A 144,179-nucleotide genomic window follows, 5' to 3' on the forward strand; every position below is an offset into this window, starting at 1 on the left:
CACACTTCTGTCTAAAAAAAACCCAAAAAAACAATGCAGCTTCCGAATTTATCTAAAATGGATGCTGTCCAGGAGGTGGAAGGGTCTGGGAGCAGAGGCGGCTCTCTAATTAGGCGGTTTAGGCGGCCGCCTAAGGCCTCGCGCTGGCGGGGGCCTCGCGGCCGCCTAAACCGCCTGTTGGCAGAGTGTGTCAGGTCCTCGGTCAGTGACCGAGGACCTGACACCAGGAGGGGGCCCGGCGGCTTGCCCGGTATGCCGCCGGGTGCGAGGCCCCTCCTGGCTGCCCGGCCACCATCGCAGACACTGGTCTGCAGCTCCGCAGTGTGCAGAGCTGCAGACCATGTGACTCGCGAGAATTGGCCAATCAGAGCGTTGACGCGGGTTACCACGGCAACGCTCTGAAATCTCGCGAGACTACTCGGTCTGCAGAGCTGCAGACCGAGAGCAGTGGCCACCGGACCACCAGGGAGCCCACTGGACCACCAGGGAAATCAAGGTAGGCTCTCCCTCCCCATCACCCCCCAACACACTCAGCCTCACCCCCCCAGTCACCATCACCATACTCAGCCTTACCCCCAGCCTCACCATCCCCCCACCACCACCCCTCACCACCATCACCCCCACCACCCTCAGCCTCACCACCCCTAGCCCCCACCACCCTCACCATCACCCCCACCACCCTCAGCATCACCCCCCTCAGTCTCACCCCCAGCCCCCCTCAGCCTCACCCCCCACCACCCTCAGCCTCACTACCCCTAGCCCCCACCACCCTCACCATCACCACCTCCAGCCTCACCACCACCCTCACCATCACCCCCCACCACCCCTAGCCCCCACCACCCTCAGCATCACCCCACTCAGCCTCACTCCCACCACCCCCAGCATCACCCCCCTCACCATCACCCCCCACCACCCTCAGCCTCACTACCCCTAGCCCCCACCACCCTCAGCCTCACCCCCCCACCACCCTCACCATCACCCCCCACCACCCTCAGCCTCACCACCCCTAGCCCCCCCACCCTCACCACCACCCTCAGTCTCACCCCCAGCCCCCCTCAGTCTCACCCTCAGCCCCCCTCAGCCTCGCCCCCCACCCCCCCTCAGCCCCCCTCAGCCTCACCCCCACCACCCTCACCCCCTCACCATCACCCCACCACCCTCAGCATCACCCCTCACCACCCACCCCCCTCAGCATCACCCCCCCACCACCCTCAGCATCACCCCCACCACCCTCAGCATCACCTCCCCCCACCAGCCTCACCCCCACCACCCTCAGCCTCACCTCCCCCCACCACCCTCACCCCCCACCACCCTCAGCCTCTCTCTCGCCATCACTCCCTCTCGCCATCATCCCCCCTCTCCCTCTCGCCATCACTCCCTCTCGCCATCACCCCCCTCTCCCTCTCGCCATCACCCCCCCCTCTCACCATCACCCCCCCTCCCTCTCACCATCAACCCCCCTCTCACCATCACCCCCACACCATCACCCCCTCTCACCATCACCCGCCTCTCCCCCCCCCATACACACAACACACTTCAAGCAGCTACCCCATACACATAGGGTCTCAGACAAAAACGCAAACATGTTCAGAGACATACATTCACACACACAAGGATACTCTTTGTCAGACACACTCTCAGGCACATACACAGGTAGACAGTGCATCAATGTGTATATGTGACACTTTTTTTTGTTAGTGGGGCCTCATGTTTGCGTTTTGCCTAAGGCCTCATAAAGTCTAGAGCCGCCTCTGTCTGGGAGGGAGGGTCTGCTGCTGATTGGCTGGAATGTGTCTGCTGACTGTGAGGTACAGGGTCAAAGTTTACTCAATGATGACGAATAGGGGGCGGACCGAACATCGCATATGTTCGCCCTCCGTGGCGAACGCGAACAAGCTATCTTCGCCAGGAACTATTCGGGACATCTCTAGAGAAGGGCTACTAAACCGGTTCATGTATAAAACTTACCATGAAAGGTTAAAGGAACTTAACATGTATAGATAATAGGAAAGACGAGACAGGGGTGATATGATAGAAACATTTCAATACATAAGGGGAATCAACACAGTAAAGGAGGAGACTATATTTAAAAGAAAAAAAACTACCACAACAAGAGGACACAGTCTTAACCCCTTACGGACACATGATGGTTATATTCCGTCATGATTCCCTTTTATTCCAGAAGTTATGTCCTTAAGGGGTTACATTAGAGGGGCAAAGGTTTAAAAATAATATCCGGAAGTATTACTTTACTGAGAGGGTAGTGGATGCATGGAGTAGCCTTTCAGCTGAAGTGGTAGAGGTTAACACAGTGAAAGAGTTAAGGCATCCGTGGGATAGGCATAAGGCTATCCTAACTATAAGATAAGGCCAGGGACCAATAAAAGTATTTAGAAAATTGGGCAGACTAGATGGGCCAAATGGTTCTTATCTGCCGTCACATTCTATGTTTTATGTTCTATGTGAAGGCAAACCTCTTGGGTTCTACACAAACGATTCACCTTGCTTCTTTCAGCTTTAGGCAAAAAAATAAAATGAATTTCTAATGAGACAAAGAGGGGTATTTTTCTGAATACCTAAATACTTTTTATCCCTTAATGGGAAACACACGGGATAGGTGGCAGCATGGTAACATGGCTGTGTGATACAAAAGTGACTACAAATACACAAAAATAAGTCTTGCACTCAAACTCCCACCACTCCTGGGCGGCAGCAACGATCATAGCACACATTAGCTATCTAGTATCACACAGCCATGCTACCATGCTGCCACCCATCCCATGTGTTGCCCATTAAGGCTTAATAAAATGCTTTCCTATGGGGTTTCGTGTGAAGCTGGATGTCCTTATGCATAGTGTGAGGACGTCCAAAGTTGTCTAATGACCCGGAAGTCCCTCTGGTGGCTGTCTAGTATTTTTTTTTGTGCAAAAACTGCAATAATTACCTTTGCAGGATTATGGGACCCGGGGATATGCACCCAGACCACTTCAATGAGTCTGGGTGCCTGTAATCTCCAAATGTAGAAAACAGAGAGAGATTCCCCTTAGTCTTAGATCAACAAAGTTAGACCTAAGGTTGGGGGAATGGGTCAGAATAGGTGGTACCAGCTCCACCAAATATGGGCATGAACCCTTTGTTTAAGGATAATGAAAAAAACACATAAGATGCTGAGGTTGTGCCCTTGTGAGAGGGCAACTACCCAGCCGGCTGATAAGGTTGTTGGTACAGTATAGTTTTGTGCCTGGATGAATCTTAGGGTCTGGAACCCAGTAGACAGAAAAAAAAAATCTCCCACCCAGTTGGCTCCCAATTCTTGTTTTTCATGACCTATTTAAATGGACTCTGGGGTAGATTTTTAACGTATCACCTTTGTGCATAAGGTTGGGTGTGTCTTTCATGCAAGAGTGTGAGATGCATTGCACTATCATGATTTGTAAGCATGTGCTAAAGATATTTACTAGAATGGGGTAGAATGTGGTAAAAAATAGATTTTAGAGAACTAAAATAGAAGACTTAAATGGGACAATACAAAGGAGGGGTGAAGTATGCTGAAATGAAAGGAGACTCTGTGACAATACTGGAAAGGGAAACAATTGTGAAATTAAGAACTGGAAATAATAGAAAAGTTGTAAATTATTGTAGAGAGAGGAAGAAAATAAAGGTGTCTTTTGTTGCAAAACAATGTTTCTATGATATCAGGTGTATACCTCTGGGATGCATGGTGATGTTTACCACATTAATTACAGTAGTCATGAGGACTGTTAACTCTTTCATCCCCTGATATTTCAATCACATGCTGCAGACAGTACATTTGGAAATATTAAGTAAAATGTATTTAGCTGATGGTTATTATCATCAGTATTGCAATATATTAACCCACCAATGTCAGTCCTGTTACTGTGATGTAATTCCAGTAAAATACAAGTTTAGCAGACTAAGATTGCCACAAGGCATATGTATGTATATGTGTTTGTAGTATCAGTTAGTTAATAACACGTAGCTAAGATACTGTCATCACTGTACTGACCAGGTGCAGGAATGTAAGAACTGGAATTACGCGTCCCTCTCCTTTGTATCAGATGAGCCACGTGGTTAGACCGGATGGATGAGTTTAGACTCTATTCATTAAATAGGTTAAGGGTATGTGTGGGTGTAGTTAATTGTGGGAGGAGCTACAGTGCTATATAAGGAATGTACTCTATGTATTCAGTACTCAGACTTTGCTGTATTTTGGTGACGCTAGTCCCTCTGAGTCCCGATCGGTGATCCAATAAAGAATCTCTTCCTTCCTGAAGAAACCTGTGTCCATCTCTCTGTGCTTGGCTTCCGTCAGTTTCTCCGGTATCATTTGGTGCATTGGCCGGGAAGCTCATCGTTCAACGGTAGCTGAGAGGCAGAGGCGTGAGACGGTCTATCTTTGCCCACGTTCTCTACGGCTGCACCCCTGAACTTCTGCGTGGACCTCCCTTCGTCTCGGCGCCACTGGTCTGTTGTCCAGGAGATCATCGGCCTCTACGTGAGAAGTGCTGGGGTGTCCCCGTCGATGAGTGTGAACTCAGGTTCAGGAACGAGGAGGTAAGATAACTGCTGTTTTAGACGGCAGGACCCGCTAGGGGTATACCGATTGTGCGGTAGGCCCAAAGGGGTTTTTGAATCTGTATCTGCCCCCTCTGTCGGAGGGAAGGAGCGAAGGCGCACCGCTCGATCGAACGCTCTTTAGTCAGACCGTTTGATTTGGTTAGTCAGGCGGGGTCCTGGTGTAAATAGCCCTAGCCGGACACCGGTGTCTTGTCTAGACTAGCGTTCTAGGGTGTATATTACGTTCGCTAGGTCGGAGGGACCGGGAGACTAAGCGGCGCCTGTGTAAATTCGGTTCGCTAGTTCTCATCCTATCTGGGCTAAGTGGGAAGGCGTGTAAATTTGGAACCCACTAGACTTTTGATAGTACGACTAAGAGGCGCCTGTGTAAATTCGGATCTCTAGCTCGTTGTATAGTGCGACTAAGAGGCGCCTGTGTAAATTCGGTTCTCTAGCTCGCTATGTATATGTGGTGATTGGGCAGTGTGGCTAACCAAAACGGGTGTATATAGTTTTAGGTAGTCCATTCAAGGTACTGGCCAATAGTTTAGTTGGGAATTGTAAATGTGTTAATGATTGTTTAGTAAAGTGTATATCTTGTTAGATAGCGCGAGCTCAGCCGTCTAGCGAGAGTGTTAATAGTGTGTTGCTGTATTATAGTGCACGGTACCATAACCCTGTATATTTACTGACACTGTATAATAAGTACTAATCATTATCGTCCATTGCATGTTTAACACCATAACCACTAATAATTGTATTGTGACCTTAACTTGTGCTTTGACCTATGCTAACCGTACTGTAACCGCTATTTGTAAAAGACGATGTTACTGGGGTGTGTTATAGACGGGTAATTCGTATATAGAGAATTATAGCGTGGGTGACTGTGTAGTTACGCCAAAGGGCATAATATTGATTATATAGTGACTGGTGTAGCAGCTGTGTGTGTATGGGAATTCCCTGAGTGTTTATTGTTATTGTGTACGTTTCACTTGGTAACCATACCACGTGGTGCTGTTGCCAGAGGAAACGGGTGTGACTGTTGAATAGTACGCGTGTATAGTAATCGTTGTCGACGACGTTCCACTGTTAAATATGGGTGCGTCGCAGTCAACGATTCCGGATCCCTTAGGATGTATGGTTAAGAATTTTAAAAAGGGATTCAAAGTTTGTGATTTTGGGGTAAAGATGTCTCCTGTACGTTTGGTCACTTTGTGCACTAGGGAGTGGCCTACTTTGGTTGCGGCATGGCCGCCACGTGGCAGTTTGGATCCAACTCTGGTACAGCGCTTACACGTGGCTGTATCAGGTAGGCCTGAACTTTACGGCCAGTTTCCTTATATTGATTGTTGGAGACAGGCCGTAAATGACTCGCCAAAATGGCTCCGGACATGCCACGAGGAGCAGTGTCGCCTCATGGTAGCTAGGACTTGCTCGTCCACTAGGACTGGTGTTAGGCCCATTTTGGACACGCCCCCTGAGTCCGAGATCCCTTTGCCGCCCCCTTACTTTCCGTTAAGAAGAAGTGACGCAAACGCAGGAAGTCCTGCACCCCTCCCCTCATTACCCTCATCCACTTCCGCTTCCTCCTCCAGTACAGGATCCACCCCCCCTCGTACTAAATCTCCCCTTCCGGAACCAGAACCCACCCCCATTAGAAACGAATATCCTGATTTGGCGCCACTTCAGACTTCCGGTCAAGCTTCATCTAGCTCGGCCCGAAGTGTTCTATTCACTACCTTTTCCCAAAACCAACCTCCCACATCCCCATACCCTATATCTCCCCGACCGGAACCCATGACTGACGCTTCCCTACGTAGCCCCATCCAAACCCGACAGTTGACTGGTGCCCAACAATTAAAGCACTATCAGATGCCTCTTCGTCTGAATCCCGGGTCAGCTTATATCGATGCCGCAGGTCAAATGGCACACGCTGACCCAGTCTTCGTATATGTCCCATTTACCACAACCGATCTTTTAAACTGGAAGACCCATAATTCCTCGTATACTGAGAAACCACAAGCTATGACTGATCTGTTCACCTCAATAGTACAGACGCATAATCCGACATGGGCTGATTGCCAGCAGTTACTAATGACTTTATTTAACAATGAGGAAAGGACAAGAATAAATCAAGCAGCCATTAAAGCATTAGAGGATAGAGCCCGTGCTTTGAACCAAGCCAATCCAGCAGCATGGGCCGCGACACACTATCCCAACACCGATCCCGATTGGAACGTAAATGGTGCTGATATGGTTCAACTCAGAGCCTATAGAGACGCTATAATTGCTGGCATGAAAGCCGGAGGAAAGAAAGCCATTAACATGTCGAAGACAGTTGAGGTGATCCAGAAAAGCGATGAAGCGCCCAGTGTCTTTTATGACCGATTATTGGAGGCGTACCGCTTGTACACCCCCTTTAATCCGGAAGACGCAGACAATTCCCGAATGGTTAACTCCGCCTTTGTCAGCCAAGCTTACGGAGATATTAAGCGCAGGCTACAAAAGTTAGAAGGGTTTGCAGGTATGTCAATCTCCCAACTAATGGAGGTAGCTAATAAGGTCTATATGAATAGGGAAACAGAAAGCAAGAAAGAGGAGGAGCGCAAGATGCGTAAAAAGGCTGATATGCTAGCGGTAGCGATCGCAGGCGTAGATAAACGGGGCCCAGATAGAGGCAATAATAGATGGAGTAGGGAGCCTTTGAGTAGGGATCAGTGCGCGTATTGCAAGGAAGAAGGGCATTGGAGGAACGAATGTCCGCAAAGAGAGCAGTACGAGAGAGACCAACCCAGGGCAGGCTACGGAAACTTTAGAGGCAGAGCGAGAGGTAGAGGAGGCCCCGGAGGGAGTAATGGGTATAGAGGGAGTAATGGGAACAGAGGAAGTGTTAGGGAAGACAGGTATATTCCAGCAGCGCAAAGGTCTCGCGATAGAGAAGGTAGGGACTTTGTAGGATTGGCTGACACGGTCATGGAGGACTATTGATACCGACCGGGCTCCATCCCCCTTGGTCGAGCGGAGCCTATGGTCGATGTATCAATAGGGGGGAAAAGGAGTGCGTTCATGATCGACACTGGTGCTGAACATTCAGTGGTGACTAATCTAGTTGCTCCTCCATCTGGAAGGACTATTACTGTGATAGGAGCAACTGGAAGAAGTGCTGAAAGACCGGTTCTTAAAAGTCGACTCTGTACATTGGGAGGCCACGTAGTAAAACACCAATTCCTTTATATGCCTGAATGTCCAGTCCAATTGCTGGGACGTGATATGCTATCCAAATTACAAGCGCAGATTACGTTCCTACCAGATGGAACAACATCTTTAAAGTTTAATGGACCTTCAGGTATTATGACTTTATCCGTACCAAAGGAAGAAGAGTGGCGACTTTATACAGTGTTGACTAGCCAAAACCCTAGGAGTGATGAGACATTGTTTAACATACCAGGAGTTTGGGCAGAGAACAACCCACCAGGACTGGCCCGCAATATTCCACCAATAAAAATTGAACTGAAACATGGGGTTTATCCAGTGAGCCTAAGACAATATCACATTCCGCAGAAGGCTAAGAAGAACATCCAATCCTATCTGGATAAGTTCATACGGTATGGTATCCTAAAATTCTGTACTTCCCCCTGGAACACCCCATTGCTGCCTGTTCAAAAGCCCGGTACAGATGAGTATCGACCTGTACAGGACTTAAGAGCAGTCAATGATGCGGTTGTTAGCATACATCCAGTTGTACCCAATCCATATAACCTGCTTGCTTTAATTCCGGGCGGGGCTACTTACTTCACAGTCTTAGATCTCAAAGATGCCTTCTTTTGCCTCCGAATTGCCGCAGAAAGTCAATGTATTTTTGCTTTCCAATGGGAGAACGCTGTAACGGGCTCAAAACGCCAAATGACTTGGACAAGACTGCCCCAAGGGTTTAAAAATTCACCTACCCTATTTGGTTCAGCCCTAAGTCAAGATCTATTGGATTTCGAGTCCATCCCAGGAGAGTGTGTATTGTTACAATATGTAGATGACTTGTTGATAGCAGCAGTTACAAAAGAAATCTGTCAGCAAGCAACGCACGATCTACTACACATTCTCTGGAAGGCAGGATACAAGGTGTCTAGAAAGAAGGCTCAGTTGTGTTTGCCAACTGTCAAGTATCTGGGGTTCCATATCTCTGAAGGTCAAAGAATTATGGGGCCAGAGAGAAAAGAAGCTGTCTGCCAAATACCAATACCCAAGAATAGAAGACAAGTGCGAGAATTCTTGGGGGCAGCAGGCTTCTGTAGGATATGGATTCCCAGTTATGCGATACTAGCAAAACCTCTGTACGCAGCTATCAAAGGTACAGAGCACGACCCCTTCCTATGGACCCAAGAACAGCAAACGGCATTTGAAGATGTGAAGAAGGCTTTGATGAGTGCCCCAGCATTAGGTCTACCTGATCACACACGACCATTCTACTTATATGTACACGAGCAAAGAAGAATGGCTGTGGGAGTATTGACACAGTACTTGGGATCATGGCAAAGACCTGTTGCCTACATGTCTAAGCAACTGGATGCAGTGGCCAGCGGACTTCCACCTTGTCTAAGAGCCGTAGCTGCAGCCGCCCTGCTAGTAGCTGAAGCCGATAAACTCACTCTGGGTCAAGAACTTTATGTACGAGTCCCACATGCAGTACAGACGTTGTTGGATTACAAAGGAAATCATTGGTTTAGTAATAGCCGTATGACCAAGTATCAAGCAATGTTGTGTGAAAACCCAAGAGTGCATTTAGAGACTGTAAACACCTTAAATCCAGCTACCCTTTTGCCACAACCTACTGAAAGTCAACATGATTGTTTGGAAGTAATGGATGAAGTATTCTCAAGTAGACCAGATCTTCGTGATTTTCCCATCCAGAACCCCGATGTTCAATATTACACCGACGGCAGTAGTTATGTGAAAGAAGGGATCCGCTATGCAGGATATGCAGTGACAACAATAGACAAGGTGATAGAAGCTCGGCCACTGGCGAAAGGAACATCAGCACAAAAGGCAGAATTAATAGCACTAACACGAGCGTTACAATTGGCTGAAGGTTTAAGAGTAAATATCTATACGGACTCTAAGTATGCGTTTTTAACCACTCATGCCCACGGAGCTTTGTATAAAGAAAGAGGACTACTGAATTCAGAAGGCAAAGAAATCAAGTACGCAGCCGAAATCCTACAACTATTGGAAGCAGTGTGGGAGCCGAAAGAAGTCGGTATCATACATTGTCGAGCGCATCTGAGAGGTGATGGTGATGTAACCAAGGGAAATCGGATGGCAGATAGTGCAGCTAAGCGTGCTGCTGAATCAGGAAGACAGGAGTATGTAGGGCATATAGCTGCTCTTATACCAACTCCACTGTCCCAATGGACTCCAGTTTATACAGCTCAAGAAGAGGAGTGGTTAAAGACTGAACCGGGAAAGTATCTGGAGAACAAGTGGTATCAGCTAGAAGATGGAAGAATAGTTATACCAGCATCGCTAGCGGTAGAAATTGTCCAAAATTATCACAACGGGACACATTCTGGGAGAGACAGTACTGAAGAATCTCTTAGAAAACATTTCTACATACCAAGATTGTCCAACTTGACTCAGGCCATTGTACGCAGATGTGTAACGTGTGCTAAGAATAATGCAAGACAAGGACCAGTAAAGCCACCAGGAGTTCAGTTTATGGGGGGACTCCCCATGTCCGATCTACAAATAGACTTTACAGTGATGCCTAAGTCGGGTGGACATCGTTACCTGCTGGTAATTGTGTGCACCTATTCAGGCTGGGTAGAAGCATGTCCTACTCGTACAGAGAAAGCAGGAGAAGTTGTGAGATTCCTGCTACGAGAAATAATACCCCGATATGGACTACCCTGTTCTATAGGATCGGACAATGGTCCAGCTTTTGTTCATCAGTGCCTACAACAACTGACTCATATGCTTGGTATAAAGTGGAGGCTTCATACTGCATATAGACCCCAGAGTTCTGGTAAGGTAGAGAGAATGAATAGAACTATAAAGAACCAGTTGGCTAAAATGTGTCAGGAAACCCAACTTAAGTGGAACGTTCTCTTACCTATAGCCTTATTGCGAATCCGCAGTACCCCTACCAGAAGGATGGGCCTCTCTCCTTTTGAAATCATGTATGGGCGACCACCTCCCGTACTTGGTAACTTAAGGGGGGACTTGAGTCAGTTGGGAGAAGGAATTACCCGGCAGCAGGTTGTAGAGTTGGGTAAGACTATGGAGGAGGTACAGAAATGGGTACAAGATAGATTACCTGTGAATATTTATCCCCCTGTTCATAGTTATCATCCAGGAGATCAAGTGTGGATTAAAGAGTGGAATAATGTACCGTTAGGGCCCAAGTGGAGAGGTCCTTATGTTGTTCTTTTGTCTACCCCTACAGCAATAAAAGTAGCAGAAGTGACTCCGTGGATACATCACTCCAGGGTTAAACCAGCAGCAGTCGATTCTTGGCAAGTTACAGCAGATCCAGAGAATCCCTGCAAGATCCGGTTAAAACGTACTACTCAGTCGGAGTAACGAGGAATTATTGTGGATTACAAATTTTATTGTTACAGGTGTGAGTGAGAAGGCCATAATAAAGCCTGTCCGCTTACCATCACATAGTGTATAAGCCAGGAAAGTCTCGAAGGGACACCTGTGAAGATGAGCAGAACTCCATTCCCTGCAGCCCCTCACATCCTGGAAGCTGAGGCGCCATCGCACGGACGAAGACTGAGGATGACGGCGAAAGATGTGCTTTTGATAGTGTTTATTTATATGTGTTTTTATATTCAGGAAGGTAGAGGTACCGACACTCCTAGCTGTGAGGTATGCATTAAGACTACGAGAACAGGTAACCATATATCCCAAACCCTAATTTGGCATTCACAATACGAGTGTAAAGGAGATGTATCGAGATGTAGATACTTAAATATAGACTATAGTGTGTGCCATTTAGGAGTAGGAGAACCTAAGTGCTTCAGTCCGGAGTATCAGCCTCGTACAATTTGGTTGACTCTCAGGAATGGAGATCCTCAGGGGACCCTAATTAATAAAACGGTGTTAGAATCCGTACATTCTTCGGGTGTTCTGCTATTTGATGCGTGTAAAGCGATATCGAGTGGTAGAAAGCCGTGGAATGTATGTGGGGATCTTAGATGGGAGAGGACGTATGGGTCTAACGATAAATATATTTGTCCCAGTAGCAAAAATAAATATGTAAGTCCTAGATGCCCAAATAGAGATTATAACTTTTGCCCATATTGGTCTTGTGTGGGGTGGGCAACTTGGGGACAGACAGTAGACAAAGACATGATAGTGACTAAGTTGCCGACTAGCCCTTATTGTAAGTCTATGGAATGCAACCCAGTCCATATACTCATTAATAACCCCGACAAGTTCTTAGATAAGTATGGAAATTTATTTGGGTTTCAAATATACGGGACGGGTTTAGATCCTGGGACATTATTGTTTATAGGAATAGAGACTGATACGGTATCCTCCCAGACTCATCAAGTATACCATTCCTTTTACGAAGAGATGAGTATAGATAATAAGATCCCCCATAATGCTAAAAACCTGTTCATTGATCTAGCTGTAAGTATTGCCGGTAGTCTTAATGTTACCAACTGCTATGTGTGTGGAGGTACTAACATGGGAGACCAATGGCCTTGGGAAGCAAAGGAGGTAATGTCCGGTTCTGAGGCAGTTGACCAATTAATATCTACACAAGCCGATTATCATATGAGTGTTAGAGGTAAATCTGAGTGGAGATTAAAGACCTCCATCATAGGTTATGTTTGCATAGCAAGGAAAGGAATAATGTATAATACTTCTGTAGGAGAATTAACTTGTCTAGGGCAAAAAGCTTATGATGATGATACAAAGAATACAACTTGGTGGTCGGCTTCAAATGTCTCAGAACCATCTAACCCGTTTGCTAGATATGCCAATTTAAAGGATGTGTGGTTTGATCTATCCATCACATCTACTTGGAGAGCCCCAGCAAATTTGTACTGGATCTGTGGTAAGAAAGCCTATTCGGAGCTGCCACAGGACTGGGAAGGGGCATGTGTGTTGGGTATGCTCAAACCATCCTTCTTCTTGTTACCGATTGAAACAGGTGAGACTTTAGGTGTTAAAGTGTATGATGTGAATCATAGGAAGAAAAGGGGACCCATAGAGATAGGCGCCTGGGAAGATGATGAATGGCCTCCCCAGCGTATTATAGATTACTATGGGCCAGCCACGTGGGCTGAGGATGGTACCTTTGGTTATAGAACCCCTATTTATATGCTCAACCGTATTATAAGATTACAGGCGGTGGTTGAGATTATCACAAATGAGACATCACAAGCGCTCAATCTTCTAGCGAAGCATAACACCAGGATGAGGACAGCAGTCTACCAAAATAGATTAGCCTTGGATTACCTTTTGGCAGTAGAGGGAGGTGTATGTGGGAAGTTTAACCTAAGTAATTGCTGTCTTCAAATAGATGACGAAGGGCAAGCAATAGCTGAGCTTACTAGCCATATGGTTAAACTAGCGCATGTGCCTACTCAGGTATGGAAAGGGTACAATCCAAGTAGTTGGTTTGGTAGCTGGTATGAGTGGTTTGGAGGGCTTAAGGCAGTGGTAGGTGGAGTCCTACTGATTTTACTGTTGTGTCTACTCCTACCGTGTCTTATACCCTTAGTAGTTAGGTCTGTGCAAAGCCTGATAGGAAGTATAGCAGAGAGGAAGGCTGCTGCACAGATAATGGCGATATATAAGTATAAGGCTCTAGATCAGGGAGAACCAATGCAAGAAGATGAATGTTGAAGATTCACATCATAAGATAAGTCTGGTCTGGTTCATGGTAACCTGAGGTATATGCAAACCAAGGTTAAGTGATGCCTCAAGTAATTGTGAAATATCAGAGGCATCAAAGGGGGGAATGTGATGTAATTCCAGTAAAATACAAGTTTAGCAGACTAAGATTGCCACAAGGCATATGTATGTATATGTGTTTGTAGTATCAGTTAGTTAATAACACGTAGCTAAGATACTGTCATCACTGTACTGACCAGGTGCAGGAATGTAAGAACTGGAATTACGCGTCCCTCTCCTTTGTATCAGATGAGCCACGTGGTTAGACCGGATGGATGAGTTTAGACTCTATTCATTAAATAGGTTAAGGGTATGTGTGGGTGTAGTTAATTGTGGGAGGAGCTACAGTGCTATATAAGGAATGTACTCTATGTATTCAGTACTCAGACTTTGCTGTATTTTGGTGACGCTAGTCCCTCTGAGTCCCGATCGGTGATCCAATAAAGAATCTCTTCCTTCCTGAAGAAACCTGTGTCCATCTCTCTGTGCTTGGCTTCCGTCAGTTTCTCCGGTATCATTACCTCAATAGGATGTTCAGAACAAAATATTAGTTCTCCACAATGTTCAATGACTTTTGAAAATTGGACTGTTTCCATTTTCCCATTATAAAAGGTGAGGACATTTATATTGTTACAATGCTAACGGATTATCATCATAAAAACTCCATCCACCCACCTGAGCGAGGAAGGTTCTCCCCTATTCACAACTCACACGTATATGATGTGTAAAAGAATTTTGATTTAAGGAAGGGAACATTTAGGAACTTTAAAAACAAGGTTACCTGGCTATTTTACTCCAATACTCTAGGACAGGGATGGGGAACGTCCAGCCCACAGGCCATATAAGGCCAGCAAAATAATTTGGACTGCCCTGCCATGGCAACCACAGGCTGCACTCGAAATTCAGTAGCCCTAATGACATTTAAATATTTTTTCCCCTCGGTATGTGAGTGAGAGTCCGAGGGAATTAAGGGCTGGTGTGGCCACATTATGGCTGCTGGCGGCCAGAGGGAGCACTGTAGGGAGGGAGCTTTATGTGCCCTTTCCTGCTCTAACTTGCACTCAAGCCCCAACCGACAGACTCAAGTAGCTGACCTCGCGGACAGGAAATAACTGGAAAGTGGGCACTCCTTGTGCTCCCACAGCATTCAGTGCCAGTTAGGCTTATTCAGCAACATATGACTGAGAGTAAGCTTGTTTGTATATGTGCCTCCTAGTGAGTGAGCATGTCTGCTGTGAGCATGTGTGTGCCAGTGAGCTTGGCCGCAGTGAGCATATGTGTGTCAGTGAGCTTGTCTGCAGTGAGCATATGTGTGTCAGTGAGCTTGTCTGCAGTGAGCATGTCTGTGTCAGTGAGCTTGTCTAAAATACCAGCTAACATCATACGCCTCACCAAAGAGAAGCAATCCAGCCATCACATTAAGGGTGAGTTAATTTAATGTTTGACCAAATATATCTCATTTTTATGTCGATAATTTTGTACGGCCAGCGAATGAGGTCTTAAATATCCAAATGTCCCTTGGCATAAAAAAGGTTCCCCACCCCTGCTCTTGGAAGACAGAAGGTAGAAAGCAAACATTACAGGAATCTCACAGATAACACTGTATACCACATCACACTTCCAAGAGATGAAACCCACATTTATAAAATTTGGCTTTTCTACAAGGCAGACAAGTAAATATATAAAAGAAAATGTTAGCTATTTTATTATGTTACAAAGTATCAATGTACTCATCACACTTTTGAGAGTTGAAATATATTACTCATAAACACTGCTATATCTTCAAGGCGCATGGGAGACTTTGTTGGATATATGAACTGAAAACATCGTCCCCACGAGCCTTAATGAAAACAGGGATTTGTTTTGCTTCTAGTAATTATTTTTCTTCCTTTTGCATCCCTATTCCCCTGAGTGAAATTACTCAAGTGTTTGTATATTTTGAATGGGTTATACTTGGAAAAGTTCACAGTACTTCTTAGTCTTTTCCATTTTACCTTACCTTTTCTTTTATCAAGAATGGTGTTTCTTAATACAGTTGGACCTCGGTTTACGAATTTAATGCGTTCCCCCGGGACGTTTCTTATTGTGAAAAATTTGTAAACCGAAACACGGTTTTCCATAGGAATGCATTGAAAACCAATTCATCCGTTCTGGAGGTCAGAAAAAATAAAAAGTGAGCTGGCATGGAAACCAACCCACAATGCAGAACACACAATAAAAGGCATGCAAACAACGAAGCTCAGCTCCCTACCTTTCCACAGCTTGAGAAATGCACCAAAAATTCCCAAAACAACTGCAAACAATTTCCAAAATGGCTCCAAAACTCGATGCAAAAGCCGCTCCCACACTCGATACCACGTGCTACCCACAGGCTCCAGCATGCACGGGGCTGCTATAAACCTCCCAGGGGCAATGCATCCTGGGGAAGCCTGCTTTGTATTGCAAAAAAAAAAATTGTAAACCGAGGCATTATTTTCAATGGAATTTCATTTGTAAACCATGTTACAATGTAAATGAGGCATTTGTAAACCAAGGTCCCACTGTATTTTAATTTCATTCAAATAATTTTCTGAGTGAAAAATGAGGCGGTGTTGAAGCTGCTGCAAGGAGAATAGCCCATGATGTCCCTAATGGATTTTGAGACTCTTATAAATATCCCCACAAGATTTTTAATCATTTATCTGTGAACTGTGTGAAACAGTGTGTAAACTACCTGTACTAATATATGTTTTGTTTCTACCTGCAGAAAATGACCAAAGGCCACTCACAAAACTATGTAAACAGTGTGGGGCATATATCAACCAATAATGTAAGGTTGTAGAAGTGAATTTGTATTCGGATTAAGTAGTATTCACAAATGATGGAAGTTACGCTTCATCTACATAAGAAGCTTAATTTCCATCATTTGTGAAAACTACTAAATCCTAATATGTATTCACGTCTACAGCCTTAGATTATAGGCTGATATATTCATTGATCAGCCACAGCATTACACCCACCTGCCTAACATTGTGTTGCCAAAACAGCTCTGATGTATTGAGTCATGGACTCCCCAAGACCTCTGAACATGTCCTGTGATATCTGGCACCAAGGCATTAGCAGCATAGAAACATAGAAACATAGAAACATAGAATGTGACGGCAGATAAGAACCATTCGGCCCATCTAGTCTGCCCAGTTTTCTAAATACTTTCATTAGTCCCTGGCCTTATCTTATAGTTAGGATAGCCTTATGCCTATCCCACGCATGCTTAAACTCCTTTACTGTGTTAACCTCTACCACTTCAGCTGGATGGCTATTCCATGCATCCACTACCCTCTCAGTAAAGTAATACTTCCTGATATTATTTTTAAACCTTTGTCCCTCTAATTTAAGACTATGTCCTCTTGTTGTGGTAGTTTTTCTTCTTTTAAATATAGTCTCCTCCTTTACTGTGTTGATTCCCTTTATGTATTTAAATGTTTCTATCATATCCCCCCTGTCTCGTCTTTCCTCCATGCTATACATGTTAAGATCCTTTAACCTTTCCTGGTAAGTTTTATCCTGCAATTCATGAACCAGTTTAGTAGCCCTTCTTTGAACTCTCTCTAAGGTATCAATATCCTTCTGAAGATAGGGTCTCCAGTACTGTGTACAGTACTCCAAGTGAGGTCTCACCAGTGTTCTGTACAATGGCATGAGCACTTCCCTCTTTCTACTGCTAATACCTCTCCCTATACAACCAAGCATTCTGCTAGCATTTCCTGCTGCTCTATTACATTGTCTGCCTACCTTTAAGTCATCAGAAATAATCACCCCTAAATCCCTTTCCTCAGATGTTGAGGTTAGGACTCTATCAAATATTCTGTACTCTGCCCTTGGGTTTTTACGTCCAAGATGCATTATCTTGCACTTATCCACATTAAATGTCAGTTGCCACAACTCTGACCATTTTTCTAGTTTACCTAAATCATTTTCCATTTGGCTTATCCCTCCTGGAACATCAACCCTGTTACATATCTTAGTATCATCCGCAAAAAGACACACCTTACCATCAAGACCTTCTGCAATATCACTAATAAAAATATTAAAGAGAATGGGTCCAAGTACAGATCCCTGAGGTACCCCACAGGTGACAAGCCCAAGCTTCGAATATACTCCATTGACTACAACCCTCTGTTGCCTGTCACTCAGCCACTGCCTTACCCATTCAACAATATTGGAATCCAAACTCAAAGATTGTAGTTTGTTGATAAGCCTTCTATGTGCAACAGTGTCAAAAGCCTTACTGAAATCGAGGTAAGCAATGTCTACTGCACCACCCTGATCTATAATTTTAGTTACCCAATCAAAAAAATCAATAAGATTAGTTTGGCATGATCTCCCTGAAGTAAACCCATGTTGTCTCTGATCTTGAAATCCATGTGTTTTTAGATGTTCAACAATCCTATCCTTTAACATGGTTTCCATCACTTTCCCCACTACTGAAGTTAGGCTTACTGGCCTATAGTTGGCCGACTCCTCCCTATTACCTTTCTTGTGAATGGGCACAACATTCGCTAACTTCCAATCTTCTGTGACTACTCCTGTTATCAATGATTGGTTAAATAAATCTGTTAATGGTTTTGCTAGTACACCACTAAGCTCTTTTAATAGCTTTGGGTGTATTCCATCAGGTCCCATTGACTTATTTGTCTTTACTTTTGACAGTTGAAATAGAACCTCTTCCTCTGTAAACTCACGTGTAATAAATGACTCATTTATCCTTTTTCTTAACTGAGGTCCCTTTCCTTCATTTTCATCTGTAAATACCGAACAAAAATATTCATTGAGGCAGTCAGCTAGACCTTTATCCTCATCTACATACCTTCCTTCTTTTGTTTTTAATCTAACTAATCCTTGTTTTACTTTTATTTTCTCATTTATGTATCTAAAAAAGGTTTTGTCCCCCTTTTTTACTGACTGTGCTATTTTCTCTTCTGTGTGTGATTTGGAAGCTCTTATAACTTGCTTAGCCTCTTTCTGCCTAATCTTATAGGTCATTCTGTCTTCCTCACTCTGGGTTTTTTTTATAATTACTAAATGCTAACTTTTTGTTTTTTACTATTTTGGCTACATCTGTGGAGTACCACAGTGGTTTCTTGAATTTTTTGCTTTTACTGACAAGCCTAATGCAATTTTCTGTTGCCTTCAGTAGTGCAACTTTTAAATAATCCCATTTCTTTTGGACTCCATTTAAATTGCTCCAGTCTGATAATGACTCCTTTACACATATTCTAATTTTGGAAAAGTCTGTTTTTCTAAAGTCTAAAACTTTTGTTTTTGTGTGGTGTGACTCAGTCACTGTTCTTATATTAAACCACACTGACTGATGATCACTGGATCCTAAACTTTCACCTACAGTAATATCTGATACCAAATCTCCATTTGTTAACACTAAATCTAGTATGGCCTCTTTACGAGTTGGCTCCTCAACGACTTGTTTTAGAGACAATCCCAGTAGGGAGTTTAGAATATGTGTGCTCCTGGCACAAGTAGCTATTTTTGTTTTCCAATTTACATCAGGAAGATTAAAGTCTCCCATGATGATAACTTCCCCCTTCATTGTCATTTTAGCTATTTCTTCAACTAGTAGATTATCTAACTCTTCAATTTGTCCTGGGGGCCTATAAATCACACCTACACGAGTTACTGTGTGATTACCAAATTCTAACGTAACCCAAACTGACTCTATGTTCGCCTCACTAACCATTATTAGGCTAGATTTTATGCTATTCTTTACATACAGGGCCACCCCTCCCCCTTTCTTGCCTTCCCTGTCTTTTCTATATAAAGAGTACCCTGGTATTGCTATGTCCCAGTTATTTTTCTCATTATACCATGTCTCAGTAACAGCGACTAAATCTACACTATCAGTTGCCATTATTGCCACAAGTTCATGGATCTTATTCCCTAAACTGCGAGCATTTGTAGACATGACTCTAAGCTTATCATTTTTTAACACACTTGCTACAGGCACTTTCGGTCCTTGTTTTGGGGGACAATTGGATTGATGTTTTATCACCCTTTTGCCCCCCCCTCCTAGTTTAAATACATCCTAGCAAAACCTCTGAACTGCTCACTGAGAACATTTGTTCCCTTTTGAGAAAGATGCAAACCATCTTTTTTGTACAGTTTATTTCCATTCCAAACAGAGCTACCATGAGCAATAAAGCCAAATCCTTGCTCCCGACACCATTCACCAAGCCACAAGTTAAAGTCCCTAATACGCATCCGCCTGTCATTCTGAGTGTTATGCACAGGCAGAACTTCAGAGAATGACAATGTGGAAGCAACCTGCCGTATATCATTGGCAAAAACACAAAAAACTTCCTTAACCTCTGAAACCTCATTGCAAGCCAAGTCATTTGTCCCTAAATGGACAAGTACATCCAATTCCCCTTCCTGCTTTGCTTGCTTAACAATATTACAGATACGTCTCCTGTCTCTGTGAGCAGTAGCTCCGGGAAGACACCTCACAAGACCACCATTGTCCATCTCCACACCTCTTATGATGGAATCCCCCACCAACAACTGCTTTCTATTAGGCCTCACCATAGTCTTCAAGCCTCTCTGCACAACACCACTAGCCTCAGTGCCTCTCTGCACAACACCACTAGCCTCAATGCCTCTCTTCACAGCACCACTAGCCTCATTGCCTCTCTGCACAACACCACTAGCCTCAGTGCCTCTCTGCACAACACCTCTAGCCTCAGTGCCTCTCTGCACAACACCACTAGCCTCAGTGCCTCTCTGCACAACACCACTAGCCTCAGTGCCTCTCTGCACAACACCACTAGCCTCAGTGCCTCTCTGCACAACACCACTAGCCTCAGTGCCTCTCTGCACAACACCACTAGCCTCAGTGCCTCTCTGCACAACACCACTAGCCTCAGTGCCTCTCTGCACAACACCACTAGCCTCAGTGCCTCTCTGCACAACACCACTAGCCTCAGTGCCTCTCTGCACAACACCACTAGCCTCAGTGCCTCTCTGCACAACACCACTAGCCTCAGTGCCTCTCTGCACAGCACCACTACACTCTGAAAGTGCAGAAAATGAATTATGTAGAGCAACAGACTGTGCAATATGCCTTTTATCCACAACTCCAAGTCTACCAGATCCTACAGTAATCCATCTGCCATTCCCAGCAGTCCTACATGTTGTGAGGTAGGGCTTCCATGGATCGGATTTATTGTTCCAGCACATTTCACAGATGCTCAATCAGATTAAGACCTGGGGAATTCAGTGGCAAAGGCAACACCTTGAACTCTTTTAAAAAAAAATTTTTTGACAATCTTTATTTTTAGTCATGCGAATAGGTAAGAATGAGATAACAATGTAAATGGTTGCAAGTTACAAACACAACAATGACACGTTAGAACGGCATAACATCTGTATGATACACACAGGTTTTTGTGATGTTAAGGGTCAGGGGTACAGTAGAGTAAGGAGCTAGAAACACAACAGTGGCCTCTCGCCATAAAGCTTTCGTAAATACTCTGCAGGGTGTAATGCTGTATTTAGCTATACCCGGGGCCTGTCTCTGCCATGCTCTAGCTTGTCTAATGTAAGCGTGTGTCGGGTGCCGAATGTTAGGTGTCTGTGTTATTACCGGCACACTCGGCTCGGCTAAGTATCAGTGCAGACTCAGTGATCTCACGAATGTGACCTTAGGTGTCAGTGACTGCTTGAAGACCCTCATGTGAATCCGCAGGTGTTATGATGGGGTATTATAAGGAGTATAGTGTAGGAGGGGTTCGGACATCTCTCAACGGGTTCAGTGCCCACTAAACACCGGTGGGTCAATAGGCTATGTGGAATACACCATGGGACCCAGGTGTTGTGTCCTGTCCCTCCCTTGCATGGTCTCCGCGTCAGTGCTGAGGGGATGGTGAGTCATGTGAGGAGAGCACTTTGCCCATCCTTATAGGGGAAGTAAGGAAGGGGAGGGGAGTAGTGGGGGGGGGGGAAGCTGAGCAGGGTGGGGGATGGTGGAGGGGAAGATGTGGGTGGAGGTCCATCCCTACGCCACCGCACCTCAGACCCACGGGATGAGCCACGCGAATGGGGCCGAACGCCGGTTGGCCTGGCCCTCTGTGCCACCTACTCCGCGGGTCTGCGGGTCATGTATTTGATCCAGGGTACTCATAGTCACGTGTAGTTCTCTGCGGTATCCCGCAGGTCTGCCGTGAGGATCTCCATGCTGTAGATCTCTTCCACTTTCTCTATCCAGAGTCACCTTGAACTCTTTGTCATGTTCCTCAAACCATTAGTGAACATTTTTTGCAGTCTCGCCGGGTGCATCATCCAGTTGAAAGAGTCCATTGCCATCAGTAAACACCATTGCCACGAAGGGGTATACGTAGTCTGCAACATTCTCTCATTAGGTGGTATGTGTCAAAGTAACATCCACATGAATGCTAGGCTCCAAGGTTTCCCAGCAAAACATTGCCCAGAGCATAGCATAACATTGCCTCTGTTGGCCAGTCTTGGGCAAATGTAAAATTTTCAGAGGTGAGTGTATCTTTTATTATATCTACTTATTATTAAACTTTTGTATGCAATATTTCATGCAGCTTTACCTTGCTGCCCAATTCTGCGTGTGCTTTTCACTAATCTGTCTACTTTTCCTCCTCCTTTTACGTCTGCCTCTATTGCTATTTTTCAGAAATCCCCTTCTCTTGCAATTTTGGTATTTTCATGCACTCCTCAATATTTCTATTTTAATTCTACCTATTCGTAATTATTCCACATAAATCTGACTTTGGTTCCGGGATCTGGTTCCAGGTCCCCTCCGCCACGTCCTTCACAGCAGAGTTGTAAAGAGTATGGTATGTTTGTACGGTTTTGTGCTCCATATTTTTTTTATTATCACACTATTTCTGTAAAATGAATAATTAAATATAATGTTTTTTAAAATAAAAATAGAGAAGAATGCAACAACTCCAGTGCCATGTTCCTGATGTGCTTGGTTTAGTAAAAACTTACAATTTTAAAGATTGTCGACCCACCGTGCCCCGAAATCCACAGCGATCACTTTCTGAATCTGGGATGTGTATATGTATGACTCAGCAGGCTTTGATTATTGAGTGCCATGTCTTGCCGCAGTAAAACTACTTACATGGCTCTCTTTATTGACTGTTCACTGAGGGTTGCCTGGGATTTTAGTCGATAATGTTTAAGGTGGACTGTGTTTGAGAAATTGAAGTCTTACTTTACTTTACTTGTCAAAAATTGGAGAAGCAAGTCTTTTTCAGTGAGGACTTGGCAGGGATGCCTATCAAGCAGGTATACTCAAATACTGTTATTGCTTGGACAAATGGGTAGTTATGTTTTGTCGACATTTCATTCTCTACGTGCATTATTTCTTGATTTAAAAACAATTCCTTAATATAAATGTTTGGTTTTCTATCATATAATCAGAAAAACACAATACAATGCAGCATGCACACCAGAAAGAATAATTGTAGCCAATAAGAACATTGGCATAATGTAGACATCCCATAGTGTAAAGTGTCCTGTATCAAGGCATGCCATTAAAATAAAATAGATTTAATTGTAATTACTTTACCAATAAAAGTTCATTTCCTTTTTAGTCTATATGCTTATTTATTGTGCCTATATGTATAAAATCACCTACTGTTGTGAATAAGCTGTTTAATGTGATCTTCAATTAGATGCGTTCTTACCTGATATCACTCTCTTTGCACGGTCGTACCCAGAAATAAGCCCAAACCATGAAGCTGTACAGTATTTCATTGAGTGACACTGCGATTGTTATGGATACTGTGAGCTTCTCCAGCTTGTAAGTGTGCACTAGGTCCAAGCAAGGATAGTGCCATTTGATCAGATATAGTCACTATAGTCACCCAGACCACTTCAGCTCAATAAAGTGGTCTGGGTGCCAGGTCCCTCAGGTTTTAACCTTTCAGATGCAAACATAGCAGTTTCATAGCAGTTTCAGTCTTCCGGACAGCCACTAGAGGCGCATCTGTGACTCTGGAGGTGAATTTCACCTCCATTGCGCAGAGCGTCCATAGGAAAGCATTGAGAAATGCTTTTCTATGGACACTTTCAATGCGCGCGCAGCACTTGCCGCGCATACGCATTCGGCTCCGCTGACGTCGGACCGGGGAGCTGACGTCGGACACGGAGGAGAGGTCACCAGTGCCGGGGGAGCCCAGCGCTGGATTAAGGTAAGCTGCTGAAGGGGTTTTAACCCCTTCAGCGCCATGGAAGGGGACCCTGAGGGTGGGGGCACCCTCAGGGCACTATAGTGTCAGAAAAAACGCTTTGTTTTCCTGACACTATAGTGATCCTTTAAAAGTATTATTAGAATACTAATATGCTAATTATTCTATATAGAACCAACATATTTTGTAGTGCTTTACAATTAAAGAAAGGGAAAGAGATAATGGCGGTCCTGCTCAAACAAGCTTTTATCTATGAGGATTCGAGGTAGGCAGATATATTGGGTATCTTGACTAGGGCTACTTGCTGGTAAAGTGGTTTTATCAGGGTTTGAACGTGGGTTCCCTAGTTCTAAAGCAGTGATGTTAGCACCACTCTAACCAACCCATATGTAATAGGTGATTTTATATATTTAGGTATATATCCCCAGATAGCTTAGATCTGAGTGCACATTATGACTGAATGGCGCTCAGATCACATACATACAGTTCAATTGCCATGGAGCCAAAGTCTTTCACATAGTCTTTCGTTATACAAATGGGCTCCATGCAGGGACGGATTAACATAGGGGCTGATAGAGCTGCAGCTCCAGGCCCAGGCCCATGGATTAGGCCCATTTAAAAAAAAAATGTACTTTTTTTTTTTTTTTACACACTACTCTTAAGTTTTCCTACTGACTGGTATTTTAAGGCACAGCCTGTATTTGAGGCTGCCTGGCCGTGCTGGCATTGCAGTATTACCAGCAATACAAATGCAAATATTTTTCTCCGTATAACCGGAGATCACTCTGCAATACCAGCACTGGCCAGTAGGGGGTCACTGTGTATGGAGAGAGGCAGGGATAGGAAGTTACAGCATATGCCTCCCTGCCTCTCTCTACTCACTGATACGCAGGGGAACAGCTACACAGTACACAGTACAGAGAGTTCAGACAGCTGCTCCTAGCCTGCAGAGACAGACTACAGCTCAGGGAAGTGAGGGATGTGGGGAAAGGCATCAGGGAGACATGAGACACACAGACACTAGGGGACACTGTGAGACATGCGGACACAGACACATGGGGATGCTGTGAGACATAGGTAGACACATTGGGACACATGTCTCCCAGTGTCCCCATGCCTCCCAGCCAGTGTCCCTAGGGTCTCAGTGTCCCCATGGCTCCCAGTATCCCCATGCCTCCCAGTCAGTGTCCCCATGGCTCCCAGTGTCTTCATGGCTCCCATTGTCCCCATATGTCTGTGTCTCCATGTCTCCCAGTGTCCACATGTCTCCCAGCCAGTGTCTGTGTCCCCATGTCCCTATGTCTCCCAGCCAGTGTCCCTAGTGCCTCAGTATCCCCATGTCTCCCAGTGTCTGTGTCCCCATATCTGTGTCCCTAGTGTCTGTGACCCCATTTCTCCCAGTGTCCCCAAATGTCTGTGTCCCCATGTCTCTCAGTGTCCCCATGTCTGTATCCACAAGTGCCCCATGTGTCTCAGTGCCCCCATGTCTCCAAGTGTCTCAGTGTTCCCGTGTCTCTGTGTCCCCATGTATCCTAGTTACACAGGACACACTGAGACATGGGGACACTGGGAGAAATGTGGACACAGACACTGGAAGACTAGGGGACTGGGCGACATGGGGACACTGACACTGTGATTCATAGGGACACTGATGCCAGGCTGGCCTTCCAATTCTTTGGACAGACATACCCCCTTTTTGGGCATGTTCGCCCCTTCTGGCAGTTCTGGTCATGTGATTCGCATCAGTGGCCTACTCTTTTACCCCGCCCATTGATTCCTGCTTTACTGGACACTGCTGTTGGTATGGATTTACTTGAAAGATGAAAGCATAAATTAGATAAAGAGATTAGCATAGAGTATGTGTTTTCTTATAGCTGCATCCTTTGAGTTTCCCTCCAACAACGTCAGATACATGACGCTTGGGAGGTATGACTGTTTTAGTATTTTTCGTCGATAAGATTCTGTAATTAGGCCCCATCATAACTGTCAGCACCAGGCCCACTGGGCTCTTAATCCGGCCCTGGCTCCATGGCATAGCTATCTGGGGTAACACTGCTCACATAGGGAAAGTACAGAATGACCCGGCTTTCGGGTCTTTGCAGGGGAAAATCCATCATTTCAACATGGGGCCATAGTCACAGGGCAGGAGGCGGGCAAACCGGCTTCTCCAATGCCCAGTGGCGAGTTTGGTTTAGCCACACAAGGGAGATAAGGTGTTTTGTTTCCTTCCATTTAATCAGATTAAGAGAATTAGCAGTATTCAATGTATAGGTGATTATCATCTTCTTATACCGAGAGACCGATGTGTCCATATGATGGAATAGCAGATAGGTATGATTGGAAACAAAGGCAGATAGGGGAGTAGTCATCATATTTGCAGTCATGGATGCCAAGATGCACTGCCAGACAATCAATCCAATGCTGTCTCCCCTCTTTTATAGAACTCTTCCTACCTTCTGTATGTGCACTCTCTCTTTTTTTCCTTTCGCTCTGTCCACCTTTCTTCTACCATGTTTCTTTACTGAGGTGAGGACTGGTTCTGTGTACTCCAGTCTTTCAAATCTGTTTAGTCAGTGGAATTCATGTTCACCCTCACAGCGAGGTACAATGCCCCATCTAATACTGGCTCTAATGTTGGATATTCATGCGCAAATTATGCTTTTCTACTGTTTAGTAATTACCTCTTGGCAATGGGCTTCTCTCTGCAAACTCCTCCTTCACTTACCTTATCATATACTACATGCAGTGTGGAGAAAATATACTCTATTACGTACCTTATTATATACTCCGTCCAGTAGGGAGGAATATCTTAAAGAAACACCCAACCTCTTCCTTTTAGGCAGTTTCTTTTGTTGCAACTATGGGGCCAGTGTCTCCCCTGTTCATTGAAGAAGATTAAAACCAGTAATTGGATCCTGGGCCACACTGTCATCCAAAACCTGAGATTGTGTAGCTGCTAGGATATAGACATGTACTATTCGTTTCGTTCTGAATGTACATTCGGATGAATTTTGTGAAATTCGGACATTCGGATGCTTACGAATGTCCAAAGTTCGAATTGCTGAATTTCTGAATTGCCGAAGTGCTGAATTTCTGAAGTGCCGAACAGAACCGCCGAAGTTCCGCATTGCTGAAGTTTCTAATTGCAGAAGTTCCGAAGTGGGTTAGGGTTTTTTAGTTAGGGTTTAGGGGTAGGGTTAGGGTTTAGGGGTAGGGGTAGGGCTTAGGGTTAGGGTCTGAATTACCGAAGTTTCGAATTGGCGAAGTGCCGAAGTTCCAAATTGCTGAAGTTCCGAATTGCTGAAGTCTTGAATTTCGGAAGTGCCGAACCGAATCCCATTGGACCAAATTGCGGAAGCAGACAAACTTTTTTACTTACCTGAATTTCCGAACTGAACTGAATAAAATTTTTTGCCCATGCACATCCCTACTAGGATATATAAAGCTTTACTATTTCTTGTAGACTGGGAGAAACAAGTATTTAGTGTTATAGGTTGAAATAGAATAGAACTTTGTGATAGTTTTAGGGTATGTTTAGGGTAAAGGTTATTATAGTAGGACTTAGTAGAATGGTTTAGAAACAATGGAACTTAGGGATATGGTTAAATGGTTGTATAGGATTACAGGGAGTGCTAATGTTTCGATTGCGTTACAGAGTGTTTAAGATTGGTGTTAGTGTAAGAGTTTAAGGTAGAGACGAGAAGAGGACTTTGGGTAAAAGAGTCATTAGGGATACGACGGAGACATAGGGTAAGGGTAAGAGAGTTTCTCTGGATAGGGCATGGAAGAGCAGAGATGAATACCAATCCACCAGTTTGTGTATCTTATCACGTTTTTGCTCTTTGGTCTTTTAATACATTTAATTAACAGCACGAGACAAGGCTGCCTCCTCTCACATTTCTTGCATGTTTTGGTAGTAGAACTACGTGCAATTGCAGCTAGAGCTAATAATGACATGCCTGGAATTGAATTTAAGGGATTAAAACAGTAAAAACCCTTATTATGATTAGATGATATTATTATGGCATTATAATCCCCTTTAAGTACACTTCCAATTTAGTTGAATATCTTGGAGGAGCATGGTAAAGTATAATATCTTAAAATAAGTATGAAAGAAACCAAACAACCCTTGTATAAATATTTGTTATAACGCTGCTCCAAAAGGTTTATTTAAATACATACATTCTGAAAACTCAAGAATGAAACTGCAGGTCATAAATGTTAGTGTATGAAGATAAAGAAAAGCAGAAATTGTGAACACTTTATTTCTTCTGTATTTATCATAGAAGAACCTGTGGCTTTAGATATGCAAATCACTGATATAAAAAAAAACTCACAACAAATGTAATTAAATGACACAAGGCAATGTTTTACAGCACTTCATGAAAGTGAATGTAAGCAAAGTCCCAAAGCCAGATGGCATTCACCCAAGAGATAGAATATTTTAACCAATTAGATTTCACTACACATACTTTAGAAGTTTGGAAGGAGGGCAGACAAAGAGTTGGATTTCACCCAATGTTCTCTAAAATATACCCATTCGGAACATTGTAGCTAGAAATCTCTGACTTAGATGTAATATCAAGGTATTCTAAAGGGATAAATGCAATTAAGGACTGTTTTAATAAAAGTACTTCAATGGATTTTTCAGTAGTAAGTAAATAAAAATTAAATAAAAATAAAATGGGAAGGTCACACAGACATCCAGAAACCACTGCTATACCCATAAGGCATTGCTGCACTTTGGGATTTTTAAGATAAAGTCAGCACTTAACATTTAAAATTCACAAATAGAATTCTGATAGGCTGATCACTTCCTTAACAGGGTAGTGATTACATGCAGCGCACAAAAAGGATGAGGACTTACTGCAGATGCAACAACTTCAAATGTTATGTAAATATTTTAAATGCCTTATCTGTACAATACAAAATAACTGGACTCTTCCATTTTGCCACTTAACCCCTTAAGGACCAAACTTCTGGAATAAAAGGGAATCATGACATTTCACACATGTCATGTGTCCTTAAGGGGTTAAACATAACATTGTGTTTAATTAAAAATGATTTGCAATATTCCAGCTAAAATTGGCTGCAACTAAGGCAAGGCTGGAGAGTTTTTAATCTCACTTTTTTTTGCCCTATATGCAATATGGTTTTAAAATTACTGCAATTCACTGTTTATTGAATAAACCATTCCCATTCTGGTCAATTTCATCCCTGAGAGTGCTTCTAAATATGGTATATTGATGGAAATGTTTAATTTTAAAAAGACAGTTTGATATTAATTAAAATGTTAAATCAATTTGATTTACTAGAATCTAGCAACATACATTCTTAACTCCATCTATAATGGCCTTTCCTGCTTTTGGAGAATTTGGTGCCCAGTTATTTGTGATCTAATAGAATGGCATAATGGACATCTATCCTCTCATTTATTTTAGAGATGATGCACATGTTAGTATGAGAAGCCACCAAATATACTATATCCATGTATCAGAGCAGCACCGAGCAATACTAAAAGTAAAATTATGCATTTGGAGCAATTATCATGGAAAAATGAAGCTTCCTGATTTTTCATACACATTTGACATATACATTCCTCTAGAATGGCTCCAGTTGTGCCTTTAAATATGGAAACGCTAAATATTGATGAATACATCCCAGCAGTGTTGGGTTTAGGGCAACATTTTGGTTGACCTATTCATGGAGACTAACCTGTCTTCCTGCTGATGGGTTTTATATGAAGAGAGCTGCCCTGTAAACGATACAATGCATATGGTACAAGAAATAAGTTAACTCAAGAATCCCAAAGGAAATGATCTGAATGTATATCTTTGGAGGTTATATAGATTATGGATTCCACATTCAACAAAATTGAACTAATGAAGTGCTACACATCATAGTGAAGAGGAATAACCTGCATTATTAATTGGCCATTTAATTGCAGACACCCCAATAGCCTGATGTTTCTGTGGGATACAGAGGAAAAGTATATGCTTAATGTTCATGTATTTTAATATCCATGCCATACATGTAAATTATGTGTTGCTGGCAGTGTTAGGGTTAATCTGGGGGGGGGGGGGGGGCAGCTCCCACCTCCCTTCCCTATTGGACCCACTCCTCCCAGCAGTGGATGGCACACACAAGCTGAGCGCTGCGCATGCGCGCTGCCTGCATTGCAGAGTGAAGGGAGAAGCAGAGCATTAACAGCCTGGGGGCAGAGCGCTTTGCAGACCACACGCACATCCATGAACCCCAAAGGTAAGACCCCCCACCTTAAAAAAAGATTCCCCCACGCAGCAGGGTGTGTATGGTGTAAATTGATGGTAGGGAGAGGTCTTGGAGTAGGGATGGGCAGGTTATGGGCTATCATGGAGGTGTTGATATGCTTGTGCAGAGACAGCATGTCTGTAGGTGAACAAGTCGATCCCATAGCAATGTACTGCTTGCAGCATCCTCTGGAAACCAAGGGGTTAATGGTGACGGCCCCCCTAGCGGCTTCCAGGGAGCATGTAGATGGGGAGATGCTGTGCTCCAGAGTGGGATGAGGATGGTGCTGAGGATGGAGAAATATATGCACACAGGGGCTGCTGAGGTTGGATAGATGGAATGCCCTTTACCCTACTGCCAGATCTTGTTTACACCCCCAATGCGTTCTGTGTGTCTAGTGTCCTTCTAGCTTAACCCATCCAGTGCCAAATAGTATTTATGCATGTTACAGTTGCATGATGTAAAGATGTATAACAGGTATCGAACCAGTAAACAGCGTGATTGCTGCCCTTACATTGCTGTCCTCATTCTGGATATCCACCCATGTGATTGTAAACCTATTACTCTTTCTAGTATACCTCAATGTGTGTCTTTGCTAGATTAAAAAAATAAAAATAAAAAATAAACCGAAAGTCAAATATATCTCCCAAATCAAACCATTTCCTTCTTTTAAAAACATCCAAAGTGTGCATTAAATGCTGTTATTATGAATACACCTGCTTGGTTTGTTAAATGCCCCACTCACTCAAATATATCAATTCTTTTCATTATTCATGTTAGAGCGTATAGCAATTATCTGCTGTTATAATCCCAATCATCAGCAGAATAAATATATCTTAATTCCCTGGCTTCTACATACTATAAACCACTTAAATTCCAAAAAAGCCCTAAAAGATTCTTATATCTGGCTTACTGGTAGACTAGTGATGTATTGCTCCTTAGTAGAACATTATAATGTTTTTGTTCTGTAGATGTTATTTATCACCTTCAATATTAAATCCTACGAACACTTCACACACAGGGATGGTTTATAAGGAGCAGTTATTGTGCAAATTTCTACAAAAAGAGCAATCAGCAGGAACATTCCATTAGTTACCATGGTGATTACTCTACATTTAGAACTTTGCCCCACAGAGGTAATTTATGGATCACTCTATAGAGGCTATACTTATTCAGAACTGTTAAACTTAAACTGTTATTGTTACTGAACTGCTGCAAAAGGTTATGAGGAATTCCTTTTTCTGAAGTATTATTTATAACTTTCCCAGAATCCCAAGCCATCCGGTTTAAATGTATTATTGCTGTTTGTTTTACTCTTGTGATATTTAACGAGAGTGCAATATGCTGGCCATGCCTTTTAGTTTTTAAAAGCTAGCTGACAGAACCTCATTAATGCATTATATCTTTTAACTTGGCATACTTAGTAAATTTAATGTGTGGCTATGCATGTTTGTAATTAGTCATCCTATATCATGTATTTTGCTTGTATTATTTCCTGTATAATTCAGTTGATTCAAAAAGCTTTTTTCTGTTCAAGAGGAAGCATATATACAAAGAAAGAAAAAATAAGTAAGAAAATTAAATATTCCACATTTCTATGGAGTTATTATGTTCAGGTTTTGTTGATTACATACTGGCTCCATTTGGTAATTAAGCAAGTAGTGCTATGGAATATATATATGGTTCATGGTCCTGCTCACGCCTGTCAGGTGTACTTACCAAGGTGCAATCTCCAGCCTTATGTAGATAACTGAACACGAAGCAGAGCATTCACTGGACTTTTCAACCAAATTACAGCATTTATTGTGAGTACAGTCAAGTTACATCAACGTTTCGGTCTGTTAAGACTTTCATTCTGATGAAAGTCTTACAGGGTGAAACGTTGACGTAAAGGAAAACATTTTAGCATAAATTCGAGCGCTAGAGCCTCATTACATAATGTTATGAACAATGCAATCTAAAGATTTACAAGGCAACAAATAGAACTCTATTAAGAGATGTCACCTTACGTATCTAGTTAAACAAATCTCCATACATTAACATTGATTGTATCTGATATTTTTTTAAACTGGATCATTAATAAAAAAAAAAAAGTTATTAAACCCTATGGTACGCCACTGGGAATGTGGGTCTGCCAACGGAGACATCTTCCGAGACCAGGGGTGAAGTCAACTGCTATTGCTAACCCACCTGGGCAGGCCTCCAGAATGGATTGTCCTCCCAGTCAGGTATCGACCCCTCTGAATATTCTTCCAGGCAGTATTGAGGTATTGAACCCTCTGCCCGTTCCTCGTCTCTCCGGCAGGTATCGACCCCTCTGCCTGCCCTTTTTCTCCTAGGCAGGTGTTAACCCTTCTGCCTGTCCTGCTTCCAACTACTGCCTTCACTAATGAACTTGCAGCACTTAGGCCTAGCTCGATGTATCTCTGGGAGTAGAGAATAGTGCAGACAGCAAGCAGGTCCAAAAACTCTGTTACTGGATTCCCTGATCAAACCTGAAAAAAGCACACAGTTCCCAATGGAACTGCTACACAATGCATAGTTCGAACAAGGACTAGCTTTTAGGGACTTCGTTTTTACAAATCTTGAAGGGTTGAATCCTGCGGCCTTTTTAATTCCCCACAAGCATCCGCCACAGTCCAAGGTTTAAATCAAGAAGCCTTGGACTGGGAGCTTTTGAAAGACTGCCTCCCAACTGGCACTCTCAGCCCATCAGTAGCAACACAATCACAAAATAAAGTGAGAAAAATACAAAAGGTTTCTCACCTCATTTTGGAAATTGAGAGCTACTGATAAGCTGAGAACATCAGCTGAAAGTCAACCCATTAGTGGCACCCTCTCCAGGGCTTCCTGATTCAAACTTTGGACTGCAGCGCATGTTCATGGACACTTTGGGGTTAACTTGTTTATCTTTTTGTAAGCCAGAACCCAGGGACTTCCTTGAACCAAAACAATGTCATTTTACCTTTTTTCCACTGCCGCGCCGGTCTCGCAGCTGGCCCCGACTTCATTGAAGCATTGGGAGGCCATTGTTCATGTGTGGTCAAACTCCTTGCTGTGCCAACCAGCATTTCCTCATAGAGATGTAGTTTATTAGTGCACCTCTATGGGGAGCGTTCAGAGTCTCCATGTAGAGCTTGGGGGCGCTGAATATAGGTACAGTACACTGTGCAGCACTGGACTAGGAAGCACCTCTAGTGGCCATCTGAGTGACTACCACTAGAGGTGTTACTAGTCATCAATGTAAACGCTGTCTTTTCTCTGAAAAGACAGCGTTTACATTGCTGTGCCTGAAGGGACATGCTATAGACACCAGAAGCACTACATTAAGCTGTAGTGGTTCCGGTAACTATAGTGTTCCTTTAATGGGTGTTAAAAGTGTGGGTAGCAGCGCCTTTTTGGAATTGTTGCCTTTTAAGGAACACTCCAGTCTCCATAACAACTTCATCTAAATTAGGAGGCCCCCAAGCAGACTCTTACCTTCTTTTTTTTTTTTTTTTATTCTTTATTTAAGGTTTGTCAGAAAATGAGAAAACACGTCTTGTACATTTTGACCGGTTTGCGCAGAAACCGTCCTTTGCGTATACATTTTTGCTGTTACAAGTCATAGTTTCAGGGCTTACGCAGAAGCCAATGCAGACTTTAGTGTGGGTGACTTCTCGGTCGGTTTGTATGGATGCCGACCAGTGCTCTCATCATCTGACATTTTTAACAGTTAGAAATTCAAATAATGTTATACATGTGCTCATTACACATCTGTTGGTCATTGTTTAGTAGAGAAAGTAGGTTTGAAGGAATAGCAGGAAATGAGAAGAAGGGGGGGAGGAGGGGGGGGAGAGACCCTCTTGGGCTGTTCAGTTTGCTGAGATGTTAAGCACCCATACTCCACACGTTGTTGGTTAAGTGGGTTTGCGGGCTGGGTTCTTGCTGTAGGGGGCCCACAGCTAGAGATATGGGCGTGTTCTCGAGCAGGTGGTGGTGAGGAAGGCCTGAGTATGGGCGGCGGGAGATGCGCCCTTCTAGGGAAGGAGTGGACTCTGCTGCCGGGGGGGGGGGAGAGAAGGAAGAGGGGATTATGTTGTTCTTTGTAAGTCTGTGTATTCCACCCAGGGTTCCCACACTTTGAGGAAGCTGTCAGCTTGTCCATGAGACAGGCTTCTTTGATGTTTTGTATTACCTTGTCCATGTGTGGGGTATCTGCTTGGAGCCACACCAGTGCCAAGGCCCTCCTGGCTGCAAGGTGTATTATGTTTAGGAGCTTCTGTTCTTTGTTGGGTAGAGTGTCTATTGGTTTGGGACTCTTACCTTCTTGAACAGTTTAATCCAAAAGTTGCTTCCAGCGCCTATCTGCAAGCCACCCAGGTGACATCCGGCTTCTGGATCTCAGTTACAGGATACACAGAGTGCAGAGATGCTGCTGATTGGCTTAGAGTGGCCAGCTGATCAATCAATAGCTCCCGTTTGATAAAAAAAAAAGTATGATTTTTTGTTTTTAACAACGGGGTTAAACTGCTTGAGAACTTTTTAACCCTTAAGGTAACAGAGCGCCCGGAGGTCTCCTGGCACTGTAGCAACTTATTTTAGATGAAGTTGTTATGGTGACCGTAGTGTCTTTCATTTCCAGATTTTACTAGGATCATGATATAAAGTCATGATTTTATTAATGGCATGGAGGCGAGTATTATACTGCACTCTTTCATTCTTTTCCACATCAGCAAAGAAAGAACAATTGAAATAATGGAAAAAATAATGAGACATTGTAACCACAGCTATTTACCAAAATAAAGTATTTAAGCATAGCATTTAGCAGGGCTAACCATACAGATATCTTAGATATAATAGTATATAGTCATTAAGAGATCCTCTATTTAATATATATAAATAACTCAGAATATAATAAAATAGGGATTGTCTTGGAAGCAATAAAGATTTGTCTTTTAAATATTTTATTAAACAAAAAGATAAATATAGACATATAAAAACATAATAATCCATTACAATAATTTATAACAGAGTTTATAAGATTAAAGTATATTCTTGCAATATCAGTAAAATAGAATAACATACCCTCTTAAAGGATCACTATAGGGTCAGGAACACAATCATGTATTCCTGACCCTATAGTGTTAAAACCACCATCTAGCCACCCTGGGCCCCTCATGCCTCCCTAAATATAGTAAAATCTTACTGTATTCAAGCCAGAAGCTGTAGATCTGCATGCTGTTTGCCTTAAAAAACAAGCAGTCTGCTGACATCATCAGAAGTGGTAGCCTGATCCAATCACAGTGCTTTCCCATAGGATTGGCTGAGACTGACAAGGAGGCAGATCAGGGGCAGAGCCAGCACAATTCAAACACAGCCCTGGCCAATGAGCATCTCCTCTTAGAGATGAATTGAATCAATGAATCTCTATGAGGAAAGTTCAGTGTCTGCATGCAGAGGGAGGAGATACTGAATGTTTGGATGCATTTTAGGCAGCCATGACCCAGAAAAGATCTCTAACAGCTATCTGAGGAGTGGCCAGTGAAGTTATCACTAGGCTGTAACGTAAACACTGCATTTTCTCTGAAAAGACAGTGTTTACAGCAAAAAGCCTGAAAGTAATGATTCTACTCACCAGAACAAATTCAATAAGCTGTAGTTGTTCTGGTGACTATAGTGTCCCTTTAACCCCTTAAGGACACATGACATGTGTGACACGTCATGATCCCCTTTTATTCCAGAAGTTTGGTCCTTAAGGGGTTAAGTCAACCTCTCAGTCATGTTAAAATGGAGCAGCATCTCTGCATCCAAAATTCTTTCCTCTGTCCATCTAATATTAATAAGTACACATATTTATACCTGAGATTTTACAATTAGGAAATGTTACTACCTACCTTAACTAGAAAAGATTCAAGGCCATGAACATTAAATGACACAGCCTTGACTTGGTTGTTTCACATGGGAACATCTTAAGCAGTCTATTGTCATGACGTAGACATCTTATCTATGTTTAGTCTAAAACTTAGGTTGGACATGACATGGGAAATTCCCTGACTTGGTGTCACAGTAACCTAGGACAAGATGGCGTCTTAAAGTCTACTCTAAACATCATATTCACTGACCTTGGGTCCGAGGTCATTTATTAAAAAAAAAAACAACATATTAGAATCAACATGTTTTATTTCCGACAACTTGTCAGTTTGCAAAATCTCTTAAAGACAAAGAACAAAATTTAAGAAATAGAACTTTTCATTCTAAAAACTTGTAATATTTGCATATGCACATAATATGCAAGTAACATTATAAACATAGCAACATATCAGCCAATCAAACCACACATCAACTCCCTTTTTCTTGAGATAAAAAACCTGACGGAAATGTATAACGAACTTTAAAAAAAAACAAAAAAAAAAAAAACAGGGAACCATGTCAAACAACAGGATTCATCCGGATGGAGTATATGTCCAAGAACTGATTTAAGCTAGAAGAAAAGAAACACTATGGTAATATCACATAGTAAATATAGAATAAAATATCATGACCAACTATTAGATGGTATAAAACAAATACAAGCACCACAGTTAAAATGGCAAATGTAAATGTAACAAATGAAAACAGAGAAACATAAATCCAGATGGTAGAGAGGGTAAAATACTCACCTCGGTGTCATTACTAAAATCATGACTTTACATCATGAAACTGTTAAAGACTCGGAGGGTCATACTATGCTCGTTTAAATCTGAGAGTTACCGTATATACTCGAGTATAAGCCGAGTTTTTCAGCACATTTTTTGTGCTAAAAAACCCCAACTCGGCTTATACTCGAGTCAATAGTCTCTATTATGGCAATTTGCATTGCCATAATACAGACTGGGGCTGTGGGGGCTGCAGAGAGCGTTACTTACCTGTCCTGCAGCTCCTGTCAGCTCCCTCCTCCTTCGCGCCGTCCGTTCAGTACCTCGGTCAGCTCCCAGTGTAAGTCTCGCGAGAGCCGCGGCTCTCGCGAGACTTACACTGGGAGCTGACAGAGGGAGCTGAACGGACGGCGCGGAGGAGGAGAGAGCTGACAGGAGCTGCAGGACAGGTAAGTTACAGCTCTGCCAGCTCCCTCTCCCCCCCACTGAACTGCCAATGCTGGACCACCAGGGAAGGAGAGCCCCCCTCCCTGCCATGTATCAAGCAGGGAGGGGGGATGAAAAAAACAAATAGTAATAATAATAAATTTTGTTTTAATAATAATACAAAAATAATAATAATTAAATAAAAAATAAATAAATAATAATAAATAATAATAAAAAAAAAAAAAAAAATTGCCCACCCCCCACCTCTGCAACACACACACACACACACACCACTCATACACCACTCATACACACACACTGCATTCATACACACACTGCATTCATACACACACTGCATTCATACACACACACTGCATTCATACACACACACACTGCATTCATACACACACACTGCATTCATACACACACACTGCATTCATACACACACACTGCACTCATACACACACTGCACTCATACACACACTGCACTCATACACACACTGCACTCATACACACACTGCATTCATACACACACTGCATTCATACACTCACACTGCATTCATACACTCACACTGCATTCATACACACACACTGCACTCATACACACACACACTGCATTCATTATACACACACTGTAAATAAATATTCAATTAATATATTTTTTTTAGGATCTAATTTTATTTAGAAATTTACCAGTAGCTGCTGCATTTCTCACCCTAGTCTTATACTCGAGTCAATACGTTTTCCCATTTTTTGGGGGTAAAATTAGGGGCCTCGGCTTATATTCGGGTCGGCTTATACTCGAGTATATACGGTAATTTGCTCTGAAAAATGATTAAAAGGTTTGAGGTAAAATTCTTGGAAGGTAGATTCTGAAGACATAACATAACGGGAAAAGTTTAGGTCTTGAAGGAAATGAAGGGTAAAAAAAAAAGATCAGGAAGAAGTCTTAGTCCTATGAGAAAAATCAAAGGAGATGCCTTCCGGTGTAAAGTAAAGAGCATCTGCATCCAGAGCCTGGACATCAGAAACCCTTTTACAAGAGATCAGCCATAAAGCATAATACAGAATACAGAAATCTGCTTCAGTGACAACTGTTGCCAGGCAAAGATTCCTTTAAAGACAACACAAGATTAACATCTCATAAGCACGAGTATTGAGACTTGGTAGGTCTCGCAAAAAAGATACCTGTTAGAAGTCAACAGACAAAATAATGTCACTCTACTGGAGTACCATCTATACCTTGGTGACCTGCCGAGATAGTTGAACGATATAGATTAACTTTGTGATAAGCCCTACAATTATCAAAAACGGCAGTTAAGAAGTGAAGAACTGAAGTTAGAGTAGCCGATTAGGAATCCAGATGTTGGTCCAGACACCAACCAGTCCATGCATTCCAAGCAGATCTGTAAGAATGTCTTGTTCCAGTTCCCCATGTGGTTGTGGAAGTTGGAGAGTCGATTGCAGAACTCCATCGATAATCCAGGGTCCCTGGAAATCAACCAAACTAGAAGTGAAAGCTGATCCTAACGAATCAATGCATCAGAGTTCCCCTCCGCATCCAGTAGCTGGGAGATGACAGCCATTAGAAGTCAAAGATGGCCATCTTCAGAAGTGGGGACAACCATGGTTTTGACATCCAAAAGAGAACATCTCGACCTATGTTCGCCAGAACTTTGGATCGTGTACTTCTCAGATAATTGATTCTGTAGAAGATCAGAAATCAGATCCTGTAGTAGATTTATGGTCCAGGAAAGATGAGTATGAAGAAGCTGAGCAGACAGTGACATGATCATAATGTCTTTGAGGTAGATAATGAGACAAACACCTCGACTTCTCAGGAAGGCAACTACAGGCATCATCAGCTTTTTAAGACACCAAGGGGCCGAGGACAGTCTGAAAGGAAGGCATGTGAACCGCCACTTTTTTCCTTGCCACATGAACTAAAGGTAATTGAGGTGGTCCTCCATGATAGGTGCCACGAGGTACATGTCTTTAAGATCCAGTTTGGGCATCCAAACCCAAAGGTAGGAGTAGATCTCGCAGGCAATGGATCCATTCCAGTTTGAAGTGATGGTGTGACACATGTGCAATGAGCAGCTTCAAATTAATCACAGGGAAAGTGCCTCCACCTTTTTTGGGAGCCAAAAACAGGTTGCTCACGAATCCCAGGGTATGCAGCGGGATTTTCTGAATAGTATCCTTGTCTGTCAATTCTAACATCTCTCTGGAAATCATGTCAGCGTCCTGTGGGAAAAAGCAATGTAGGTGAAAATGGTGAACAGACAGAGCAACAAATTCTATGCAATACCCTTTCACTGCCTGGAGAATCCAAACATCTGAAGTAATAAGAGGCCATACATGGGGAAAAAGGATCAGCCGTCTCCCACCAATTGTAAGGAAAAAAGGGGTGCATCAACTGGATTGTGACTCATGTTGGCCTTGAGTCCGGAACAGAGGGTTTACCAGTATAGGAGCCTTGGTTTGTGTCATAAGAACTTCTTGGGGTAAGGCCAGACAGATGGCTCTGGGCTCTTCCGGCCCTGGCAAAAAACAAAACAAAACATGACACCCTCCTCATGTCTAATTGCGCATTATCCAAGTCCGTAAATGTCTGAACATAAAAACTCTGGACCTTAGATGTCAAGGATCTTATCTTGACAATATCTCAATGAATACTGTAACCCTTGTTTGAATTTCCATCCTGTCTTTACCAGGAATTGGACTCACTTTCTCCAATGGCTTGTGAACTCGCACAGCCAGATAACAGGCGACATGTTCCGAAGGTGAACATTCCGCTGATCGAGGATGGAACAGGTCATCTGTGTAAAACAAGGGTTTTGCCCTGCAGATCCTGGACCCTACCATCCTCTCTGAAAGAGGCCATGCTACTTCAGTATCCGATGATCTCTCACCAGTATGGTTGTATGAGGAAGTGGGTGGGTTAGCATCTGCGTTATCAGATTCATTCACACTATGCTCCTCAAAAGGGCCCAAATAGGACTCATCAGACGCATGGGTATGGGCTTTTGCCCTTCTCCAAAGTCTAGTGGATTTTGCATGGCTAGTGGATCTTTTGTGTGGTTGTGTGTGTTGCACACCATCAGTGACAGGTGTGAAACTGTTTATCAATTCTTTTTTTGGAGGAGTTCTTGGTCTTCGTCAGAGCATTGGAGCCTTATGGCTTTTTTTTGCAACCTTGCCTTTAGAGACCATAGGAACTGACAGCTGAGTCTGCATAATAGTGGTTGAAAGGGAATAGACATCACTCCAATAGCCTATGGCTTTAGTCATTAACCTGGACATGAAGGAGTCCAAAATGGTTTGGAACTCAGTGGAGGCCAAGATAACGGCTTCATCCTCAGAGGTTGAGGCTCAATGGAATCCCTGAAGTAATCTGACCATCAGAAAAGAGAGAGCCATCTCCTCAGCAGACTGCAGCACTAAGAAGACTAGTCAAAGGAACAAACTAAGTTTAGCCCAGAGCACATGGCACAGACAATACAGGCTAACAGGAGTTGCAAAGTCAGTACAGGGTAGCAGAAGACTCAAAGTACAGTAATAGAGACCAAAGAAACAATTGGAATATGAGTCTAAGGGTTGAGTAACCCAAAAGCCTCCAAAGTATATCCTAGTTAAGGAAAAAATAACAGATAGGGATGGGAGGGAGACAATAACTTACTGAACTGGTATAGAACAGGAAAAAGCCAAGCAAGGAGACCTCTGAACAACAGCAATCCAGGGGGAATTGGCAAGAGGTCCAAGAATGCAGGTGGAGTCAGAGGGAGCAGACCAAGGAAAATGAGAGCATATCCACTGAAAAAATGGCCACCGCAAGCAATGGTAAGCACCATTGGTTGTCCCAACTTCTGAAACACGGGATCGCATATGCTTGCGCAATGTTTGGTAGGTCGAAACCCATCCGAACACTGAAAAGAGACGAATAGGGGGAAAGGGGCCTAGGGGAAACAGAAAATCACTGGCAGAGGTGGACAAGACCCACCAGCAAACAGATATATAAGAGAGACAGGAAAGATAAGCCACACTAGCACACCACAGGTAAGCAGAGCAATACTGGAATAACAGTAAATATAATATAGCACATTACAGTGATGCCCTGTCTATGACTATTGAGTCCCAACGAAAGGAGACCCTGAATAGACCACACAGCACCAATAATAAACAAAAGACCAAAGAACCCAAAGAGTGAAACCCAGTGAGACAAAAGATCCTAGTACTTAGCTAATGATGCGGCAATTAACGTGATATCTGGTTCTTGACTGTTTTAGGATTCGGTCCGATTGGCTGATGTGTTGCTATGTATATAATGTTACTTGCATCACTATGTCTTATTATTTTTTTTTACATTAAAAATATTAAGAAAAGTAAATTAGAAAATTAATAAGAAAGGTAAAAAACAAGTAAAAAATTTAAGAAAAGTACCGGTAATAAGAAAAGTAAAAAATAAGAAGAAAAAGGGCAGCACAATATAAACTTCTGTGTCTTAAATAAAATGTAGTCCTTCTCCCAGTAAAGATATTCCACTATAGACAGAGATCTCCCTAGCTCCTCTCCCTACATATCACTAAAGGGAGAGGTACTGAGTTAAGGAAAGCAACTATGAAGAAAATCTGCTTTCTTGTAAATGTATATTTATAAATAATGATACGATAAAAAGCATATCTATTTGACGGGGCCTGGGGAGTTCTGAACAGTTGTTAGATAATATGTAGCAGAAGGGCATCTGTTTAAAGAGTTGTGCAAATCTTTATGATAGAACATCTGTTAGGCGTCACATACACAGCTGTGCAGGGAATTCAACTGTACACAGATATATCCTTGTTTTTCGTTCTACTTCATTTAACGTTATAATATCTCAATAAAGGGGCACTGTCCATCAAAATCACAGGTACTGATCACTGGAAGCAAAAAAAAATGGCGAAAGAAAACAGGGCACTTTTTGTTTTTGCTTTGTATACCCAGTACATTTATAGACAAAAAAAAATATGATGCAGAAATTTTACACGGTTTTAAGTCTGTTTACTTTTATGAATTACCACAGAAAGAAAAGTTTTGATTGGTAAAATCTTTTTCTCATGTCTTCATCCACTGGCTGACACTGATTAATTGAGCTACAGATGATCAAATGTCAGTATCTGAATGGTTAAAATGATGGCAAAGCACATTTCTCACACATTTCTGGTTTAAAAGTTAAAAGGGTTTCTTACATTAAGAAAGAGTAGCATAGTTCTCAGGTCTGGTGAACGCACACTGTCAGAGGTGCCTTGCCTATAGGGGTACTTAGTGTACTAAATTGTGCACGTTTATTTGACAAAACATTTTTTTTTTTTTAAATTGCCTATAATCAGTGGGCAGATGAAATTATTATTAAAAGCCAACATGAATATTGCTTCAAGCTGAGCAATTCAGGTAAGTATAAAACCATTTATTGTAAGAAATAAAGAATAGAAAACAAAATATAATAAAACAATATTGGTCCCAGGTAGTAAAACGTTTAGTTCGTAAAAAAAACATCCTTAGGGTCCTCCTGGTTTTGCAAGCAATAACAATTCTAAACAGGAAGTGCTATACTGTAATCAAGAGCCTACACCAGGCATAGGCAACCTTCGTCACTCCAGATGTTTTGTACTACACCTCCCATGATGCTTTGCCAACATTATGAGTATAAGAGCATAATGGGGGATGTAGTCCACAACATCTGGAGTGCCAAAGGTTGCCTATCCCTGGCCTACACCAATGGTATGTATCATATGCTCAATTACTGCAGAAATGAATGCTGTATCAGTTATAGAAGAATATTTGATTTCCTACAAGCACTGAGATATGAAAAACTTGTGTGGCCATCTGAGTGATTGCCTCTAGAGGTGTTACTAACCAGCAATGTAAGCACTACCTTAAACTACTAACACTGCAGGGACATGCTATGGACACCAGAACAACTACATTAAGCTGTAGTGGTTCTGGTGATTACGTTTCCGTTAAACCGTATAATAATATATATGATCTTCATACAGACGAGAAAATAGGCCGCTGATCAAGAGCCTCTCAGATCTGCTTGTAACCACCTTTCATTCTCGCTGTTACTATGTGTTTAATGATGGTTTAATGATAGGGAGAAAACAGAAACTCAGTAATTTAGATCACTGCATTTCCAGAATAAAGGCTTTGTCATTCTGGATTTGCAGCTTGCAGAGAACAAGGGCTTCTGCAGAAAAATCCACAAAACTCTAAATATATAACATGGCTTATAGCAAGCGGGTTTAATTGCCCAACAGATATTTAACACTTTCCTCTATGAGTACATGGCATATGGGAGTATTTTCTAAAACCTCCATGACTGAAAATACAAGGCTTTTTTTTCTTATAAATTAAATTTGAATAACCCTTTAAAGACCACATCAATCACTCCTTAAAGAAACAGTGCAAGCACCATATCTATTACACCACTCTCTAGTTGTTATGGTGCCAGGGTAAGAAGTCAAACTATTTGAGAACTGTGTGACAGCTTACGTGGGGACTGGCCGGGGTTTGGTCTCCTCTTCCTCTGTCCCAGAAGCTAAGTCCCCAGAGGTGCAGGTAGGCACTCATTGACTGAGAGTGCTCATTTGACACTCTTAGCTAATGTGATGACCCTCAACGGCAGGGCTGCAGTGATTATGGTGCTCATAGTTTCCCTTTAAAGGGAGTCTTCAGTCCCCTAAAGCACTTCAGCTTTCTGGAGTGCTTTAGTGGTTAACTATATGTTTTTACAGATTATTTTATAAAAGTGCTGATTTCAAGTGTAATCTTCGCTTTTATGAATCCCTTTAGTTACACCTCCTTCCTCTCAGGCAGAAAGTCAATAAAGTGCCTCCCTCACTCACTTAGAACTGTAGTTCAAAGCTGAAGTCAGTGATTCTCATAGAGAAGCATTGGTTTCAATAACAGTGATTGTTAAACATGGACCTTGTATCCCAATGTTCCTCTATGAGAAGCAATTGATGTGCCCTCCCACCGCCTGCATGAAATAAAGGGTCTTTTTTTCCCAAGTACCTGATTCCAGCGACATCGGCGCTGGATGGGGCTCTGCCAACATCACAGTGATTTCAAAACCTAAGGAGCATGCGTGACGAGCGCTGCACATGCATTTGGCCTTCCCCCTAGGAAAGCATTGTTTCAATACTTTCCTATGGGGATTTAGAAGATGCTGGACGTCCTCATGCAAAGCCTAAGGACATCCAGCGTTGTTTCACAAAGTTAAACTCAGTCAAACAGCTTTAAGTGGCTGTCTGGTAGGCAGTCACTAGAGGCAGTCTTAACCCTTAACCCCTTAAGGACACATGACATGTGTAACATGTCATGATTCCCTTTTATTCCAGAAGTTTGGTCTTTAAGGGGTTAATATAAACGGCAGTATCTCTTAAACTGCAATGTTCTACATTACAGAGCTAAGGGGACAGGGGCACTGCATTCAGACCTCTACAATGAAATGGCATGGTCCGGGTTCCTATAGTGTCCCTTTAACCCCTTAAGGACCAAACTTCTGGAATAAAAGGGAATCATGACATGTCACACATGTCATGTGTCCTTAAGGGGTTAAAGGACCACTCTAGTGCCAGGAAAGCATACTCGTTTTCCTGGCACTAGAGTGCCCTGAGGGTGCCCCCACCCTCAGGGACCCCCTCCCGCCCGGCTCTGGAAAGGGGAAAGGGGTTAAATCTTACCTTTTTCCAGCGCTGGGCGGAGAGATCTCCTCCTGCTCTCCTCCTCCGATCCTCCTCTTCTCCTCCCCGTCGGCTGAATGCGCACGCGCGGCAAGAGCTGCGCGCGCATTCAGCCGGTCACATAGGAAAGCATTCATAATGCTTTCCTATGGACGCTGGCGTGCTCTCACTGTGAAAATCACAGTGAGAAGCACGCAAGCGCCTCTAGCGGCTGTCAATGAGACAGCCACTAGAGGACATAGGGGGAAGGCTTAACCCATTCATAAACATAGCAGTTTCTCTGAAACTGCTATGTTTATGAAAAAATGGGTTAACCCATTAAGCTGAAGTGGTCTGGATGCCTAGAGTGGTCCTTTAAGGTAGCCGTACTGAAAGCATAGATGATTTAGAGATATTTTCCAGGTTACCTATTTTTCACCTTAAATTTGAAATTCACTGTGAATAATATTGTAAAAGCTGCATGTCACCATTTTCCAAGCCAAAAAGACATTGACTAGAAAGACAGTTAGTCAGAGCATGAGCTCTAAAGATATTACAATTAAAGTGACACTGTCACTAAAATCTTCTTTCCATAAATCAGCTTTAAACAGCAATCTTAACACATCAATGTTATTTTCATATGAGCAAGCAATGGTTTGTTTAATTAAAATTATCACTTGAAGATCTGACAGTTTTCTGTGTTGGAGGCTGTCATCCCAACAATTGTGATATAGAAAAGAAAACCTCTGATAAATGTCTTTACTTAACATGTTCAAGTAGTGGCTACATTTAGAGATATTTTATTCAGAACAGATTTTAAAATGACCGTAAGGTAAAGCAAGATTTCAAAAAACTATATCTAATGATTCACGTGTAAGCGATTTTTTTTAACCATATATCGATGGCCTTAATTAAAGATCATAAGCATTAGACATTTGCCTGTGCCTCTACTTAGCATAGAAGATTGGCATATTTTCCTTTCTATTATAATTTTTCATCATTATTCAAATAAGGTGTCACTTTATTTTTTTTTTTTGAAGAATACACTGCACTGACATTATAAGATTCTTCAAGTCATAGACCTCAGACACCAATATAAGATGTATCTGAATTATATTTGATAGAAAGTAGAAAGTGGTTTATCTTCAGGGTCTGTATGTATACTTAGAGTTGAGTCAAATTTTACCCGAGTAACTAGTTAATTGATGATGTTTGATTGACTCTTAAAGCTCTTGTGGTTTTAGTCAGTAAATATTGAAAGCTAAAATGTGAGAATTTTTCAGCTTTAATGGCCTAAATTTGGTAATTTGATTTTGAATTCAATACAATTCAGTGTTTAGTAAATAAACTCCCTGTTGTGTGTGGTTGGCATTGGTGCTTGTCCTGCTCTTAAATTTTACATCCCAAGTGTCCCTGTTTAGGAGGGACAGTCCCTATTTGGACCCAGCTCTATCTGTCCTCTTTCCTATCCTAATGTATCTTTTTTCTAGGAGCTCCTTGTTGTTCGTGTGTCAGCAATAATACTCACAGTAATGTGTCTTTCAACACATTACAATAAATGTTTTAGAAATCAGTCTGTGTAAATGAGATACATTGTTTTTGTTCTAAATTATATTTTAGTTGCATAAGTTGTTATTACTCCTTCCCACACCCTAAAATTAAAGTGTCCCTCTTTGTCCATTTGAAATGTTGGGAGGTATGCTTAAATGGATACTACAGGCATCAAAACAATTTGAGCTTAATAAAGCACTTTGGTATATATGTCCCTTGCAGTCTTACTGCCCAATTCTCTGCCATTAATGAATTAAAGGGACACAATAGGCACCCAGACCACTTCAGGTCATTGAACTAGACTTGGTGAAATGTCCCTGTCCCACTTAGTCCTGCAATGAAAAACATGTTTGCACACTGCAGTGCTAAGACAGCCATTAGAGGGATTTCACCAGACTTTTCACGCATGAGGACATCCAGCGGTAGTAAAATAACCATATGAAAATATTGAGGCAGTGCTTTTGTCACGATCGCCATCGTGACATGTGGAAGGCAAGGTGGCTTCTGGGGATTTGAACTCTGGACTCTTGCTCCTTTGGTCCTGCTCACTTTCCTCTGAGCCACTCATCTACGCGAGGCTTTTGCCATAAAGGCTCACACATATGCCAGTAACTCTATCATGGTCCGTCTGGCTATTAACCTGCAGTCCATATGCTGCAGTCCAAGAGTCCTGTCCTAGTTGGGCATCCTTCATGACTGCAATGGAGTCGCAGTGCAAGAACACTGTGGGTAAACCTGCTCCACATCCCAGAAGATCCCAGGTTCCCAGAAATAAGGAGACCCTGTACTAACATCAGGCCTCCTTGTTGTCTCCTTATGATCCGGTCCCGATGGAGACTCCAGAGGAAAAAGAGGAGATCGGCTTCATCCGTACTAGACTGTCGTCTAGAGAAAGAGACCGAAGGAGAGCTTGTGGCCTTTGTTTCTATTGTGGAGAAAGAGGGCACTTTAACTCCCGCTGCTCTGTTCGCCCACCTCGGCCTAAACCTCTTTGAGTAGGTACCATTCAGCTTCATTCTGTCATCCCTGCAACACAGTCTGAAAAATGTCAAGGATGCTGTAGTTCATTTCCACATTCAGTGACACAGAAGAGTATCTCGACTGCGAAGGCTAATGATCCCAGTGTTTCCCTAGAACACACAGCCAGTCATCCCTCAGATGATTTACTAAGTTCTCATGATTTTGATGAAGAATCTGTAGAGATGCACTACGATGCTCCGCCCTCAGAAGGCATTGGTTTAGAGGATGAAGCTATGAGCGAATGTCCAGAACTTATGACTACTACTCCTATCATCCAATCCACAGAAAAACGGAACACGGCAAAACATCCATTTGGTACCCCTGGACTTGTGAAAGCCAGTGATGGCACTATCATGCCGATTAAAGAACTTTGCCTTTATGAAAGCTATCTGGATGCTATGAGGTATGTGGAGGCTAACCCTCCTGAAGAACCAATACCTACCGGGGAAAAACCTACGGTTTCCCTTGTGGTTGTCCGAGAGCGCATTATTGATTCTGGTAATTGTGGTTATTTGACTTTGGCATTGTTTTTGACTTCCCTGTTTTCTGGCATCCCTGACCCCTGGCTTTTCCTTATCGTTGTGTCTCTTTCTGTATCCCTTGACCTCGGCTATTCCTGACTATTCTTTGGTACGTTAGTCCGGCCATTCTAAGGTCCGGTATACGTTACCTATCAGTTCTCTGTGTTACACAATTCTACGTGATGGATCATACTGTAATCCTGACAGCTTTCCTATGGGGAGGGCATAATGCTCTCACGGTGCTCGCCACATATGCCTATTAGGTTTCCCTGTCGGATGACGTTGGAGGGGGCAGAGCTCCAACCCAGCGCAGAAGGACATCGGCGCTGGGATCGTGTAAGTAAATAAAGGGTAGTTTAAAAGTATGTAATAAACATTTATAAAGTTGCTATAAACTTGGTCAGATTGCACTGTTGGGCACGTCTCTCAGCTAATGGTTGAGAGACATGTTAATACTTGAAGGTATTTGTAAATCTCATGATGTCAAGTCAACCTAATTGTGGGAGTGGTGGGCTTATAGATAAATATGGAATTGTGCCTTTTTAATGAATTATCTTCCTATGAGAATATTTTTTTTGTGTTTTTACTTACAATATGAGTAAGTACATGCTGTTTAATGTTACAACAATAGACTAGAAAATCTTCTTTGTACTGAATCTATAACTGTAACATTAATATATGGATACTTTTATTTGTTGTAACCCCACTATCCCTCCCACAAACACACACACTACTAGAGGAAATGAAAGACATCTAACTTAAAGAATACATAAAGGAGGGCGGAGCTACATGCTGCCTGACAAGACGTGTTTAGCTTGAGCTCCGTATGCCAAAGCATTTAATTGGGGCATTTACAGGCTGATTTGACACTGATACTGACCACAAAAGCTGCCACTTGTCGGTGATCTGATGGAGAAGAAGCTAAAGAAACTGAATAATACTAAGGAGCAAGGTTCCCGAGAACCTTCTTACGTAATCCCCTCCACTTAATTGCTCCGCAAGGGGCAGCACAGCGTGACAACACACTAACCCCTCTAAGGCTGAGCACCTAAATTGTGAAGTCTTACCCTGCTCACCTCCTAAGCATCAGCCAAGCTGACTCCACATTAGGTAAGCACTCCGAAATACCCCCACTCCCCTACCCTCACTTTCAGTTTGAGCGGGTGGTTTACTAACCTTTTGTTTAATGGTTAACGTCTCTACACCACACGGCTCTGCATATATTTCGTTCTACCCTAACTTCACACTTCATTGCCTGAATTAGACAATGCTCCCCCTGAGAGCTTTATTTATTTATTTTCATTTTTTTCTCTCTTTTAGTTTTTTTCTATGCCATGTTTAAAGTCTCAGAGAAACCTCGGAAGTTATCTTCCATATAAAAGTGCTGTATTTTTTTACAAATATTGACCATTTTGCATTTCTTCACATATATTTGCATTACTGTCATGATCCCTCTGATGTCTGTCTGCATGCACTGCAAAAATAAAGAATAAAAAAAAATTGAAAATAAACATAAAACCAACCTCCATCATTATTGATGTATATATAATTGTATTTGACTTGATTGAGGGTTAATGAAGGAGGTCAAACATTTATACATTGTTGAAGGATGGGATCTCCAGCTAATGCGGAAACATTATTCTAGAATCTAGAAGGTCACTACATGTGGACAGAGGAAGAAGGCATAATAGATTTGGTGCTGGCCAATCACACTTGGAGCCTTTATCTTTTTCACTCAACTCAATGTATCTCTTCAATAAATAGGATCTATGCACTTATATTGTGTCCTGTCGGAAAGGTTCCAAAAATTTACAGTTAATATGCTCTTCTAGCAGTTTACCACTGAAGAACCACTTCAAGCCAAACCATTTTTGTGTTTTCTTGGGATATTTGGGTTTTCTCTCGTGAAGTCAGGTAGTAAAATAATTTACAAAGTATGTAGGTTACACAGATCCTATAAAAAAAAAAATATATATATAAATATATAATAAAAATCACCAGTGGGCTGCTACACACTAAACAAGAGCGACTTAGAATAGAAACAAGTAATTAATATAAAACATATATAGGGTGAGGGCTACTACAAGAGAATAGATAAGTGAATAAAAATGTAATAAAGGTCTTAAAAGTAATATTTAATATTGTCACCAGATAAAAGATGTGAGCTCAATACAATGATATTATCAAACATAGATACATATCAACAGTGGAATACCGTTAAAACAACTACAAAACAAACAGCTTAAAAATTATTGAGGAATCAATCAGATACACCACAATAAGAGCAATTAGATAACATATCTAACAAGAGTTGCAGAGTGGATGTATAATGTAGGTATTTCAGTAAAATGGAAGGAGGAAGGAAGTTGATTTAAATGTGTATTGGTAAATGTTCCGTCTAATTGTATAATTTTACTAAATTGTAAAAATAATGAGGAGGTGTTTATTTGCAAGTTAACTGATCCAGTTTTTACCTTTTTATTTCGGCACATAAAGTTTAAGAATTTACCAGAGTCCATACAGATGTTCAAACAGCTGCAAGATACATACTTGCAAAAACAGAATATTCAAGTATATAATTTATCAATGTAGGGTAATAGCTGTGTTATCCAAGGATAAATCTGATTGCCATTCTGGGGTCAAGAAGGAATTTTTATCCTAGCTTGTTGCAAAATTGGAAGTGCTTCAAACTGGGGTTTTGCCTTCTTTTGGATCAACAGCAAAAATAAAAAAGTGAGGAAGGCTGAACTTGATGGACGCAAGTCTCTTTTCAGCTATGGAACTATGTAATATGAAATAAATGTCAAAATGTCCATGTTTCTATACACAGGGGGTTTAATCATGCGTGGGATAGGCATAAGGCTATCCTAGATATAAGATAAGGCCAGGGACTAATGAAATATTTAGAAAATTGGGCAGACTAGATGGGCCGAATGATTCTTATCTGCCATCACATTCTATGTTTCTATGTCTTTTGATTGGCATTGTAAGTTATTTTGCCGAAGCATGCCCAGGAATAGAGATGATCGGTTGTGGGTGAAATTGGTAAAATAGAGCAAACGGGACGGGAGATTAGGATACCTGCCGAGTGGAAGAAGAATTGGCCCCAAAAAGTTGATAGTTCATGTTGAAGCAGACTGGAGACACAGAAGTGAGAGGAGACTATGAATTTACTTTTACAAAGCAGCACATTTAAACAGTAGTTAAATAGGGGAAATGGGCTGAGTTTTAAAACGTTGGCTGGTGATGTGCCTCTGAAAACTGAGCGAATTTTAATGTAGAGGTGTAATAAATAAATCTATCCAGTAGATGGAAGCAAAGAGACAAAATCAGAGGGAGAACTTTAGAAATGTTCTAGATAAAGTACCATGAATATAAAATAACAGCAGTACTACAGTTATTGTGTTATACTACTGCGTCGATTAATGTTTATTATATACAACACAACCATCTGTCCGTTTAAACAGACATCATCCTTGACAATGCACCCCATAAACGTGTGGGGGAGAATTAACATGTCCACAATTGTGTTTACTACGTGTGGCTTAATTGCGTGGCAACACTTTAAGATTCAAGACAATAGGGGAATTTTGCAAATTTGTTGCTAGGAGAAAACTGGAGTAATTAACATCATATTCAATGGACTTACCAGAAATATCCCATTGGTTTCCACAGTGATTGCACTATGTTTAGAACCTTGCCTCTCTTTTCGATAGTTATCACTATAATATATCTGCACCTATATCTCAATGGAATAGGGAACCTATGCATAAGCTATGAATTCTTGAGTGTATATTGAGTGCACTTAGGTTTCTTGACCTTATTCCTCGTCTTATGACACAAGGATAGATAAATTAATTATATCGTTACACTTCTTACCACCTCTAGAACAAGTACAGTTTGGATAGTGCCAGGTTAGTGCACACATAAAGCATATATTAGGAGATGCTTAATAAACGTTTTATCTCACCAAAAGAAACTATGAGATAAAAGGGTTAAGGAAGCTGACCTAAACTAGTAGACATTGCTTTGCATACCTTTTTAATTGGATAAAACTATTTGCCTATGATGCAAATTATCCGATAAATATTATATATTGGGGAATAAGCTCAACTAATTTTTAGATCTGAGGACAAATATCAAATAACTATTAGATAATTCAGATAATGGGATTCTGAACCCCATAATGATAAGCAGTTAATTTGTAGACTATTAAGAATCTTTCACTAATTTATCTAAATTTCAAGTTAATATCCTTAATACCAACTGTAACCAATGTTTAATGGCACAGTTTACTGCGGGTAAAATGAACAAACCCGTAGCAGCTCTCCCTCCACATAAATCCCTAGGTGTGCCAACCCTATTATAAGACATTTAGCTCTATGCTCACCCCTTATCTAATACAACTATTAGGTTATTGTATGAATAGTTGCAAAAGTCCCAATAAAATGTCAGAAATTACAAGACCCCTTAAATCAAGATAATCTCTTAATAGATGTTTCAACTTCAAGCCCATGTCACTATTTAACTCTACGCTACATGAGCTGACACACGTGTATAAGTTTTGTAAGGTCCCCTGCAACTATTTATTACCTTTTCTCTGAAAAGGCAGTGTTTACATTAAATAGCCTGCAGTGACATGCTATAGACACCAGAACCACTACATTAAGCTGTAGTGGTTCTGGTGACTATAGTGTCTCTTTAAAACTGATGGGGAAGATCAGCTGCTATCTCAAATGAATAAGGCTGCGCAACTCGGTATTTTGTTAATCATGGGAGATTTTAATTATCTAGAGATTGATTGGGCCAGAGGGATTTAAGAGAAACAGGTTTTTGAACCTAGCAAACGATACTTTAATGTCTCAATTAGTAGAAGAGCCAATTAGAATAGATCAAGATAAAAGAGGTTTCTAGCGCTTTGAATGTCCAAATGTGAAAGGCAGCTATTACCCCCAAACCAGAGTCTCTCTTGTCTGGTCGGTGATATGGAGTAGAGGAGATGAAAAATTGGGAGAAGTGCCTTGGAGGAGTCCTCAAATTCCAAGTGGGAAAAGATAGGAGACAAGGAGGCAATATGTCAAATTACCAAATTAAAAACAGAAGGAAATACACTTACAATGTAGGGAGTTATCTTTTAGCTCTAGATGTAGCACCTGGGCAGTACAATCCCCGCCTATGGATATAATGATGAAATCTTGGTCCGACCAAATCGGTCTGGAATGTAATAATCCCCACTCTTTAGATATAGGTGCAGAGTTCTTTCTTTCTATGGGTAGGTCAAATCCTTGCTGTGGTTATAAAAAAAAACCTAAAAAATAAATATAGTGCACACCATGTGGCTATAAAAGCATATAAAAACAGGGAATGTACTCACTTTTTTGAGAGGAAAAGGGTTTTGCTCAATCCAAAACGCTTGGGTGGTATATTCCCCACCAAGGAAAATGATGTATTATCGTAAGGAAAATCAGGATAGTCCAGTAATATAATATAGATTCAACTTTATTGTTACTCACATAAATAAAAGCAAATTTAGGAACCAATATATAAAGCACAGCGTGTTTCACCTAATGGGTATGGCTTTTTGCAATGCACTTGAAAAAGCCTACCCATTAGGTGAAACGCTTTGTGCTTTTCCTGCCACTATTTATTACCTTTTCCTATATTTGTTTTTATTTATGTGAGTAATAATAAAGTCCATCAACTAGATGGACTTTAATCAACCCAGACACCTTTTTTTCAACCTAGACAATTATGTAAAAATGATAATATAAACTTCCTGGGAGTTAACTGGAAAAATAAACAGATGTATACTCAGGGGGTATGATATAAGCTATGATATAGGCTATGGGTGTTTTTCTCATATTTTTTGTCAAAGATATTTTGAGAAGTTGGTCTCTCTTGGCAGCTTAGACAAGCCCCACAGCAGCTGTTCAGCTAATGTGAATTTTCTACTTCTACATTATCTGTCCAATGTCATATCACCTTGGACAACGAAGAGATGGCTAATGAAACATCTGCATTACCTGAAGGAGATCAGATGAGCTGGTTTTGGTGTTCCGTGAGATCTTTTTTTCCCCCCAATCTTTATTTTTGCAAAATTTTTGTCAAATACACAAGTCAGTAACGGCATATGACATGACAGATAACGTATATGATAAAATAAAAAATCAAGAGAAGCAGCACTTTAAAAAAAAAAAAGTAACACATGAATGAGTAGTAATACCGTCTGGGAATAGAATCCAAACAAAAGTGTCTGACTCATGAGAAAGACTAGACAGGTAAATACTACAGTATGATATGCATTGCAAAAAGCACAGTATATTTAAGTTATAGAGTGGAACAGGAATAGAAATCTAACACATGCTAGTTATAACAGTGCCTGTGGCTGAATATAAATACAGGCTATTAGCCAACAAATTGTAGGAATTTTGATAATCAACTGACTTAGGCCTTGCTAAGGTGCAATGACTGCAATATGGTGGCAGAGACCTATGGCCAGAGTCCCGATTAGCCAATGCCGGCTCTAGGTGATGGCGCGATGCACAGTCTCGCGGTAGAGTCATTAGCCAGAGAGCCTACGTCTCCAGTAGGGAGATGCACAGGGGATAATCAGGCTGCTCCCAGGATCTTATGACCGTCAGAGGTGACCGTGGAAATCCTACCACCAGTCCGGTAACAGGCCTCTTTCCCTGGCAGCACAGTCAGCGTCTGTGAGGTCTTCCGAATGGTCTCCTTTGGGACTTTCACAGGGTCTCCACTTGTGTGTAAGAGCCCGTCACGCTCCTCCACCTCGGAAGTGAACTGACTTTGTTGGTGATGCACAACTCTTCACCTCAGCAGGGCCTAATCTCACTGGTAGTGAAAGAATGGCCCTCCGTAGTTGATTGGTAGGCGGAGTGGAATTAGCAAACAGACGATCTAGGTTTGTCAGAGCCAGGGATGCCTGACCTCTGGGGCTGAGTAAGTGGTTGGTATCCGCCATGATTCAACAAGTGCCAGCCTGCAGTCTGCTATCCATTAGAATTAGCCACAAGGACACAGGGGTAAGTGTTGGTATATCCCTCACCGGTGAGGGGGGAGGAACACTGGCTAGGATCAAGTGGTAGAATGATTGGCTGCCTCCCACACTCCACTGCGAATAGGCCGTACTTAGGCCGCAGCTCTGCCATGATGGAGATCTGTCAAAAGTGGTCGGTGTTGCTTCAAAGCTGATAAAGAGCCCACAAGAGTTTCAAGTGGTAGCTGCCAGTGGTAGGTTGGTAGATATGATAAATAAATGAGTAAATACAGAGTAGTTTTGCAGTTTCTCATGGAGCTCTGCCAAGGTGCAACCTCTCTGCTTGGGCAGGCGGCGTCGATCCTCGATTTTTTTGTTAGACTATTCAAAAAGGTTTTACAAAAAAGAGAGTGATGGCACCCAAATACTTTTTTTGTGTGCAAAATAACCACTGTAATAAGCTATAATGCTTATAGTGGCCCTTTAATTATGCTTTATGCAAAGGTGCCACAATAGTTCTCCTTGACCAGAAAGCATTCAGATTCTTAGCTTAGCTCCCACACACAATTTCTTTGGATTAAATGTTAGATTATTGATGCACACAATATTTCCAGATGAGGGAGGTGAGATGATCCGTAATGGTCGTTCGTGTATTATAGAAGTAAAGCTTCACAGGAAATAACGAATGTCAAGCAGTGTGTGCGGTAATTAAAAAAAATGTCACGCAGCTAGAATGCCTTTGACATTTAATCCGACTCTAGCAATCACTTGAACAAATATACAATTATGCTTCACTTTCAATGGTCAAATTAATCAACACTTCAGAATTGCATTTTTAATAGTGGCATTTATTATAAAAATTTCTGGTTCTCTTAGTAATAAATAAGGTGGAAAGGAGTAAGGCTAGGTAAGTATGCAAGCCTGGAAAAAAAAAGATCTGTTGATAATGCTTTTTTCCCGAAAATAACATTATTTAATTGCAATTATTTACAATACATTTTGCCTGGACTTTATTAACATACAGAAATCAAACAAGGCAACCAATGTAATTGCCTTCTTTGTTTCCAAAACACCCAACACTTTGCATGTCCCCCAACAATGGGTGGTTAGGATGTGGAATCAGTGGAAGGGTGGAGGAAGAGGTGGACCCATCCAAAAGTGTAAAGTTACGACAGAAAAAGGGGTTTGTTGACCTGGCGTGCTGATGGACTGTCTGTCTCTCTAACCCCACTCTGTGTAGATCTCTTAGTATTGGCTTAATGCCCCAAGGTTACTCAATGGGGGCAAGTTTCAAATTTTGCAATATAATAGCCAAACTGAAACAAATCTGAGTTTGATATTTCTTAAAATGTAGCTATTTTCATCTAAAATATTTTTGAATCCCCCAAAATGCACATTTGATTGTGTCCTACGCCCATGCAGTCACAGTTTAAATTTCATCTACTTTGTGTCAAAAGTTTTAACTGACATTTGTATCATGGCAAGCCCTTTGCAGGGCATTGACTTGGCTGGTAAGATACCCAGTCACTCGCAAAGCAGCACTGTATAAGCAGGACTTATGAGAGAGTCAGTGGAGTATCAACAGTGCTACATTGTCATTGATTAAATGTACATCTAGCCAATCATAATGCAGTTGAGAGCCAATTAGCAATCACAGGGGCCTACAAATACTCTTGTAATTTTTTTTCCCTATAATCAGTTTTTGATTATTTTTGTGTGCCATTTCTTGTTTTTTTAATGGTGCATCTCATTTTCACTGGTGGATTATGTTTAAAAATGTTATTTAACAGGATTTTTTAAACTAAAGAATAGGGTATACTCCTTAATAATAATTTGTAGTAAGAAATATAAGAGGGGTTTACACATATCTCAATATAAATGAGATTGCGAGTGCTATGCTTAATCTTAAAACTCTAGTTGACCATGGCATTGGTAACCACTGGTTACAAGCTATCTTTAAATGGGTGAGGTTGTGACATTTTCAAATTCTTCCTCCTACCATTCTTTACATGAATACATTTAAAAAATATCTTCTGTGACTTGTCATCTTAAAAAAAATACCCTTTGCATAACCGCAACCATCAGCCTGTGATGAAAATTTTTCTTTCCATATTGACCACGTTAATCACAACATTGTCCGCTACCTCATGGCAACCCCTTCATTGAATTTGCTGCAGTATTAATTTTTTTGCCTAACAGTGTTCATTTTGTCTTTAAATTATTTACTAATCTTGTTTCAGGTATGTTTGCCATTAGTTTTCCACATTGTCTGTATATGTGCTCAACATGAAACTGAAAATAGTATAAATTGCCAGGAGACGTGTCCTATAAGTATAAAAAAAGTGATTTGCACTATAAAATGCAAAACAAAAAACCCTCTGTGGCTATTACTAAGGTAAAATATAAAATTTATATAAATACCCAGAAATAGGAAGTGCGAAGACTCCTCAACGTCTTCAATATCTTATACATAAAACCATAAATAGCACGACCTAAAAGTACAAAGGGAGACCAATAGTGTAGACAAAAAAGCGCTAAAAAACATAAAAAAGGGAGGAACTATAAAACACTCACAAACATAGAAGTTAAAAGGCAGGGTATACTCAGTCTTCTTCAAGTGCTTCTTTTCTTCTTGTATGTGAAGATAAGTACTTAAAACAAAGCACAGAAAAAGACATAGTGTGTAACTGTATAATATTCCAAGAAATGCTTTATTGTGTACACTTACAAAATCAAGAAGTTAAAAAGGCCCATCAATATACACATCCACTGTTAGCTACCAGGTACAGATGAAACCGCCAGGATTAAAAGACAAAATTGGATGAAAAAGGGTCCACAATAGAATAATTTAAAAGTGAAATAAAGCTTGCCACCCTACGCATTTCGTCTGGAAGACTTCGTCAGGGGCTTGTGGCAACAATACACAGTATACAAACACATACATTTAAATACCCTGCCAAACTAATTTTTAGTAGTTCAAGAACAAAGAAAAAATTTAAAATTAGGCAACATATCACTTGTAATTCCACACATGTGGTATACCTTCTGACATGTGGGTGTGGAACCCAATATGTCGGACGGACCATTAGGCCAGTGAAAAAAATATTTTTAGAGCGTTTTAACAATATTAAGAATAAGTTATTAACCCATTCAGTTCCGGTTCACTGTATCAGGTGTCCAAATTTTAATCCCGGTGCTTTTTCATGTATTGGGATAGAAAAGGTGTGTCTAGATGAGAGGGGTGGAGATTTAGTATTAAAATTAAGACAGAGAGAAGGATATTGGATCCATACCCTAAGAACAATGCAACCTGATGGTATGAACGTAGATTTCGATATGGCATGTTTTCTGTGACTGTTTATTTAAATTTTAGCTTGAGGGCTTTATGGTGTCCTATTGAAGTATTTTAGGTATATTATTGAGATGTGTTTTTATTTTGGTATTATTATTTTACTTTTTTATATACATTGTCATTTTCATTATTTATTTAGTATATATTCTTTTGATCTTTATTCATTTTTTAATTCATTTTTATATTTGATGTATAAGTTTCTTATTAACTAACTAAATATATGTTGGTTTGTCCTGATGGGAGTGCCTGTGCATCCCATTTTAGGAGTCCTATTGATTTCTTCCGTTTGGAATGGAACGCATGTGCGTTCCAAGGAGAGTAGCTGCCCCTTCCGGATCAAGTGGAACGCATATGCGTTCCACATATAGACTTATGATAACTTCCGGTGTCGCCCGGAAGTGACGAGACGCAAGTGTCCGGAATGGGGACTGGCGACTGTTCCGGAAATATGGAGAGTGAGGCTTGGGACGCAAGCGCTTTCAAGAAGCGCGAAAAACGAAAAAAGAGGAAGAAACACGGATGGATGAAATTACTTTCAGGTGTACTTACTTGGAAGCTTTGTTTTTTGATTGGTTTAGAATTTGTTTGGCAGGGTATTTAAATGTATGTGTTTGTATACTGTGTATTGTTGCCACAAGCCCCTGACGAAGTCTTCCAGACGAAACGCGTAGGGTGGCAAGCTTTATTTCACTTTTAAATTATTCTATTGTGGACCCTTTTTCATCCATTTTTGTCTTTTAATCCTGGCGGTTTCATCTGTACCTGGTAGCTGACAGTGGATGTGTATATTGATGGGCCTTTTTAACTTCTTGATTTTGTAAGTGTACACAATAAAGCATTTCTTGGAATATTATACAGGTACACACTATGTCTTTTTTCTGTGCTTTGTTTTAAGTACTTATCTTCACATACAAGAAGAAAAGAAGCACTTGAAGAAGACTGAGTATACCCTGCCTTTTAACTTCTATGTTTGTGAGTGTTTTATAGTTCCCCCCTTTTTTATGTTTTTTAGCGCTTTTTTTGTCTGCACTATTGGTCTCCCTTTGTACTTTTAGGTCGTGCTATTTATGGTTTTGTGTCCTATAAGTATACCTGGGATCTACAGTAAGGGAGGAAAGTATTTGATCCCCTGCTGATTTTGAAAGTTTGTCCACTGACAAAAAATAGATCAGTCTATAATTTGAATGGTAGGTGTATTTGAACAGTGAGAGACAGAATAACAAAAAAAAATCCATGGATGTGTATTCCAGCATGACAATGACCCAAAACACACAGCCAAGGCAATTAAGTAGCGGCTTAAGAAGAAGCACATTGTGGCCTAGCCAGTCTCCAGACCTTAATCCCATAGAAAATCTGTGGAGGGAGCTGAAGGTTCGAGTTGCCAAACGTCAGCCTTAATGATTTGGAGAGGATCTGCAAAGAGGAGTGGGACAAAATCCTTCCTGAGATGTGTGCAAACCTGGTTGCCAACTACAAGAAATGTCTGACCTCTGTGATTGCCAACAAAGGTTTTGCCACCAAGTACTAAGTCGAAGGGGTCAAATACTTATTTCACTCATTGACATGCAAATCAATGTATAACTTTTTTGACATGCGTTTTTCTGGATTTTTTTGTTTTGTTATTCTGTCTCTCACTGTTAAAATACACCTACCATTAAAATTATAGACTGATCATTTCTTTGTCAGTGGGCAAACTTTCAAAATTAGCAGGGGATCATATACTTTTTGCCCTCACTGTAATCATATTAACAACAATTCTACTTCCAAGCCCGCAGTCATTATTTATATTAGGCATACTGGGCCCTTACTTGGCCCTTTCTCTTTCACATTGTTAATTATATAATAGCCTGTTGAGTACTGAAGCATGTTGTCCTCTAAATAAAGCATCCCCAAATATGACTCCACAACCACCCCCAGATACGACTAAGAAGCACTTCCAAGAGTCTACTTCCAATCTTCCACGGGATACTGCACCTGAAAAAGTAATGGCAGTTTATTTATTTATTTATTATTGCAATTTATATAGCGCCAACAGATTCCGTAGCGCTTTACAATATTATGAGAAGGGATTTAACTATAAATAGGACAATTACAAATAAACTTACAGGAACAATAGGTTGAAGAGGACCCTGCTCGATCGAGCTTACATTCTATAGGAGGTGGGGTGTAAAACACATTAGGACATGAATTTGCAATCAAATCAGGTGGACTGCCCTTTAGGAGAGGGCAAGAGACAGGTATGTGAGGTATTGGTTAGTCTTGGAGGCCATAAGCTTTCCTAAAGAGATGGGTTTTAAGGCACTTCTTAAAAGATGCAAGACTAGGGGAGAGTCTGATGGCGGTAGGCAGGCTATTCCATAGGAAGGGAGCCGCCCGCGAGAAGTCCTGCAAGCGCGAGTTGGCCGTACGAGTGCGGACAACGGACAGGAGGTGGTCACGGGCAGAGCGGAGAGACCGAGAAAGGACATACCTATGGATCTGTGAGGAGATATAAGAGGGGCTAGAGTTGTTCAGTGCTTTATAGGTGTGAGTTAGTACCTTGAATTGACTCCTATAGCATACAGGAAGCCAATGTAAGGACTGGCAGAGGGGTGAGGTGTGAGAGAAACGACTAGAGAGGAAAATCAGTCTAGCAGCAGCGTTCATTACGGACTGTAGGGGTGCAGTACGACTTTTGGGAAGACCAATCAGGAGAGGGTTACAGTAATCCATGCGGGAAATTACTAGAGCATGGACAAGCTCCTTGGTAGTATCTGGTGCAAGAAAGGGGCGGATGCGGGCTATGTCTTTAAGATGGAATCTACAGGATTTGGCAACATGCTGGATGTGAGGCTCAAAGGTGAGACCAGCGTCAAGTATGACGCCAAGACAGCGCGCTTGCGAGGATGGACTGATGTTGGTACCACAAACTTGAAGGGAGAGTGAAAGAGGAGGATCAGTATTAGGAGGAGGAAAGACAAGGAGCTCAGTTTTTGAGAGATTGAGTTTCAGAAAGCGGGAGGACATCCAGTCAGAGATGGAAGAAAGGCAAGCAGTGACACGTTGCAGGACGGCAGGGGAGAGGTCCGGGGAGGAGAGATATAGCTGGGTGTCATCAGCGTACAGGTGGTAGTGGAATCCAAAAGAGGTAATAAGTTTGCCAAGAGAGGCAGTATAAAGAGAAAATAGAAGGGGACCAAGGACGGAGCCTTGGGGGACTCCAACCGAGACAGGGCGAGGGGAGGAGGTATCATTAGAAAAGGAGACACTGAATGAGCGTTGGGAGAGATAAGAGGAAAACTACGAGAGGACAGAGTCACAGAGACCAAGCGATTGAAGAGTTTGAAGAAGGAGAGCATGATCAACGGTGTCAAAGGCCACTGAGAGGTCAAGAAGAATTAGTATGGAATAGTGGCCTTTGGATTTAGCTGTGATTAGGTCGTTAGGGACTTTGATAAGGGCAGTCTCTGTAGAGTTATGACAACAGCTCTCAGCATGAGCAGGCAGGCTGGTGTACTGGTAAGGAAGAGGTTTAGCAGTATGTAAACCAGGGTTTGAAACCCAGCAGAGTCAGTTCCTCACATTACCCCCACCTCTACAGGTGCAGCCTCTGGATGCCCTATTTCTTGGTTTAGCAGGGTACTGTGCATGGAAAGACTGAAGAAGATTGGGAGCGTGAATGTTGTCCACTGGTTCTCATGATCTATCCTCCTCACCATAGCCTTTCCAATGAACCAAATATTGAAGCTTGTTGCGGAAGATCCTGGAGTCAAGAATTTTTTTTTAAGGGCAGATTACAGAATATTTGATAGAGTCAAATCCCTTTCCTCAACATCTGAGGAAAGGGATTTAGGGGTGATTATTTCTGGTGACTTAAAGGTAGGCAGACAATGTAATAGAGCAGCAGGAAATGCTAGCAGAATGCTTGGTTGTATCGGGAGAGGTATTAGCAGTAGAAAGAGGGAAGTGCTCATGCCATTGTACAGAAGACCGGTGAGACCTCACTTGGAGTATTGTACGCAGTACTGGAGACCGTATCTTCAGAAGGATATTGATACCTTAGAGAGAGTTCAGAGAAGGGCTACTAAACTGGTTCGTGGATTGCAGGATAAAACTTACCAGGAAAGGTTAAAGGATCTTAACATGTATAGCTTGGAGGAAAGACGAGACAGGGGGGATATGATAGAAACATTTAAATACATAAAGGGAATCAACACAGTAAAGGAGGAGAATATATTTAAAAGAAGAAAAACTACCACAACAAGAAGACATAGTCTTAAATTAGAGGGACAAAGGTTTAAAAATTATATCAGGAAGTATTACTTTACTGAGAGGGTAGTGGATGCATGGAATAGCCTCCCAGCTGAAGTGGTAGAGGTTAACACAGTAAAGGAGTTTAAGCATGCGTGGGATAGGCATAGGGCTATCCTAACTATAAGATAAGGCCAGGGACTAATGAAAGTATTTAGAAAATTGGGCAGACTAGATGGGCCGAATGGTTCTTATCTGCCGTCACATTCTATGTTTCTATGTAACCAATACCACCTGCTGAATTACAAGGAAAGACCGCTTAAAAATGTCCTTGCAAGATATTGTAGCATCCAACTAAAAAAAATTAAAATAAAATCACACCTTATTAATTCACCGTATTCTCTGCTGAATCCTCTTTCAAGAGAGATGGCTTATTAGACATCAAACTGTGCTAGTTTCTATTAGCAAAGACCCCAACAAAGGATCCAAACCTCTTCCTTCATCAAGCTGCTCATTATCTAAACAGTTATTAGATTAACTGCTCGGCGCAGTCAATGGCCTCCAAGTCAACATACACACTACTCCTGATATCCCACTCAAAGAGTGACACATGACACTGAGTTTATTTTCTTTTAAACAAGAGGCCTCTCAACGTGATCACGTCGCTCTAGCTGTTATTTTGTCGTTTTTCATTGTAAGCGGTAGTTACTATGTGACATAGGCTAAAAAGCAAACTATACATCTGTTCTGACAAAAATATCTTTCCCAAATGTATTCATTATTCATTAAAACAAGGATGAAAGTGCAGCCTTGGCACTATGAGTGCAAACACAGAATATGTTTTCATTTAGTTTTTTTTTTACGGTTTTGTTAACTTTGATATGTGCCACCCGTTAACAAAGAGAGAAAAAAAAGGTTCACAGCAAACTCCTGCCCTGAATTACCTTGGGAATATTGCCATTGTTCCTACATTTTATAAATGGGTTCTTTAAAAACTTGGAGACCCCTGACTAGTTGGTTTTCACAATACCCTTTCAGTCTCTGTAGTCTTCACCCTATAATGATCTTATTATGCCTCTGTGCTCTAATTACCATAATAATTCCATGACAGCCCACTTCATTCGGTTTTCTTCTGATCTATGTCTTCTTTTTGCTTTGTTGTTTCTCTGTTTTTTTTTTTCGTCATTATGTTCTCTTTCGTTTCTTGCCATTGCTTTTCAAAATAACTGTCTTTTGTATATTTTCCTTGTGAGACTGAAAAGAATTTCCTCCTCATAAAACAATAAAATGTGAAGTTGCTAGGAGACCTGGTCTGTAGCTATACATGGGAACTTCTTAAGTGAAATCCTAAGCAAAATGCAATTGTTGTGGATAATTGGAGGCTTTCTCCATTAAAGCAGGGCTACATGCTAGAACGTACATGGCTAGGAGTGGATACTCGTGGATAAAATATAAAAATAATACAGAAACAGTGGAGCTTTTTTAGGCATTCCAAAAGAGAGACTTCAGTAAGTTGAATCATTAGTCTTACTGCCTCACCTTGACCCTATTATATGTCCATTTTATGAGCTCTTTATGATTTTTTAAGTCCAAAATAAAAGAGAAAATGATTTGCCATTTATATCTCCTGCATTCCGAGATTCAACATAAGTCCTTTTTTTATCACACTTTCTTTTAAATGAATAATATATTAAACCCCAAAATAGTGACTGCTAGACTATATATGTGCATTTTCATTTGAGCATTGACCTGTAAATGTTAGGAGTACGAGTGTTCTATTGGATGTCTTGACTGATTTTAGACTTTTATGTCTCAAACAACATCGGTAACTGTCATCTTCAAGAGAAAGTCCATCCAATTAATCCTGTTTCACAGCCTCTCTTTGATATTTCTTACAGCTTGGCCCATCAGAGAACATGCCTTTGGTTAAGAGGAACATTGAGCCACGGCACTTGTGCCGAGGAATTGTGCCGGATGCAGTCACAAGTGAGCTTGAATGTGTCACCAACAGTACCCTGGCCGCTATAATCAAACAGCTGGGAAGTCTGAGTGAGTACATTTAATGTCATTTTATACATTTTTGCATTCTGTGGTATTATTTCTCACGATAAAGTAGAACGTGGAACAAAACATCAAGCACATATCTTTTAGATAAGACCAATTTGGCTCTTTGTTGCACTACTCTGAATATGTGATGAAACAATTAGTGAGGCTAAAGATGATAAAGTACCATTGTGGTTTTAATTTGAGGGTATTTACATCCCTAAACCATGAGCCATACTGTGATATAAGCCCCCTTAAAACATAACTGGAGGATTGACCGGGGAAGTGAAATTGTCAGTCACAATAGCTGAACTTGTAAATAGCTGTGCTAGATACATTTTCCAATTTGAGTGTTTTGGGCTAAAATTAGTGATTCTTTGCTCAATCAATAATCCGTAATATTTTATAGCCATCACGGATAGCAGTTTAGTATGCAAAAAAATGTAAACCTTATAGTAACACTACTAACATACTTCCTAACTCAAAAGCAATTGCATCACTGGTTCTGCCTAAAAGTGGCAGACCCACCCAGTAACGGGGCAGGGCCATCTATTTTACTCATAGGTCAGCATGGCATTACTGCACGCCAGGCTGCCTGTCTGTGATCTACGGTCATCCCACTGAGGGCAGGCCGTGCACGGAGCATTCTTTCAGTGCTCTCTGCAGGGTCCTAGTACCATAAACATAGAATGAGCATATCTAATGACGCTCTCACACTATTCTTGTTTGGGACAGTTCCCTGGTGTCTCCAAAAATGGAACTGAAGTCGAGATAGCTGGAGTGGACAGGACCTGGAAATCAGGACTGTCCTGCCGAAATCGGGGCAGTTGGGAGGCTTACACTAACCAGGAAATTAACACCGGAGAGAGAGTACATACTGAGAAGTAAAGTTCTGTCAGTAGGCCCAAATCCAAGCCACATTATCAAAGGGGTAATCTAGCAAGAAAAGTCAATATGCAGTCAAAAGGGTGAGGAACACCTCTTGCCATGATGTACAAGACAACTGTCTAAATCACTGTTTTTCACCCAAAGTGCTAACAAAATGTCTATGGGTATTCTAAGTGGGGTGTTAGTCATTTTAAATACAACTGGTACTTCCAACAATAGCAAATAGCCAGATAGACCACAAAAGACGATTGTAGTCAATGTTCAAAGAATGCTTTGTAATTGTGAATGAAAAACAATTTTAGACCAAATTAAAAATACAATCCAGGGGGCGGAGCCTGAACACCGAAGCAAGCGGTTGCATGAGCTTGTAGCTCCAAGCTTCATGCGGTGAAATAAACTACAGAATTGCACCCCTTCTATCTTAAACGATAGGGGGGACCCTGTAGCCACCCTTGGGCGAAAAACCAAGAAAACTGTACCAGACAAGCCCACCCCGGGGCTGACGATCGGCGACACGTGAGGACAAGCACGCTGCGCCAGTGGGCCCAGTATGGTGGCTGCTCAAATTTCTCTGATGAGTTCTCTGGAGACGCAGACTCCGAGCCGGTGACCACAGCAGTCTTAAAATCGTTACTGGCAGACCTGCAAAAAAACATCTTGCGGATGTCACAGCGCTCCGAGGCGACTTACAGGGCCTGACAGGCCGTATTGGCACGCTGGAGGGATTCTCTCAAGCTAACACCCAGAGAATTTCCACACTCCAACAGGCCGTGCACGACCTGCAAAAGAAGACCCAACTGCACGAATGCCGCATTGCTGCTCAAGAGGACTCCAGGCAGAGGCATAAAATAAAGGTTAGAGGGGTCCATGAAGCAGTGCCAGACGCTGAGCTGCCGCATGTCATGAGGCATCTGCTAATGGTCATCTTACCGCCTAGGCAGGCCAAAGATATTATTCCTGCAGACCTCTTTCGAGTTCCCAAACCTGCAAAAGCTCCAGCCACGGCCACAAGAGACATCATAGTCACATTCCGCAACGGAAAAGACAAAGCAGAAGTTCTCACCACTCTGAGGGAATACACCTCTCCACTTCGAGACCATGGAGCTGACCTTCTTCGCCGACCTGTCCAGTGGAACCCTAGCATGGCGTAGATCACTTTGACCTCTCAGCTCCCTGCTTCAACAACACAAGATTAGCTACCGCTGGCAGCTCTCCCGAACGCTCACAGTGCACCATGGGACAGTCGCAGACTCTGGGCCTACCACAGGACTCACTCACCCGAGGAGGAGGGGGAGCACACAACCCAACCTCTCCAACCGACATCTGGAACCCGAGTAAAATCACTCTGTTCTTCCCCCAAGGCTCAACACCGGACCCCTACGCAGCAGTCACCACTTAAGCAGAGACTATGGACAACTCACACCATTCTCTAATGCATCTTAAGTTGCCTCACTTAATTGGGGTGTATACACACAGTATGTTACCCCTGGAGCATATGCTAGACACACTTTAGTGTTACCTGCCGCAACAGCGGCCCTCAGGTCGAGCACACGATCTCAATACCTTTCCCCCAAGCTATCCCCACAGCCTGACTACAGGGGCATTAACTTAGATACTCACCATGACCCTGACGGAGTAAGCCATCATTCTAAGCCATGAGCCCCATACTCTATCCCTTTCACATGACGCTTGTAGGCCTATAGCATTTTCTCTAAGCTCCGCCAGGCCTATCGACACTCACATGTGTACCCTTAGTTAGGTACTCTTGACATGGTTTATTTTCTTGTAATACTAGGATAAAACCTTCCCCGGTAACCTTAAGGCACCCCAACTTCCAGCGGTGAATCCCACTAACCGACGTTCCTGTGCCACTTACCTCCTCACAGAATATCTTCCCCACTTTACTGGGGTGCAGCGCGGGGAATAAGCCGAATCGCTAATGGATGCGCACACTGGGTATTTTGAACAGCGGAGCATTCCCGCCTGAGCGCTTACTATATTGGCTCCCACCATTTATTATTGAAAACTCATACTTACGTAGCCAGGTCTAGCTCAACCTAGCAAAGCTTGCACCGCAGCACAAATTGCTAGATGGGGTTTACTCTCCCCAGCCACAAGTCCTTTTAATTATCCACCGACATACCATGTAGGTGTAACACCATGATTTTTAGGTCCCGCCCCATGCTTATTAACAGACTCAAGAGCCTGGCAAGTTCAGCAATACACACGTTGACATTGCCCATTTAAACAATATCACAGTGTTCTCCTAGCATGTTTTTCTTAATACATATTTCCGTATAATAGTGCAGTTGACTCCTACTCAAATGGTTAGCCCGTTCAGTCCTATATGCACTACCTACTGACGTATCTCTTCAGTTAACCTGACGCTATAAATATAAAAATGTGCAGTCACTAGGAATGCCATGTTATTGTTTCTTATTGTCTGATACTGTTGTGCTTGTTACTGCTTTTGGGACATAACAAGATCACCTGTTATTACTTGCACAACAAAAATGAAGAATAAAAAAATTCAAAATACAATCCAGAATGCACAACACAAGAAGGTCGATAAAAGTCGGGCGGCCGTGACTTGGGAGTGCTGCCGGAGAAGTGATGGAGTGTAGGTAAGTCCTGACAATCCCATTATCCCTTCGAATAGCTAGGGATCCCTAGCCAGCACCCACTCAATTAAAAAATCCCAACCTAATAATAGTGAGTGGGGGCCCAATAAATCCCAACAATGTTCAACCCCACAAAAGGCCAAATAAAAATGCAGAACATTTAACGCAATAATAAAAAAGTTTTTAAAACTCACAATGGAAAAAATATTAATAAATATTAATAAAACGTATTTTTAACCCAGTACAATACGAACAAACTACACACTTATTGACATTTTAGGGCGCAACCCACACTTTCAAATGTGACTCAGAGCACTCTGATTGGTTGGCTACCAGTCACTATTGTCTGGTTCCCCCCCTTTCCGTCCCAGTAATTTACCATTTTAGTGACTGGGCAACGATAGCTGGCCAGTCAGTAGTATTATTAACAGGGAGCAGATGCTGATCACAAGCTAGTGGTGAGATTTCCTCAAACTAAGCACCTTGAACCTTTAAATGCAGTTCACATTGGCCACATAAGGTCCCAAGTAAAGAAGCATTATTATATTTTTCGTCAGTTGCAAAATGAACAGACAGCAAAAGCACAAAACAGTGTGCCTCGATTCACACATGAGAGTTACCTCAGGATTGTCTGTAAAATTTGTTTTTGTACTTTCCTCAAAGTTCTGCTGGTTCATAAATGAATTCCAATAATACTCTCCTGAAAAAGCAACATTTTTCATGCAATATAAATAATTATAATTTAGTAAATATTCATTTCTTTAATACATTAGTGATGTTTATTCATATGCTTCAGGTCGGCATGCAGAGGACATATTTGGAGAGCTGTTTAATGAAGCCAATAGTTTCTATTTGAGGATGAACTCCCTGCAAGAGAGGGTGGATTTGCTGGTCATTAAAGTCACACAGCTGGATTCTACCGTGGAAGAAGGTAATTTACAGATCTTCTGTTCTGATTTTGGCAATAAGCAGATTAGACAATTGATTAAAAGGGCAGGAGCTCCAATATAGGTGTAAGTAAATGTGAGTTCAATATCTCCACTCACTCTTTCTTCCATCTAGATGCACTTGATATACTGGTGGCTGCAGGGCCAAACTAGGAAGAATAATAGGCCCTGACTATCTCAAAGTCCAGCAGTACATGTTTATAAAGAAACAAATGAAACTTTTTTTCTTACAGACCAAAAATAGCAATACAAAAATAGCAATAACTCCAAATAAAGTGATAATTTTGACATTTGTCCAGTGAACAGGATCATCGAGTGCTGCATGCATAAAAATGATCTGCCTATGATTTTTGCTCTTACCACCTTCCATACTGCCTTTAAAAATGACCCTCCAACATTCAGAGGTATGAAGTCTGGATCAGGGTGGGTGGGCCATCAGAAGGTTATATCTGTGACGCTGTGGGTACAGACAGGAGGCGAGTCCATTCTAAGAAAGGGCCGGGTCAGCGTGGTGTGAATTCATGCCTGGTTCACTGATAGCCCCCTTTGCCTGCCCCACGGAGGGCTGCACATTTTCAGAACACTTGTAAAGCAATCTAAGTATTGTCCCACACCCTCAATGCACTGAGTATTAGGGGAATTCCCTAGAGTTCCCTGAGCAGGAACATCAGAGGATAAACCCGAGCCGTTGGAACAGGATCTCAAACTTGGGACTGTTGCACTGAATCCATGATAGGTTGGTACTTAGTAGTATACCCTAATATCATAGTCAGCAGAGGAACTGATCATTAGTATGTTGATACAAGTCAAAGAATTGTTGTCCTAAAGATGGGACTTATGAACAAATTTAGTTAAGAGAGGAAATCCCAAAATACACATGACATTTGCACAGACGTTATTCGGCATGTGCTAAAACTTTTATATAAACCTTTGTACAGACGATATTCGTCATGCACTATAACCTTAAACTAAATAAGACACGGACACAGTTAATTCTGTTGGAGTATAAAGTCCACAGCTTTTATTAATTAAATTATTAATTAAATTATCATAAATTAACATAATTAACATAATTTTAGGGTCATTGTCCAACTATACATTAAATTACTATACCCCCCACACAGTACCCCTGACAATGACCCTACCAATTGAACAATATATAACAAATAACAATTCACTTGAAACACGGCCTACCAAAGAGGCCCCACATCATATTGTTAACTGTAGGGGTGTACCTCAGACACCCCTACACCCACAGGTTCGTCGCCACCGAAGAGCTAGAACCAACCAGTCCTTAATTCCATCAGGCCTACACCTCGGCCTGTCCAGTCCAAACTCTACGCCAAATTCCAATTTCTACTATGCCCTGTTCCGCCGCTGTGACTGAAACGGAACTGCTAAACCGAGGGAGGGTGGGTGGGACAATTTACAGGTAAGAAAGGCTCTGGTTAAAATGGCCCCTATTCTAAAATGGCTGCTCTTTATACTCCCTGTCTCCGCCCCCAAGCTTCATTAAACTAAGCCAACCCCCAAACACTAGCACCTGCCCACTTCCTGGCTCTGTCAAGGCCCACTCCTCCTACTGCGTTGTTCCATGGGCTTTATGACATTTGCACAGACGTTATTCGGCATGTGCTAAAACTTTTATATAAACCTTTGTACAGACGATATTCGTCATGCACTATAACCTTAAACTAAATAAGACACGGACACAGTTAATTCTGTTGGAGTATAAAGTCCACAGCTTTTATTAATTAAATTATTAATTAAATTATCATAAATTAACATAATTAACATAATTTTAGGGTCATTGTCCAACTATACATTAAATTACTATACCCCCCACACAGTACCCCTGACAATGACCCTACCAATTGAACAATATATAACAAATAACAATTCACTTGAAACACGGCCTACCAAAGAGGCCCCACATCATATTGTTAACTGTAGGGGTGTACCTCAGACACCCCTACACCCACAGGTTTGTCGCCACCGAAGAGCTAGAACCAACCAGTCCTTAATTCCATCAGGCCTACACCTCGGCCTGTCCAGTCCAAACTCTACGCCAAATTCCAATTTCTACTATGCCCTGTTCCGCCACAGCACATGGCTTGACCTCCTTAAGCGCATGTGCGACCCCCACCACACCTAAACAGGGCCTGCTCAATACCCTCGTGGAACCCAAGGTTCAACAAATCGTTCCCCACGTCTGACAGGTGTACACCGTCCTTCCTGAAATACCCAGGTAACATGCCCTCCAACTCTCTGTGACGCACCACTACGCCTCCAGAACGTCTAATAAAAACTGACATAATCTTATTAACCTTACCCCTCGATCGAGCTATTGCAGCCGGATCCCTGGCGTGCCGCCACGCAAATCGCGGAACCATCTCAGACCACACCACCACCACGCCAGGAACCAGCTCCCTCAGCCGATCTACATCCCTTTTCATCCTTCTCACCAATTCCCTTTGCGGAATCCCACCTAAGTCGTTCCCTCCTCCATGAATCAATACCACATCCGGGACCGACCCACCAACCACCTTCTGAAACAAGAAATTACACAAACTCTGCCAACTAGCGCCCCTGAAACCAAACCAACATAGAGTCACTCGTTCCAAAGGAAAGCCCAGCTGTGATCCGCTTCTGCGAACTGCGGCTCTCTTCTCCGCCCAGTACACATACGAGTGGCCCAGCAACCAAACTTCCAAACCTGAAAAGAGACAAAATTAGAGGCAGAAAAAAGGCAACGTCCCCATCCCAAATACTTGCACCCTAGCAATTACACCAACTTATCAGGCCTTACATACGAGCGGAATCGCATGGACTCCCACCTCCCTATTTGCTTGATCTTCTCGTCCCCCAAACCTAAACGCGCAGCGTCGCTGCCCCAATGCGAAAGGAGTGCGTCCCAAATTGACTCGGCTCTAAGCCCATTCTCTGCAAACCCATTCGAAAAACCCGCAGAAACTGAAATCGCGACAACGCTGAACCATCGGCGTGTAAAAAGAAACAACTCTTACCTTCTGGCCGCACCTCACAGTACCTTTTGCCACAAGCCACCGGGCAAGCCTCTGATCCTGGCAACTCATACAGTACCACCGCACGTCCCTTGCCATACACGTCCGTTTTAGACCGGCGCAGCCATATCTGCACCTGATCATTACCTACGACCACGTCCTTGAACATCAAACCGCCGTTCCCCGACTTGTTGGCACTCACCAGCTCACTAACGCGAAAAGCCCCAAAAAACGCCCAGACAAACGCCCCGGAAAATAGTGTTACCTCGAAAGGGGAATTACACAGATCGATCAACACACTTAACAGGTTTTGCAAGACCGAAAACGACACCGGTCGCCTCGGGTCCGCGAGCTTCTTACCCTTCTTAAAGCCCTTCAAAGCCTGGCGTATTAGAAAATTCTTCGTAATGTCCTCCCACCCATTGAACTTGAACAAAAACGCCATAGCAGACATGCACCTATCTATCACGGCCGGCGACGCTTGTTTAGCAAACAAGCGACACAGTACCCACAACAGCACATCCACCCTCTGCCCTTGCGAACTGTCACCCCCTACCTGCTGTACCGCCTCGTCCCATTCTTTCCACACCTTGACATAGCCTGACCAAGTGCTCGGCGCAAGAGAATTCTTTATACACTCCCCAAGCATGCGGTCCCGAGCTGCCACATCTCGCCAGGGCAAGCCTGCCCCTGTGCCAAAGCTTCCGGCGCCGCTTCCCGAAATCGTTCCCACTGAAAACGAGAAAGCGCATCAGCTACCACATTCAACATACCATGGATGTGCCTAGCCCTAAACACCAAATTAAAAGACATACAAAGAAGCACAAAACGCCGCAGCAAACACAAAACAGGGGGGGACGACGCCGACAAACTATTGATCGCCTGTACTACCGCCATGTTATCCGAGTGAAATATAATATGCTTGTTGGACAACACCCGCCCCCACAAACTCACCGCTACCACCACCGGGAATAGCTCCAGAAACGCTAGATTTTTAATCAGCGAGCTCTGCCTCCAGGCCTCCGGCCATGGCTCAGCGCACCAGTGACCCCCCAGGTAAGCCCCAAAGCCCATGCTACCAGAAGCGTCGGTGTATAGACCAACAACCTCCCCAGATGCCGCCGGCTCTCGAAAAATCACCGTCCCATTAAAATCCTGCAAGAACCGGTCCCACACCATTAAATCCGCCTTCATATCCGCCCAAACCCTAATGTAATGTGACGGCAGACGCACCTTACTCGTAGCTTGCGCGAGGCGCCTACAGAAAACCCTCCCCATGGGTATGACCCGGCACGCGAAATTAAGGCTCCCCACCAGCGATTGGAGCCCACGCAGTGTCACTTTCTTGGCCCTCCCTACCGTGGCCACCAGCTCCCGCAGCCGTGATAATTTGTCCCCCGGTAACCTGCATTCCCATTTACAGGAGTCAATTTCTAAGCCCAAAAAACTAAGGCACGTCGTAGGCCCTACCGTCTTGTCCTCCGCCAGGGGAACCCCTACTTTATGCGCCACCCACTGAAACACGTCCAATATCTGTTTACAGCGGTCCGAGTCCCGCGGGCCCACGCAAAGAAAATCATCGAGGTAATGCACCACCGCACCCTCTGCCGATTCCGTCCGCACAACCCACTCCAAGAAGGTACTAAACTTCTCGAAATAGGCGCACGAGATCGAACACCCCATAGGCAGGCACAGATCAACAAAATATTCCCCTTCAAAACAGCAACCGAGCAGATGATGGCAGTCCGGGTGTATCGGGAGCAGTCGAAATGCTGCTTCCACATCCACCTTTGCCATCAGCGCACCATGCCCCAGCCTCCGACCCAACTCGACTGCCTTGTCAAATGACGTATAAGAGACGGAGCTAAGAGCCGTGTCGATGTCATCATTCACCGAAGCCCCTTTCGGGTACGATAAATGGTGAATCAACCTGAATTTGCCTGCCTCCTTCTTGGGGACCACGCCCAACGGGGATATTCGCAAATCGGGCAATGGCGGTGCCGAGAACGGCCCCGCCATCCTCCCCAGTTGCACTTCCTTACTTAGCTTGTCCTTCACTACCTCAGGGTGTTCCCGCACTGACTTAAGATTCCCACATAACGTACCAGGTCCCCTAACTACGTAGGGAATAAAGAACCCTTCCCGAAAACCCCGCCACAAGAAAATAGCATCTTCCCTGTTAACGTATCGCCTTAGCCAAGGCAACATCACGTCTATTTTCACCGGAGACGCTCCCAACGGGAGCTGCGGTAGCTGCCGCCCCTGCGGGCCCGCTTCCCCCGCCGGACTTACCCTTTTTGAAACAACGGTTGACACCGTGGGACCCCCCGCAGCCTGAGCATTCGTGCCGGAACCTGCAATTATTTCCCCATTTGCAATGTCCTTCGTTGAACATCCAACAGAAACCTTTCTTTTGCCCAGCCGATCCGGCCCCTGAGGCCGTGCCGGCTGCCCCAGGAAAGGGCGCCGTCTTCTGGGCCATCATAAGGCGCATCCATAACGGCAGGTCCATCTGGTCCCACCGCATGCTCGCATTCGCTGCCAGCCGCTGACGAAATTGTTCGTCGTACCTCCACCAAGCCAAACCTCCGTAGGTTCGGTACGCATCCCCTATCCCATCCAAATAACAAAATAGTTCTGAGCAACGCCCCGGAGCCTTCTCCCCGATTACACTAGCTAGAATGCAGAAGGCCCTCAACCAATTCCCAAAGGTCTTCGGTATCTTGCGATACCTCCGCCTTTTCTCCTCTTCCTCCTTTTTAGCATCCTTCTTATCCTCCTCCTTCAAGTCTAAAAACTCCTCTAGGGGAAGGAGGGAAAATATCTCCACAAACTCACCTTTCCATATCTTCTCCTTCACTTCCACCTTTAAATGACATCCGAGGGGGCCCGCGAAGGACACGTGCACATTCTGCCGAGCCGCATCCGGGACATCACCTACCTCCCGCTCCTCGCCCCCTCCTTCCAACCCAGACAAATCAGCCCCCGCTCCCGACTCACCTCCGCCGTGTGCGGACAGCTGTGTAACCCCGAGCCCTGCAGCTATGTCCCTACTACTCTCTCGCGCCCACACCTTCCCGAATTGCGCAGGCGACCCCTCTTTCCCAGACCAAGAATCTAACAATGTTCTTAAATCATTTAACAACTGTCCTGGGTGTCGTGTGTGTAGGAACTCACCACTCGAACCTCTGGCCGTAGCTGGCTGCAGAGGCGCCGTCCTTCCGTCCACCTTTTCAGGCACCGGAGAATCCCGTTGTCGCCGACTCCCATCCGCCTGGACTCGCCTCGAGACCGTAGGGGTATTGCTCCGAGACCTGTAGGGAGAAGGAAATCTGGGTAGTCTGTCCTGAACCTTCCTCACCCGCCTTTCCTCCCTACGTTCCTCCCAATCCTCCTCAGCAATGCTGCGTCTCGCAGGGCGACTGCCCTCACGAGGTGATCCCCTCCACCGATCACTGAGCCTCTCTCCCGGCGAACCCGATCTTCTCCGCTGACTCCTCCTCCTGCTATCCCTGGAATCACGCCTCCTACAACATGAGCCTGCTATGCTGCACCCGCTCCGCGCAGGTGATCTTTCCCTGCTCCCCGAACTCCTTGCTCTGCTCCTCGAAACGCTGCGCCTGACGCCAGAGAAGCGTCGTTCTGCTCTCCACTCACTCCCTGCGGCCTCCCTGTCATGAAGCTGACCCTGGGAGCGGCCAGATGGGCCCTCCCGCCTACCGCTGACATCCCGAACCAACTTAACAGTTTGAGCACCCTGTCCCTCAACTGTCAGTGCCGAGCCTGGCCTCTCCTCGGCCGTCTGCCCCAAATCAGATTCATCTTCGCTATCCTGGCAGCCTGCCGTGTGCCCAGACCCACTCGCTTCTTGTGAGGTCCCCTTGTCCCTGCATCTGTCTCCCTGACCTGCCTCAGCCTGAGACGTCCCTGCCCTCACACCGCTGTCCTGGCCTCCCCCCACGGCCTGAGGGGCCGTCATACATCCGACATCACCATCACTCCCCCGCCCTCCAGCATTCGCACTAGTGGCTGACTCACCGGGACGTGTCCGCTTCGTGCCGCCGCTCACATGACTCCCAGCCGGCCTGGCCTCCGTCCCGGCCGTCTTCCGAGATCCGCCCGGACCGTTCCTCCTGCCAGCCGCGGAACCGCGTGGCTTGTATCCATCCGCCACCATGCGCTGTGCGGCCGTCCTCGCCAGGCCGCTGCCGCGCCCACCGGAGCGAGCCGTGCGCCTGCCTGGCTCTGTTGACCGGGGCTCACTCGGACCGTCGGTCTCCCCACCTCCCGCCGAAGGGCTCCTCCTCCGCCGCGCTGCAGGCCCAGCGCCCGGGCTCAAACGCTGAGGTGGTCTCGTCCTCCTCGCCGGTCGACGGGCCGGTACCGCAGGAGCAGGCCCGGCAGTCCCCAACTGCTGATGAAGCCAATCCAGTCCTCTGTCCTTCACCGCTGCCCGAACACCATCCAGGATCTCATCTAGCGACGCCATAATCCTGCAGAAACGACAAAGAAAAAGAACCTCGCCGACCTGACACAATTTACAGGTAAGAAAGGCTCTGGTTAAAATGGCCCCTATTCTAAAATGGCTGCTCTTTATACTCCCTGTCTCCGCCCCCAAGCTTCATTAAACTAAGCCAACCCCCAAACACTAGCACCTGCCCACTTCCTGGCTCTGTCAAGGCCCACTCCTCCTACTGCGTTGTTCCATGGGCTTCACATGTATTGTCACCACCCTAATAGACTCCCTCTCCTAGTTTGCGTCTAAACAGAATCATTTATTCAAATGCCTGAACAACAGCTGGCAAGAGTAAGCTGATCCTGAGAAAAAAGAGCTTGGTACTGTTATAGAAATTTTGCTATTTTGTTATCACATCTCTCTCTACAAGTTTTTACTTTGTTTAATATTTTTCACTTTGATGAAGGTCTGACAGCTGTTATGCAAATGATTTAGTGGACTCGCAGTGTCCTTTGTCTGCCTACAACCAGTGTATGATTTACAGTTAAAATGTGTTTGTTTTTCCATGCTTGAGTGACTTTGTCCATCTATTTTGCCACTTGCTTGGAGAGCTCTTTTTCCTCGAGTTAGTAGATAAGATACCCACAGTTATAATACCATTCTTGTGTAACTTTATGTCAATGATGATTTTTCAAAGAGTGAACTCTAGTAAACTGATCTGTATATGCTTCATCACGTTTTAAACAAAATAAGTGTTGATTATTATCACAGCTCGGCGTAGTTTTGGCTGACTTATCACTGCTTTTCAGAACAAATCCCCATGAGAGATATTTCAGATGTCTGCTGAATAGAATGCAAACCCTTTTCTGAATATCTGCGAAACACTTTCAGTAATTGGCAAATATGAAATTCAATTAATTAAGGCACTTCTGAGCTCCTCCGACACTGTACTCAGAACCAGCTGACCTACTTGGAAACATCGTTTGTTTCCGAAATGCTAAACATTTTCTTAGCTTGTTATTAATTCATTAATCAAGCCATGTGTTCATTAGGAAATAATTCATGTGAATATTAATAAACTCCTGACATATCGCATATGGCTGCAATAAAATCACATAAAATAATGGAGCAGTGTCTCTTTTTAATTTGACAGCCTGCTATTAGAAATCATTAAATTACCATTTATACTAGACTAAGCTTTGATAGCAAGCTTTAATTAGATTGCAAGCTTTTTAGTCAATTGTTTCTGTAAGAGTCCATAATCAGTGTCAGGTATTCACACACCACTATCAAGATAAAATGTAATCAGTGAAATAGGTGCAGGATTAATGGAGTATTTCAAGCACCATAACCACTCCACCTCTCCTCAGTGGGTATGGTACCAGGCACCATTCCACAGTTAGTAGTCAAACCAATTTAGTATTGTTTGACAACTAGCCAAGTTCCCCTTGGTCACTCAAGCAATGAAGTCTTAAAATAGTCTTAAAGGTTAACTATGCACAAACTGTTATTTATTTTCAGGATGCTACTGCGACAAGGCGCAGAGACTCTTCACGGACTTTATCTGGTATAAAGGTAGAGTTAGAGTAGCGATGGAGGTGTTGCAGAGGCCTTTCACGGAAGGAGGCATGGGCGTCCCTCAGGTGTGGGCATATAGTAGAGCAGTTCTTCTGGCTCAGGCCATTAACCTCCACGCACCCTGCGGATTTTTGGGATGGGTGGATATGGAAAGGCCCCAAATGCCAGGGGTTTCACTGTTGTCGCACCTGTGGACTCCTCCACTCCTGAGGCAAATGCCCCTCCCTCCATACCCAACCACAGCAGCGTCATGTTGTGGAACACACTCCACAACATGAGGCACCCACCAAATACCACAGGCTGGCACCAATGGCTGCGCTGAGGGTGTCTCCCCGTGGATACCTGTACACCAATGGGAAAATCAGGGAGTAAAACAGATATCCCAACTGATATCGGGGGGTACACTGATCCCGCTCCCGACACTGCAGGATACATACCAATTACCATCAAAATTTACCTTTTTATCCCTTCAACTCAAGAGCGTGCTACTAGAACATGTAGGCTATGCAGCGAATGACGTCGCCCCTGCCGAAAGAGACCTACAATTCTTACTAGCCTCGTGCTGGACAACACCGTTGAAACCTAAACTCCTCTCTGGTTGCTATAGGGCCTATGTGGCCCCTGGGTCCCAGACTCCCATGGCCCTTATGTCACAATGGGAAAAAGAAATAGGGAAAGTAGTCCCACAGGAGAGGTGGATCAAGAGATTAAATGCGTTGCAGGGCATTACTAGATGCTACTTGCATATAGCAGCTCATCGTAAACGCATATATCGTTGGTATCTCACACCGGATAAGCTCAGTCACATATACAAAACAACAACGGCAACATGCTGGAGATGTGGCTTAGAAAGGGGCACCATGTTACATGTTTGGTGGGACTGTACGGTAATTAAACCACTGTGGGGCACAGTGGAAAAACTGGTGGAGGCACTCCACCTAAAAGTTCCATTAGAACGTGAGGTATATCTCTGGCTAGAGTTCCCACCAGGCGTGACGTTCCATGGGAGGGCCTTGGTGGCACACATCATCCTGCCGGCTAGAGCGCTTGTAGCTCTTAATTGGAAATCTGGTTTATGTCCTACAGAAACAATGCTGATAGATAAGATAAAACTTAACTATGCATATGAGCGTATGGCTATCCTCTCACTAAGCGCTAATACTAAAAGAAGACAAATCTGGGAACCATGGGAGGCCCTGTACCCTTCACCCCCCAGGACAATTGGGCCCAGGGCTAGTTTGACCCCACCAGCCTAAACTACAAAAAAAAAAAAAAGTAGGATCCTCATACCAGAATGGCACTGCAGGGGCATGAAGGGAAAGGGGAGAGCCCGCAGGGGTTCGAATTACAAGCCACAACCTAAACCCATGGGTACACAGGGTGCCGATACTCGTTTCTCCGACTCGAGTCCAAGACCGCACTACCCCACACAATATTACTATCTCTGACAGGTCATTACCAGCATGCTCTTGTTTGGATATCTGCACGTTAATGTTTATGTATGTTTATTATTCTTTCTGATTGAATTTTATTTGATTGTATTTACCACAAATTAGTTCATCTGCCAAAATACCACTCATGCTACTCGATGTATATCACATGCCCTTCTAGCCATTCACCCCGCATCGAGGAGAGCATAAGGAGGGCCTTGTGCCTAACTTACACAGGAGGGGGCGAGTGTATTCCCCACCCTAACCTTTACCGCATAAATCTACAAAGTGACATGTATCGGTTTGCCTGTCATTTATTGTACGCTAATGCAGCGGGGGAAAATGTATGGAATAATGTATGACAAGATGTTTAGCCTTATACTTGTATTTGTAACGGTTGACCTTGTATATTGAATTATGTGGCAATGTTGATGTAAAGTATTGCCGATGTATAAACTGGATGTAAAACAATAAACTTCAATTATAAAAAAAAAGTTAACTATGCAGTGTAACCGTCGGCCCATCTAATAAGGTAAACCGCAATCCCACATTTACTTATTCATTTTTTGTTGATGGAAAATAATGGGATGGAAGTTGTAGTCCAACAGCAGTTAGAGTACTGTAGGTTAGTCACTCATCTTTTGTTATCTCATTGTCTCAATAAAACATCTACCTGTATTTATTTGGTTACAGTCTCCTTGCAAGACATTAACATGCGGAAGGCATTTAAAAGCTCCACGGTACAGAATCAGCAGGTGGTGTCTCGGAATTCCATTCCTAATCCTGTCATGGAAATTTACCAGCGATGTGACAAACCTCCACCACTCAACATTCTGACACCTTACAGGTATTGCTCTGACCTTCAGTATCATCTGTTGTTGAATAGAAAACATTCTATATACCAGGATTTGGTCCAAGTACCTGGGATACATGACATCATATTCTGGTTGTGACTGTAATTATTGACTTTCAGTCAACTATGCTGTTTGCATCACCTGCATCATTTGACCTAGATACAAAAATGTGAATTTTAGGTTGACATATTTTAGATAAATACATAACACTGTTAATATTTATGTATGTTCCTCTACCAACAATTGGTTCTAAATCCACTTATTATAAATGGCACTCCCATGGTAACTATATGTATCGAGGCAATCAGTTTTAAACCTTACATCATAGTTACTACATACAGCAGGAATGGATACATTCTGTTTTTAGGAGACAACTTCCCAATTTTGGAGCAAGACATCACTTGCAATAGTTTAATTCAACTTTTATCCATACTGCGACTAAATTTCATACAGCATCCATTATACTGACATCACATACAACCTCCATCTCTCACAGTCATTGCAAAGGGCACCCATGAAAGCTACAACAACACGCACAGATGCATAATACAGTCATGACTCATACACTTCCCAGAAAAAAAACAATAACACCCGCAACACCCACATTGACAACCTTCTCACATACAACACTTACGTTCAGCATCCAGTTGAAATCCTTATCACATACAATGTCAGAATGAGACCCATGTCTCATACAACAATCATGGCACCCACAGTACTTACACATCAGATACAGCATCCATCTGTCACCCACATCACCATCAACACCACCATGACCGCAAGAGCAAATACAACAGTCATCAACATATTATTGTATTACTTTGTCTTAAAATGTGATGTGATGTAAGTTTTAATAAATAATTAAAAGCCAATTTAACCTTTTGCATACACCTCACATATAAGCGATATATTTTCATCTATTTTGCTACTGTCTTCCTTAGATAGAGGACGTGAACTTTTAGCTAATAGCATCTTGTGTTACCTCACTTATTGGAACACAACTGTTTAATTCTCCCAAAAAGGTCAACTTTTCTACGACTAGTCTACAGTGCATTTAGTAAATGTGACCAGTAGCCCATCTGTAGGTAGTTTCTTGGCAACCTTGAGATGTAACTCTATTACTAGAGCAGTGGTTTTCCCCTAGAGATCATGGTTAACCATGGTACGCTTGGTAACCTTGATGTTTGTGAAGTGTGCTTCCATACATATAGTGGAGGGCCATCACTGCTCAAAGAATAATGTATGCCTAGCTCATGGACTTAGTTTAGCTGGATTACTACATTAGCAAAGGTAACAGTGGTATCGAATTTTCCTAATTTGTATGTTAAATGTCTGGAGGACAAAATATTTAGCAAGTTTTGCTTTTCATCCTTACTAGACTCAATACATTTTTCTGTGGTCCTCAAGTAATGTTTGTTCTATAGGATATGGCCCCTCTAGCATGCATTAAATTGTCATCTTCACAATATTATTTTCTTAGCTCAGAATTAACCAAAGTCACAAAAGTATTACAGAATAGAACACATACAGTTTTTAGATTACAACAAAAATCATAACATGTAGTAAAGTCTGAAAGTGGTCAGCTTAAATCTTGATAGAGTAGCAGAGAAAATCCGAATAATACAAGAATTGTTGAACAGTGCAAAAGGGAATGCAACAAGCTGGAGAATCCACTGCCAGTGGAGGGATCATCTGTGCAACAAAAGGAGTAATGATCACAATATTCCTTTAGTGTTGCACACTTCATCTCAGCAGACACTACCAGAGACCTAATTAAAATAAAAGCTACAGATATCTGAGTAAGTTGGATCCTTCCTGGCATCCTTGTCAGAATTTTTTTTTCAATGAGAAGCTTGATAATAGGGCAAAATAATTGACTCCAAAAAAAATTGTGTGCCAGGTAAATATCCTAAAGAAGGATAATTGTAATCCTTCATGGGAAAGCATGGGTGAACGCCTCGTGGCCCTCCGTATAACAACCATGTCAGAATCCATTTTGAAGCAAAGTAGAATGTCCAATGGAACCTTTATGGAGCCATATGTGCTTTAGCCAACCAAAAACAGACATCCAATGTGACAGGTTTGACATATTTAGGTGACAGGAGTGAAGTGTTCTAGTTCTTCTTCTAAGACATCTTTGGGCACTACTTTAACTCTCATGTTATGTACCATGCTCCTATCTTCTGATCACGCCACGTGGGCAGACAGCTCAGAGTAATATTGTGTTATATGTATTGAGAACTGAGTTCATTGTGAACTGAGCAATGTATATGGTCCCTACTTTTTCCTACATTAATACAATGTGTACCTGTTAGGTTTGAAAGGATATCATACAGTAAAGCTTTAATTTCCACTTTGTTTGATGGGATGTTATCTTCTTTATCTGTAGGTCTGTGGGGTTCCTCTGCTATCAGCAGATAATTTCCTATATCAATGAATAGGCCAGTGGGGGAACTTTTAGGAAGTACAGGCCTTTGGTGTTATTAAATAAGATCCAAGATATTTTGTAGACCAGGGCTGGGATATGCTTTAAATATATATATGTTTGTTTTATTTATTTTTTTCAAATGCATTGCCATGTTCTTAGTAGAACATATGAGATGGATACTCTATGATCATCTAGCTTTCAAAGTTTGCATCTGTCTCTTTCAGTCATTAGCTTACGGTATTAGAAGTAAATGAACTGTCCTCCTTAATAGACCTGATTCTCTAAACCACTGTAATAACCTGTCCTAGAAAGACTTTCAATGTTGGATCAGTATTTTTAGTAAAGACATGAATACATGTTTAGTCTGTATTTGTTTAACTAGGTTTTTTTTATTTGCAGAACATCTAAAGTTTAGGTCAAGCTAATGCAGATATGAAGATAATTCTAAAGTACCCTGATAAGTCTCCTACCACTGCTCTTCAGCTTTGCATTATTACCTCTAACTAATGAAGTAACGGGGAGGGGGGGAGGAGGGGGTCTGCATATAATCCACATGATTTAAAGTGTTGACAAGGGCTTTAATGGGCACACTATTGTTCATCCACCTGCTTTGGGTACATTTCCCAATATCTAAATAAGAATTTATTTCCCTTACCCAAAAAGACAATTACACTGGAAAGGTTAAAGTCTATTTACAGAAAACTCAGTATTTTTAAAGGGCTCATTAGTGCATGTACAGACGTGTAACGGAAAATCAAGTGATATAAATAGTATCAAAACAGACAGTCATATAAATATTCATTATTTCAAAGGCTATTGCATGCAAAATATATGAGTGTGTTATAATTGTCAATTTGCTTTATTGTACTTTCAGTAAATATGCTATCAGCAGGTTCCATCTCTTGTCATTACAAAATATTTGTACTTTTGCTATACCATACTTTCTCTGTAACCACTAGCATTTACCCTTCGATTGCCAGGGCAGTTTTGCATTATTTTCCCCACTGGAGCATTTTACCATCTTTTTGTAACCGTATTACCCAATACGCAGAGTGAAAACCACCAGTATAATTAAGAACAGAAAGAAAGCCCCTAAGCCGGTCCTTAAAATGGCCAGATAAAATAGAAACTACAAGAAACGCCAGAAACAAGCCACGGTCAAGGGAAGCCAGAAATACACAATAGCGAGGAACAAAGCCGAGTCAGGGAAACCAGAAATCAGAATAGTCAAGAGCAAGACGGGTCAAAACCAAAGAATTATCAAAAGGATACAGGAACGCGCTGAGGGGACACTAGAGACACAAGGCACACTAGGAACCACAACAGGCCACTGTTTTAGGGGCAGACTGGGATTTTATATGATTATCATAGCCACGCCCCCAAAATGTACGTGTACTTTGAGCTCTGTTGTTTAGCGCTTTTCTGGCCTCATGGCGCCGGTACGCATGCACCGCGTCCTTAAAAGGGGCGGGTGCATAGCGGCCAGTGGCCCTGATGCTGAATGGAGCCTCTCCACGTGTGGGAGCGGCGGTCTGACCAATCCCGCTGTCGGCAGATCGGCAGACCGATAAGGTAAGTGGGTGGAGGCTTACACTTTTACTTTAAATCATAACACTTTTACTTTAAATCATATTCCTACAAAACCCTCAAAATGCTGTCTTTACTTCATGGGTATTCTAATCCTTACCATCTGCAATGCTAAGGGTAAGCCACTAGTGTTCTGTATGATTAACCATACCCTGTATTATCAACAGCATGGGGACACCCAATGAACCTAGTGGACAGAAGTCAAAGGCCAGTCTTCACCTTGTTTCTGTGTCTTTTTTTCTATTTGTCCCTATGTTTTAGCCCTCTTTTCCATCTCCTATTTCTTTCTCAATCTTTTTACTTCTACTCCTCTTTCTGTTACTGGCTTTTGTGTCTTTCATTGACTTGACCTTTTCACATGGCTGATTTGTCTCTCTGACGATAAGGGTTCCCTATAACTCCATCTGGTGTTGTGGGACAGACTTCTGTCCAGCAGGTTTGAATCTCCTTTCATATGATGTGAAAGAACAGAATATTCCAGAGACCCCACCCAAATTAAATTCAATGTGTCAGACATGTTTCAGAAGTAGATGTATTGCCAAACTAATGCGCCCTTGCCCTGCACAAATCAAATGAGTTTTTAGTAACACCGTAGGCAGTAAAAACAATACGTGATTTTGTTTGACAAGTACTATTTCTTTTTTAACAAGTGCTGTTTCTGGTCTGTCCATGCGCCATAGTGATGACCACTGAGTCTCCACTATGTAAATTCCAGGAACACATGTGGTCGATAAATACTTTCAGACTGAAGTCTCTTGACAAATGGCACTGATGTGCTGAAAGATTTTTGGAGAAACTGTTTCAGACGGAGGTCCACTACTCACATCGTGGGAGGTAGATAAAGACTGCACAGATGTTTTATCATTAATTAGGAAAAAGGTTAGAGATGCAAAATGAACAAGATTCTGAACAAAATTGGGTTGAGTTGTTGACATCTCACAAACAGAAATTGAAGCAGAAATTTTGTTAATAGGTCATCTAGCATATATTTTGAGTTTTAGCGCATGTTACTCCTTCTTATAAACCAAACATTCTTGCTGTGAGCATGGCAACTAGCCGTATAGGGTAATGGATCTCTTTACATGCCAAGAACTATATCTTAAAACACTATGAGGTTGGGTTCTTTCCAGCTGACTTGACCTTATGTGGTGAAATGATCTTTGATGTACTTTACTTGGCTTATACAAGCCTCAGAATGACACTTACTATGGTTACTGTACCTATTCCAAGTTCCCCCTGCCCAGATTTTCACTGGATTATTTTACTCCTTCCAATCAGCATTTACTATGTGTATGTGAAAAAAACATGTTCTAGTGCAACATAAGTCTGCTGGTGGACTGGCCATTTGTGACATGAGTTGCTAGCAGATAAGAGTCTTGCATTGCACATTGACTCTGTTGGGGAAACTATGCCTGAATGTTGACGAGGATCAATTGGATTTATTATCCTTCTATCTTCCTTGCAATGTCCTTTCTAGTTTCTATTGTTTGGCTTATAGCCACCCTTTTGTACGCTCTACGCTGTGAATATGGAACAATCTAACGCTCAGGTTTGGGCATGATGCTTTTCAGTCACCACCTTTTCCATTTCTAGGTGTGCCCCCAATCCTGTTTGTATTTACCACTTTTTCCATTGTCACGTAAGCAGGAGTTTCCATCCAGAATGGCCCTCTAGTTCAAAGAGAAATTGACAGACCAAAATAGTAACCGGTCCTAATTGGTCCTAATATTGTTGCCTTTTATGGACACTCCTGACTCCATAACCTGTACAGACCACTGTAGTGGTTATAATGCTTGGAATGTTACTTCAATGGATTTATGTTGGGTCAGTCGATATGTTCGTCACTTCTAGTATTTGAAAATAAAATTAGTGAAATAGTTCTAAATAATTGTCTCTAAAATTAATATTTAGAAAAAAGAAAATATTTGGATCTCATTGCACATTACAAAAAAATATATATTGGTGATGGGGCTTTGGCAGACATCATGGTGGTTTTAGCAAACAGCAGTAACATGATAGGATCAGTGCTTACAGGGACACAGTAATGGTCCCCGAATGTATGTGGTAACCATTTTCCACTTTTCTTTCTTCCCCTGCTCTTGCTACAAGTAGCAGCTGGGACATTTACACTTAGTAGCAATGCCAGCTGTTTCTTTATGATTGGACCATCAGCATCACCTCCAGAGGCCAGACATGTGTTGCCTACATATGTGTAGCAGGCTTCACTCAGAGGTCTAGTGTCAATGTGCCAGGGCAAGCAACAATCTTGGTCAGCATTCAGAGTTCAATATCAACATTTTAAATAATATATAAACCTGTGTGGTTAAAAGGTTTACTCCAGGGCCAAACATGTCTCATTTACCTACAGTGAAGTTGTTGACCCAGGTGTACAGTAATAAGTGAGACACCCTTTATTGTGTTCTGATAATATGACAAATAACAGATTCTGGCACGGCATATTATAGCTGCCAATTTACATGTTCTTTTCCCAGCAAGTACTCTGTTTTTCATAACTTTTGAACAGAAGAAGTAGTTTCCGTAGTACTTATACTGGATGTAATATACAATTGATGAAAACTGGCCTTATGTTCAAAACTGTAAAACTTGAATAATTAACTTTTATTAGTTAAATATAATGTAACTGTTTTAGTAATATATATTCTCCCTACAGAGCACTGTCGTGTTTGTGATGCCAGGAGTATCCTTACTTGGCTTTCTTGTAATTGGGTAAACTGTTTAGCAATGGTCATGCCACCTTATCGGGGTCCCCGCTGGGATCTAATCCTTCCTGGTGGTCCACTGACGTGCTTCAGGCTTCTGCAGAGCTGCAAATGCTGGAAGTCCTGGTGGTTGACATTCATTTGCTTAGAGAGTCAGCTTTTTCCTGTCTGCCAAAGAAAGTTGCACAGAATTCTGGGCTGGCTCATGACAGCCCTATGATGCTGCTAGAGGGGAAGCTTGATCTCTGGCAACAGAGGTAGTAATCTCTGTATGTGCAACATTTCAAAGCAAAATGCTGCCTATATAGACTCTAGGCACCAGGGCCACTTCAGATCCCTCAATTGGTCATGGTGCTTGGAGTAACCCTTTAATCCAAAGTATGAATGTTGCATTGATTTGTTTTCAGGTTTATGGTTGTTTTCTTCAAGGCGAGATGCCTTCTATCAGGTTCCGTTTTGAAATCAGGACCGAACAAGTTGTAGTGCTCCAAGTTCCCACAATCCTCAGCCACTGGAGATGCTCTCAAGAAACAATGGGGGCACTACAGACTGGCTTCCTTTTTTTGTTAACACAATTTCCAGAAGAAAACTATCAGGTTTTTTTTCAGTAGTTATTGCTTAGGGATCAGCTTGATAGATCTCAGTTGATGAGCTACAGAATTACTACTGCAAATTTCTTCCCATTGATTTGTGCATTTTCCCTTCTGTAGGGACGACAAGAAAGACGGGCTCAGATTCTACACAGATCCCTCTTATTTCTTCAACTTATGGAAAGAGAAGATGTTACAGGCCACTGAAGACAAAAGGAAAGAGAAGAGAAGACAAAAGGTAAGCACAGCAAACATTGTCTTAACATTCGTAACCAAACACATAGATTCTATGCCTACTTTTATACTTTATGGTTAAATTTCTGGTGATCTTGTTTGTGTTTATTTTCAGCAGGCTTTGCTGCATCAAAAATAGACAATGTGCTTAATAGTTGACTTCTTTTATATACAAAATATACTACCCAAAATGAAAAATTTAATTTGTCAGTAAATTGCATGACAACTAACAGTGTATTTTCTAAAAAAACAAAAGTGATTTTGCAATTGGGATTATTTTACCTTTCTAAAACAATAACGTGTGTTTATTCATTTTTCTAATCTCCTAGAAGTAATAATAATAATTATTATTTTTTTTACAAATTAGTTTTATTTGTCTGAGTTTTTTTTTTGTTTGTTTCTGTTCTTTGCTTCGACCTGCTTTTCATACACAAAATGAAAAGTACCTAAATATTTAGTTACTACTCAGTGGCGTACACACACTCCATGGGGCCCCGGTGCGAAACTGATCTGTGGGCCCCCCGCCCTACCCTGACCCTCTCCCCCCTGACTGTTGCCCCCCCCCCCCCCCGACACATACATACAGACACAAACACATACACACACCCCCGACAGACACATACATACATACACACTCACAGATACATACATACATGCAGACACATACATACAGAGACACACACAGATACACACATACATACATACATACAGAGACACAGACACACACATACATACACACATACAGAGACACAGACACAAACATACATACACAGACATACATACAGATACACACACAGAGACACAGACACACACATACAGAGACACAGACACAGACATACATACACACATACAGAGACACAGACATACATACAGATACACAGACACACACACAGACACAGACATACATACACACAGAGACACAGACACACACATACACACACACACATACATACAGATACACACACAGAGACACAGACATACATACACACATACAGAGACACAGACATATATACCGATACACACACACAAATACACAAAATGTTTCCTACCTTGTGTGACCTACCCTGGGGTCCAGTGGTGGCTCAGCCTGATGGGAGTCAGAGTTCCCACTCTGACTCCCTCCTCCTTCCTGTTTCCTCCCGCGTGGGCTCGGTGTATGCTGGGAGGAGTGACATGCAGTCACTTCCTCCCAGTAGTGATGATGTAATCACAGGGGGCACGGTCGCGCTCTTAAAGCGCCCAGCGCAGACCGGGCCCCCTTACAATCCATGTCCACTGGGTGGCCCTGACAGCATGGGCCACCCGATGGACCCCTTAACATGCGACCCCGGCGGTTTGCTGCACGGGCCAAGGCCGCAAAGCGTGGCAGCTGCTACTCGGTCGCGGGGGGACGCAGAGCGGCCGGGCCCCTGGAGTGCCGGGCCCGGTCGCAGCTGCGACCCCTGCGACCGCGGTACGTACGCCACTGTTACTACTGCTGTACATTTAAAAAAAGAAAAAAAAAACTAATTATAATTTCAGAAAGGGCTGCTTACTTACTGTTGGTAAAGTTTACCTATTTATTTGACTCCACAAAGTTTAATGAATACAGCAGAAAGGGTATACTGATGATAGATAGCAGAGAAAATAGGTGGCAGTACAAAACTATTCTTTGATTGTAACCCAAGTTGTTTAATGGCCATATGAGTAAGTCACATCAGTTGCATGCTTTGACTGACAGGTCAGGCTTGTAATCACTGTGATTGGCTCTCAAGACGATCACTGGGCCTATGGGCCAATTTATTAAACAGAGAACTATAAGAGTTCGTTACATTAGGGTTAGTTAAGATTATAGAGAGTTAGGGATGGTTGTTATTAGGGTTAGTTAGGGTTAACTTGGTTTCAGGATAGCTAAGTTTTTCTTGGTTTGGTAACATTAGGGTTAGCCAGGGTTAATGTTAGCTATTGCTAGAGTTAGCTAGTGTAGTAAGGTGAAGTAAGGTGACACACAGATAATGCCACTTCACCAAACAGTTTCTCTAGGAAGCAAGCTGTACAGAGGCATGTCAAATACAGAACACATGAAGCCTTTAAAGGTTAGGAGACGCAAGATCTGTGAAATATAAAAACTCACCTGTATGGGGAAAAAATATTATAACTAAATTAAGCAGAACTTCATAATTACATAGAATGTGACGGCAGATAAGAACCATTTGGCCCATCTAGTCTGCCCAATTTTCTAAATACTTTCATTAGTCCCTGGCCTTATCTTATAGTTAGGATAGCCTTATGCCTATCCCACGCATGCTTAAACTCCTTTACTGTGTTAACCTCTACCACTTCAGCTGGAAGGCCATTCTATACATCCACTACCCTCTCAGTAAAGTAATACTTCCTGATATTATTTTTAAACATTTCCCCCTCTAATTTAAGACTATGCCCTCTTGTTGTGGTATTTTTCTTCTTTTAAATATGGTGTCCTCCTGTGTTGATTCCCTTTATGTATTTAAATGTTTCTATCATATCCCCCTGTCTCGTCTTTCCTCCAAGCTATACATGTTAAGATCCTTTAACCTTTCCTGGTAAGTTTTGTCCTGCAATCCATGAACCAGTTTAGTAGCCCTTCTCTGAACTCTCTCTAAAGTATCAATACCCTTCTGGAGATACGGTCTCCAGTACTGCGTACAATACTCCAAGTGAGGTCTCACCAGTGTTCTGTACAATGGCATGAGCACCCTCTTTCTACTGCTAATACCTCTCCCTATACAACCAAGCATTCTGCTAGCATTTCCTGCTTCTCTATTACATTGTCTGCCTACCTTTAAGTCATCAGAAATAATCACCCCTAAATCCCTTTCCTCAGATGTTGAGGTTAGGACTCTATCAAATATTCTGTACTCTGCCCTTGGGTTTTTACGTCCAAGATGCATTATCTTGCTCTTATCCACATTAAATGTCAGTTGCCACAACTCTGACCATTTTTCTTGTTTACCTAAATCATTTGGCTTATCCCTCCTGGAACATCAACCCTGTTACATATCTTAGTATCATCAGCAAAAAGACATACCTTACCATCAAGACCTTCTGCAATATCATTAATAAAAATATTAAAGAGAATGGGTCCAAGTACAGATCCCTGAGGTACCCCACTGGTGACAAGCCCATGCTTCGAATATACTCCATTGACTACAACCCTCTGTTGGCCAATCACTCAGCCACTGCCTTACCCATTCAACAATATTGGAATCCAAACTTAAAGATTGCAGTTTATTGATAAGCCTTGTATGTGCAACAGTGTGAAAAGCCTTACTGAAATCTAGGTAAGCAGTGTCTACTGCACCACCCTGATCTATTATTTTAGTTACCCAATCAAAAAAATCAATAAGATTAGTTTGGCATGATCTCCCTGAAGTAAACCCATGATGTCTCTAATCTTGAAATCCATGTGTTTTTAGATGTTCAACAATCCTATCCTTTAACATGGTTTACATTACTTTCCCTACTACTGAAGTAAGACTTACCGGCCTATAGTTTCCCGACTCCTTCCTACTACCTTCTGAATTGGCACAACATTCGCTAACTTTCAATCTTCTGGGACTACTCCTGTTAACAATGATTGGTTAAATAAATCTGTTAATGGTTTTGCTAGCACACCACTAAGTGATTAACTGACCAAGTGAAAACACTATACAGGCCCATTATCTCTTCTTTTGTAAATGGGTGGGGGATACTATAGTGAGGAAAAGTGCATTTGGGGTTGCTATTTTGACAAAAACATTACATGAACTTAGTAAATAATTTGATCAAAATTAGACATTTGAAAACTGAAACTGACATATCTATACTTGATCTAGACATGGATATAAACTGTACTCGGGGGCAGTGGCTTCATACCAGTTTGATGTCTTTAAACTAGAGAAAACACATGTAAAATTGTGAAATTCCCTATAAAAATGAAAAGTGTTTGAAAAACACAAATAATTAAATATAGCCTGAAGTTTCTGTGGAGGTTGGTGAAGAAATGGTGATTGAAAAGTGTCAAACCACTCTTAGTTAAATACCATGGAACTCTTTTTTCTTTTGTGTATTGGTTTTTAATTCCGTGACTGCATTAAGCTTATTGTCTCAGCACACCAAATATTTTCAAGTCCACAATGGGGAGCACTTCAGATCATGGGAGATGCAGAAACACATGCAATTTTTTTGGAGCATAATGTGACAGTAGCATAGATCTTAGGCTGACCACAACTGTCAAGTACCTTCAGTGTTTGGAATAATTGTATCCTTAAAGCCAGAGGACGTTTCTGCAAGATTTAATGAGAAATGGGTAACAGGCGTAGAGAAGTATTTTGTGTGGGTTGTATAATTTGAGACAATCAGAAGCTGCAATAAATAGAAACGTACCAAAGTTTCAGCTCTCTAATTTCCAGTTTTACAGTGTTCCACTAGAGGGCGTAAGAATACATCAATTCCTTTCTAAAGACGTAGCCAGCTTTTAATACCATTATTTTGGTGCAAACATAAATTTTGACTAGGATTTCCATATCCACAGGGTTTTCCCGAACACGTATCTCTGCATGCCGGAGGGCAATGTATACAGCTGCACTGTATTGTATTTATTTATACAGTAAATCAGGGAAATCAATTAGTTAATTAAGGCAATTTCATTGATCTGCTTTTCTACAGCACATGAATTGTACACCAGTGCTCAGAATTGCAAGTAATATGCTACTAGCCATGTCTAAAAGTTACTTGCCACAGCAGATCAACTACTGTAAAGTGACTGCTGTGAGTGGTCAGAGCAACAGCAATGTCACATCCTATGCCTTAATGATCTGGCTGAATGAACTGGTCTAGCAGCAGTCGAGCTGTAACCTCTGCAGAATACTGCCTGATCCCTTGGTGTAAACTCACTTCTACTGTCCACACGTATCAGTCGTGCAACCATGGTTACAATAGGCTTCTGCATTCAAGCAGCTCTGAGATTACTTCCATTGGGGAGGGTCAATGATACACCTGTCAGGACTACGTTTCCTCTTGTTAGGGTTGAATTTTTATTTGTCAGTGGCTAGTGGGTGAGTAGAACTATTAAGCCCTGCTTTTAATGCGCTTCCTTGCAGTTTGCCAAAGTGCCGTGTGACCAGGAATTCAACGTGACCTGGCAACCATAATTATAATTGTTTTTCTTGCCAGTAACAAGGTTCAGTATAAGAAACTTATACTCAAATATAATGAAAAATGCTAACTAACAGTTTTTTTCATTAACCTGTGAATTGTCAGGAATTTAAAGGGACACTATAGGCACCCAGACCACTTCATCTCATTGAAGTGGTCTGGGTACAGTGTTCCTGTCCCCCTTAGTCTTACAATGTAAAATATTGCAGTTTTAGAATAATTAATGTTTGCATTGCAGAGTTAAAGAAGCACTATAGTGCCAGGAAAACAAACTCCTTTTCCTGGCACTATAGGGTTATTCGGTCCCCCCCGTCCCCGTCCCTTCAGCCACTTACCTAAAACCAGCGCCGGGCTCCCTTGTCGCTGGTGACCTCTCCTACCCCTGCAAACGTCCGCTCCGAATGTGCATTCAGAGCAGCACGCATTCAAACCGCCCATAGAAAAGCATTACTCAATGCTTTCCTATGGACGTCTGCATGTCCTCAATACAATTTTTGCTTTGAAGATCGCGGAAGCGCCCTCTAGTGGCTGTCAGGAAGACAGCCACTAGAGGCTGGATTAACCCTCAATGTAAACATAGCAGTTTCTCTGAAACTGCTATTTTTACAGCTGCAGGGTTAACACTAGGGGGACCTGGCACCCAGACCACTTCATTGAGCTGAAGTGGTCTGGGTGCCTATAGTGGTCCTTTAAGACTGTCTCTAGTGGCTATCTACCAGACAGTTACTAGAGGCGCTTCTTGCAGTTTCACTGAGTTGACTCAGTGAAACGAAGCTGGACGTCTTAACACTTTGCATGAGGACATCAAGTTTTCTCTAAATCCCAAGAGGAAAGCATTGAGTCAATGCTTTCCTATGGAAAGGTCTAATGCATGCAGGGTGATTGCCGCGCATGCATATTAGACTCCCCCATCAGTTGAAAACAGCAGAGGAGCCCAGCTCAGCGCTGAAATCAGGTAAATGTTTAAAGGGCTATTTAATGCTTTCATGCCGGGGGATGGGCTGGGAGGTAGAAGGTTCCTATAGAGTATACAGCTTTGTATTACTAACACCATAGTGTTCTTTTAAAGTGAATTTCAAATTTTCTGCTAAAATAGCTGAACTGAAAACATAACTGACCTACTGACAATTTACACTTCAATAGATAATATCTATGTTTTAACTGTCCTATTTAAATGAATTTCTTGGCTAAACATCACATAAGTACAATAATGTTCAATGCGATATTGTAAAGCGCTACGGAATCTGTTGGCGCTATATAAATTATAATAATAATAAATGCATTTAAATTAATTATATGGCAATACTAGCTGTAGATTCAGTAATGGTAGGACACAAACTGATGTAGATCAAAATAATTTGTAACACATATTTGATCTGAAATAAATAAAATCGGCTTGAGTTGATCTACCCTGATAGTATTTGTTCTCTTTTCTGTTTTTCCCGAGAGACATATTATATGCTTGAAAACTATCAAAAGCTGAATGTATCTTTCTGGTTCAAAAAATTGATATAATTTATATTATTAAATTGTTAAATGTCATTGGTAAGGGTTTCTTACTAGCTCCAATACATATATTGTTTTAAATCTCAGATGATCTAATAGAGGTCTCAGAACCATCTCCCTGGATAAATATTTAATAAAATGGTTTTATGCAGAAATGACCCAGGGATATCTTCATATAATCTCAGTTCCATATTTAAATTATTTTGGACATTTAACACTGATGGTATTCACATTAAAGCCTTGGGGGTGAAAGCAGTCGAATAACACAACATGTACCAACTAGAGCTGGGTAGCAATAGCTGGAACATGGCTTGCACTGATGTTGATACATTGTGGCATCTCAACGCCGTGTCACCCAGGCATGGCACGCAATGACTCTTGAGTGTTAATCAGCTACCAGCAGGGTGCAAAGACCCAAGCTAGTACTCTAATCAGGGGAGCCAATCTCAAATTATTATTATTATTATCATCTATAAAGCGCCAACAAATTCCGCAGCGATGTACAATGGATGGTAACAGACAAGTATTTGTCACCAGACGAATCGGATGCACAGAAACAGAGGGCCCTGCTAAAATGCTCAAATGAGCTTACGCGCTAGAGGCATAAACATACGACTAATTTCTAGCCTTAATAAGGCTTTTTCGCTGAAGCTGCTCCTTTTTTTTCCAAAATTTGTGTCTAACCATAATATGCAACCATAGAGTGTCATGTAAAAACTCACTTATAATGCACACCTTAAAAAACTTTAAATGGATAGAAGGGCACTTCAATTTTAAGGATGTGAGTGTGGGGGGTGGGGGAGTTGTTAGGCTGTTCAAAAAAAAATTTGGTGACTTACAGAACAAAAACAACATATCTTATTTACACAGTTATCATAAAAACTGTATTACTGTGAGAATTATTGCTCAGCTAAACATTCTTACAAACCCAGAAACAAGAAAGGGTTATTAGGATAAAAAAATATTATTTTTGGGGGGGATTTGGGTCCAAAATAGGGACTATACCGCCTAAATAGGCACACTTCGGAGGTATGATATAATATTCATATGGAATTATTGTGTAGCCTAAAATAAAATAGAAGCTTCTGTGTTATATTGATATATATCAAAACACATCTTTTAATTAAAACCCCTTAAGGACACATGATGGAAAATTTCCGTGATGATTGCCTTTTATTTATGAAGCTGTGTCCTTAAGGGGTTAACTAATTTGTTACTGTTAGCTCTGATCGTCCATTTTTATGTCACAGATTATTGAGAATTTTATTGATGGTGGAAGAACGATATGGGGATTTTTTTAGCCAATGGTTTGAATCACACAGACAGAACAGAAAACATATCATATACGTATGCTTAATGAAGCATGCTGAACCCTTAAAACTCTTGTCACGAAACTATCCTTTGTGTGTTGTTACCATTTCTTTAGTAGAAGTGAGCAGAACTAGACATGGGATGTAGTTACGGTAGTTCCATTCTGAAAATGCCCACCGTTATGACCGGTTCAGATTGCTTTTCTGAAGTGGGAGCTTTGTCTGGTGTTCCAGGTAAGTTTATTACTTATTTTACAGGATTTTAAGGGGGGGAGGACCTAATATTGATGCCCAGTAGAGCAATTATTATTTTAAAAATGGTTGAAAAGTTGAAGAAGTGATACATTTCAATTTTGAAGGGAGGAGTAGACACAATTTAACTATGAAATTTAGAACTTCTTAAACATGCCCCAGTATGTCTTACGTTTGATCCTATTTCATATGTTTTTAGGAACAAAGACAAGTGGAAGATCCCACTCGAGAGGTGAAGAAAGTGCGGAAAGCACGGAACCGCAGACTGGAATGGAACATGATGGCTTACGATAAGGAGTTCAGGCCCGATAACAGGTTCTCACCATCTCCATATCATGTGACTTCTTCCGAGGGATCTCTGTCCCCTGATACTAGGCATGTTTTGCGTACAATGTGTCAGTACATAGGCCTTTGAAGGCTGATATAGTATGTTGCTATTTACACCATAGTAGGCTAAGAACAGTGTATACAATTGCATACTATGGGTTTAAAGAAGCACTATAGTGTTAGCAATTCAAACATATATTCCTGCTGCTATAGTGTTCTACTCACTATTTAGACTTGTGGGCCCCGTATATACATTTAAAAAAAGAGTTTTACAAATCTTTTTGGAGCGTCAAGATCCAGTCACTGCAGCCGCCCAATTTTCCTCCGGTGACATCACACTAACACCTCTTCTTTTTGTCGAATGCAATGCTTCTCATAGTGGACAAGAAGCCCAAACACGTCTAGTGCCTTGCTCCTCCAATCAAAGCTTTCTATAAAATGCATTGATTAAAGAGCCTAGTCTGACTCGGTTATGGAAGTGGAAGCACCCCCAAGTTGCTATCAGGAAGACAGCCAGTATAGATGTGTTTATCTCTGCATCGTAAACATTGCCATATCTAAAAAAGGCAATGTTTTAGACTAAAATGATAGGAGCACTGCACCCAGATTATTTCATTAAAATTAAGTGGTTGGGGCACCTATAGGGTCCTTTTAAGAAGTGAAAATGAGGTGTGGTTTAGTCAACTACCGACCCACTTGAAAAAAATCTGTATCTGTCAATATAAGTTAAACCAGGGATCCTTCAATTATTGGTTGTCAAAATATAGCTCCTTCCCTTGTGTTTTCTTTTGTGGTATCCGTGGTAATATATTCTGAAGTGTAAGGTTTATGTTGGAAGTCACTTTTGTATATATTTGCATGAGATTAAACCTGCAATGCTTGTGCTGTTTATCTAGTGGTAAACTATTGGATGGTTTAATATCGCTTTCAATGAAATCACTATATTTGAGTATGTGTTTAGTTGAATAAACAAAGCATGTCTTATATGCTAATATTAGACATAATAACAGGGTATAAATACCTTATATATGCCATGTGTCACTTTAGCTAGCTCTTTTTGTGCAGTGAAATGTCCTTATACACATCAAGTTGAATGTAAACTCTGTAATGGTGGGTGGGTTGTTCAGAGTGGATCATTAGATGTGTGTTAACATGTCAAGAGTACAGATAACATTGCTTCTTGTATATCATCTGCAGGTCCTATGCATCTGATCTTGATCACTCTTATCCTGCCAGCCCTAATCATCCTGGCCAACAGATCTTGGGCCCAGCCCCTCACTTAACACCAGAAAATAAGGAGATTATCCTAATGGCAAGTCAGGCACAGGAGCATTGCTACCGTACCTCTGCCCCTAGTACACGTCAGAACAGCCTAAACAGAGCTCAGCAGGCTCATGTACCCCAGCCACCAGAAGCCACCCCAAATGGACCACGTCCACACGTTCTGAAGGATTATGGGTAAGTAGAATAATATGGTATGTGTGGAAAAAAAAAGTTGTAGAAGTAAGTAGCTATTTTTGTTAATGCGATTACTATGCAAAACCAGGTGTTTGTTAATTTTTTTTATATATTTTATATTTTGCATGCCATTTATAACTGCCTTATGGGAGATAGGCCAAGACATATGTTGCTGAGTTTAACAAAAAAGAATGTTGGTTATAATTGCAGAGGGACTAAAGTGTGATAAGTACTATTTTATCAAATTAGAGTCGTCGTCCTCCCTATGTGACATCTGATGGTTCTCTCAGTGAGCTGTTTGCTGAAACTCTAATTAGGAAAATACAAAGTCTTTCATCTACGGTTAAAATATTCTAACCTCAACAATATTAATACATTCCACAATAAAAGTAAAATAATATGAAAAATGTCCTTCATGAACTATACTTCTATCGTGTTCCCTTACAGAAGTTGCCTTTTATACCTGATTCACCAGACGGAGTAAGCTTGTTGTGAAACCAGTCACCATCATATTAATTCCATTTGTCCATAGTCACATGTTCATTTTTTTTTTTTTTTAATTCTTTATTTTTGTAGTGCATATAAACGTAACAGAACGTACATGCGGTACCCCAAAGGCAATCCACATGCTTTTTCAAACATTAAGTACAGTGAGGTATATATTAGTTCTTGCACATTTTTAGTGTTAATTTTAGTAAGCTTAGGATATAACAGGACTTTGCACTATTTTGGCATATTAGATACAGTCTAAACAGGCTATACAATAACGTCTGACCACATGAATTCTCTCATATTCTGCCTTAAGTCATTGACTTCAAAGTGGACGCTTAAAACTATAATTAGGCTTAGTCTGCATATTCGCTGATCAGTTGACATCATAGATTATGCATGTGTAAAAATTCAGGTGAGTATGACAGGCTAGTACTAGAAACTGACTGCAACTTTAAACTACTGGTTATAATAACTCACATGTTTGTTGTTTCGAAGCTGAAACATTAGGATTAATAAAACACATTAAATGCAGGCTGAGTGATAATATCTATAGCAATGGTGCTCTTGCTGTGTACAGGCTTTAGATATGGAGCATACAGTGCTCCTGGTATAGGAACAGAAGGATATTGGAAAGAGGAGGAAGAAGAGAACAGACGGATACAAAAAGGAGACACCTGGTCAACCTATGGTAACAAGGCAATCTGGATGTTCATATTATAGTGCCTGGCTTTCTCCAGTGCTCGGGCGGAATTGTGGCTATAGTCCGCTGTGTAGCCCTGAGTCAACCGACGCCAGCTCTGCACTTGGTATGCGTGTTGGCCTCTCGGGCCTCGCGGCTGGATCGGTGGTGCCAGTTGTGTGAGTCCAATAAGCTGCCAGGCGCAGCCTTAGCTGCTCCCCCTTCTTGCACTTTCCATGTGCGGCGTTGAGCCAGTGAGGATCGTGACCTCCATGGGTTGGCATTTTTGTATGGCAGGCAGCTTAAGGAGATCGCCTCTGGGGGTCTTTGCCCCTGTTGCGGGCGTCTGGAGCTCCGTGGTCGAGGTGAGTAGTAGTGTCCATGCAGCTGGCCTGGTCGGCGGAGTTTTGTTCGCCACTGTGGTTTCTTGCGCTTTCTCCTTTGTTAGTTGTGCGGGGGGGGGGGGTTTATGCTTGCCGCTTCGTGTAGTAGAATATCCCCCTGGAACTGCCTGGCTTTCTGCAGGTTTGTAGGATAGCTCGTTGGGTTGATCTCCCTCTGGAGAATGATTTGGTGTTGCTGCAAATAATGCCTCCAATTTGGCCCAGAAGTCCGCAAAGGTGGCATCCAGTCGCTCTAGCACATATTCTGCAGCACCTTCCCGTGTCTCCATGTGCTGCAGTAGGCCCTGATGGTGATGCAGGGGCCCGGCCGCCATCTTAGGTGGATCAGCCACGATCATGCGTCGGGAGGTGGGAGCTGTGCAGGGTTGACAGGGGCACCAGCCAGTGGATACCGGGATAACCCCCGCCGGTCCAGAGGGGGGGGGAAGGAGCATAGCTTCGGTTACACGCGGGCCATTCAGGCAACGAAGGAGCCTGGAGAGCGGCCGTCTCTCCAGAGCTCAGGCTTTCGTAGGCCGCTGACTGCTATCAGGACGTACCGGGGTCGGATCAGCTCACGGCGAGTATCCTCTGGTGTACCGGTAAGATAGGTGCCGAAAACGGTCTGCTAGGTGAGTGACCTGAGTGTAAATCTCGATTTATAGGGACCAGATGCAGGAGCTCTTGCCGAGCACGTCTGGTTCCCTTGGCAGTCAGGCTCCGCCCCCCACATGTTCATTTTTGACCAATCACTTTACAGGGTTCCCCTGGTTACCTTTATTATAAACATGTTACTTGCATTGTGAATTCTGTTCTGTATTTTGATCAAATGGCTTATCATGCAATGCACGATATACAGACAAAAACCTAAGTGGCTGTTAATAAAACGTTACTGGTACAAAAATCTCAAAATCAGTTGGTCCATTTTAAAGAAGAATATATTTTACACATGCATTTTTTTTTTTTTGGGGGGGGGGGGGGGGAATACACTAATACACTTTCCTAATTGCTTTTGGTTGTAGTAGAAGGGTTCACAATCTTGGAGAGCTCACACTCTCTCTCTATATATATTATTACTATTTGCAATCAGCAATGTGTTCTTACCCAGCCAAGACATCTCTTATGCCAGATACTGTTCATTCCCATTCTCGGGAAGCAAACACTTGGCCAATGTGCCAGTTTTAGAAAACTCATTGAATGAACTCAGTCATTACCAAAGAGCATTATCCCGCAGTCTGGTTCAATTTTTTTTATGGCACTATATAAAACATTTAGTGTAAACACACACAGTCTATCATTGCTAGCAGTACTGCAGGAAACTGTACAGGTCGATAGGGTGTTGCTGATTCCAGAGCGTGCTACCATATGCATTAATGCCCTATTATTAATGCATTTTAATGGCACAAGCAAATTTGAGCAGGTTGTTTTTTTTTTTAAATACACTTTGATTGTAGTGTTGCAAAGCACATATCTTATGCTTTACATCTTAACTGTATATACCGGTATTTTTAAAGGGGATTTAACTTTAACTGTAGGGTTTTAATGTTGATATGCATCACATTCAGGCTAATCATTAATCTACTACCTAAATATATTATTTATATTTATTATTCATATTATTCAGTCTAGACTCTAGAACATAGAGCTTCTGTGGAATTTTAAGAACAAATTATGTTACAGATATTGATCACTAAAACTATTGCTTTGATTTTGCTATTACCAATGGAAGAATGCAATTATTTCATAGGGAAAAGAAGCAAACATTTCATTTGCCAATAGATGGATGTTGCCTTGTGAATCTCAGTATGTAGTGAAGTCTATCTGGAACCTATAAAGGCATTCAACCAACAGCCTCTAGATGTTTATGAGATGCCTTGGTGACTTGCAATATCCATGCTAATTAGATTATGGGTTATTGTATCCCATACACAAAGTAATTACCAATGCTTTCAAGTTGAACAAAGCAGGTTTCGTATAATTAAAGTACCATGCATTGAAAAGTAACAGCGTTACCACCCCACAAATGGTATTTATAAACCACAATACCAGAGGCAAAGCATGATTACTTACATTAAAAGGTATGTTCTGTTAATGAAAATCCTTCTGGCTTAAGAAAAGGAAGGTGGATTGACAATTTCTCTTTGCTTCCGTTGGAAAAACTAATAAATTGTTGCTAGATAGAATTTCTGTGTGATGCATTTTTATATTTTCCTTGACACCTACCTGTCTTTCTCTCACACCCACACTACTCCCAACACATACCCATCTGGGCTAATATCTCAGGGTTCTGTGGCACCTGCTAATAGCAATATTTCCATGTTGCGTTCTCTACAAATTAGGCCTCTCCATCCCACTTTTACTTTCTCCTTTTTATGTTTTGGGAGCTCAGCAGGTTCCTAATGATGATATATTTGTTGTTTCATGTTTTACTCTAACCTTTTACACAATGTACTGGATATGACTATTACGTTAATCATCATTTATCCACTGTTATAACTGTTTTAATATAAGATGTAAAGCTAAACTATGTGCCCTGAAGTATGATGATTGATGATGCGGGGATAAAGCAATTGAATGTAACAATTTAAAATTCAGTTACCCTTTTCTCTTTGCAGTGGTCAGCAGATGCCAGTTACAGAATACTTTGTGCCCCCTGCTCCCCCACCACCTCCCCCCATGATCCCCTCAGCACAAACTGCCTTTGACAGCCCCATTTCTGCACCCACTCCAGTGGCACCCAATGTTGCTGCCTCCATTTCTCTCTCTTCATATATCCCCTCCCCTCCACCAGCACCACCATGTCCTTATTCTTTCTCCCCTCCTCAAGCTGGCCCTATGGGACCCCCTATGGCCCCTCCTCCCCCTCCCCCTGGTCCCCCAACTATCACTCCATCTCCTGCTCATTCGGCTTCCCCTACTCCTGTCACTGTGGAAACAAGAAAACCTCAAATTCCACTCATCCCAATGAGCGATGCCAGGAGCGACTTACTGGCCGCAATCCGCAGAGGTAGGTACTCCCTTCCTATTGAATGTTTAAATTGGAAAAACAATTGACTATTTAAAAAAAAATTTTATAAGATAATTGCTTTTTTTTTTTTTTACAATACTACCAATGCTACCAATGCAAGTTGACAGACGAAGGTCTCTCAGGTGCTTAAACAATACATTTCAGTGTTGTTTTCCATAAAAATAAATACATTTTAATTTTTTTAATTTTCCCTGGAGACTAAACAGAGAAAGAAATGTTTAATTTAAATGTTAGATATTAGAAGAGAATGGACATCTTCATATTAAAAGTTGAACTGTGCATATTCACATTTTATTACCTTGTGCTCATTCTAAAGGTATCCAGCTCCGGAAAGTCCAAGAGCAGCGTGAGCAAGAGGCTAAGAAGGAGCCAGTTGGAAACGATGTGGCCACCATCTTGTCACGCAGGATTGCTGTGGAATACAGTGAGTCGGACGATGACTCGGAACTCGAAGAAAATGAATGGTCCGACTAAGGTTTCAGCCAACTATCAGCACTGTTCTCACCTCTTCTCACACTGTCGATGATGGTTATGCCAACACAACTGCTAATACCTGTAGCTTGTGCAAGAGTCAGAAAGAATCCTGAGCTTCACGTATTGTTTTGTTTTTGTGTGCTATCACAATATGTTGCACAATGTTTTAAAGATTACCATTGACAACATCAGAGAAATGCGGAAAATTGACAAAATAATTGCAAGTCGTAGAACAAAATAACTGAATTGAAAAAAAATCTTCAATTCACTATTTTTTTCCCAGTAATATTTACCTAAACTGTACTTTCACTTTCCACAATTCCCATTTAAGTGAATAAACTCTGTGGTGTGCAAAGATAAAGTAGTATGATTGACGAAGGTGCTGCTGAAGAGTACACTGAATATTATATATATTAAAATAGCACAGACATGTATTTAAATGAATCATATGCGTACCATAACAACCTGCATGATCAAACAGTTGGATTGAGATACAGGTATCAGGATGTTAAAAAGAAATTAAACGTTAACTTGTAATAGGCTTTTATGAGATGATACCTAAGAAGATCTTGATATATATTTGTAAAAGGTAATTAATTTGCCTAATTTATTTTTATTGCAAAAGTCAAAAAATCTAGTTAAATGATCAGTGAATTATAAATATTATGCCAAAGTTGCTGAAATGTATATATTCTCCTACTTATTATAAATTCAGAGGCAAATACACTATTACATTTATATACCAACTTTTGGTCGTGTGCCATTTCACATACCACCCATTTATATCAACACATTATTGGCCCATTTAATAGTGCTGACCCTACACTCTTGAACCAATTTTCCACAAATTTTGAGATGCACACTTTGCAACTTACCCACCAGAATATGTGTAATACAATCTATTTACCCATTGAGCAGTACATCTATTTCTGGCCAAAGGGTTAAGATAGACAAACATAATTTATACCATTTGCCCGGTGATCACTTACTCCTCTGCAAGGATGTCCGTCATAATAAATGGGCATCAATACATTTGCTTACCTTGTTATGGTCTAATGAATGCATTATTGAATTGACATGTGGACACCTCAAAAGCTGTATAGAAGTTATGGTGTCATTGCAAAAGCTGTGAGTGCAGACCTTACTTCCATCTAAATCCACAATGCATTACTTCCTCTTATGAACATAGATTATCCTCTAAACATTGCCAAGCTACTCCTTAACACAGGGATGGTTATAAATAATGCATACTTCAGGGCTATCGTAAGTGAAATCTTCACCAAAGGAATCTGTTTAACCCCTTAAGGACACATGACATGGTCGTTAAGGGGTTAAAGCAGAGGGCTAACGTTGATTGCTTGTTTACATTCTTTTTTAAATGTCCTCTAAACGAGAAAATGGAGAAACAAAGCCATTACAGTATAATCTATTTATTAAATATGCTAAAATATATTGGAGATTATTCACAGACTTAGTGTATAGCACGAACATGGACACAGACAGTTATCAGTGAAAGTGGCAGGAGAGCTTTTATCTTATGCATCACTGGCCATTCCTGCGTATTTAGATAAGCCTCACTGCTGCTAGTGTCATACTGAGCCAACCTGCAGGGATAGACCCTTGGTGCAGTACAATAATGAGCTTGAAAGATACCTTGTAACATGGTTAATTCATACACATAACTTAGTCCTGGGGTTTAACGCACATTCACAACACAAAGTGAATGTATAAACCGCTACCTTATCTATTCTAGTTAATTTGTTAATCTCATAGATATTATTTTTCCAATCAGCAATTTGATAGCTGTTTTTGAGATTCCCTTGTTATCAAACCACATATTATTTGGTACAAATTATCAACCTTCCTTGGGAATTACCTTGTGCCCTAAACGTTGGCTTTGCGCCCGATCGGAGCTGGGCAGCTTATCCTTGTCAAAGATTTAATATAGTTTATATCTAATTAGAGCTGAGGTGCATCCCTGCTTATTGCTGGACTACAACTCTAATTATATATTTTGATATCTTTTATTTTTGTGCCTTTGTTTGTAAATAGCTATGCTTTAAAGCATTTGCTCCCAAAACCAGTCTTTATGTTGTCTGCATTCAGCCTCCCAGTCGGGACAAAGAGCAGTATGCCGAAGCTGTTGATAGCACGATATGCATTTAAAGAGAATGTCAGTGGTATTTCCCACTTCAGAGGATTCACTGGCAGACTCCTCCATCTAAAACAGTTGAGTTTATAATTTCATCCGGTCTCCTAGGAAACAATATTTAAGCTCCAACATCAAAGCTATCCTCTGCTTTCGCCTTTGCATCTTGTTGTTGAATCACACAGAGAAGCTTTAAGTAGTTGGCATCCTGCAACTTATTTTTTATTTTTCTTGTCCCTATTAGATTTCTCTTCTACTTTTACGAACATTAATTTCTAAAGAGATGAGGACATATTTTTATTATCACTTTTTTTTTCCTTATGACTATTGAGTGGATATTATTTGAGGGCATTTATCTCTTTTGTACCAAGAAAAATGTATTTGTATTTTTATTTACGCTTATGGCATAGTATAGTATTTATTGAAATCTAACAATTTAATTTACCAGGTCCATTCGCTTCTTAAATTTTTGTTTTTTAAGTCTCAATATATACGTGACCTGTACATTTTTTCTATCGATGACTCATCTCTAAGAGAACCCTTTGTTAACAGCCGCCTCTACCTTGACTGTTGAGATGCTGTTCTCTAAAGCTATACATATTCACCAATATTGTGTGTCCCCATCCTCGCCCCGTCCCATTTTTGCTTACTAGAAGATGTAAGATAGAAAAATAGAGAGAGAGATAGAGAACACATATAACGTCTGAAAGGTTAGGGTTAATATTTATATTTTGTTAAAATGAGATTTAAAGAGCACAAAGCACGCTGTATATATATGTATAGATATAATATACTCTTTTTTTGTGGCTAATGTACAGGGTCTGCAGTTTTTTAAAGATGGATATTTATTAATGGTTTGGATCATTATATAAGACTAATTCTCTAAGAAGCATGCTGGGACTGTAATACAAGATATGTCATCCATTTTGTCTTGAAGATTCTATAATATTTACTGGCTTATCATTTAAATGGTGCCTGTTTTCAATTTACATCTACATGATGCAATTAAAAAGGGCCTTGCTGCTAGGCATGAAAAAGAGTAAAATGGACAATTAATACAACATTGGCAACCATATTTAAAGTTACCTAAAAACAAAATGAGCAGCTTAGTTTGACGCCATGTTTTTATATACTGCTTTAATTTGTACAGGTTCCCAAGCCTATATTTATTTAACTACCCTACAAATGAGTTACCATACCCAGAAAATCTTGGGGAAACTAGCGTTCTCAAATATTTTTAGGAGATACATATTGCTGGATGTTCTAAGGTTCCATGTTTGGATCGTTGATGCTATGTTATCATACAAACAGCACTCCAAACCAAGTCCTTGATGTGTCAAAGACAACATGGGTCTCCTGTGTCATACTTAGCACTAATATGTAAAGGAAACTGTTAAAGAAATCATAAAAAATGTGTAGTAGAAGTTCTAATGGATTGTTTTGGAAAGTTAGAACCTATAGACTGAGGCATTAATATCATCCAAGGGAAAATGTAGAAACTGGAAGGGCATTTTTCACCAGTAACAGCTCCACAGGCTATCCCACCTTAGTTTCATACAATGCCACATACAGACTTGTAACCCCTACAGTGTATATTGCACACCACCACAGCTCTAATAGGTGATCAACAATATATCTCCCTCTGTACTGGAATTTGGCTCTGAAGTGCATGTTGTGACTAAAATATATAATACATTTACTAATTGAAAACCAGAGCAATCTGAATGTACCTTTCCTGCTTAAATACTTTATTATTATTGTTATTATTATATGTATTTTGTGAGATTTTAAATTAAAAGTTTAAAACCTGGAATTGTTCAATCCCCTCCTACCCATTTTCATTTATTGGCCTTATGAAGCAAAGCTGTGATGAAAAGGCCTACTATATATATAAAACACATACTTTATACACTGTGAAATATTTTTTTTAATATAAGACCACGAATAATGAAATCCTTTACACAAAAAAAATAATAGTTAGAATTTTTTTTTTTTTTTAGCTTTTTCAGTCCAGTTAGATGCTTTGAGACCTATTGATAAAATATTTTTAATATATACAGATAGAATCATTACAACATGTTTTATTGGGGCACTATCTTGCTTTTCTATGCTGCATTCTATGTGAAGTGCTGATAAACGATACAACCTCAAAGCTGCAGGTCTTCTTCCTGTATCCTTATTGACTAGTATACTGTACATCACATTTTTGCAATTAAATAAACCAAAACAGTTTGGGCTGTACCGTTTAATAAGCTCTTTTCCACAGAGTGTTCATTTAAGTAACCCTCTAAAATCTTAAGAGTAGCTGCTCCATACCCAGCACTAGTAGTTGGATTGGTTTAAAAAATCTGTTTTTTTTGTTTTTTTAAGGGATAATTATTCAAATAGTGATACGAACTATATTGTCAAATTTTCTTTTTGGTCTAATTTTTTAAGTCTCTTTGCAATTCTTAGCGAATGAACACTGCTTAGTAAATAAACCAGTTAAGGAGCCATTCAACAATTGTTCCAAAATATCTTCTAAGAGCCATATTGTCATTGTGATGGTCGGGAATCGTAAACGTGTGGGCTTTCTTAGGTTTGTCAAAGCCAAATCATCAAATGATTTAGGGAAGAATACAAAAATTACACATTTCAGGGATTTATGTCAACCAATACAACATTTTAATTATGCATATGTTGTAGATGTTCCTCAATAGAGCCATGATGCGGTAGCCTCATGCTTATAAACGTTCTGCATAAAGTAGTCTAAAGAGTGGAACAGAGTTGATGGGCAATCATAGTGAAAAGGTATTTTGTAAGCCAGCTCTCTCTCTGTTAACAAACCCTCATCCCCCACCTTGTTCAACCTTAAAAAAAGAGAATGGAGGAGCAATGATAGCTCATGAAGGGTCCGGAGACCATTATAGTTTTAACATGAACACTGTACCCCTTATTCCCTTAGTCCCCAACATGTCTGATTTGTAAATGGAATAGTTATGCCTCAGTGTAGAGCAGACTTGACCATCCATATAATTGTAATTAACTGGAGGGGATTTATGGTACTTGTCAATTAATCCCCCCACTTTCTTTAATTTCAGCCTGGACACTATGTTGGTTGGATGCAGTAGTGGAGAAGCAACACATGTACACAATTTTTTTAGTATGGCAAAACTTGTTGAATGACTCCTTGAGTTTTATCCTCCTTTCCTGTTCCCAGCTCTGCCCTCCTAGTCTACCTTTGACTTGAACCAGTAAGGTGTTCGTGATGTCCTTATAAACAGGTGGCCTTTAATTAGCACTTGCGCAACTGTCCACAAGAATGCTTGGCTGGTGGACCTGTCTGTGTTGTTAGAAAGAATCTCTGGAGACTTACATTGCTGGGGAACTTTGAAGTCTAGAGGTAGAAGACACAGATCTACAAAATTTATGAACCAATCAAAAGGAGAAGTTTTTTTCGAAGCTTTGTAAAAAAAAAAAAAACAAGTTACCCCAATGAATAAAACCAAAATGGGACTGCACTTTTAACTCCCTCATTAATGAAAGGGGTTAACAGATTCACTATTTTTAAATGTGATCTTGGTGATATAGATATATAAATATATATATATGTTGCTGCCCGTATTTCAATCTCCTGTATACAGCTGTAAACTGTAAGTGAATGCTTTGTTCTCGGTGTAGTGGACTTGTGTGGGTGTACACACTATCCCAGGAGATGTATGGTGACAGTATAAACACAGCTGCTGTATTATTGTCCATAAGACCACCATGAAATGCTGCTTGTTGTTACATTATTGTAAAAGAGGAAAGGATTTATGTATTTGTTGAAACAACACAGAGCCATTGACACGTATTGCATGTGTTAATTGAGTACAATAAACATTTTAAGAAGAAAAGGAGTCTGTAGTTTATTTTGGTGGAATGAAGTAAATGTGGTGGAACTAATCTACTCACATCATAGAAAACAAGTCTAACTTAAATATGTTACTTCAGTGTAATGGTTTTGGACTTTTGTCCCCAGTCCGTTGACTCTTAAATGTTAAAAAGTTACTACTCAACAGTAAAATGCAATTATCTATTCATGAATTATGTATTAGCAATTTCAAGATGTTAAGCAAAGTTGGAGACACAGGCAGGGTATTAACTGAACCGGAAATTGTTAGACGTTAACCAGGGACCTCCAACTCCCTCCTCCCCCAAAATTACCAAGACAGAAAGATACACTAGTGTGCAATGTTTTTAGGCAGGTGCTGCAATGTAAGAATGCTTTCAAAAATCTAAATGTTAATAGTTTATTTTTCTTTTATTTTTTATCAATTTACAGAATACAAAGTGAGTGAACAGAAGAAAATTCTAAATCAAACAAATATTAAGTAAATTCTTACACTTGCACGCAGTTTTGTAAGAAACTTGGTCGTAGGTTGTTCCAAACATCTAGGAGCACAAACCACAGGACCCAATCGCAAAAAAAAAAAAACACACCGAAAAAAAATCCTGATGAAAATAATAAAACATCTTCACCCTACGAGGGCTCTGCTTATACTCAGTTCGCAGGACAGGAAAGTCTTTTGAAGCTTTACCATGCCGTGAAATTTGACTCAGAGCGCTTTGACTAGTTTGCTTATGCCAACCAATAAAAGTGCTCTGATAAACCTGTTGCCAATGCAGTCATCAATAGGTGAAGGCTAGGGGACATCATGCCCTCCTGTTGGGTTTTTTTCATAGCCCTAATCCGTTACCACTAATATGGGGGTGATATTGGCTCCCGTTGAGTGAGAGGCTTGATTTTAAAATATAACAAGGAGGCAGCTGTAAATGAATTGCACCGTTTAAATTTTGTCCATGAGCAATTCGTTTTTTGTTTCATTTGTTGTAATTTATATTCGTTCATTCATCTTTCAGATGAATGGACGAATATCCCAAGTTTACTATCAGTAGAAATGACGCACAAAGATCTCGTAAGACAACGGAGGAAGGTCAGGACGTAGAGGTGAGCACTACGGGAGAATTTTTTGTGACAAAGGAAGCGGAGCTTGACTAAGCTACACTTTTTTGTCACTTTTGTCAAACGTAGGAAAAATACATGACACAGTAGTCCCTACTTTATTTAATGTTTTAATGAGCAATAGATCAGACATTAAGAAAATAAGTAATCTTATTGGGAAAGTGGAAGAGAAGATGAAACAATAGGAGAAAGGTACGTTGTAGATGATAGATCCACTTTAAACAATGATTGATAGAGGATTTTAAACAAAAAATTTCTACCTGCAATTAATTTGTATATATGCATTGTGTTATTCCCTTCCTCATATGTGGGTCATGTACCACTGCTTGGTGAGGAGCTAAACAGCACTGTGTGCTGAACAGGAAGAAAATACAAAAAAATAAATGACCATGGGCAGAGTATGTGTCATTAATAGGTGTGTGGCCTTGAGAACTCTGATTCCACTTGCTATAGTAGCTAACATCTTCTGGTTGAGTGGTTGAGGAGACCACTGGGCACCTGCTTTGTTGAGTAGCTAGAGCTGAATGTTACTTTCCACAACAAAGAAAATGATGTAATATTATCAGTATTAATCCACTAAAGTATCCAGAGAGTCCCTTGGTATGATAGTACCAACTATAGGGCCTTAGGTTTCCAAATTAGGAAGCGGTGATGTGCATGCACATTCCTTTATTTCATATTTGAAAAGATTGAGGAAGTTCTCTGGACACTTTTTCATATTTATTTTTTGATGTTATGAAGTCTAATGCTCGCCATTCTCAGTGCCAGATCAGACATATTTTAAATATTTATTTGCTATATCATTAAAGGAACACTCCGGCACCATAATCACTATATCCAGGGCCGGATTAACATAGGGGCTGATGGAGCTGCAGCTCCAGGCCCAGGCCCATGGAATAGGCCCATTTCAAAAAAAAAATAAATGTTTTTTTTTTTTTTTTTTTTTTTACACACTACTCTTAGGTTTGCCACCTGACTGGTATTTTACTGGCACAGCCAATACTTGAGGCTGCCGTGCCGTGCCGGTATTGCAGTAATACCAGCAATACAAATGCAGGTATTTTTCTCAAAATAATTAGATTACTCTGCAATACCAGCACCAGCCAGTAAGGGTCACTGTGTGGAGAGAGGCAGGGATAGGAAGTTACAGCATTTTCCTGCCTCTCTCTACTACTTACTGATCCATAGGGAAGCAGCAACACAGCACAGAGTCCAGACAGCAGCTCTACAGCTCAGGTAAGTGAGGGATGGGGGGAAAGGCAGCAGGGACACATGGGGACACTGAGACACTAGGGGGCACATGGGGACACTGAGACACTAAGGGACACTGAGACACTAGGAGACACAGACACTAGGGGACACATGGGGACACTAGGACACATGGGGACACAGACACTGGGAGACCTGGAAACACTGAGACACTTGGGTACACTGGAAAACATGGGGATGCTGAGAGACATTGGGAGACACTGAGACACTGAGACTGTCCCCCATCCAGTCTCGCTAGTGTCTCAGTGTCCCCAAGTCTCCCAGTGTCTGAGTCCCATGTCTCTCAGTGTGCCTAGTGTGCCCATGTGTCTCAGTGTCCCTATTTGTCCCAGTGTCCCCATGTGTATGTCCACAACTGTCCCCATGTCTCCCAGCCAGTGTCCCCTAGTCTCTCAGTGTCCCCATGTCTCTGTGTCCCTAGTGTCTTAGTGTCCCCAAATGTTTCAGTGTCCCCATGTCTCCCAGTGTCTGTGTCCCATGTCTCTCAGTGTGCCTAGTGTCCCCATGTGTCCTCATGTCTATGTCCACAACTGTCCCTATGTCTCCCCAAGTGTCTGTTTCCCAGCCAGTGTCTCCCAGTGTCCCCTAGTCTCCCAGTGTCTGTGTTCCCATGTCTGTGTCCCTAGTGTCTTAGTGTTCCGAAATGTTTCAGTGTCCCCATGTCTCCCAGTGTCTGTGTACCTAGTGTCCCCATTTCTCTCAGTTTCCCTAAATGTCTCATTGTCCCCGGGTCTCTCAGTGTCCCCGGGTCTCTCAGTGTCCCCGGGTCTCTCAGTGTCCCCGGATCTCACTGTGTCCCCAGTATCCTAGTGACATGGGGACACACTGAGGCATTGGGACACTGGGAGAAATGGAGACACTGAGACACTGGGAGACTAGGGGACTGGGCGGCATGGGGACACTGACACTGTGATACATAGGGACACTGAGACACTGAGTGACTTGCGAGACTGAGACACTGGGAGCACTCCATCTATACAGCAGAATCAAACTGTGAGTAGTTTGTTGGTGATTTTACTGAATTTTCTCTGATGTCACTCCTTGTGATTACACAAATGATTAAGGCTGGTATTTTATTCCAAGAAAGGTGGCAACCCTAACTACTCTTCACATACTCTTGCTTAAAGGAGCACTATAGGGTCAGGAACACAATCATGTATTTCTGACCCTATTATGTTAAAACCACCTGGCCCCTTCTTGCCTCCCTGGGTATACTAAAATATAACTTGTATTCAAGTCTGCAGCTGCTGGCTCTGCCTCTGAACTGACTGTCTGTTGACATCATCAGAAGTGGTGGTCTGAGCAAATTACAATACCTCCCCATAGGATTGGCTGAGACTGTCAACTAGGCAGATCAGGGGCAGAGCCAGCACAAGTCCAACATAGCCCTGGCCAATCAGCATCTCCTCATAAAGATAAATTGAATCAATGCATCTCTATGAGGAAAGTTCATTGTCTGCATGCAGAGGGTGGAGACACTGAATGGCAGTGCTGCACACTAGGCAGTACTGCCCCAGGAAGCACCTCTAGCAGCCATCTAAGGAGTGGCCAGTTGAGTTATTTTCTCTGAAAAGACAGTGTTTACTGCAAAAGGCCTAAATGGAATGATTCTACCTACCAGAACAAATACAATAAGCTGTAGTTGTTCTGGTGACTATAGTGTCCCTTTAAGTTTGGAATCTTAAGAGGGATGTATGTGAACAAAACTTGTGTGGACTGGCTAACAATAAAATTAGTTTAGGTAATGCAGACGTTGGTCTCTCTAACAATGTGGCATATCCTCTTTCTTCTACACTCACTACATACACCTTTTCTCTGTCTCAGACTATATACCAGGAACTTCTGCCTGCTAGTAAGAAGGTAAGGAGACAAGTGGACCAGCGAGTGCTAGGGGACAGTCCTTAGAAAGCGTTGAGCGAGCGCATCATTAGACGCATTTATGTCAAACTCAGAATGCTGCCTGCTTAGTATGCCCTTAGTTGGACAGCCTGCAGGATTGGCGGGCAGCCTGACATGCATTCATGCCAGGCTGGCCTTCCAATTCTTTGGACAGACATTCCCCCTTTTTGGGCATGTTCTCCCCTTTTGGCAGGTCTGGTCACGTGATTCGCACCAGGGGCCCCAACCCTTTTACCATGCCCATTGACTTCCTGCTTCACTGGACACTGCTGTTAGGGGTTATGGATTTACTTGAAAGATGAAAGCATAAATCAGAGAGATTAGCATAGAGTATGTGTTTTCTTATAGCTGCATCCTATGAGTTTCCCTCCAGCACCATCTCCATCAGATACATGACGCTTGGGAGGTATGACTGTTTTAGTGTTTTTGGTCGATAAGATTCTGTAATTAGGCCTATCATAATTGTCAGCACCAGGCCCAATGTGCACTTAATCCGGCCCTGACTATATCGCACTAGTACCTCCCCCCCAGTGTAAGTAGTTAGGGGTCTGCCATGTACTTCTCTTAGCCTTCAAGAGATCTGGAAAAGCTCTTGCTTAGGAGGTTCAGTGAGCTCTCCTGATTGCGGATTGTTCTCAATGAATGAGGTAAGCTCTGCACTGCCAATTCAGAGCTTAGAGTTCCCTGCTGAGAGGAGGCTGCAAGTGAGAGAGAGTGTTGTAGTGGTTATGGTGTATAGAGTGTTCCTCTGATTGTTGAGAATTTGCAGTGAAAATACAGGTGAGCTAGCACAATAGATAAGCTGGAAATACTGCTGACTTAGAGGTTTTTTTTTCAGATCAGCTATTGTCGCCCAAACTTGAAATTCGTGTGAAACCCGGACAATTGACAGTTACGCAAATAATCCTGTTAGATAATATTTGACGTGTAGCGATGTATACTATTTTTGTGCTAGGATTTGCGTCACTTTATTGTGAATTATTATCCTTTTCACAGTCAGTGCACCTAGCATTGTTAAAGTATGCTGGGCCTGAAAGGGTTAGTCAGCAATCTATGTGCGTACTGTAAATCTGATGTTCACCTCTTGTGACGTTAAATTGATGTATCTGTAGCTGCAGGACAAGTATTTCTGCACTCTAAGCATTGTGGAGTTATTAATAGACACAGGCTGACAACATACATGGTTTTTCTTCAAGGTAAATGCACAGGTGACCATTCTTAAAGTGGACCTGTCATATATAAATGAGAATAAAAAATGTATTCTATATATTATGTTTGCGTTTTGACTCAAACCAGGAAAGTAATGGATATAGTGATTAATTGTAATGAGGCATGACATAAACCTGGAGGTTAATGGCCCTTAGTGAAGATAATGTTTTGATGAGCCTGAATAAAAGACCAAACTTTAAGGATTGTGCAGAAAACTGTGAAAACGAGCAATTATTTTTTACTAATCTATAGGGCATATCCAGGGGGCTTGCCGCAGGTATGAGGATGGTAACAGAATGTAAGAATAATAACTCTGGAAGATATAATAACTGACTGATTGCAGCAACAGGGTTGTGAAATGCTCGGGATAATCACCAGTCTTTCCCTGTTTGGCATTCCATTCATGTTTGGTACTACTGGAGATGTCAATGAGTAGTAAAGCACTGCCTGATTACCTAACCTTTGCCCTATAGATACCTATCTACACAGAGGCGTAACTAGAAACCACAATGCCCCCGGTGTGAAAATTCCCCCCCCCCCCCCGATGTATCTCAACCCCCTCGCCCCTACAGGTGTCTCATCCGCCCCTCCAACACCTCCATGTGTCTCTTTGCCTCCCCCTAGTCCCTCAATGTTTCTCATTCCCCAAATCCTCTATGTGTGTCACCCCCCAGTCCATGTATGCATCTCATTTCCCCCTCCATGTGTGTCATTCCCTCCCCTCCATGTCCATTATTTCCTCCCCTCCATGTGTATTATTCCCAGCCCCGCCATGTGTTTCATTCCGTGTCCCCCCAGCATCCTCATGTGTCCCATTCCCTCCCCTTCCCCTCCTGTACCTGCTCAAATCCTTGGTATCCATCTGACAGAAAGTGTTCTCTCAGTGAGCACTTCCTGTCAGACTGATCCCCCCGGCCATGTTACAGACAGTGGCAGGAGGAGAGCAGCACAACACAACACTCCCTCCTGCTGGTCACCCAGCATACGCGGGCCCCTTAAGTTATGGTGTCCCACAATGGCAGAGAATAAACTGCTCAGGGTACAGAAACAAATTGTATGTAGTAAGTGTAGTCCCCTGCCAACATGCAGATGGTTATCCATCATTTATATAGGGACATACAGGCAATGGGTACCAGAGTACTTGAGTATTCAATAACAGGCATTGGTATTGTTTGTAAGCATGTCATACTGTCCTGGAACCTTGCCTATAATTACTATAGATTATATGAAAAAAATAGAAGACAAAACACAGAAATAGTGTAATATTGAGAAAAAATGTAATCTGATGTTATATGTATCTTATCCAAACTCACACTTTATAGAGCCTTTTTCAGATATAGGCTCTAAACCAGGGGTGTCAAACCCGCAGGCTGGTTGCCGTTCATGGTGTTCATGGTGCTGGGCGGAGGGAGGCAGGGACTCCTCCTTCTGGACAGCACCTTCATGTGGCCTGCAGTGAGCTGGCTTTTTGCATGTGTATAGGTCTGTGATTGCATGTGTATATATATGTGATTGTGTGTATAGGTCTGTTATTGTTTGCGTGTGTGCGTCTGTGATTGTGTGTGTGTGTATTTGTGATTGTGCGTATAAGTCTGTGATTGTAGCAAGTGTGTGGGGGTCTGTGATTGTTTATGTATGTGATTGTATGTGTGTGTGTGGGTCTGTGATTGTGTGTGTGTACATCTGTAATTATGTATTTATGTATTTGACTGTATTTATAGATCTGTGATTGTATGTGTGTGTGGGTCTGTGATTGTGTGTGTGTGGGTCTGTGATTGTGTGTGTATGTCTGTGTGTATGTATGTGACTGTTTGTATAGGTCTGTGTTCGTGTGTATATTTGTGACTGCTTGTATAGGTCTGTGATTGTATGTGCGTGTGTGAGTCTATGATTGTGTATATGTCTGTGTGTACAATTGTGATTATGTGTGTGTGTGTATGTATCTGACTGTGTGATTGTGTGTATACGTCTATGATTGTATGTGCATGTGTCTGTGATTGTGTGTGTGTATGTGTGGTTATGTGTGCATATGTATATACATGTGTGTGTGTTTAGTAGATACCTCCCTAAGTTGGTATCCTTAAATATGGCAATCCCACATGAAGATAACAAATAAGGGGGTTATCTACTAGACAAATTTAAGAAAAGGGCTTTTGAAGTTTTATTATATAAATTAATTATATTTTAGCTTTTATGTGCGGCCCAAGACAATTCCTCTGTGCTCAACGCGGCCCAGGGAAGCCAAAAGGTTGGACACCAATACTCTGAACCAGGGGTTGTCAACCTTTTTATACCTACCGCCCACTAATGCATTTTTCTTGATGGTAAAATTTCCTTACCGCCCACCAATGCTGCTGTAACTCGAACTTTTTAGCGCAAGTGTCTTCAGATACTCTGGTAAATAGCCACAAGTATATTTCTTTTTTTTCAGACGTGGGTTCTAAATTTGTTGCACAATTTAACAACTACTTTTACTCTTACCACGTTTTGATCTGCACTCCACACAGTGCTTCTCCCACCCCTCTTTTACCTTTTATTACAAACACCAAAAACAACGCTGTATTAGCTGCCAATTTTTATTACGCGTCACCATAAAAAGAAATTTCCCCTTTTTTTTTTGCTGCTTTTCCTGCCTTCTTCTTCTTTACCTTCCTTATATTATATCAATATATCATGGGTCTCTTTTTCCCTTTCTCTTTATTCTCTCCTTCTCCTTCCTTTACTTACATTCCTTCTTTCTTTCTTTTATAAGATAACAAAACTTAACTTGCCAAAACATGAGCCACTCTAAACACTGCTTTCTCTCCTCCTTTATTGTATCCCCTTTTTTCTATTTTTCTTCCTTTTTTAAAAAAATGTTTTTGATCAACAATTCTCTCCTTGTCCTGCCTATAACTTTTCTTTCTCCTATTTCACAACTGCTCTGCTCCGCTTCTGCCTGTCCCTGCTATCATGTATCAGCTCCCACTCCTCCCCTTCCTCTTCCCACGTGTTACACTCACTCGTGTTGGCAGGTTCTCGCGTTCGCGCGCGCATGCATGCATACTCTTGTTCGGTGCACACATTCTCGTGTTCGCACAAGTTTGCGCACGTTCGTGCTTTCATGTGCATTTGTGCACTCGTGCCCGCCACTCTCTCGATGGAAAGAGGATGCAGCTCCCCTTGTTGTGCTGCAGGACCCTCTACCGCCCACCTGGAATCCTGAAACGCCCACTAGTGGGCTGTAGGGACCAGGCTGATGACCCATGCTCTAAACAATAGGCTTGTGTGCACTTTTCAGGTGTAAACCAGACCTCTAGTTCTCCAATTACCAAAACAGATCAAATCTAGGTGTAGTATTCAAGCATCCAATAGATAAAGATTCACACTACCACAGAGATTTGCTCACCTTATCCAGAGCCTTTAGACCTGGCTCTGAGTACGGTATATAAGTATTGTGTCGACTTTTAGAGTGTCACTAACTCTATCAGCATTGGAAAGTGCAAGAGACTCTTTGGTAGGATACATGTAAATGCAGTGAGTGATAAGTCTAATGGGAGAAAATATATATTGATGTGAAAGTACTAAGGCTTATCAAAAACAATTCTCCACCTTCTATTGGGATTAAATAAAATAGGTAAAAGAGAGAAACAAAGGAGAGGTTCCATACAACATCATGGTTTATAGGAGATTGGGCATTAAGGTCTAGATCTGCTACTTGGCATATATATCGGAGTACAGACGTATTTTTTTGTGTATGTTTAATTGTGTGTCAGTGAATGTATCTGTGTGTGTGGGACTGTGTTTGTGTGTGTCATTGTGTTTTTTTCTGCATGTGTGGTGCTTTGTGTGTATGTGTGTACATAGCAGTGTGTATGTACCTGTGCATGTGGCAGTGTACGTGTTTATGTGTGCGTAGGAGTGCGTGCATCTGTGGGTCTCTATGGCAGGGTGCGCATATCTTTGTGCATGGCAGTGTATGTGTATATGTAAATGCATCCCTGCATTCAAATACCAACAAGACACACAAGTATACACCTGCATTAAACAGCAACACTACACACAAACACCCCAGCATGGGAGTTGCACAACAGTTTACTATTTACTTTTTGTCCAACCCTGCTCCATAGGAAGGTTCCCACATTTATTTTTTTGCAGCTCTCTTCAATAGTTACACCACATACAGTTGCAAGAAAAAGTATGTGAACCCTTTGGAATGATATGGATTTCTGCACAAATTGGTCATAAAATGTGATCTGATCATCATCTAAGTCACAACAATAGACAATCACGGTCTGCTTAAACTAATAACACACAAATAATGAAATGTTGCCATGTTTTTATTGAACACACCATGTAAACATTCACAGTGCAGGTGAAAAAAGTATGTGACATCTCCAAGAGCTAATTGGAGTGGGATGTCAGTCAACTGGAGTCCAATCAATGAGATGAGATTGGAGGTGTTGGTTACAGCTGCCCTGCCCTATAAAAACACACACCAGTTCTGTGTTTGCTTTTCACAAGAAGCATTGCCTGATGTGAATGATGCCTCGCACAAAAGAGCTCTCAGAAGACCTACGATTAAGAATTGTTGACTTGCATAAAGCTGGAAAGGGTTATAAAAGTATCTCCAAAAGCTTTGCTGTTCATCAGCCCACGGTAAGACAAATTGTCTATAAATGGAGAAAGTTCAGCACTGCTGCTACTCTCCCTAGGAGTGGCCGTCCTGTAAAGATGACTGCAAGAGCACAGCGCAGACTGCTCAATGAGGTGAAGAAGAATCCCAGAGTGTCAGCTAAAGACTTACAAAAGTCACTGGTAAATGCTAACATCCCTGTTAGCGAATCTACAATACGTAAAACGTAAAACACTAAACAAGAATGGATTTCATGGGAGGATACCACAGAGGAAGCCACTGCTGTCCAAACAAAACATTGCCGCACGTTTACAGTTTGCACAAGAGCACCTGGATGTTCCACAGCAGTACGGCAAAATATTCTGTGGACAGATGAAACCAAAGATGAAACCAAAGAAACCAAAGGCCATCTGTCTACCAGCTGAAGCTCAACAGAAGATGGGTGTTGCAACAGGACAATGACCCAAAGCATAGAAGTAAATCAACAACAGAATGGCTTAAACAGAAGAAAATACGCCTTCTGAAGTGGCCCAGTCAGAATCCTGACCTCAACCCGATTGAGATGCTGTGGCATGACCTCAAGAAAGCGATTCACACCGGACATCCCAAGAATATTGCTGAACTGAAACAGTTCTTTAAAGAGGAATGGTCAAGAATTACTCCTGACCGTTGTGCACGTCTGATCTGCAACTACAGGAAACGTTTGGTTGAAGTTATTGCTGCCAAAGGAGTTTCAACCAGTTATTAAATCCAAGGGTTCACATACTTTTTCCACCTGCACTGTGAATGTTTACATGGTGTGTTCAATAAAAACATGGTAACATTTCATTCTTTGTGTGTTATTAGTTTAAGCAGACTTTGATTGTCTATTGATGTGACTTAGATGATGATCAGATCACATTTTATTGAATACCTATTGAATAAACAATAGTGATTGCAGGACTCTGTGGAGATAGTCTTTGTAGCTGCAGTGTGATTTCACAAAGTAGCAATATTATGCAGCAAATGTCTCAGCTATTTGTATCTTTTCTTCCCATATAAGGGCAAGAAAAATAAAATAAAAAATAGCTGAATAAAAATAATCTAGTAAAGGTTTCGCTATATACATCAACCAATACAATAAAGGATAAGTAAATTGGGGGAAAAAATATATAAAAAACATCTGTCTGCAGCCTTTGCAATTCCTCCTTTTTTTTCTCAGACTTTCTGTGGCTGTCCAATCACAGACTTCCCAATGCAGCTCAATGACGTTTTGCAAGGCAGATATACTGGGTGGTTGACTGCCTTTTTGAGTTTAGCTACACTGACCTAAACAAATCAGTAAGTAACAAGTCTGGTTGGCTGATTGAAAGACAGGTGTAAAGATTACTTTATAAAGGTGAACATTTCTATTGAATTCTGCTCTTTTTGTAAAATTAAAAATTAGGACACACTTTTCCCACATAAACCACTTTGGAAAGCTCAAGTGCTTTAGGAGTCTGGAGTGTCCCTTTAACATCATTTATGTCATGACCACCTATTTGTCAGGAAGAGTGGATCATTCAGCATAGGGTGGAGCAGAAGATCTGGACCATCTGTGTTCTAAATTATGTCGCCCCCATCCATGCACCAATGCAATGTCCTTAGCAGTAACTGGTGTAAATCACTGCACCCTGTCCCCTTAGTCCCGCAATATTAATTATTATTATTTCTGAGAAACTGCAATAATTACATTGCATGGTTAAGTCTGCCTCTAGTGGCTGTCAATCAGACAGCCACTTGAGGCACCTCCTGTTTGCAAGGAGACTTATGGTCGCTTAACTGAAGCTGAATGTACTCAGGCTCTGCCTTGCCCTCTACCCCCATTGAGTGACGTTGGAGGAGGCTGACTTGGGTAAGTGAATGTGACAGAACCATCTGTCTATGGATTACTTTTATTTTCCCTCCATTCGTCTGTTTGTTCGGCTATTTCCCTGTCCGTACAATCCCCCTGTTATTTCCTTGTTTCTACCGAACAAACTACCGAAAGACCGGCCACCCAGCAGGGAAGTGTGCTGCTTGTTGGCCCCATCAGAACATTGAGGTTAACCCCAGACACTTCCTAATTATCAAGCGCAGACCGGGTGGTCGTCGTTCGTATGCCGACCACGAGGCGGCGGCCATCTTGACTATACGAATGATCAACGGTGTTCGTCGATGAGTTCATGAAACTAAAAACGGATAATAGTTTTCCCGAACACCACTGAAGCTGCCGACCTCCCTTCTACTGACTTCCAACATACGAACGCCAGTCCGTTCGGCACTTTCTCCACGAATGGACTTACCCCAGATAGCCATCCCATGGAGCCCCTTTGTATACTGAAAGACAATGTGAAAGACTTTGGCTCCATGGCGATTGAACTGTGGGTATAGGATCTGAGCGCCATTCGGTAATAATGTGCGCTCAGATCTAAGCTATCTGGGGATACGTTAATTGCATATAATGCATTCGGTAGTTTTCCTATTATGTATTTTTATGTATTTTTATTATCCCCTGTAAAATGGCATGTTGCCTCTATCCTGGGAGATAATTGCATTACTTCCCAGTTATCCCCAGGATAGAGAGGAGGGTCTACCTGGTATAAAGGTGAGTGTTTATAGCCAAAGTGTGCTCATTGGCTACTGTATCACTTTTGTCCCAGTCTTCCATCTGGGCCCCTCGTGGAATGTCCACCAGATGGGAGACCTGCATAAATACCGGGCAGGTAGCCCACATTAAAAGCAGATTCCTGTTTTACCCTCAATACAGAGCCTCGTCTCGTACTTGGGGGGAATTGCTACTTTGGATTCTTCGTTTACCTGTTCCAGGAGAGAAGGATTTCGTATGTTTCCAATTCGGTGGATTCGAGTGTTCGTGAGTTGGTGCTCCCTTTGAAAGTTGACTCTCCCAAACGGTATTAACCCATACTACACCGGGTTATACCGTAACAGTGAATACAAGTTTTTTTAGCCCTTGTAGTGCCAGTGGGGCATGAGGGTGGGGACCAGAAGAACAAATCTTGGGAGGGACACTGGTTAAAACAATCCAGGCACAATAATCACTACAGCTTTATGTAGTGGTTATGGTGCCAGGAGTGCCTTGGCGCACTCCCAAAGTACTTACTGTATACAGGATGAGTCAACACAAGGCTTTCTTACTATACACATTACACAGCTTCCTAACCTATAACTAGCATCTCAGTGTCTTCCCAAGTTGGCTTGTTAACCAACAAGATGGCTGCTGATTCCAGATGACCATACATCCTTCTTCTCCCAGCATTCACTGCAGCAGGGAAAAAAATGGGAGGGGCATAATGCCACTCCCAACCTGGGAAAACTCAGAGACAGACCGTGAGTTTGTCTAAACATCACACCTCCTCTCCTTCCCATTAAAAAGATAAATAAATAATAATATTAATAAAAAATAAAACACAAGTAAGAGAAAACAAGGAACAGAATACATATAGCATAACACGACAAACAGAATCAATCCAGCAAGGTCGCACCTTCAGGACATTTCGGTATCTCCTTTAAACACGTTACGAGCTCTTTGTCTCTGTATTTGCATATCAGATGTATTCTGCAAGGTTTCATTGCTTTGCCAAAAATCTGTCTAATGTCTGTGACGAGTAGACTTACGACGTTGTACAGCACTGTTGTTCCTCAATGTATTCAGAGTAGTAAGTTTTGTTCCAACAGACATATCAGTTTCTGTAGCGCCATTTTCAGATTCCTCATGAACATAGTCGCTAACAACATCATGGCTTGTATGCAGACTTGAGGAATCATGCCATACACCATGCCATATGTCACTGGCAGAGTCTGGTGTGGAAACTTGTGGTTGGTTGAATTGGTTGTTTGAGTTAGTGGTCTTTGGTGAAAGTTTGCACCTTCTCATCTGTGAAATGTGCCAGGAAGCCAATGAGGCCATCCTCTGTAATTCCGAATCCATACAGGATCACCATCATGTTAAATCCAGGAAACATAGTGAAGGATATGTTAAATGTTTTTCTGGGCGAACAAAATCAGGTTTGGTTTGGAGATGCCGTCCAAACATAAGCAAAGCCGGGGTCACCCCAGTAGTAGAGTGTGGTGTGTTTTGATATGTGGTCAACAATTCCAGCAGCATCTCTTCAGACTTTCCAGTCTGGTCCATAGTACTAAGTATGTGCTTTTTAGGAGTCTGAACCATTCTGACTGCCCATTCGAGGATGCATGATATGGAGCTGTTTTGTAGTGGGTGATGTTCCAGGAGCTGAGGAATAATTGAAATTCATGTGACATAAATTGGGACCCATTGTCTGTGACTATGGCTACTGGCAATCCGTATTGGGCAAAAAGCTTCCTTAAGATTAAAATGGTGTCACTGGAGGTGATAGAAGGCATTTGGAAAACTTCAGGCCATTTTGAATGTGCATCCACTATGATTAAGTACATTTTACCATTGATTGGCTCCGCAAAATCTAGATGAAGTCTTGACCATGGGTCCTTCGGCCATGGCCAAGGTTGACTACTATCTTTCTTTTGGTGTTGCTGAGCTTGACAGCACCCTGGACATCGAGCTAATAATCTTGAACTGGTTTATCCATTTGTGGCCACCAAACATAGCCTCTGACTTGCTGCTTCATGCGCACAGCACCTGAATGGCCCTCATGCAGGATCTTTAGCATTGTAAGTTGTAGATTCTGGGGTATGAGTACACTATTGCCCCATTATAGGCATCCATCATCTGTCACAAGCTCACATTTTCTTATGAAGTATGGTTGAAATTCACATATTACTTTCTCTGGCCATCCAGCCTGAACATATGAGAAGATCTGAGATAGGCATGGGTCCATCGCTGTGTTTCTGGTTATCAATGTTGTAGATATGCTAGTCTGTGGCCTTTGTATTTCAACTATGCGTAATTCTCTTGGTGGGTGTTCTACAATTGGTAATCTGGAGAATGCATCTGCATTACCATGAGCATCATGTAAGCGATATCTGATGGAATAATTATAGGTTCCCAAGAATAAAGCGTATCTTTATAAATGAGACAAAGTTGTTGTAGAAATCCCTTTTTGAGGGTTGAGAATTGACAGCAGAGGTTTGTGATCAGTGATTAGTGTGAAATCCCTACCATAGATGTATGCATGAAATTTCTTGGTGACCCATTCAATGGCTGATGCCTCTTTATCTATCTGCGAGTAGTTTTGTTCTGCTGAAGTTAAAGACCTGGAAGCAAAAGAAATGGGCCGCTCTGTGCCATCCAGCATGATATGTGAAAATGCAGCTCTTAGTCCATACGGCGAGGCATCACATGCTAATGTTAGTACCAGGGCCGGCGCGTCCATAAGGCGGCACAGGCGGCCGCCTTAGGGCGCACCGGCTCTGGGGGCGCCAGATTTCGGTGACCGGCAGGAGGGAAGCGCTCCCTCCTGCCAGGTCACCTTCTGGATCCCCGGCGGGCGGCAGCGTTCTAATGAGAGGCTGCGAGGGAGCTCTAACCTGTCTGCTCTGCTCCCTCGCGCGCCGTGTGCTGATGCTGCGGGAGCCGGAATATGACGTCATATTCCGGCTCCCGGCATCAGCAGACAGCCCGCGAGGGAGCAGAGCAGACAGGTTAGAGCTCCCTCGCAGCCTCTCATTAGAACGCTGCCGCCCGCCGCACGGAAGCCCCACTGGACCCCAGGGACACATCCACACCAGCTCTCCAGGTAGGGAGGCTGGGTGGATATTAATATTTAATTGTGTGGTGTGTCTGAAAGTGTATGTGTGAGTGTGTGTGTGTGTGTGTGTGTGTGTCTGTGTCTGAAAGTGTATGTGTGAGTGTCTGTGTCTGAAAGTGTATGTGTGAGTGTGTGTGTGTGTGTGTGTGTCTGAAAGTGTGTGTGTCTGTGTCTGAAAGTGTATGTGTGAGTGTGTGTTTGTCTAAATGTGTGTGTGTCTGTGTATGTGTTTGTCTGTGAGTGTGTGTGTGTGTGTGTGTGTCTGTGAGTGTGTATGTGTCTGTGAGTGTGTGTGTATGTGTCTGTCAGTGTGTGTATGTGTTTGTCTTTGTGTGTGTATGTTTTTCTGTGAGTGTGTGTCTGTATGTGTTTGTGAGTGTGTGTATGTGTGAGTGTGTGTATGTGTTTGTGAGTGTGTGTATGTGTTTGTCTGTGAGTGTTTCTGTGTGTGTGTGTCTGTGTTTGTCTGTGAGTGTGTGTGTCTGTGTATGTGAGTGTGTGTATGTGTCTGTGAATGATTGTATGAATGTGTGTGTCTGTGTGTGTGTGTTTGTGAGTGTCTGTCAAATCAGTGAGAGTATGTTTGTGATTGAGTGTGTGTCTGTCAATGAATGAATGAGTGTGTGTCAGATCAGCGAGTCTGTGTCTGTCAGTGACGTCTGTGTGTTTGTCATTGAGTGTGTGTGGCTGTTAGTGTGTATACACCACTGAGTGTAGCGTGGCGGAGCGGAGCACAGTACAGGAGCTTCTGTTTCCTGTACCCGGCCAGACTGAGAGGAGGTGCTCACTGAGAGAGCACTCCCTGTCAGTCCAGCCAGGTACAGAAAACTGAAGCTCCTGTAGAGGGTCTGCTCCGCAACGCTACAAGACAGGTAGGAGGCACACCAGGAAGGGGAGTGTGACCGCTAAGAAAGTGGGGGGTGCACCAAGGGACAGAGAGGGGAGGGAAGAGAAAAACCAAGGGACAGGGAAAAGAGGGGGAGGGGAGAGGAACACTAAGGGACGGGGAAGAGGGAGGGGCTGGTTAGGAGGCACATAGGTGAAGATGTTAATTTTAGAGGGGGGGGGGCGGAAAAATTCATCTTCGCCTATGTACCCAAAAATCCTTGCACCGGCCCTGAATGTTACTGGTTTCTTTAGGTCATAGTGGACCAGAACCTGACAAGACAGAATCAGCTCCTTGGAAATGTGAAAAGCTTCTTCACAATTGACTGTCCATATCAATTTGGTCTTGCATCTAATAAGCGATGTAGTGGATATAGCCTGTGTGCTAGGTTTGGTAAGAAACGGTGATAGTAACTTAAGAGGCCAAGATAAGACCTGAGCTGTTTACATTTTGGGGAGTTGGGGCATAAGTAAGGGCTTTCACAATTTTTTTGGTAGTGTGCCATCCATTTCGATCTACAGTATGGGCACAAAATTCTAATTGTCTCTTTAAAAAATTCACATTTTGAAAGATTTAACAGTAATTGCCATGTTTGGAGCCTCTCTAGCACAGCTTTCGCATTCTTCCTGTGTTCTTCATCTGTAGGACCAGTAATGAGCATGTGATCTAGTAGACATTGAGTGTAAGGTATTCCTGCAAGGACGTCATCCATGATACGCTGCCAGATTGCTGGCACTGGGGCTATACCAAAAACCATGCGGGTATATTGGAATAATCCTTTATGAGTATTAATTGTCAATAAATGGCATGACTCTGGGTGTATCTTCAGTTGTAGGTAAGCTTGCTTTAAGTCTATTTTTTAAACTTTTGGCCTCCAGCTAAGGAACTAAAAAGATCTTCCAGTCGAGGCAATGGGTATTGATCCACAAGAAGCTGGTTATTCAAAGCCATCCTGAAATCCCCACAAATCCTGACATCACCATTCTTCTGTTTTACAGGAACAATAGGTGATGCCCATTCACTCCTCTTAACATTTTTTATGATCTTTTGGGCTAATAGGTGGTCCAGCTCTGCTTCCAAACTCTTCTGCAAGGCAAATGGTACTGATCTAGCCTTGCAAAAACAAGGGCGGGCACCCGGTTTCAATTGGAGTTGGACTAGTTTTCCTCTTACTGTACCCAGAGAGTCCTCAAAAACCTCTTTAAAGCGTGACTTCAGAGATTTCACCCAGGAGTCCACCTCAGAAAGCAATGGACACTGGGCAATAGCAAGCTGAGGCATGCCCAGGGCTTTAATCCAGTCTCTGCCATATAGTTGAGGACCTCCTTTACGTACCACATAAAGGCATAAAGATTTACTACATTTGCCCAATGTGACAAGAGGTTGTACATAACCCATGGGCTCCAATAGCTCATTGCTGTAAGTTTGTAATTTGTGATTTGTAGGTCTTAGTAATGGTGACAGGCCTAAAGCCTTCAAATCAGTCCATGAAATGAGAGACACAGCTGCCCCTGTATCAACATGCATGTAGAGGGGACAAGCATTGAGTGTCACATCCACTGTAATAGCAGGTGTTCTCCCATCCAATCGAAATAGTGTAACAAGCTGAACAATTGACCCTGGCTTCATCAGAGCTGGAGTCTTTGCGGCCAGTATCTATATGCATTGTCTGTTTAGCTCAATATTTTGCAGCAGAGGAGCGTGAGCTGCGGCAAACACATTTAACATGACCAGTCTAATCACAAAGGAAACAAACTGCATCTTTGAATTTGCAAGCAGGTGCTTTATGAGTAGTGCCACCACAACGGTAGCAGGTTTATTGTAGCAGAGAGAGAGAGGAATTACTTAAACAGGGTTTAGGGTGATTTGGAAAATTATGTCTGGTACGTTGAGTTAAAAAATTACTGAAAATGTCTTCTCCCTGGCTCACAGGGTTTTCATGGTGTGCTTTTAGCAGTGTAGCATCCTTGGAAGCTAATTCCATGACACTGGCAAGTTCAGTAGCTTTTTGTAGTGTCAAATAGGGAACTGTGAGTACCTTATGGTATGGTGTATGGTGTTTCTGTATGGTCGGGTCATTGAGCCCCATAACAAACATGTCACGGAAAGCGGTCTGTAAGTAGTCTCCAAACTGACATGTAGCAGCCATCGTACGTAAGCTACTCAGGTAAGTACTTATGTCTTCTCCTGTAAACTGCCTTCTACTGTAGAATTTAAAACATTCTGCAATTTCTAAGGACTTGGGATTGTAGTGCTCACTTTTCAATTAACTCAGGCAGGCCTTAACTAGAGGCCAGTTTATCAGGTGAAATTAGATCTCTGAGTGTGCCATAGGCAGTTTGACCTGACGCTGTGAGGAAAACTGCAACTTACTTATCTACAGCAACGCCATTTGCTTCCATGTACTGCTCCAGCCTCTCCAGTCTCCACCCACAAACTCCATAATTCAGTAGCAGGTTCAAAAGGCTGAAGAGAGCCTATTAATGCCATGTGTGTTATAGTCCACAATCCTCGTCACCACTGTTATGTCCCTAAGTGTGGGCTTGTGCTTAAATAGTGAATGTAATGCTGCGAGTGTTTACTCAATAAATTATACACACAGGCATGAGGTCTGAAATCCAGAGACAGTGTATTACTTACTGTATACAGGATGAGTCAACACAAGGCTTTCTTACTATACACATTACACAGCTTCCTAACCTATACCATTGTCTCAGTGTCTTCCCACGTTGGCTGAATTCAGTTAACTAACAAGATGGCTGCTGCTTCCAGATGACCAGTACATCCTCTCAGTGGCGTCTCTAGGATTCATTTTTAGAGGGGGCACAGGGTGGGCCAGGGACATTCAACCCCGCCCTCGCCGCAGTTTGACCCCGCCCCTGCCGCATGTTAAGCACCGCCCCGACACAATGTGTTGTTGGTTTTTTTTTTTATAATCCCTGGTGGAGGATTCATTATTTTCCACCAGGGATTATTAAAAAACAAACACATTTCCTTTGATACAGTGCCATAGTTGCCAACATTTGAAAAAAAATTCCAAGGACATTTTGCAGCACAGCTATCAATTACTGTCTGTGTATAATATCCCTGGACAGTCAATGCTCTCTGTATAATACAGGGTTGTGTGTATAATAAATTGGGACAGTCAGTGCTCCCTGTATAGTGCTGCTCTCTGTATAATACATGGCTGTGTGTATAATATCCCAGGACAGTCAGTGCTCCCTGTATAGTGCTGTTCTCTGTATAATACAGGTCTGTTTGTGTATAATATCCCAAGACAGAGAGCAGCACTATACAGGAACACTGACTATCCCGGGATATTATACACACACAGATCTGTATTATACATAGAACAGCACTATAGTATTATACAGATAGCTGAGCATATACCCCATGTCCCAATCTCTAGACTACTAGTACCTGTCAACAGCAGCTCCCAGACGCGTGTAACAGGGCTAAAGTGTGCGGCAGCTCACACAGATGATTCAGCGGTAAAGCGCACTCGCTGGCAGAGCCAAACTGAGAATCCAAAGCAGCCCTGGAAAAAAATGTATGCCATTTCTACAAGTCAATATGTATATATTTTACAGTAAGCACACAAGCTCACTGACATGCGCAAATAGGCTTACTAACAGACAAAACTCTCTGATTCACACACAAGCTTACTACAGACAAACTCCCTTGTATAAACACAAGGCTCACTACAAAGAAGTTCAGGGACACACACAAGCTCACTAAAGACAAGCTCACTGACACACACATGCTCACTAAATAGAAGCTCACTGACACACACAAGCAGTACCATCTTAACAGCGTTAAGGGCCCCCGGGCAAAGCTCACAGGAATAAAATTTGTAATTATTGATAGACTGCTTAGTACATACACACAGTACACTGAATACGAACACCGAGAGACTGCTGAACACATACACACACACACACACACACAGATTTCTGAAAGCACACAGGCGTTGCTGAATGCACACAGGCTGATTTATACACGTACACACAGACTGCTGAGTCCATACACACACACAAACATACAGACTGCTGAGTCCATACACACACACAGACTGCTGAGTCCATACACACACACACACAGACTGCTGAGTCCATATATATACACACACACACACACACACACACAGACTGCTGAGATCATACACACACACAGACTGCTGAATCCATACACACACACAGAGACTGCTGAGCCCATACACACATACAGACTGCTGAGTCCATACACACACAGACACACACACAGACTGCTGAGCCCATACACACACACACACACATACTGCTGAGTCCATACACACACAGACAGACTGCTGAGTCCATACACACACACACACATACACATACTGCTGAGTCCATACACCCACAGACACACAGACTGCTGAGTCGATACACACGCAAACTGCTGAGTCCATACACCCACAGTCACACAGACTGCTGAGTCCATACACACACACACACACAGAGACTGCTGAGTCCATATATACACACACACACACACACTGCTGAGTCCATATACACACACACAGACTGCTGAGTCCATACACACACACAGACTGCTGAGTCCTTACACACACACACACACACACACAGACTGCTGAGTCCATACACACACACAGACACACAGACAGACTGCTGCGTCCTTACACACACACACAGACTGCTGAGCAGGGCTGCCATCAGAAATTTTAGGGCCCCTGACACAGCTCAAGATCTGGGCCTCCGGGGCCAGCCCCGAGTACGCCCACAAGGATGAAGTATGTATGTGTGTGTATAGTGGATGTAGAATGTGTGTCATGGATGCAGTGTGTATAGTGGATGTAGAATGTGTGTAGTGGATGCGGTATGTGTGTCATGGATGCAGTGTGTATAGTGAATGTGGTATGTGTGTCATGGATGCAGTGTGTATAGTGGATGCAGTATGTGTGTTATGGATACAGTGTGTTTAGTGGATACAGATTGTGTGTTTTGTGTAATGTATGTAATGTTTGTATGCATGCATTAGATGCAGAGTGTGTGTGTAGTGAATGTAGGTGTGTATAGTGAATGCAGAGTATGTGTTTTTGTAGTGGATGTAGTGTGTATAGTGGATGTAGTGTGTTTGCACTCACTACAAACACACTACATTTACTAAACGCACTCTCCACTCACTACAAACACACTACATTCACTACAAAGTGTGTTTAGTAAATGTAGTGTGTTTGTAGTGAGAGCAACGTGTGTATAGTGAATACAGTGTGTGTGTTTGTGTGTAGTGCAAAGTGTGTTTAATGAATGTAGTGTGTAGTGAGTGAAACGTGTGTATAGTGAATGTAGTGTGTGTGTGTGTGTGTGTGTAGTGCAAAGTGTGTTTAGTGAATGTATTGTGTGTGTAGTGCAGAGTGTGTTTAGTGAATGTAGTGTGTGTGTGTGTAGTGCAGAGTGTGTTTAGTGAATGTAGTGTTTGTAGTGAGTGCAGAGTGTGTTTAGTGGATATAGTGTGAGTATGTGTAGTGCAACATGTGTGTAGTGAATGTAGTGTGTGTGTGTAGAGCAAAATGTGTTTAGTGAATGTAGTGTATGTTTAGTGAATGTAGTGTTTGTAGTGAGTGCAGAGAGTGTATAGTGAATGTAGTGTGAGTATGTGTAGTGCAGAGTGTGTTTAGTGAATGTAGTGTGTGTGTGTGTAGTGTAAAATGTGTATAGTGAATGTAGTGTGTGTGTGTGTGTGTAGAGCAAAATGTGTTTAGTGAATGTAGTGTGTGTGTGGTGCAGAGTGTGTTTAGTAAATGTAGTGTTTGTAGTGAGTGCAGAGTGTGTTTAGTGAATGTAGTGCAGAGTGTGTGCTTGTAAGGATTCAGTGTGTGTGTGTAAAATAGGGGGGAGGGGAGTATTTTTTTTTATTTTTTTATTATTTGTGTATATTTCAATTTTATTCCCCCCTCCCTGGTTCTTACCGTGCCAGGGAGGGGGGAGATTGCATTCCCTGTTGGTCCAGTGGCATGGTGGAGGGAGCCAGCCGCGGTACATTGAAGAGGGGGCCCAGCAGCAAACACTGTCTTCCTTTACAGCTCCTCTCTGACTAACTCTAGCGAGACAGGCCTGCGTGCGGTGCGGAGCGTTGCCAAAGTAACCCGCAGGGCGCAGGTAAGTTAGACAGAGAGCAGCTGGAAAGGAGGACAGAGTGTGCTGCTGGGCCCCCTCTTCATTGTACAGGTAGCAGGGGGCCCTCTGTGCACATATATATATAGGGCCCGTTATGGTTGTCATGCCCTGATGGTGGCCCTGCTGCTGAGTCCATACACACACACATAGACTGCTGAGTCCATACACACACACACACACAGACTGCGGAGTCCATATACACACACACACAGACTGCTGAGTCCATACACACACACAGACTGCTGAGTCCATACACACACACACACACACACAGACTGCTGAGTCCATACACACACACACCCACAGACTGCTGAGTCCATACACCCACAGACTGCTGAGTCCATACACACACAGACTGCTGAGTCCACACACACACACACACACACACACACACACAGTCTGCTGAGTCCATATACACACACACAGTCTGCTGAGTCCATATACACACACACACAGTCTGCTGAGTCCATATACACACACACACAGACTGCTGAGTCCATACACACCCACACAGACTGCTGAGTCCATACACACACACACACACACACAGACTGCTGAGTCCATACACACACACACAGACTGCTGAGTCCATACACACACACACAGACTGCTTAGTCCATACACACACACACACATACAGACTGCTGAGTCCATACACACACACACAAACAAACACAGACTGCTGAGTACATACACACGCACACAAACACAGACTACTGAGTCCATACACACACACACAGACTGCTGAGTCCATACACACACACACACAGACACAGACACACACACACACACACACCTGAGCACATCAAGCCTACCTGTTGCTAACGTCGGGGGCTTATGTGTGGGAGGCTTCGTTTGGGGGCGGGGCTGGCCACAGACAGCCCCCAGCACCGCTCCAGCTCCTCTCTCCTGCATTCCCTCGGGCTGTTACAGACTGTTACAGCCCGAGGGAATATAATCTAAGCACATGGCCAGCAAGTTGCTGGCATTTGGGGGGCCCAGGGGGAGCACAGCATGATGTAGGGGGGCCCATGGCCCCCTCTGGCCCCACCCTAGCGACGCCACTGCATCCTCTCTCTCACAGCACCGGTCTAGCCCAAAGGTTTATTTTCCTTGGTTGAGATCATTGAGATCGATGATCTCAGCCAATCCAGTGCTTTCCCAGAGGTAAGCACTGGGAGGCTAGTGTGCTTGCACTGCACTAACTCAGATGGTCTGCCTGAGTGACAGCCACTAGAGGCGCTTAAACACTGCATTGAAAACATTTCTAATCTGCAGAATGGCAATGTATTCAGCTGCAGGTTTAAAATGGGGAAGACTGGGCACCCAGACCACTTCATTGAGATAAAGCTGTGTAGGTGCCTATACAATGTATAAATAACCTCCAAATTATTCCTACTTTTCCACATCCCGCCGTTACGACAGACAGCAGTAATGACAATGAATATTGCACCTCTCCAACCATGAGTATATAAATAGCGCTGTGAAGACCCCCTCTGTGACCCTCTGGGATGGTCCCCACACTATGTTTATCATCAAAGCATTTATTTTCTAGAATTAGAGTTATACTTTGTTGCTGTTCACGTCCAAGCTCTCTTTATCCCCATTAGATGTCAATCACTGCACAAGCTACAATGTTGCAAACTTCTTTTTCAGCCATGACAGAACACTTTTCTAATCTTATCGCCACTCTTGAAGATTGGAACTGAGATGGTTTATCACTCCTTTTGGGTATTCACTCACAGCACTCATTGAGAATTACAGTTAGGAATAGGATAACTTCTTTAGTGAGTTGTTTTAAAATCAATCCAGAACAAAAATGAAGAAAGTATCTACAAAATTAATCCCAAAAACCGACATGTGGACAAGTAAAAAGATATAACATTGACTCTTTCCCTCTACATCAGTGATGGCGAACCTATGGCACGCGTGCCACAGGTGGCACGCCGAGCCCTCTCTGTGGGCACGCGGCCACAGGTCCGCCATCACTGCAGAATAGGCGCCTGCCTGCCCGAAACGGCAGGCGCCTATTCTGCTTCCGGGTCGGGAGGCAGGGGGAGGGATCTGTGTAGCAGCTCCCCCCTTTCCTCCCGCGCGATGCTCACATCACCCCCCCACACACACACATCACCCCCCCACACACACACATCACCCCCCCACACACACAGCACCCCCCCCACACACACAGCACCCCCCCACACACACAGCACCCCCCCCACACACAGCACCCCCCCCACACACACAGCACCCCCCCACACACACAGCACCCCCCCCACACACACACACACAGCACACCCCCCCCCCACACACACACACACACAGCACCCCCCCACACACAGCAGCCCCACACACACACACAGCACCCCCACACACACACACACAGCACCCCCCACACACACAGCACCCCCACACACACACAGCACCCCACACACACACACACACACACACACAGCACCCCCCTCATACACACACACAGCACCCCCCTCATACACACACACAGCACCCCCCTCATACACACACACAGCACCCCCCTCATACACACACACAGCACCCCCCTCATACACACACACAGCACCCCCCTCATACACACACACAGCACCCCCCTCATACACACACACAGCACCCCCCTCATACACACACACAGCACCCCCCTCATACACACACACAGCACCCCCCTCATACACACACACACAGCACCCCCCTCATACACACACACACAGCACCCCCCTCATACACACACACACAGCACCCCTCATACACACACACACAGCACCCCTCATTTACACATACAACACGCACCCTCCCCCACACACACACGCAATTGCCGTGTTGGCACTTTAAGGAAAAAAAAGTTGGCATGTATTGCGGTTTGGGCACTCGGGCTCAAAAAGGTTCACCATCACTGCTCTACATGTTGAATACTTTGTAGATTGCTCAGAAGTTAAAACGTCCCAGTTTTAAGTGATTCGTGTTCCCTTATCTTATTGTCTATTCACATATTGGTGTTTGGGATTATTTTTATGTTTTTGTTTTCTTAGTATGTGTTCTGGATTCATTTTAAAGGAATTCAATAAAGAAAGCTCATTGGAAAGCTTTTCTAGGCTGTATTATATTGATTTGATTGATCTCCTGTGAATAATGTCGTCATACATTATATACCCTGGAGTGGAGGAAATTTTTTTCATGCCTAAGAGACACTGGAAGAACTTTAACTATTTCATCTCATTGAAGTGGTTGTAGTGCCTGGAATCCTCTGGCGCTGTCCTTACGTTTAGTGTTAAACTGAGAAATTTAACGATAACCACCCACAGCCTGGCCCCTAATGTAAGTAAGCCTATTGACAAACATGTCATCAGTCATAATCCATTTTAAGACTATGGAGTCACATTATCATTATCAGGGTCATTTACTAAAGTATGAATTGTCATAATTCCAAATGGCTTTCATATATTAGGTGAAAACAGCCAAATTGGAAAATTCAACAAATCAATTATTTTTCAAAATGGCCATTTTGTCCTAAAATTTGTAATTTATTTTGTACTCATTTTAAATTCCTGATAATTAAATATTTTGGAACTAACCCTGATGTATGATTGCCACTCCGGTCAGTTGACTACTGACATATTCATCAACCAGCTCTTTTAGCATAGATGTGTCCTTAGGCTGACGTGGACACAGAGAGCCTCATTCTGCTTGAGTAGCCACTGCTCAGCACCCAGCATGTCCAACGTTGTGCATTTTCAAGCAGTTCTGTATCCATCAGGCCCTCTAATTCTTCATGGTTGCTATCTTGAATATGACAAATATGACAAACATGACCGATAGGAAAATAATTTAACCTTATGACTTTTAAAGAACAACAAGAATCTGATTTTGAAAGCTACATTTTATTGCAGATACAAAATGAGCTGCCAAAAGTATCACATCTGAATTCAACACAACTTCATATAAAAAAAATAATAATTTAAAACTCTTGTATAGATTCTGTTCATTTACCAGAAAGACTAGACAAGTAGATAAATAAATCTGAAAATGATAAAAAAATAGACTAGAATTCGTACATGCTTTACATCGTAACATCCAGGAAAGAAGTACTTTGCTTAGAAGTTCGTAAACGTCCTGGTCATGCAAAAAAATGTTGCCCAGTAGTATCTGGGGCAAAAGAAGGACAATCCGGGTTTACCCAATAATCTCTAAAATTAGAGATTTCTGCACAAAACAAAATGCATAGGGATGTCCTGAATGTCGTATGGATACAGATCAATGTTTACAAAGGCGAATACTTAACAAACAAACAGCAGTCAAATCATTCCTTCATTGGATTCATCACATGGCAGCAATAGAATGACCATAATAAATTCACATGAAATTATGTTTTAAGAAGAAAAACAGGGGATTCAAAGCACAAGTGTCTGGAAGAAAAAAATGGAATCAACTTTAAACACATCCTCAAAACTGAATCTATTGAGCTAAAAAAAAAACTGAATCTGTTGCCACTGCTCTCGCTTTGTTCAAACTATAGCAGCACAGAGGTTAATGCCCATATACAATGCGCAATTTGGTTTTTAATTCAATACAATTAAGTATTTAGGTTCATTCAATAAACAACAAATCGGAATGAATTAAAAGCCAATATTGCAATATTCAATAGCCAAGCTATTGCCTTAATTAAGTTGAGGATTCTTTTTTTTTCCAAATCAGCACTTTTCCCCTAAATTTTGCAATCCGGTTTTCACATTTTTTGCTATTCGGTGATTAGTTAAAAAAAACGAAAACACATCAAAGCATCAAAAATTTGCATCTACAATGTTGGCACACACTTTACATTTTCATTTTTTTATCTTTAAAACATTGTTTTTTTTCTTAGCATGCTCTAAATTGCAATGTTTTCAGAGACCTGAGCTATTGCATTTTTTTTTTTTCCACCGGAGAGCAAATGGTAGCAAACTGAAAACCGAATGTATTAAAATTAAAATAAACCAATAATATCACTATATTTTTAGCTAGGCTATTTTGACATAAAAAAAAAACCCAAGCATTGCATTTTCTTTGCGGTATGCACTGAGTCTAGTCCTAATTCTGGTTTCCTAGAACTAACTGCCTTTGCTCATATCTGGGAGGTTTAACTAATCCCTCAAGATTACAGGGAGTGTGGCTAGATTATCAGTGTAACTCAGGCTTTAAGACTTTCTCTCATCGGATTACACCTGTGACTTTCTTTTAAGTTTTACATAACAGCGGAATGTCTGCATGAACATATACGTTATTTAACCCCTTAAGGACACATGACATGTGTGACATGTCATGATTCCCTTTTATTCCAGAAGTTTGCTCCTTAAGGGGTTAAGTTTCTACAAACACAGTCTGCAGCTGGCTAATGTAACTCTCTGAGCCAGTATTCTGTATACGCATGATGGGCTGCTTGAATGTTTGCAATTGTATTGCATTCTAGGAACTTTGCTGCCCAACGACATCTTGCTGAGTGTGCTGGGAGCAACGTCGTAAAAATACTAGGAGCTGTAACAGCTTAAGTCTCTGTTGTGTAGCTCATTTTTAGTGGCAGCTCAAACGAGTCATTTATTTAATTATAATGGATAAATACAGGCCACTTTCTAATTCACAATAAGGAGATAGAGCAGCTGTACTGGTCAGAACTGCCTCCATTTTTTTTTTAGGAAAAAGCAACATGCTGCTTCAATGTCTATTTTTTTTCCCATATTATAATTGGAGTTACTAAAATACTTGTAATTATTTCGTTGCTTGGATCCGCTCCCTTCCCCCATCCTGTAGAGGAATTGCAACAGAAGGATGTTCATATTTGCATTAAGAGGCACATTATTGAATCACATCAATAAGCTACTAAAACATACAAAATGTATCAAAGGCCTTCCCATGAATAATTCATCGATGTAATAAAAAATTCTAATAAGACCCGTTCAGTGTGGTATTTAGCACACTTTAGCAAAACCTATTAAAGGGGAACTTTATTTTAGAATTCAGGTATCTCATCATTTTGGAACGATCAATGTAAGTCATATATTAGGTCTGTTACATCCTGCTAAATACACCAGTCCTATGTACTGCCCAAAGAAAGTGCTCAACAGGCTTTTTACAAACACAGTTCCCCTGTGACAATTTATCTGAAAGTGATCTAATTGCGGTAGTTTTTCAAGCAAGTCTCCAAATTGAAAAGCTGACTTTTAATGTCTTATTATAGATAGAATTAGTTTTAAAATGCCCAAAGTCTTGCATTAGAAAGTTTATCTGTCTGCAAAATACTATTTCTATGTGTGGCTGCTGTAGCTGTCAAGGTTTTTTTCTTCTTCTTGTTTTCATAACAGTTTGTAAGCCAAAATACAAAAATACCAGTGCATATATACGGTCGACTGTCCCTTTAAGGGTATGGAAACAAAATTTAAAGCCCCTGACATAAAGTCATGATCTAATTACAAAATACATAGACAGTGTAATTATATTAAACCCAATATTTGTTTGTGGTGTGTATACTATATGTCCACGCATATTTTCAGATTTATCTGATTGTTAAGGATGGACCAGTAAAATGCAAATATTTATCCAAAATGGGGAAACAATCCAAATTTGGGCATAATTGAAAAAAATCATTCTCCAGATCAGCTATTTTGGTTTGGAAACTTGCAATTTCATGGTCAAGAAGTAAGGAAGCCTGTTGACGTCACAATAAGGTGACACTGTGGCAAAATCAAATTGTTTACTTACCCAAGTGTTTAGATTTTGAGTTATTATTAATAATTTTACTGGGAAGCTTTTAATAGCAAGATTTTAAATTAGTATTAATAAAAGTGATCTGTGCATCAGGATTATGTAGCTAAGAGGGTCATTTCACCAGTTATCGGAGCTACAGGTAAAGGGGGATTCTACTGTTATATTTTCATGTTAATTGGTCATTAATCATAAAAAGTGTCCTTAACATAAGAATACTTATTTTTGTGCATTTGCATTCTTTTGTTCTTTTAGTGAACAATATGAATTTGAAGTGTAACTTTAAATGCTGCAATACATCATATGGATGGCCACGTGTGTAAATACAATATGGCACTGGAGAAGTCACTGGTTAGAAATTAACCCCTTAAGGACCAAACTTCTGGAATAAAAGGGAATCATGACATGTCACACATGTCATGTGTCCTTAAGGGGTTAAAATACTGCTCACAGGTATCTTTTACATGTAATCTGGATTGCATTCAAAGCATGATCCCATACTCATCATACCAATGTTTTAAAAATAATGTGTCAAAAGACGTTCTAGGATTATTTTGTATTCAACATATTCTTCAGAACACAAATTCGTAGGATCTCTTTAAAAACTGAGCAAGGATATAAATTGTGTACATTTTAGTGGGCTCAATCTTACAGGTTAAGTTAATGCTGAGATTTATGATGAATTCTGATTACATCCTGTATATATTTGTTTTATCATATTTCTTGCTAGTAAATTTACTGTTGTTCGTTACATAATCAATCTACATACAAATCCACATTTATCAAGAAAAACTGACCCTGAACGAACATATAGAGACATTCCACTTGATTTCAGAGTAGTTACTCAAAGATTAGCAGTTTGTCAAATAATTCCTTTTGATTTGCATTCATAAATACAACTTACTGTTATTTGTTTTTTCATTGTCTCACTACGTGTAGTAGATAGCAGACACTAGGCCAAATTTTGAATCTAGACAAAATAGAAATGTTTATCTAGGCATCTGAGAAGGCTTTCGGCTGCTACCCAGCATGTACATTGCACATTTTTATACTTTGTGCTAATTGTCTCAATATTTTTGTTAGGAATGGACGCACATTAGTTAAATAAACATTTATGTAAACCATGACTCAAAAATGAAATAAATAGCTATAAATTAACCCAACCTTTGGAAACCATTTAGTAGATAAGTTGGAGTGAGCCTCATGCAACATTATGTTTAACCTATTTGGTGCCAAGGAGGTCGGCATGGAAACATTTTTCCAGACCAACTTGACATGAAAGAGGTTCACACTGTTCAGACTTACAGCTCATGAGGTCTTCTCTAAAAATGTGTGTGGATTTCTAGAACATGCCCATACCAAACGCAAGTTCATCTTTAAGACAAACACTAAAAACAGTAAGTGCTTTTTCAAATGTTTTTCACAACTTAAAGCAATATATATTTTCTTTTTTTAAGTGTAAAAATAAAACAATGTTTGACATCTTTTTTTCTCTACACAAGTCCTTCTCCAATGTAATTCTTCAGGATACTCCTGCCTCTATACATCACTGGAAGTTCTTTGCCCAGATAAGAATCTGTGAGGGAGACAACCACAGCAAGCAAGCCACAGAGACTTCTGGATATCTGGGTTCCTGAAAGCATAGATGATAGGATTGATGACGGAATTACAGGCGGCTGGCAAAACCAGAGAGTAGGTATATATCATTGGGTAACTAGAATCAGCAATCAGGGAATACACAGCAAAGGGAATCCAGCAGAGTGCAAAAGTGCCTAGAATAAGAGACAAGGTCGAGACCCCCTTCCTGGTGCTGGAAGCTTGGGAGGTGGCCATAAATTGGTGCTGCACAGCTATCTGCTGGGCATGTCGAAATGCAATCCTGCAGATCTGCAGGTAGAGTTGCATCATCAAAGCAAAGACCAAGAGGAAAGACACTGCAAGAACAGCAGCATTGTTCTTAGTAACTGGTCTCAACACGCTGCATGAAGACTGGTCCCTGACACAGTTCCACCCCATGATGGGTAATAGACCAATGCAGATGCACAGAGCCCATAGCAGAATTATCAACACGTATGTGAAGGTCAGTGTTCGCTCTGTGTGGTAGGTCAAGGCATTGTAAAGTGATAAGTACCTGTCCACTGTGATGGCCAGAAGACTACACACAGAGGCTGAGAAGGCGGCTATTAGCAGTCCAGCGGAACTTAAAGTGGCCAGTTCATTATTAAACACATAGATCACTATGAAATTCATAATGAGCCCCACACCAGCAAGCAGATCTGCGAGTGCCAGACTGCCAATTAGTATGAACATGGGGGAACGTAAGCTGGGCGTGTAGAAGAGAATAGCAATAACAATGGCATTCTCGCAAGCCATGACTGTTCCCGTCACACAGAGGATGATGTCCCATGGGTTGACAGATTCATCCAGGAAGAGGTCAGACGTAGTGACTGCTGAAGTATTTGTGTCCCACGGTTCCTGGTGATGGAGAGACATCTTGTCGGAGGAGGTATTGTGGAGATGTAGTAGGTGACCCATACCTATAGCTGAAGGTTGGTGAAGCATTGCTGCACTTCAAAGAAGATAAAAAAAAGACAGCATGTTGATAAAAGGGATGAAGCATGCAGAGACACACAGAATTGGCATCATTAATATGATCTAGGATGAATATAAATTCCAATACAAGGCTTCGTAGTGCTAATCACAAGTTTAAAGGCAAACTGCAGCTCAAGCTGTCAAGGCTCAGTCTATGGCATGCAGGGGAACTTGAAATCAATTGCAAAATGTATAACTCTTTGATCCAAGCATTATAACCACTACAGCGGGATGTGATGGTTATGGTGCCAGGAGTGCAGTCAATACATATTAGAATGATTTTACTTTTTACATGGGCTCTGCTGGGGGCAGCTTCACACCTCCACTTTTGTTGGAGAGATTGTTTTCAGCCAAAGAGATAAGCCCAGCACAGCTGGGATTAGCTCAGACAAAGAGCCGTAAACTCTCTTTCTGAAGTAGTGGAGACGGGGAGTGGCACTTGGCAGATCCCAGGTAAAAAGTCAAGCTGTTCTAAAACAGGGCACCTAAGAAAGTCTATGTGGTTGGCAGCTGGGAAAATATCCAGGCGCCAATAAGGCATATCTAACAGGAGTTCTGAAAGTCTTAGACAACTATATGTGGCTCAAGAATATGTGAGTTGGATACTAAACCCATATTTGTGTATATTTATGAATTGTTATATACTACACCAGACATAGGCAACCTTCGGAACTTGAGATGTTTTGGATTATACTTCCCATGATGCTTTGCCAGCATTATGGGTGTAAGAGCATTATGGGAGATGTAGTCCACAACATCTGGAGTGCCGAAGGTTGCCTATCCCTGTACTACACTATGGACAGTATTTTATTCTAGATTTATTTATTCTAGATTCCAATCTAAGACATGAAAGTGGTAATTTAAGTTTTCTGTGTATTTGAACACGTTCAACTATTTTCTTACAATTATTAAAACGCATTACAATGGTGGTGGGCGTGCCAGGACACCCCTTGCTCTATAACCTGGACAGACCACTGTAGTGGTTATAGTGCTGGGAATGTTACTTAAATATTTGATGGATTATTCAACCATTATCTAGAAATTAGACATCAGACTAATTGGTTATTCACCAAACTAGGAATGGCCCGGTAATTACAAATTGGGCCAAGACAATATATTAGGAAATATAGATAAGCTAGGGGAGTTTTCAATTTGCACTATTTGGCCTACAATTTGAAATATGTAACTTTTAAAGCAACACTAGTTACAAATGTAGTAGTTGCAGCTTCCCAACCAGAGATAGGTAACCTCTGACCTGTCCAATCATTGCTAGACTGTTGCGATGGAACATGTCATTGGCGTTTAACCTTTGGAACTACTCTATTTTCTGTCATGATGCAACTCATTCGATCTACATTTCCTATTATGCTCAACAAATGTGCAGCAGTTGTGTTTTGCATTTATAATTATGTTCAGATATGGTGCAGGGGTTGTGGTTTGCATTTCCCATAATGCAGTGGATGTGGTTTGCATTTCCCATGATGCGTTGAATGTGGTCGGCATTCCACTGATGTTTAACCAGTGAAGACTTATTTGGGGGATGTCATTCAAATTGTTAATTATTAGAATATACCTCGCTGAAGGCATGGACAGAATATCATGCAATATATATTTCCTACAAAATAATAACCTGGATTCAAAGAGGACTTGCCATCCACAAGAGATCAGGATAACAAGATTCCCTATATTGGTGACAAAATCACCAGTAACCGGTATAGATTAAATATTATGGTAACCCAAAGATGGCTGCTACAATGAAGTGAGCAAATGTGCATGCATCCATATCCCGCCAAATTTTAAGAGGCCGTATTTGTATTTTGTTTTTATTTATTTTTTTGTACGCCATGGGAAAACAATGATCTAAGCAAGTATATGTATTATATGCACACGCTTGCCATTTTACTATCACAACGTATGGATCTAATGCAATTCTATAAAGTAATACCACGTGCTTTGTGAATTATAGCAGCTCTTTAAAAGTGTGTTCCTTGGCCGAATGACTGGCACAGTGCTGAGCGAGATGTAGTACGTAAGAGCTGCAGTACCAAAGGTTACCCTTTACTGGGCTGTGTATCCCCTGCAACAGTCTGTTCTGGTTATATAAAAATGCATGACATCAGGACTGCAGGGCAAACTACCAGTGAATGAGTTACAGCCCCACATCCTGGTATTGCTGGGCTCTGGATGCAGGGAACCAGGTACCCTGAGTCTGCAGTCTCCTTTCTCATTACCCAAGGTGAGAGAGGAGAAGCAGTATGCCAGTATACATTGTGCCTGCCTCTTTCTACTGAGATGATTACATAGTTTATGCCTGCACTTGAGCTGCACGTGAAAACTGAAAATTATGGTATATATAGCTCTATAACAATAGATCCCTCAATAAGCCTCATAATAACCTTCTCTGATGGAATATCACATCCCTGGATGTCAGCATGAGTTTACCCAGAACCTGGAAAGGATATAATCTATTTGTCTTTTGGATTACTCAGAACACAAAGGATTTCTCCATCATAAGGTTAGAAAATACAACCAGTGGCAGATTTTATTAACATGTATCTTTTACATTCTATTTGCCACATGGCAGTGCAGGGTCCATTGTCAGGCAAGAAATAAATGCAGTATTAAAAAAAATAAAAAATACATAAGACACAGTGGCTGCATTTGTCACTCACCTCATCATAAAATACAGGAATTATTGTAACACAGTATAGCACTGCAGAAATCATTGATGTTTGTATGGACCCCTTTGCAACCCCCCCAAAACTGAAGAGTTAATGAATAGACTGCCTGCAACTCCCTCCCCGAAAATCACTTCATCAAAATTTTTTACCTGTGCACTACAATTCCCATCATGATGATTAATGCATTGTGGGAGTTGCAGTTCGCTTTGAATTATAAAGGGTCCTATAGACCTCTGCCACTGAGACACCAGCTTCAAAAAGGCCTGAACTGCAGCAAGTGCATGATCTTAATGTATCAATATCCCACAGACAGCTCAGCCTCCTTATTACATTTTATTGAAAAAAAGCCAACATTAAAGACGTCATGGGGTCTGTGCAGGTACATGCAGGCTTAGTTGGGGTTTATAAATAATATATTTATTATTGCAGGCATTGAGGTCCAAACC

General features: G+C 42.0%; 2 protein-coding genes across 4 annotated transcripts in view; one reads left to right on the top strand and one right to left on the bottom strand.

The window, feature by feature from the left end:
* Nucleotides 1–29,879: 29,879 nt before the first annotated feature.
* LOC134572831 (actin-binding protein WASF3-like) lies at nt 29,880–108,836 on the top strand. Of its 2 annotated transcripts, none has more exons than XM_063432070.1 (9): nt 29,880–29,957; nt 64,282–64,432; nt 68,732–68,866; nt 80,063–80,216; nt 87,669–87,786; nt 96,204–96,379; nt 97,529–97,789; nt 101,959–102,350; nt 102,688–108,836. In XM_063432070.1, the coding sequence occupies exons 2-9, from the start codon at nt 64,300–64,302 to the stop codon at nt 102,843–102,845; spliced, it is 1,527 nt and encodes a 508-aa protein (XP_063288140.1). In that variant the 5' UTR covers nt 29,880–29,957; nt 64,282–64,299; the 3' UTR covers nt 102,846–108,836. The 2 variants fall into 2 exon arrangements, with proteins under 2 accessions (XP_063288140.1, XP_063288141.1); XM_063432071.1 differs by having other exon boundaries at nt 96,204–96,319.
* A 30,063-nt stretch (nt 108,837–138,899) lies between these two features.
* LOC134572161 (G-protein coupled receptor 12-like) overlaps nt 138,900–144,179 on the bottom strand; it is a 5,686-nt gene continuing 406 nt past the window's right edge. Inside the window, exon 2 of one of the 2 annotated variants that reach the window (XM_063430964.1) lies at nt 138,900–141,024. In XM_063430964.1, the coding sequence (XP_063287034.1) occupies nt 140,000–141,022 (1,023 nt within the window). In that variant the 5' untranslated portion in view covers nt 141,023–141,024 and the 3' untranslated portion in view covers nt 138,900–139,999. Of the gene's footprint in view, nt 141,030–144,179 lie in introns of both variants that reach the window. The other variant, XM_063430963.1, reaches the window with a different exon arrangement.

This window comes from Pelobates fuscus, chromosome 9 (assembly GCF_036172605.1).
Source record: "Pelobates fuscus isolate aPelFus1 chromosome 9, aPelFus1.pri, whole genome shotgun sequence".
Lineage (NCBI taxonomy): Eukaryota > Metazoa > Chordata > Amphibia > Anura > Pelobatidae > Pelobates > Pelobates fuscus.

Excerpts from the sequence above, each read along its gene's own strand:
- LOC134572831 (XM_063432070.1), top strand. The coding sequence starts at position 64,300 with ATGCCTTTGGTTAAGAGGAACATTGAGCCACGGCACTTGTGCCGAGGA. Across the intron at positions 64,433-68,731 it reads CAAACAGCTGGGAAGTCTGA|GTCGGCATGCAGAGGACATA; the intron begins GTGAGTACATTT and ends CATATGCTTCAG. Across the intron at positions 96,380-97,528 it reads TCTCTGTCCCCTGATACTAG|GTCCTATGCATCTGATCTTG; the intron begins GCATGTTTTGCG and ends TATCATCTGCAG.